The sequence below is a fragment of the Puma concolor genome, chromosome D3 (assembly GCF_028749965.1).
Source record: "Puma concolor isolate L17-30 chromosome D3, mPumCon1.1.hap2, whole genome shotgun sequence".
Lineage (NCBI taxonomy): Eukaryota > Metazoa > Chordata > Mammalia > Carnivora > Felidae > Puma > Puma concolor.
Window position 1 is genome coordinate 66,741,677 of NC_141678.1, and position 144,179 is coordinate 66,885,855.

The window sequence follows — 144,179 nt, forward strand, 5'->3', positions numbered from 1 at the left end:
GTTAGCTGTATCTATCCTCACATTTGTTTGGTTTCCTTTATTTACTACTATATGCCAGAAACTCTTTGCTAGAGTCCGTTATGTATTATTGATTTATTTATAAAATACATTTATTGAGGGATTATGTGCTAACCATGTAGGTCCTCTTCTTCTCTTTCCATGTACAGTAAAAATGCAGGCCCCAAAACTCATATAGGATGCAATTCTAGGTTTTTAGGTTGTGTAAGTGTTTCATGTATTTTGATAGGAAGAGGGAGAAAGAGGGGGCTTTGTTTTATTTTATTATTACTTATTTATTCTTAAGATTTTTTTATACTTTGATTTGGGAATCTAAAGTTGACAATTCATAAGTATGTATTTGAGATTCTAATTGTTCCCTTACATTCTGATTCCTCTTGATCACATTATTCTGTCTTCCTAGACAGCATATTTAGATCCTAGTCTTTTTTTTTTTAAGACTTTATTTCTTTTTCATTTCTTTTTAATTTTTAAAATACTTATTTTGAGAGAGAGAGCAAGAGAGCAGGGGAGGGGCAGAAAAAGAAAGAGAGAAAGAATCCCAAGCAGGCTCCATGCTGTCAGCACAGAGCCTGACATGGGCCTTGAACTCAGGATCCGTGAGATCATAATCTGAGCCAAAATCAAGAGTCAGGCGCTTAACCAATTAAGCCACCCAGGTGCCCCTTTAAACATTTTAAGTCAGGGGCGCCTGGGTGGCGCAGTCGGTTGGGCGTCCGACTTCAGCCAGGTCACGATCTCGCGGTCCGTGAGTTCGAGCCCCGCGTCAGGCTCTGGGCTGATGGCTCGGAGCCTGGAGCCTGTTTCCGATTCTGTGTCTCCCTCTCTCTCTGCCCCTCCCCCGTTCATGCTCTGTCTCTCTCTGTCCCAAAAATAAATAAACGTTGAAAAAAAAATAAAATAAAAATAAAAAAATTAAAAAAAAAAAAAAAAACATTTTAAGTCATCTCTACACCCATTGTAGGTTTCAAACTTAAACCCTGAGATCAATAGTTGCTTGCTTTACCAACAGAGCCAACAGGTGCCCCATTTAGATCTAATTCTTAATAAATGGGAGTATAACTTTTCTATTTTAAGCATCTAATAAGGATTGTTTCCATTGGAAGTGAGTTTGTTATTCCTATATCTTTGAACCTCATTTAACACATTGATACAATTTGATATATTATTTTAAATATCTTAATGTTAACATTTATAATGTTTTATTTCAGAAATGAGCAATATTTAGTTGCGTTATGAATATCTCTATCACTCTGTGACTCTTGGATTTTTTTCCACCCCCAGAAATTGGCAGAACTAAAACGACAGACAATACCTTTGAAGAAAAAATTGGAGTCCTATTTAGATTTAATGCCGGTAATTACTTTTATGAATTAAAGTCGTCGCCAACTTTCCCCGGGGGTACTAACTGATCATGAAAATACTGGGTTCATGTTTAAGGCTCTCAAGTCTCCGCTGAGTTTCAGTGTTGTGTGTGCACTGGATACACTCTGTAAGGTGTTTTGCCTTTTGAAAAAGATTGTTGCACTTTTTCTCCTTGAGTCCTAGTTGAAGCAACATAATCTTTCCTTGTTTTATTTTTCTTTAAAAGAATCCGTCGCTTGCTCAGGTGAAAATTGAAGAAGCAAAGCGGGAACTAGTAAGTAGTTCCAGTTTTTTTCCTTCCTATTTTTTAAAAATAAAGGAAAAAACACTGATATGGCTACAGCTCCCTCCACCCTTCTTTCCTTCCTATTCCGAGGTAAACCACGGTCTCAAAGCTGTTGTGTGTCATTACCATGCGTTTTTTAATACTTTTTTGGATATGTGTATGTGTTTCTTTGCATAAAAAATACATAGTGACCTTTTATGTCTTTTACATTTTCGCATAGATTTTCCTAATTGGAAAAGGGGGGATGCAAGACAGAATATTCTTTTTTTTTTTTTTTTAAGTTTATTTGTTTATTTTGAGAGAGAGAGATAGAGCAAGCAGGGGAGGGGCAGAAAGAGAGAGAGAGAGAATCCCAAGCAGGCTCTGTGCTAACAGCAACCCAGGGCTCGATCTCACAAACCGTGAGTTTGTGACCCAAGCTTAAATCAAGACTCGGATGTTTAACCAGTTAGGCCACCCAGGTGTCCCAAAACAGAATATTCTAAGCAAATGAATTAGCAAAGGTGTATGAGCTAGAAAACGGAGGACTTTTCCAAGCTTTGACAAGTGATGCGGCCCAGCTGTTTAGGGGTATGCAGTGGACAATAGGACTAAAGAAGGTCAATTGGTTTATGATATAAAGGACCTTAAATATAAAGGGAGTTGAACTTGGAGGCTGTATGGGACCACTGAACATTGCTGTGTGTTTCTTAACTTTCTAAGCTAAAGAGAAATGAAATGTGATCAGAGCTATGCTTTTTGATTAGGCCAGTTTTTAGGAAGATTATTCTGGAATCAGTATATAGGGTGGATTAGAAGAAGGAGAAAGAAAACTGCAGAAACGGTTGGTGTATTTAGACCAGGTGAGAAGTAATGAGAAAGTGTCAACGAGAGAAGAAAAGAGGTGACGTGAGAGATGTTGAGGAAATGCATTGGTCAAGCAGCAGAGGTCAGAAAAATGTGTTCGTGTGTCTTTATACTGATACACTGATTCATCTCTCTAAAGGGTTTTTCCCCCTTGAGATGTTAACTAGAATCAGGGGTCTGAAAACTTTTAGGGTGTGGGAAAGAGGGGGGCAAGGTAAAAGCAAGGAATGTCTAAACACATATTTAATATTTATAATGGTATTTTTAAAAATTTCTGTTTTAATGTTTTTCTTTTTTGCTTCCCTTATTTTAAATAACACTAGAAGTTAGAGGACCTGTTTTATGTCCTTATTTATAGAATTTATGGTGGTTCTTTCTTCCTTTAGGATACCATTGAAGCTGAGCTTACAAAGAAAGTAGATATGATGGAACTGTGACCAGAGTCCAGTAAGCTTCATCGTCCCTAACAAAGTAAATTGAATAGGACTTGAAAGAATTGTTTCCTCTCCTATGCCTTAATAATTTAACACCTGTATAATAATGTCACTGTTGATGGAACAGTGGTTTCTGGTTGTGTATTGCATTTCTGTGCCCAAATACACAGTTTTCATATTACAAACTGTTTTTCTATGTTGCTGACAGTTAAGTGTCCCTCAGTGGGTCTCTTTGGTGAACATTATGACAGTTGTCATGCAGTCACTTGTGAGGCCAACTAAGTGAAGTGTTGTGTAACTCAACTTACGTTTATCCCCAGCCCTCCCTCTAGGGTTTTGCTGCCTTCCTTCTGATCAATCACCTGCCTACCTCCAGATGTTAATATATGCAGGAATTTAGTTGAAAGAGATGACCTTTTAAATCAGTAGTAGAGAGACAGATAATTCAACCCATGGTGCTATATCCTTATTTCATGCCTTATGTCAGGATAATCCCAAGGATCAAAGATTTAAATGTTAAAAAAAAAAAAAAAAAAGACAGTAAGAGAAACCAGGGAAAAGCTTTAATGTTTTGACTTTTAAATAATCATAGAGTCAATAACAGAGGACCCAAATCCAGGAGCCATAAATGAAATGATAGAATTATTTGAAAATTTGGATTAAAAAATTCCTACATGGCAAGATCTTTTATAAGTAAAATCAAAGGCCGTTACAACCGTGGTATAGGGAAAAAGAAGGAGAAAGTTTTCATTGTGTTCCTTTTTGTACTTTGAAAAATTTTGTACCATGTGATTAAGAAGCAACAAGTTTAATTAAATTTATTTTATTTATTTATTTTTAAAGTATGATCCTCTGTCATGGCTTTTTTTTTCTTTTAATATTTATTCATTTTTTGAGAGAAAAAAAGAGAGTGCAAGTAGGGGAGCGGCAGAGAGGGAGGGAGTCACAGAATCCAAAGCAGGCTCCAGGCTCTGAGCTGTCAGCACAGAGCCCGATGCGGAGCTTGAACCCACAAACTGAGAGATCATGACCTGAGCTGAAGTCAACCACTCAACCAACTGAGCCACCCAGGCACCCCAGCAACCAGTTTAATTTTTAAAAAAGAGGAAAATGAAACGAGGGGTTTTGTTTTTGCAATCAGTTCTTTTTTTAATGTTTATTAATTTGTGAGAGACAGAGACACAGCATGATTGGGGGAGGGTTAGAGAGAGAGGGAGACATAAAATCTGAAACAAGCTCCCTGGTCTGAGTTGTCAGCACAGAGCCCGATGCAGGGCTCAAACTCACAAGCCGTGAGATCATGACCTGAACTGCTTAACCAATTGAGCCACCCAGCCACCTGCAATCAGTTTTTTTAAAGGTTACCTAAATGACCTTAAAAATTTCCCACTCCTTTCCCACAAATATGTGGAAATATAATATACAAAAGACATTTGTATCTCCTTTTTTGAAAACTGTCCATATCATTTAGCCATGTAGGTATAGTGATTTTGTCTTTATCTTAACAATTTATAAGAGCCCCTTGTATATTAGCTAAATTAATCTTTTGTGATTTGCACTGTAAATATTTTTCCCAAGTTTGTCATTTTTCTTTTGACTTAATTCCAGTGTTTTTGGTAAGGCAGCTTGAATTGATTGTGGAAATGACCACAGTAATTCTTCTGTCCCTGGGCACTCACCCGTTGTGTGGTGACTTTGCTACGTCTCCCGTCCAGAGATGAAGTCTGTATCTCTATCTCTTGGCTTGGCCTTGTGATTTGTTTTAGACAATGAGACAATAGCGAATGTAACAGAAGCAGAGGATTAAAAGCTGTGTATTGGAGCTTGCCCTCTCTTATGGCTCTGGAATTCTGAAACCACTACGTAAAGCAGCTTGAACTGTTGGCAGATGAGAAGCTACATGGAGCAGAAACAAGTGATTCCAGCCGAGCCTTGCCCCCACCCAAGACAAGCAGGCTGCCAACTGCCAGCCATATGAATGAGGCCTTCTTAGACTGTCCAGCCCCCGTCAAGCCACCAGCAGGCAGCAGAGATCAACCAACCTGGCCTGGGCCAGAAGCCCACAAAGTCAACCTATAGTATCATGAGAAATAATAAATGATTGTTATTTGAAGCTTATTTTGAGTTTTGGGCTGATTGTTAGCTGCGGTAGCTAATTGATAAAAGTAGCTTGTGAAATTAATGTTCAAAGTAAAAGGAGAGCAAACATATACACTGTAAGAATTAAAGAAACTTAGGACCAGCATAATTTTATAAAAACAGTAATTATATTATTATTTTTATTTTAGTTTGTTAATGTTTACTTTTGAGAGAGAGAGAGAGCACGAGTGGGGAAGGGACAGAGAGAGAGGGAGGCACAGCATCCGAAGCAGGCTCTGAGCTGTCAGCACAGAGCCCAATGCGGGGCTTAAACTCACAAACCGGGAGATCATGATCTGAGCCGAAGTCGGATGCTTAACCGACTGAGCCACCCAGGTGCCCCTAATTTTTTTGTTAATGTTTATTTATTTTTGAGAGAGAAAGAGCGTGAGCAGGAGAGGGACAGAGAGAGAGGGAGACACACAATCTGAAGCAGGCTCCAGGCTCTGAGCTGTTAGCACAGAGCCCAACTGTGGGGCTCAAACTCATGAACTGTGAGATCATGACCTGAGCTGAAGAACAGGGAGAAAGAAATTAGCAAGGATACAGAGTATTTAAACAACACAATTTACAAACTTGATCCAATGGACATATAAAGAATCCTATACCTACCTGCCATGGGATACATGTTCTTTTTAGGTGTATCCAGAGCATTTCAACAGTTGTCCAGGGGCTCCTGTCTGGCTTAGTTGGTAGAGCATGTGACTCCTGATCTCAGAGTCATGAGTTCAAGCTTGGGAGATTGGGCATGGAGCTTACCTTAAAAAAAAAAAAAAAAAAAAAATTGTCCCAAGAGTGGGCAGTAAAGGAAGTCTCAACCACTACAAAAGCACAGAAACCCCATGCAGCATGTTCTCTCATCACAATGCAATTAGATAAAAAAAATAACCAAAAAGTTCTATGTTTGGAATTTAAGAAAAACATTCTAAATAACCTATGCATCAAATAATAATATGAATTAGAAAATATTTTGAACCAAACAGTAATTAAAACTCTGAAGGTCAAAACGTGGATTTCTGCTTTTGGCCCAGGTGGAGAAGAGTGATCAGACTGACCGCCTTGATTTACACAGAAAAACAAAAATTAAGAAACAATAGTCTTCAGATACTGAATAACAAAGAAGCACAGGACATTCATTGATAAGAGAAAAAAATTAGGTGAGTCCTATGATTGCCCCAGCTTACTACATGGAAATAGCTAAAACTGGCTAACTTTTGTGTTTCGGGGCTCCTGGGTGGCTCAGTCGACTGAATGTCCGATTTTTGATTTTGGTTCAGGTCATGATCCCAGGGTCAAGGGATCAAGCCCCATGTCAGGCTCCAGGCTGAGTCTAGAGCCTGCTTAAGATTTTCTCTTTCCCTGGTGGGGGTGGGGGTGGGGGGTGGGAAACAGGTGATGGGCATTGAGGAGGGTGCTTGTTGGGATAAGCACTGGGTGTTGTATATAAGTGACGAATCATGGGAATCTACACCCCGAAACCAAGAGCACACTGTATACACTGTATGTTAGCCAACTTGACAATAAATTGTATTTAGAAGAAAAAAAATAAACAGGTGAATCTGAAAAGAAAAAACAAAAGTTACATGTATAATTACAATTTTGTGAAAACATCTGTGGCTTACCTTTTTATCAAGACTACAGAATGTAATAAACTCTCAGTGTATTTTATATAAGAACTTATGTTACAAGAAGATGATGAAGAAAAAAAACACAAGATGATGAGGGTCTAAAAAAAAAATAGATTCCCTCTTTCCCTCTGCCTCTGCCTCTCTCTGCCACTAATGCTCTCTCTCCCCCTCTCTAAAATAAAATAATAAATTAAAAATATTGGATCTTCAAAAAAATTTTTTGTCTTTCAAAAGATACCATTAAGAAAGTAAATATGGGTGTTTGGCTGGCTCAGTGGGTGGAGCATGCGACTCTTGATATCAGGGTTGTAAGTTTCAGCCCATGTTGGGTGTAGAGATTACTTAAAATTTTTTTTTTTAAGTGACTGACTAGACAATCTGCAGAATGGGGGGAAATACTTGCACATCCCATATCTGATAAGGTACTTGTATCCAGAATCTGTAAAAACTTACAACTCAATAATAAAAGGCGGGATGCCTGGGTGACTTGGTCGGTTGGGCATCTGACTCTTGACTTCAGCTCAGGTCATGATCTCACAGTTCGTGGGATAGAGCCCCTCGTTGGGCTCTGCCCTGACAATGCAGAGCCTAGTTGAGATTTTCTCTCTCCCTCACTCTCCGCCACTCCCCCATGCTTCCCCTCTCTCTCTCTCTCTCTCTCTTTCTCTTTCACAATAAATAAATTGACTTAAAAAATAATAATAAAGGGCAAAAAAATCCAATTAAAAAAATGGGTAAGGTATTTGAATAGACATGTCTCCAGTGAGGATGTACAGTTGGCCAAATAACCACATGAAAAGATGTTTGACATCATTAGTTATCAGGGAAATAAAAATCAAAACCAGAGTGAGATATACTACCCCCTGCTCACAAGCTGGCTAGGACAAAAAATTACAAGTGTTGGTGAAGATGTGGACAAATTAGAACCCTCCTACACTAATGGTAGGAAGAAAATGCTAGAGTCATTTCAGAAAATGGTTTGGCAGGGTCTCAAATGATTAAATATAAGGTTACTGTATGACCCAGCAATTGAACTCCTAAGTATATACCCGAAAGAAATGAAAACATATGTCCACACAAAAACTTATACGTGAATGTTTGTATTAGCATTATTCATAACAACCCAAATGCCCCCCAGCTGATGAGTGGACAAACAAAATATGTTCTGTCCTCACAATGGAACATTATTCGGCCATGAAATAAAAAGGACTGAAATACCAGTACATGCTACACCTTGGATGACCCTTGAAAGCATTATGGGAAGTGAAAGAAGACAGTCACAAAAGACCACATGTAATAGGATTCTATTCATATGAAATGTCCAGAGATAGAAAGTCAATTGATGGTGCTTAGGGCTGGGAGGAAGAGAGGTACGGGCTGAGAGCTAAGGGTACAGTGTTCCTTTTGAGGTAATGGTTGCACATGTCTGTGAATATATTGCAAACCATTGAATCGTATACTTTATTTTTTTAATGTTTATTTTTGAGAGGGAGGGGAGGGACAGAGGAAGAAGGGGACAGAGGATCTGATGAAGGCATGGCACTGACAGCAGTGAGCCTGATGTGGGGCTCGAACTCATGAACCGTGAGATGGTGACCTGAGCCGAAGTCAGACACTCAACCAACTGAGCCAACCAGGTGCCCTGAATTATATACTTTATTATTTTTTTAATGTTTATTTTTGAAAGAGAGAGACAGAGCATGAGCAGAGGAGGGGCAGAGAGAGAGGGAGATGAAGTCTGAAGCAGGCTCCAGGCCCTGAGCTGTCAGCACAGAGCTTGACATGGGGCTTGAACTCACAAACCATGAGATCATGACCTGAGCTGAAGTCGGATGCTTACCCAACTGAGCCACCCAGGTGCCCCATGAATTATATACTTTAAATGGGTGAATTGTACAGTATGTGAAGTATATTTCAATAAAGCTGTTGAAGAAAAGGTATGCAGATTAACAAGGAAGAAGTGGAGCTGTTTCTATCACAGATGACGTAGCAAAGTGAGTGTCCATCCCTGCACGTAGATGCATGGTGTGGGCAAGCAGATAGCCAGAGCAGCCCAGAATTCAGCCTTTTGTTCTAATTCCATTTCCAGGTCTCTAGCATGCATATTTTCTGGAAACATCAAATGCACCCATATGGATGTGGGTTGGGGGGCAGTGTGTGAGAGGGAGCTTCTGGTTTTTGTCTCTAATTCTGACCCCTGGACTTCATGTCTATCTATAGAGAACCACTGCTATATCCCTAAATACCCCCCTAAATCAATCTCTTAAGTACAGAGACATGCTTAGATAATCACAGTAAAATGAACAAACTCGGAAAATTTAACTGATGTAGTATTGCTATCTAATATATAGTCCAGACTCAAATTTCTCCGGTTGTCTGAATAATGTGCCTCACAGGTGGGGGGATGGGTGAAATAGATAAAGGGGATTAAGACATACAAACTTCCGGTTACAAAATAAATAAGTCACAGAGGTAAAAAGTGCAGCATAAGGAATATAGCCAGTAAGATTGTAAAAATGTTTGGTGACAATGACTGATTGTACTTACCTGTGAGCACTGTGTAATGTATAGAATTGTTGAATCATGTTTTACACCTGAAATTAATATAACACTGTTAATTATACTTCAGTTTTTATTTCTCTTTTGTTTGAGAGAGAGAGTGAGTGATAGTGGAGGAGGTGCAGAGAGAGAAGGAGAGAGAAAATCTTAAGCAGACTCTTTGCTATCAGCATGGAGCCCAATGCAGGGCTCAAACTCATGAACCATGAGATCATGACCTGAGCCAAAATCAAGAGTCGGACACTTAACTCATTGAGCCACCCAGGTGCCCCTACCCTTCAGCTTTTTAAATGCAGGATGCTGGGGCGCCTGGGTGGCTCAGTCAGTTGGGCATCCGACTTTGGCTCAGGTCACGATCTCACCGTTTGTGGGTTCGAGCCCCGCTTCAGGCTCTGTGCTGACAGCTCGGAGCCTGGAGCCTGCTTCAGATTCTGTGTCTCCTTCTCTCTCTGCCCATGCCCCGCTTGTGCTCTGTCTCTCTCTGTCTCTCAAAAATAAATAAATAAATGTGAAAAAAAAGTTTTAAATGCAGGATGCTCAGTGGCACCTGGCTGGCTCAGTCAGTGGAAACTGCGACTCTTGATCTTGGGGTTCTAAGTTCGAGTCTCACGGTGGGTATAGAGATTACTCAAAAATAAAATCTTTTAAAAAAACCCATGGGATGCTCAGGCGGATAAAATGTTTATGAAAAAAATAATGTACTTCATAACAATTGTTTTTCCAATCTAGGAGCGTACATTGTGTGCCGTTGTCTCTGCCTGAAGCCAGCTTTTGATACCTGATTTTGACCATTTTGCTTGTGCTGCTTCATTACACCCCCATTTCTAGGTCTGTGAAACTTTCTCCCCCCAGTTTCAGCTGTCTGCGCGAGTCCAGCCAGGGTGGCACAAATCGAGGGACCATTGCATTATTGAGGGCCATGCTGTGAAGAGGCCCTGTGCTTTGCCTCATATTCCGCCTTGTGGGAAGGGCAGTACTGGCGGTAGATTTGCCTTTGCTTATACTAAATTAAGAAGTCCTGGGGCACGCAGCTGGCTCAGTCAGCGGAGCATACGACTCTTGATCTCCGGGTTGTAAGTTCGAAGCCCATGTTGGGTGTGGAGATTATTTAAAGATAAAATCTTTCCAAAAAAAAAAAAGAGAGAGAGAGAGAAGTCATGGCCTAGGCAGGGGCTTGAGTTGCCAGCAGAATAGGATTTGCTGTTACAGCTTCTGCTGCATGGGAGGCCTGTGGAGCCGCACGTTGGGTAAGAAGTGCAGCATGAATGAAAAGCCGTTCCTCATCAAGATGCTTCCGAAGCTATTTTAAGAGTAGACTGAGGATTGTGTGTGGATGTCCTTGGAGCCTGTTTGGTTGCCAGGGGATCTTCTTCTTGTGATTTATCATGGGAGCACGTGACCAATGGCACACCACAGTGTGGCCAGGACCCTGTACCTGTGTGCCCTGTCTTTGACGAGAGACAACCTTAAGAGGCCACTCTGCCAGCTGTGTTTGGTACCACGCTGCACGCGTGTCCTTCTGACCTTGGCTTCTTCTCACGTTGTACAGGTGTATATTTTTAGGTTGATCCTACCATGCCCAGCTCGCACAATGACAATTTTCTTTAAATTCTGCAGCGGCGGTCGTGGGCTGACAGCCTGCCTCCACTGCGTTGTGAAAGAGAATTGCTCTCTCTGGCCTTTTCAGGATCCAGATTTTCTACGGCGTGTTCAGACACTGATCCTGCTTCCTGGCAATGTAACCATGAAGGCATCACGTAAACTCCCAGGTGTCCAAAGGATATAATAGTTGCCCTCCCTCCCTCATCACCCATTCATTCATTCACTTATTTGTTAACAAGCTTTATTAAATACTATGTGTTAGGTTGTGGGGCCTCAAAGATAAATAAGAATTTCCCCCTCAGTCTCCGGCGGTTTATAAATTCACAGAATATCAGACTGGAAGGGACTGTCCCGTCCAAATTTTGGTCTTATAGGCAAGAAAACTACAATGTTAATGCAAGGCCACATAAGGGAGATTGAGACTTACTACAGTTTAGCCAAAAGTAGGTGATACAGAGGAAAGATCCTTGGGGTGTGAAATAAGCCTGGGTTCTAATCCCAACTCAGTCAGTGACTGGGTGTGACACCTGGTCAGTCATTTTACTTCTTTGGGTCTCAGTTTCCGGCTCAGTCGACTGAGTGTCCAACTTCGGTTCAGTCATGATCTCGCAGTTCATGAGTTCAAGCCCCGCGTTGGGTTCTGTGTCGACAGCTCAGAGCCTGAATGAAGCCTGCTTCAAACTCTGTGTCTCCCTCTCTCTCTGCCCCTCCCCACTCACACTCTGCCTCTCTCTCTCTCTCTCTCAAAAAGAATAAGTAAAACATATTTTAAAAAATTGTAAAATTAGTAACAATGACTGAGAAAATAGACAGTAACAAAAAGCTAATATGAGGTCAGAAATTAACATCATTTTATATTAATTGGAACTTATTCATCAAAACAGTATCTACAGATATTTGAAAAATATTTTTAACATCTTTTTTTTAATTTTTATTTTTTTATTTTAGAGAGAGAGCATGTAAGGTGGGGGAAAGGAGCAGAGGGAGAGAGAGATTGAGAATCTCAAGTAGGCTTCATACTCAGCGCAGAGCCCGATGCAGGTCTCTATCCCATGACCCTGGGACCATGAGCTGAGCCAAATTCAAGAGTCGGATGCTCAGTTGACTGAGCCACCCTAGCGACCCTCAATTTTTTCGGTATTTTTCTCTCCTCAAGTCTGGATATTTTTACCAACCTATCTTCCAGATCACCGATCTTGTTCTCGTTAATCTGCTGCTGTTAGACATTTCTCTCTCCCCCCCCCACCAATCAATACGCAGCTTTTATTGTATCTTTAAAATACCACAAATAAGTCTGAGGAATCATCTGGCATCTTGCTGTTTCTGTAGCTGGGCAACTTAGCTTTCATTCATCAGCCTGCTGAACTGTTCCCTTTGCAGAAACAGATACCATCCAGGGGCACCTGGGTGGCTCAGTCGGTTGAGCGTCCGACTTCGCTCAGGTCACGATCTCACGGTCCGTGAGTTCGAGCCCCACATCAGGCTCTGTGCTGACAGCTCAGAGCCTGGAGCCTGCTTCAGATTCTGTGTCTCCCTCTCTCTCTGGCCCTCCCCCCGTTCATGCTCTGTCTCTCTCTGTCTCAAAAATAAATGTTAAAAAAAAAAAAAAGAAACAGATACCATCCAAAAACCTCCTGATATCCTTGTTTTTAACTCTTGTGGCCTGCAGAATCAAAGCAGCTGAATTTGATACAAGTTCAATGTCATTTCCTTCAAGAATTAACTCACCTTTCTGGGATTGAGATACTAAAAAAGTAATGCCAGGCCTCATCCGAACCCCATGGGTGTATTTTTTGCCCAAGAAATTTTGAATTTCAATAAGAGAACCATTCTCTTGAATAACAACATTGATGGAGAAATGAGTGTATACAGACCTCATCTTGTAACAGAAGCCCGGTGTAACGCCCCCAAGCATGTTCTGTATATGACTGCAGATAACATGGGCGGTAGCCAGTTCCTTTCCATTTCTCTGCCATTTATCAGTTCAGAACCTCTCCTTTATCTTTTCAAGGACTACGAGTTCTACATTGATGTGACTGAAAGTCCTCCACAGTGTTCCTCTGGGGTCCTTCACGGTAACAGTGCACCCCTTCAGAGTGATGTCAACACTTTCTGGAATGCTGACAGTCTCATTGCTGAGAACAGTCTTCATTCTCCCAGCAGATGCGGCAAAAAGAGAACCTTGGCAGACACTTCTGTTGTATTATTGCCCGGCTTTCAGCTTTCCTCTCCCACACCATTTATGATTCAGCACATTTCTCAAAGGTAGAAAGAATTATACTTTTTTTAAAAGTTTATTTATTTATTTTGAAAGAGAGAGAGAGAGAGAGAGCGAGCATGAGTGGGGGAAGGACAGAGAGAGAGAATCCCAAGCAGGCTCTCCGCTGTCAGCACAGACCCTGACATAGGGCTCGAACCCATGAACCGTGAGATCATGACCTGAACTGAAACCAACAGTCGGATGCTCAACTGACTGAGCCACCCAGGTGCCCCGTTTATGCTTTAATGTAGATTTCTCCATATCACCCCACTTGGTCTGAAATTTATACTTCAGTTCATATCCTTTTTTTTTTTTTAAATGTTTATTTATTTTTGAGACAGAGACAGAATGCGAGCGGGTTAGGGGCAGAGAGAGAGGGAAACACAGAATCAGAAGCAGGCTCCAGGCTCTGAGCTGTCAGCACAGAGCCCGACATGGGGCTCAAACTCACCAACTGTGAGATCATGACCCAAGCCGAAGTCGGACACTCGACTGAGCCACCCAGTCACCCCAGTTCACATCCTTTTGTAGGAAGCAAGTATCATCTCAAAACCCTGATATCAATCAGACGTGTTTATAACTGACTTACAGACCACTGAAACACTGTGGACATATAAAGTGCAAACATTATAGGGGCGCCTGGCTGGCTCAGTCAGTAGAGCATGTGACTCTTGATCTTGGGGTTGTGAGTTCAAGCCCCACCTTGGGTGTAGAGCTTACTTAAAAAAATAAAAAATAGGGTGCCTGGGTGGCTCAGTCAGTTAAGCATCTGACTTTAACTCAGGGCATGATTTAGCAGTTTGTGGGTTCAAACCCCACGTCAGACTCTGTGCTGACAGCTCAGAGCCTGCAGCCTGCTTCGGATTCTGTCTCTCTCTCTCTCTCTCTCTCTCTCTCTCTCTCTCTCTCTCTCTCTCACTCTCTGCCCCTCTCCTACTCATGCTCTGTCTCTCTCTGTCTCTCAAAAATAAATGGTAATAAATAAATAAATAAATAAATAAATAAATAAATAAATAGTCATTGTTAAGGGGCACCTGGATGGGTCAGTCGGTTAAGCATCCGACTTTGGCTCAGGTCCTGATCTCATGGTTCAAGAGTTTGAGCCCTGCGTCAGGTTCTGTGCTGACAGCTCAGTCTGGAGCCTGCTTCAGATTCTGTGTCTCCCTCCCCTACTTGCGCTCTGTCTCTTTCTCTCTGAAATAAACATTTAAAAAATGTGTAAAAATATTTTTTAAAAGTGCAAACATTGTAATTCATCTTTCTTCTCTCCTTTTATTATTCACATGGGCCATAAGTACCAATATACCCATTCAGTTCAACACTGGGTAGATGCAAACATTGTGGGAAAAGCTTTAAGCACCTTGGTACATCTAATAAAACTATTGCCCAAGGGAGAAATTCCAGAGGGAGGGTGTCCAGGCTTGCTCTCTGAGCAACAATATCTGTTTGGAATAAAATTAATTTCTTAGGAAAATGTATGAAGCGGGGTACAGTAAGGGGCTTTTTTTGTTTATCTGAAATTCAAATTTAACTGGGCATCTTGTATTTTTATTTGCTAAACTGGCCACTGGTGTGTATCCTCTGTGGATGGTGTCTCTAAATGAGAATTGATTCCAATGTTACGGAAATCTTGATAATGGGAGTCACAACGTTGACTGGTCATTAATGCAAGTAAAAAATGGAAATAAATTGGGTTTTGAACCCAGCCCCTTATTGAATTGTCTTATTGTTCTAACTCTTTTTCAGCTGGTTTTGTTGGCTTTTCCAGATATGTAATTATTTCACTGCAAAAAATAACGAATTTACTTCCCCCTTATCAATTTTGATTCCTCTCATTTTTTTCTTAGGAGGTACTCTCGTGGCAATACCAAGGTGGTGATAGTGGTAACAGTAAATGTTTTAGTCATCATTGCTGTGTAACAAACTACCCCCAAACTGGCATGAAATAATCACAGATTCTGTAGATGGGGAATCTGGACAGGGCACAGTGGACATGACTTATCCTTTCTCCTTACTATCTATCCGCTGCCTCAAATTTAAAGATTTAAAGGCTGGGAATGATTCAGTAGCTGAGGGGTGGAATCATTGATGTCTTCACTCAACATTTCTGGTGGTTCTTGCTGGCTGTTGGCTGGGGTCCCAGGCTGCCAGCCTCTGGCTGACACACTTACACATAACCTCTCTGAGTGATCTCTCCCAATATGGTAGCTGGCATGACAGAAGTAGAAAGACAGAGGTGTATTGCATTGTTATGATCTAACCTTAAAAGTCACAAAGCATCAGAGCTCCTGGGTGGCTCAGTCAATTAAGCATCTGGCTCTTGGTTTCAGCCTGGGTCATGATCTCACAGTGTGAGTTCAAGCCCTGAGTCAGGCCCTGGGCTGACAGTGTGGAGCCTGCTTGGAATTTTCTCTCTCCCTCTCTCTCTCTCTCTCTCTCTCTCTGCCCTTCCCCCGCTTGTGCACACACACTCTCTCTCTCAAAATAAATACACTTTAAAAGTTTTTTTTTAACTTTATTTATTTTGAGAGAGACAGTGCATGCATGGGGGAGGGGCAGAGAGAGAGGAAGAGAGAGAATTCCAAGCTAGATTCGCCACTGTCAGCACAGAGCCCAATGCAGGGCTTAAACTCACAAAACCAAGAGATCATGATCTGAGCCAAAATCAAGAGTCAGTTGCTTAACCAACTGAGCCACCCAGGCGCCCCTAAATAAATAAACTTTCTTTTTTTTTTTTTTTAAGTCACAAAGTATCACTTACACCGTACTATATCTTCCCAGACAGATTTGCGAAGACCACCCACAGAGTCAAGGGCAAGGGAGGAACATAGACTCTTCACCCAGTAGTTGGATTGTCAGTATTACATTCTAAGAAAAGCATGTGGGATAAAAGATTTCCTTGTGGTCACCTTTGGAACATACAATCTGCCAAAAGGAACAGCCTTGTGTTCCTGAGTTGAGTAAAAATCCTTTCAGTAAAGGAATTTCATCTTTAAGCCTCAGTTCAGATTTGTTTATTTATCATGTCAAAGAAGTTCCCCTATTCTGATTTTTTTAAGTTTTTAAAAAAATAAATAATAGATGGTGAATTTTTTCAAATGCCTTTTCAGCATCTATGAATCATCTATTGAAGAAGCAACAAAATAAGGTAAAAATGAATGAGGTTGCATTTTCTTCCTTCAAGCCATGCCTGCAAGTTTATCCCTTCATTCAGTGGGTATTTCTGAGCACTTATTGTGTGCCAGACCCTGTGCTAGGCACTCAGAAACAGAAGTGGTTCCAGCCCTCAGGAAGCTTATAGCCAAAATGATCCAGGTCCAATTAAATACCTGAAATCCGACCTTTGTGCCAACAGATGCAGAAAGGGGTGTTACTTCCAATCCTCCCACCCATATCCCAAACAAACTCGGTAACCTGCTCGGTTAGGCAAACTCTCATTCCCCATGGGGTATTTACATATATAATTTTAGCCACCAGAGGGCAGTCACACTTAAAAAACACTTCCAAAGGGGAAGAAAAAAGACCCACCCATTCCTTGAAAGGCCATGGAGAGGGGTGGGGGGTTCCTGGACTAGAGTCAATCGACATGGTGGGACTCACTCCAATGGGGACATAGCCCAGCACCCAAACCACTCTCCCACTTCAGGCCTCAGGGTCACACCAATTTAGCACGAGGCTCTGGTCCCTTGAGTGGAGGATGATGTAATGGAAACTGACATGGACCGTAATGAAGTAGCTCAGAGGGTCTGCCACATCAAACACTTCAGAAGTTAACTGCATAGGAACCCCTATGGGGAGGGGCCTAGGGCACCCACACACCCACCACCCTTCAAGTCCTCACTGAAGAGAGTCATTCAGTGAGTATTTATTGAGCAGTATATATTCAACAACCAGCCCTGTATGGGCAGGGGAAAAATAGACTTGTTCTGGCTCCAAAGAGGGGTCTCACTTGCACAATACTATGAGAAGGCAGGAAGGACAGCCCCACGGCCAAGAGCGTCCAGTTAGGATGCCCCTCCTCTCTGTTCCAGGAGAAACACGCAGGAGGCCACCCAAGACAGTAGCCTCTCCAGATGCAGCATGCAGCCCTTATCCTCGGGGTCCTGCCAGTGAAGGTTGTGCTTCCAGAAAACCCAGGCCTTCTCTTTCCCAGCCTAGGGTGAGGGATCTATGTCCAGTTTTTTGTTTTGGTTTGGTTTTTGCTTGTACCATGTGTTTTATCAGAGCTGCACATCCCCTTCTCAATCTCAATGAGAAGAGGGAAAGGGAGGGAAATGGTTAATATCTCGAAAATACTCTCCTTCCACAGGGCTGTGAGACTGCACAGGACTTAGCCTGAGTCTGGCATAGGGCAAGAACCTGATGAGTGTTAGTTATTATAGGTCCACAATCCCTTGCTAGAATTTCCAAAGCTTTAGAAACCCAAAGGTCTTTCATAATTCGTTTGGCAAAACTTATCTGCCATGAATTCATTTGGCAACAAAACCTCACCCGAACACAACACCACTGATTTTGGTGTATGTGGACCACTTGGTGGGAGTACTCATGTATTCCTACAGTATTTGATCACAGGGTGTTGTCCCAGACTCCACTGTGTGTGTTGTGAGCCTATGGTGTAAGCACTTGATTGTCTTTCCAAAATCGAACATTCTCAGTTCTAAAACATAACTGGTCCCCAGGACCTCTTTCTATGTGAAATCTAGGTTCTATATCATATCGCTTCTATTATCTAGCTATATGACATTAAATGTGGTAGACAGACCCTAGGATGGCCCAAAGATTCATGTCTCCTGCATCATGCATGCCCTGTATAAGCCCCTCCCTTTGAGAGTGGGCAGGACCTGTGACTTGCTTCTAAGTAACTAGAATCTGGCAAAGGTGAAGAGATTTTGAAGATGTAATTAAAATCTCAAACCAATTGATTTTTATTTAATCAAAGGGCAGATTATACTGAGCGAACCTGACTTAATCAGGCAAAAGCCTTTAAAAGAGAGACTAGGCCCTCCCTGAGATCAGAGACTCTGTCAGTTGTTGGCTTTGGAGGAGCTGAGGTGCTGTTAGAGGGCCTCAGGAGAGGCCCATTTGGCAGGGAACTATGGGCAGGCATTAGTCACAGAAAACATCCACCTGACCACCAGCAAGAAATCGAGATCTCAGTCCTGCAACCATAAGATGAATTCACGAAGGAGGAAATGCTGCCAGCAACTCGAAGGGGCCTGGAAACAGATCTTTCCCCACTTGAGACTCTGATGAGACAGCAGCTCCAACTGCTACCTGGATTCCAACATAGCAAAACTCAGAAGCAGTGGACCCAGCTAAGCCAAACCCAGGATTCTGATCCGTGGAAACCGACCTAATAAGTGTGTGTTGTTTTAATCCACTAGATTGTGGTCATTGGTTATGCAACATAGAGAACCAGCATGTCAGAGACATCCCTTAACCTCCCTGGGCTCCAGTTGTTCATCTGCAAACTGGGGAAGTGGGCACACATAGGAGTCTTTCCAGCTCCAGCTTTTGGAGACTCTATGTACGGGGCATTTGCTGGGTGCTTTGGAGTTAGGAGCTGGGGGGAGACTAGTTCTCTCAGTGGGTAAGCAGATGCAGGAAGGGTGTCATTGAGGCAGCTGGTGCACAGGCAGAGAAAAATGCAGGCAGCTGAAGACTCACCCTGACTCCCCAGTGACTCGGCTGCCAGGCTGGACACTGACCACAGCTGGCATTGCTCCTGGCTGCAGGAGCGATCATCTTTCAGAAGCAGGAAAAACAAGCATCCTCTTTTCCCTGCTCTGGAAGGGACGCTTTACCACACTGGGCACCCGCCCCCATCTCTGTAGCTTAGGAAGGGGCAGAAGATTCCCCTCTCACAATCTTCATCTCCAGACACCTAAAGCTCTTGGGCTGGTGACCTCAGGAACCGACCTGGGGAACTCAGGGGGAGCTGAGTCAGGGAGGGCATCAGGTTTCCTGTGAGCTCTTGGCAACTCTCTGAAGTGGGTGAGGGTGTGCTTCCGTGTTCTCCCACCAGGCCAATCCATCACGTCCCCTTGCTTTCCTCACTCGTACCGCCTGTCACAGGGAACCCAGACCACCGACAAGCCCCAGAGGTGACACATCAACTCTCTGCCTTCCCTCCCCCAAATACTCCCTCAGACACAGCTCACATGCTCATTTGACTGGCTGAAGTGATTGTCCCTTATTAAATTCCTTGGAGGATGACCTCATTAAGCCTTGTTATGGGTCACTTCTATTTCAGGGAGAATAAATTTGCTGGAATCTTTCTATGGTCGGCTAGTTAATTGAAACCTGAAGTAGGGGATGGGGGAGGGGTAGGCATGGGTGAGGTGGTGAGCGGGTGGCCAGTGTAGACTGGCAGAGTGAGGAGCTGGGAGCTGGTGCAAGGAGGAGGCAGGGGGTCCATACGAAGGGGACCGATAAGAAGGAAGACGCAGGCCGTGGAGGGGGAGGGGAGACAGAACAAATGCACACTGCAGCCTGATCTGCCAAGATAGCCTCCTAGCTCCCTCCCAGGCCTCTGTGCTCAACCCTGCTCGACACATGAGTCCAGACCAGCACGAAGTGATAAGGGCCCAGGCCAGGATGTGGCAACAGAGATGGAAAAGAAGGAGATGTGAGAGGACTTGGAGACCAATTTGATATGAGGACAAAGGAGAGGAAAGTGCTCAAGATGACCTTGAAAGATCTCTGGAGAACTGGGGAGATGTGCCAGCAAACAAACGCAGCAGAGGCCTCAGATCGATGCCGAGCTCACAGCTCTATTGTTTAAGGAACCCTTCCTTCTTCACCCACTTCTGAAAAAATGTTTCCCATGTCCAGTTTTCTAGCTCTTCAGTCATGATGGGCTAACGTGAACTGGGTGCCCACTGTGGATCAGCCCCCGTGCTGGACACAGGGGACGTGAATGTAAATAAGCACACTGCGTGGCCCAGGGTGCTCCAGACCTTCCTAAGCAGTTAACGGCTCTCAGAATGTTTTACTTCAATTCCCTGTTCAAACAGTTTTGCTGATCTTCAGGATGGGCACTTCACAGAAAGAGGGCATAAAGATGGAAGAAGGTTTTGTGGAGGGGACCTTAACATCAAGTGAACGTGTGACATTTGGTACAGCTGGAAGACAGGCGGCCGCTAATTAGTCGAGTGGCCCCTGGCTGGACTCTTGAACTTCTGGGCCTGGCTTCCTTCACCTGCAAAGGAACAAGGAGGATTAGGTGATTCTTGATTCCTGGAAACTCTCCTACCTTACTTTCTATGCTTTGTTTCATGAATGTGCAGTGCTGAGACAAGTTTGATTTCTATAGAAATGTAGGGTACTCCTTTATTTCAGAAGACAGTAGTAACGTGAGCACCCACGGATTGGGTATGGGGCGTGACATGGAACCTTTATTCCCTGCTTCTTGTGTTCCAATCTGGAGGTGGCTCCACTGAGCCACATTTCTGAAGTCTCCCTGGTTTCTGTCTCTGTCTCTTGCCCTCTCTGCGGGAAAGACATCTGACTGGGAAGTTTGAAGGAAGGAACTGAGATCATGCTTCACTAAGACCAGCTTCCTGAATCCACATGCCCAGCCACCTCAGAATGTGGCTGTATTTGGAGACAGCGCCTTTCAAGAGGTAATTAAGTTAAAATGGAGTTGTTTGGGGCGCCTGGGTGGTTCAGTTGGTTAGGCGGCTGACTTGGGCTCCGGGCATGAACTCGCGGTTCGTGGGTTCAAGCCCCACATCAGGCTCTGGGCTGACAGCTGGAGCCTGGAGCCTGCTTTGCATTCTGTGTCTCCTTTTCTCTCTGCCCCTCCCCTGCTCATGCTCTGTCTCTCGTTCTCTCAAAAATAAATACAAATTAAGAATAAATAAATAAATAAATAAATAAACAAACAAACAAACAAACAAAATGGAGTTGTTAGGGTGCGCCCGGATCCACTACAGCTCACATCCTTGGGAGATTAGGACACAGTCCATACAGACTGAAGAGAGGCCCTGTGAGGACGTTGTAGGAAGGAGGCCATCTGCAAGCGAAGGAGACCTTAGAAGAAACTAACCCTCTGCCACCTTGATCTTGGACTTCCAGCCTCCAAAACAGTGAAGAAATAACTTTCTGTTGTTTAAGTCCCCTGTCTGTGATACTTCACTATGGCAGCCCTGGCCGACGAATACACGATTTTCTTTGGGACTTGCCTGCCTACAGAGGGTGTATATTCAGGACTGCTCATCGTACAGAAAACCTACTTTCTGGGGGAGGACTGAGTCTGTCAGATCCGTCTGCTGCTAGGTGAATGTCTGTCTGCAGTGGCTGGGACATATTAGGAAGTCCCTGGGGGCGGCACATGTGCCCCATGTCCTCCAATCTGGCTTTCATCTACTGTAAAGTTGACATATAAATGTTCATCTATTTCCTGTGTCTGTCTTCTCAATCGGTTCCAAACTAGAGGAGGAGCTGGGACAGGGTTGTTTATTGCACATCCCCTCCCACCTCCTCCAGGAAAGGAAAAAAGGAAAACATGTAGCCCATGTTACATATTAGTTTTCCCCAGGGATTTTTTTTTTTAAGTTTATTTTATTTTTGAGAGAGAGAGTGCAGTGCATGCACACGGGTGTGCAGGGGAGCGGCAGAGAGAGAGAGAGAGGGAGACAGAGGATCTGAAGCAGGCTCTACACACTGACAGCAGCGAGCCTGACTCAGAGTTCAAACTCACTCGGGGCTTGAAGTCATGCATGAACTGTGAGATCATGACCTGAGCCAAAGTCGGACACTTAACCAACTGAGTCATCCAGGCGCCCTTTCCAGGGGACTTTGTTCTTTTTCCCAAACCCGTCTCTTAACTGATGCCCTTACCACGCCCAAATGGGTGCTTTCCGTCCAGGACCACTCATTCCCAGAATGGCCTGGCTCTTAGATTCCACTGGGATGCCCACCTAGAACATCTTTCCTCTTCTGTGTGCTGCAAGATTCTCTTCATTCTCTGAGTCTTGGCTCAGAGGCCTCCTCCTAGCTGAGTCTTCCTCGGGGCCCAGGTCACACTTGGAGCTTCTCATGTCAGCTCTTATGACTCTGGGTGCATATTTCTATTATTTTGTCACACAGTCCTAATGTTTGGTGACTTCATGTCCGTGTTCTCTACTAGGACAGACTAGGCTGAGTGCTGTACCTGGAAGGACTTCCTCTGGTCACATCTGTGTCCCCAGGGCTCGCATGGTGCTTGGCTCCAAAGCAGGTGTCCATAAAGGGCTGGAGTATGAATGAGTGGCAGGATGACATTTTGACATATTAATCTGTGTGTTTCTCATAGTTTTCCACCCCACCCCTTCCATTTTAAGTATACTGGCCAGTTGGTAATTCCTTAATTTGGACTTGGTGCAAAGCAGACGAGCCTGAGTTCAATGACTTCCTGTCCTTTGAACGAATCCAAACTCAGCGGGTTTTCTGTACATTGTGGGGGAAGGGTAGGGGTAAAGAGGGAGATGACCTTTGAGAAAGAAGAAATGAAGGTCTAGAAAGGGGGAGAGAGTTGTGGGTGCCCTTACCCTTGATGGAGGTGGCCAGCAAAGATTTTTGCTCCCCAAAATGACATTGAAAACAGAGTCAGCTACTGCCCATCACTGGGGTTTGGCAAATGATGTATCTACATTGGATGAAAGACAAGACCCCACCCTACCTTTCTGGGCACTTGAGATCTGAGGGTCCTAAGTGGGGAAGGGAAATGAAGCTTCAGGAGTGACCGACACGGACTTTCTTGCCAACTGGGGCCTTGGAGTAGAAATTAAATTGATGTAGGGGTGCCTGGGTGGCTCAGTTGGTTGTGTCTGACTCTTGATTTCAGCTCAGCTCATGATCCCAGGATCATGGGATTGAGCCCCATGTCAGGCTCCAGGCTGAGTGTGGAGCCTGCTTAAAATTCTCTCTCTCTCTCTGTCTCTCTGTCTCTCTGTCTCTCTCTCTCTCTCCCTCTCCCCAGCTTGTGTGCTTTCTCTCTCTCTAAAATAAAAAATAATATAAAAATTTTTTAATTAAATTTATTTATAGGACATAAAGAGGGGCACAGGGCTGGCACAGTTGGTAGAGCAAGTGACTTTTGATCTTGGGGTCATAGGTTTGAGCCCCACCTTGGGTGTAGAGATTACTTAAAAAATAAAATCTTAGGGGTGCCTGGGTGACTCAGTGGGTTAAGCATCCAGCTCTGCTTTTCAGCTCAGGTCATGATCCCATAGTTTGTGGGATCAAGACTCACATCAGGCTCCCAGACTGACAGCACAGAGACTACTTGGGATTCTCTCTCTCCCTTTCTTTCTGTCTCCCCACCTCCACCCTGCTCACGCGTGTGCACACATGCACGTGTGTGCTCTCTCTCTCTCAAAATAAATAAATCTTGAAAAATCTTGAAAAAATTCATAGGACATAAAAAAATGGTATTTCTTGCATACTTGAGTTGGAGGATAAATTATCATCCACTAGGAATGAATTCTGGAGCCTTTAAGTCCTGAAACGTTGCTCCCCATCCCCCTCTTCTGCCCCCCAAATTTTGCCAAGACTTGAACTGGTCCAGAATTTAGCCCCTCATCCCCTCATCTTTTGCCTGTAGTGTGGCCATTTGGAGAATGTTTTATCATTCTCAAGACTGATGGTGACCTGTCCTCATGGCAGCCTGGCACAGCCCCAGAAGGGGAATTCTTCAGCCACCAGACATCCCCTTCCAGACACTGAAGGCCCCAGTAAGGCAAACTGTATCCTTCACTCAAGGAAGATGGAGAATAGAAGTGTTGTTCAAGGCCAAGCCCCAGGCATGAGAGGGTGAGGAACCCAGGGAGACCAGAGAAGAAGCTCCACAGGAAAATGAACCCAGGTGGGTGGGGGTGGGGGTGGGGGTGAGTCTGTGTGGGATAGGAAGGATTCCTCTAGCCAGCACTGGGCCATTGGGAGCAATGTGCCCAAGCATGCCAGGAGATCTATAGAGTTCTCTCTCTCTCTCTCTCTCAGACCCACTGGTCACCTCCACTCTACTAAAGACCTCTTAGAAACCACAAGCATCTCTATCCCATCTCCAGCCTCTCTCTTGTGCCTGCTGTCCCCCTCCACCTTGATGCAGAGCCAGAGCTCCCGAGGAATGGTGTGGTGACAGAATGTCTGACTTTCTCATGCTCCTTCAGCCTGGGGACACAACATCTATCTCTGAGGTAGACTGGGGAGGAGAATATATGTTGAGAGGAGGAGAGCAGACCAGCAAAGAGAAGAGGGGAAACTGAGTGGGGACTGGGTTGGGGGGGGGTGGACAGAGGGAGGAAGGAGAGCTTGGGTTGAAGTTCCCCCAAAAGCAGAGTCTGAGACAAGAGCTTGCACATAGGTAGTTGACTTGGGAAGCTCCTCAGGTAGAGGAGGGAGGGACTGGGAAGAGTAGCATGTGGAAGGAGGGAGAGCCATTCCGGGGGAATGCTACCACATTGGTCTCCGTGGAGGCTGAATGGAGTATGGTCCTGCTGGTCGCCTCTGAGGAGCACTGCAGAAGGGGCCATAGAGTTGTCCACCCGAGGGAAAGAAGACAGGACACTCATCTACCAGTTTCGGCCTCTGCTGGCTGAGTGTCACCCCATGGACTGTTGATTCCTTCTTTCCTCCAGGTTCATCCAGAGTCCTCTGTCTGAGGACAGGAGGGAAGCGGAAGAGGCATGCAGCCGAAGCAGAAATGTGGGCCAAGAAGATGTGAGCCGGGACACAAGAGCGGAGGGTAAAGAAGATGCAGCCAAAGAATGGAGGGAGGAAAGAAAAGAGGGAACAGCGGTGGGGAGGGGAAGACAAGACAAATGTGATTGGTCCCTGTTTGGGGGAGAGATATAAGCCCAGCAGGGGCACCCTTGAGCATCTGGGGACCCTCTGCAGAGCTCCTGATATTGGCTGGGATGAACCCTCAGTGTCACTGCCTTGTCTGCCACTAGAATCTGACAGGCTGGCTGGCAGGCACAGGGGAGCCTTGGCAGTGACAGGACATCCCCACCCCCTGGTAGCCAGGGGCAACCTCTTTGGGGCCTTCCAGGAAGATAAGCTGCCTCCTTAGTGTTTCTGGCTCTTCTAGTTCAACAACGTAGACTTAGGGTTTCTGGCTGAAAACACACGTCTCCCAAGAGGCAGATTAATGGCATATGGTTATACAAAAGGATCGTCACCTACCAGAATGAAGGCAAGCTTCCTGCAGTCCCTGTGGCAATAGGAAATCCAGTTTGGGGTACGGTTGCCACCCTTACTCCAAAGGGTTGGGCGAGGAAATAGGCTCTTGAAGCTTCTGAGGTTTACAAAGGCCTGAAACATCCCATATTTGTATTCTGTTTACACTGTGCGCCCACTGTCAGCCCACCGCAGAGCGGGACTCTCCCCATACAATACTGACCTTTCCCTCTCTGACTTGTTTTAGTACTAATAATCAATAGCCCAGATTTCTCTCTCAACTCTCTTCTTAATATTCTTTCCCTTTGAGTTATTCTTGTCTTCTTCAATTGTAAATGCTAGAGCTTCGTGGTTCCTGGTATACGAGGACTGAGAAAACAGTTGGGGCTGGGGCTTGGTCAGAACACATAGATGAATGTGCGTTAGATTGGTCCTCCCAGGCTGTCAGATTGTTGTGACTTGAGAATTCTGAAGAACGTGGCTAACCAAGAATATCTCCCTCCTCCCAGCTGACCTGCCTAGATGTCTGAAATTCCTATCTTTTATGTCATTCCCTGATGACTTCTAGAGAAGTGTTTATTTTAGTTGGACAAAATGCCATCACCTGGGAGAGGCAGTGTGTTAGTCAGCTATCACCTTAGTAAGAATTGGGTTGCTTAATTAATTTTTGTTACGATGTGGAGACTAGAAGCCTTAGAAATTGAGTCCTAGGCCAGGATGTTTTGGGTGTCAGAGGTGGGGAAGAGAGAGGCAAAGAAGGCTACAGTCCTGGGGCCTTGAGTGGTGACAGGTGACAGCACTGACTGGGTCAAGGAGGGTCCTGGATGTAGTGAGAAAAGACACACCAAAGAGAAATTGATTTTACAGTTTGCCTTAGGTAAGGCCACCTTGTACATCCCATAAGCAAGGTCTTAGGTCTCTGAAGGCAGGGACTGGCCGGTGTATATCTTGTACATCCTTCAGACTGACCCACAATACATGGGTGTGTGTTCTCTTAGGTGACAGAATGGAGCCAGCTGTGCATACATAGTTCACTCAGTGAGGCCTCCCCATCACCCCAGGGAGGGATCTTGAGCTGCCTCCCCGGGGAGTTGGTCTTTTGCTCTTCTGGGGACTTGAAGGACTCATGGCAAAAACCACAAGTGGAATTAAAAGCCGGAGCACTCTACTAAGTGCATTAAGGGACACATTTCTCCAAAAAGCAAAATTAGTAAAACAGAAACCAAAGCCTGTTTTCTGCAAAATAAAAGGGTGCTCTTTCAGGCCCCCTTCTTGGCCCGGTGGTTACTCGTGGTTCCCAGTAAATGACAGTTGCTCCAGAGGAGGGAGTCCTTTGGAAGAAGCTGCCTGGTTTCCTGCATCCCTGGGTCTGGCCCGTCTGGCTGGCGAGGGCCCTCCCAGCCTGCTCCCCTACATGGGTTTGGTAAACCTCTGCTTTGTCTTTCCCCCAGGGGCCCGTCCTGTTTCCCAAAGCCCGGTGCCTTTGCACTGACTCCTCAAGAGAGGAGTCACATGAGATCCTCTGCTTCATTTAATTTTAGGTTATTGTTGCTGCTGTCAGTCTATTGAAGTACTTTAATGAATGCTCGTATTGTTCTCAGGCTGGAGCCTTTTTCAAGTGATCAGCACATTATAAAACACAATAATGAGTCTAATTCCCACCCCCCCCAACACACACACGCGCGCACACACACACACAATGGCATCGCTAAGGCCCCCAGATATGTGCGGTGGTTAAGAGTCTGGGGCAGCAGAGCTGGGTTTGGTCCTGACTCTCCTGTCCAGTGCTGGTGACCTGAGGCAAGTCATTCATTCATTCACTCATTCATTCATTCATTCATTCACTCACTCATTACTGAATGTGTGATGAGCAATTATTCAGTATCTCCTTGTGTCATATAATCTCTGCAAAATGTTAATAATACCTGCTCTTACTTTCCTGATACCTTTCCTGACTGTTTAGAAGAGCTAATAAGGGGCGTCTGGGTGGCTCAGTCGGTTAAGTGGCCGACTTCGGCTCAGGTCATGATCTCACAGACCGTGAGTTCGAGCCCTGTGTCGGGCTCTGTGCTGACAGCTCAGAGCCTGGAGCCTGTTTCAGATTCTGTGTCTCCCTCTTTCTGACCCTCCCTTGTTCATGCTCTGTCTCTCTCTGTCTCAAAAATAAATAAACGTTAAAAAATTAAAAAAAAAAGAAGAGCTAATGAAATCATAGTGTTCAAGGTAAACTGCATATACGTATGTTGTTTCAGCAAAAAGATGAACACAAGGGGCGCCTGGGGGGTTCAGTTGGTTAAGCGTCTGACTTCGGCTCAGGTCACAATCTCACGGTCCATGAGTTCGAGCCCCACATCAGGCTCTGTGCTGACAGCCTGGAGCCTGCTTCGGATTCTGTGTCTCCCTCTCTCTCTGCCCCTCCCCTGTTTGTGCTCTCTCTGTCTCAAAAATAAATAAATATTTAAAAAAAAAAAAAAAGAGGGGCGCCTGGGTGGCGCAGTCGGTTGAGCGTCCGACTTCGGCCAGGTCACGATCTCGCGGTCCGTGGGTTCGAGCCCCGCGTCGGGCTCTGGGCTGGTGGCTCGGAGCCTGGAGCCTGTTTCCGGTTCTGTGTCTCCCTCTCTCTCTGCCCCTCCCCCGTTCATGCTCTGTCTCTCTCTGTCCCAAAAATAAATAAAAACGTTGAAAAAAAAAAATTAAAAAAAAAAAAAAAAAAAAAAAGATGAACACAAAATTGGAGGAGAGGGAGGTGAGGGCCCAAATCACAGCAGTTGATACATCACTTGTATGAGAAATACAACTATTCTGGACTGTCTCTGCCCTGTATTTTTGGATCCCAGGCTTTCCTCAAGCCAGACTTTGCCTGGGATACCTCTCTCTTCATCTCTATCCTTGGAAGCCCTGCTTTCTCCAAGGCACTGGTCAAAAGCTTCCTCTTCCACAAAGTCCTTCTTGCTCTCAGGAATTAATTTCTCCCTCCACATGCTCTTCCCCTGCTTTGGGGATTGCTGTGTTCCACCCGTGAACTACTGTGATTTGTTTCTAGAATGAGCCCTATTACTAGACAGACACCAGTGTTCTGGAAGGAGGTATGGGCTGTTCTTTTCCAGGAATCCTGGCTCTGCCCCTTCAGCTCATGTAACCTTGGTCAGGTGCATTGTCTTCTCTGAGCCTCAGTCTCCTTCTGTAAAACCTACCTGCCCTTGCTGACTGTGGTGAGGATAAATGAAATACCACATGTGAAGGGCCTAACACCGTGTGCCTTGCTTTTAGTGGCAGGGCTTGCAATAGATGTCTTTTAAATAAAATTGAAGGGCATGCACGCATACTTCTTTGGGTGCTCCTAAGACACACGTGGAGTAGATGACCGCTTAAGGGGTGCCAGTGAGGGGGGGGCCCTGGGTGGCTCAGTCGGTTACGGGTCCGGCTTTGGCTCAGGTCATGATCTCGGGGTTCGTGAGTTCGAGTCCCGTATCGGGCTGTCTGCTGTCAATACAGAGCCCTCTTCTGATCCTCTTTCTCCCTCTCTCTGCCCCTCCCTGGCTCATTCTCTCCCTCTCTCTCTCTCTCTCTCTCTCTCTCTCAATAAGTAAATTAATTAATTAATAAACAAAGAAACAAACAAACTTAAAAAAAATAGGTGCCATTGAGGAATGTTGGGACCATCTCCCCACAGGATTTGGTACCTGAAATATCACCATGAAAGATTAATTCCTCCTCAAAGTCACTCCTTTATGTTTCAGTACCACCGGGAAAGGCAAAGCATCCAACTACTCCACCTCCTGGGGTCTTGGGTGCTGGCAGCATTGGCCACCGGTGAAAAAGTAGAGACACTACAGGGAAAGGGAGGTGAGGAGTCTGAAGAGAGATTTGGTAGGATTGGTCTTGCTAAAAATAACTTGTTTATTTAAAACATATATTAAGGGACACCTGGGTCACTCAGTAGGCTAAGCCTCTGGTCATGATCTCATAGTTAGCCCCATGTAGGGCTTAGTGCTGACAGCACGGGGCCTGCTTGGGATCCTCTCTCTCTCTCTCTCTCTCTCTCTCTCTCTCTCTCTCTCTCTTCTCAATAAATAACTAAATAAACTAAAAAAAAAAATACAACCAAGTATATTAATTTTCAGTCCAAGTTTTTAGGATTCCGAGTGGTTTTTTCCTGACGCCAATTCTCTGACAACAGTTAGGTGTTCAACAATTCAGTTCAGTTCTGACACTAACTACCCAGAGTTAGCCTAGACCCCACAAGAGGGCCCCCACTTCAGGTGCCAGTACAAGAAAAGTCCCCAGGCTACCCACACTTATGCCAGGCAGACTACAGATTGGGGGGTCCCCATGACTCTCCCATAAGTTCGGTAATTCTCTAGAAAGTCTCGGAACTCAGGAGAGTACTTTACTTATGATTACTGGCTTTCTATAAAGGATACAACTCGGGAGGAGCCAAATGGAAAAGAATCATGGTGGAAGGGGGGCTGGGGGCTGGGACAGAGTTTCCGTACCCTCCCCCAGAGCGCCACTCTCCCAGCGTCTCAATGTGCTCCGCCAGCATGGGGGCTCTGCGAATGCCGTTGTTTAGGGGTTTTTATTGAAGTTTCTGGATGTAGGTACAACTAATTAAATGAGTGGCCGTTCATGACTGAACTCAATCTCCAGCCTTTCTCCCCTTCCTGGGATGGGGGTGGGGCTGAAAATTCTAACCTTCTCCTCCAGAGGTCTGTCCCTCTGGCAACCAGCCCCCAATCTGAAGCTACCTGCGGGCCCACCAAGACTCCCCTCATTAACACAAACTCTGAAGTGTCTGAAAGGGCTTTCTTAAGAATGACAAAAGGCACTCTTAGCACTTAGGAAATTCCAAGGCTTTTAGGAGCTCGGTGCCAGGAACTGAGGACAAAGACCTTATAGTTTTAATTAGGCCACAGATCCCCTGATGTTGCTCTTACTTAAATACCATAGTTTTCAGAGCTGGAGAGGGGAAGGTGGGGGACAGGGGACCTTCTCCATAAGGCTGGTGTTTCAGTTGCTCGGAAGTCCTTGAGTTTTTTTTTTTTCAAATCACGGTGTATCTTTGGAACTCCCTTATCTGCACGCCCCTCCCCCGCCTGCCCAAGGAAGGTCCCTAGGGCTTCAGGCCCTTCCCTTCTTTCCTAATGCTTTCCTCCCCTCTCCTTCGACAGTAACCAGATTTAGTCTCTCCCATCCCAGAGCTCTACCTGCCCCCCAGTGTGATCAGCGTGGGGTCAATGCCTTGCCAGGTTGTTTGTGGGCAGAGAGGATCTGCTGTCTGTGGTCCTGCTCATAACACTCAGTAGAGGTGGAGATGTCACATCCTGCTCTCCTACTGGCGCTTAAGGAACTCAGCCCAGCAGGCCCAGACTCCTTAAGCTCACATCCAGCCCCCTACCTCCCTTCAGGCCTTCCCTCTCCTCGCCCCTCTGCTGTGCAGCCACAGGCAGTCTGGCCCTGGGGTTGTTGTCCTCCAAACATCCCAGGGACTTTTTCACCTCTTGCGCCTTTTTCCCCAAGGTCAGCTTCTCTGCATACTCTTTTCTCCCGTCACATATATTTATTGGATTGTCCTGTCTGCCAGGCTCTGTGCTGGACACCCAAGGGGGCTTGGAGAAAGAGAGGCAATGGGCTTTGCCCTTGGCGCTGACTCTCCTCCTTTGTAACAGAGGTGGGGCGGGCTCCAGGTTCCCTCAGGCATCTCTCGTTGCCCTCGACTCGTTGCCTGCCTCCTCCCAGCCTCTCGCACCACTTCCTTGTCTTGACATCCTTTCCGGTTTCTGTATCTCCCTAGGCAGATCCTCAGATGGACTTCCTCCATTCACACCCACGAACGAGTGTCTCTCCCAGAGCAGGGCCCCGTGGTCTCCGGTGACTCAGATGGGTGAGGAAGAGGAGCATGCACCACAGGCACCTGGGAGGGCAGATGTTACAGAGGGAACAAGCTGCTCCTGTGATGGGCAGTGGAGTAGAAGATTGCAGCTTCCAGCCTGGAGGCCCCGCAAGGTCGGGTGCTGTGTCATTCAGAGCTAGTCCTTACAGGAAAAAAATGAGAGGGCAACACACATTTGTTGAAAAAATTTAAACTATCTTTTGCATTTATTTTCATGTTTTAATACAAGTTATAGACTTTCTTGGGGCGCCTGGGTGGCTCAGTCGGTTAAGCATTCGACTTCAGCTCAGGTCATGATCTCATGGTCTGTGGGTTCGAGCCCCACGTCGGGCTCTGTGCTGACAGCTTGGAGCCTGGAGCCTGCTTCGGATTCTGTGTCTCCCTCTCTCTCTGCCCCTCCCCCACTTGTGCTCTGTTTCTCTCTCTCTCTGTCTCGGTCTCAAAAAATGAATAAACGTTTACAACAATTTAAGTTACAGATTTTCCATATAGAAGGGATATCAAGGGGGTCACCTGATTGGAAAGAGGGACGGGGAGCCCGAGACAGAGGAGCCTCGCTCAGCCACCCCAGCGAACAAGGGAGCTGAAGGAGGTGTCCCCTCCCAGCCACTCTTAGCTGCAGATGGCTCCACTTGCATGACATCTTCTGCCCTGTTCCATTCTGGTTCCATGCGGACTTGGCGGTTGAGGTGGCAACATCATTGTAAAGCAGTGCGAGTCTGTGCCTGTACTAACCAGTGAGGTGCTGGCCTGGACTGTTGCCATCAGAACAAGGACCCCCTTTACGGAGTGTTCTCTCTGAGCCATGAATTATGCTGATAACTTTACACACACCAGTCACTTCACTTAACCCCCAGGAGAGCCTACAACGTAGTATCAGGAGTCCTCCGTGTTGAACAGGTGAGGATGTTTATGCTTGACAGGATTGCTCAACTGCCCAGAGGTCACAGCTAGAGGGAGGCAGACCTGTATCCAAATTCAGACCTGCCAGACTCCAGAGCCCCTGGTGCTGATGACCATGTGACCTTTGCCACTTGGAATCCTTAGAATGTTCTAGATGGCCTTCCACGTGGAGGACGTAATTTAATTCTGTGAAATAATGCTCCAAGGCAAAGCAAGTAGTGTTAACTCTGGAAGTGGCGGCTTGTTTTAGGTTATGTGGCCACCAAGTGCAGAGGTGCAGCACTTCCCTGTATAGCAGGTGCTGGGAGATTGGAGTGAATGCTGGTTATGCTGGGGGTGGAGGGCAGATGGGTGGGTGGTTACACTGGGAGGCAGGTAGCCCAGCTCTTAGCAATCTGAGAAGAGTAGGGGCAGCCCAGACACCAGAGATGAGAGCTCTGTCTCTCAGATCTCCCATTTTCATCATCTAGAGAGTGGTTCTTTTTTTTATTTTTTTTTTAAATATTTTTTTTTTCAACGTTTTTTATTTATTTTTGGGACAGAGAGAGACAGAGCATGAACAGGGGAGGGGCAGAGAGAGAGGGAGACACAGATTCGGAAACAGGCTCCAGGCTCCAGGCTCCGAGCCATCAGCCCAGAGCCCGACGCGGGGCTCGAACTCACGGACCGCGAGATGGTGACCTGGCTGAAGTCGGACGCTTAACCGACTGCGCCACCCAGGCGCCCCTAGAGAGTGGTTCTAATAATAACATCCACCTTGCAGGGGGAAACAGCAGAAGTAATGTGCTTGGTCGGGAGGGAACAGACTATAGTCCAAGCAAGGCCAGCCACACTTTGATGCTACTGTTCAGGCCACCATTTGTTTAACATTTATTCATTTTTGAGAGACAGAGACAGACAGAGCATGAGCGGGGGAGGAGCAGAGAGAGAAGGAGACACAGAATCTGAAGCAGGCTCCAGGCTCTGAATTGGCAGCACAGAGCCCAATGCAGGATTCGAACTCACTGACCACGAGATCATGACCTGAGCTGAAATCAGACGCTTAACCGACTGAGCCACCCAGGCGCCCCTAAAAAAATTTTTTTTAATGTTTATTCATTTTTGAGAGACAGAGTACAAGCGTTGGAGGGGCAGAGAGAGAGGGAGACATGGAATCTGAAGTAGGCTCCAAGCTGTCAGCACAGAGCCCAATGCCGGGCTTGAACTGACGAACCATGAGATCATGACCTGAGCTGAGGTCAGACACTCAACCAACTGAGCCACCCAGGTGCCCCGAGGCCATTTCTAACAGGAACCTGCTGCAGGCCCAGCCCCAGCGCAGGTGATGCATCAGGTGCAACAATAATGCTGAGGAGTGATTCAGACAAGCCTGGCCCTGGCCTCCAAGGCTTACGACAGAAGTTGAGAGAACCATTGCTATGATTCAGTAATAACATTGCAGGTAGGCTAAGGGATGGACGTGTTTGTAGGACAGGGTCTGTGAACAGAGGTTTCTTGACAAATTTCTGTAGAGACAATGGGATGGAGAGAGTTGCTAGTGATATGGATGGTGGCTGGACTGGACTGGTTTTATGGAGATGGGATTTCAGGAGCTTGCAGAGCTGAGCATGGCACGCACATGAGATTCTGGGAGACATTTCAGTATCTACAGCACTGATAAGAATGTCAAAGAAAAACCATGGTGCTGCCCAGGTAGCTCAGTCAGTTAAGCCTCTGACTCTTGATTTTCCAGTTCAGGTCATGATCTCACGGTTTATGGGATTGTCAGCTCTGTGCTGACAACATGGAGCCTGCGTGGGATTCTTTCTCTCTCCCTCTATGCCCCTTCCCCATTTCTCAAAATAAGTAAATAAACATTAAAAAAAAAAAGATTGTCAAAGAAAAACTAGACAGTATTAGTCCACATTTACACTTTCACTTCAAGACTGACAGCTGTGATCTTGGTAATTAAATTTTCTCCTCTTCTTCTGAAAGAGCTTGGGCTCTTATCACTACCCCCAACTTCTCAAGTTCTTTGGGGACTAAGGTGGCAGGGAAATCAATGAATAAACGAATGCATGAATAAGTGAAATATCATACATAGACAAGATGTGTATCTGGCACACAGTATGTTCTCAGTCTCAAAGAGGTAGCTGGTGGTAGTGGTTGAGAAAGCAAGCTCTGGACTTGGATTGTTTGTGTTGGAGTCCAGTACTGATGTGTGACCTTGCCATTCTGTGCCTCACTTTCTCTTTTTGTCACCTGGGGTTGGTAGTAGTACCAAACTCATAGGGTTGTTGTGAGGATTAAATGACTGAATCCATTTAAACTCACGGCACACACACACACACACACACACACACACACACACACTGCACAGCACAGTGCCTGGCACATAGCGGGTATTAAAAAAAAGTTAGCTATTAATATAAAATGATTATCAATTTATTAATATAAAATGATTATCCAATTTAGCCGTGGATGGAAAATTCTCATGCTTGTGCACAGTCAACATACATGAGTGAACTGGGGCAGCTGAAGCACCTGATCTGATGGGGACACTGATGTTAAGGGGAATGTGGGGCTAGCGCTGTGATTTTCATAATCTCCTCTTGGGTAGTGGTCACCCCAGCTTCCAGCTTGGTTCCTGAAAAAGTAAAGACCTTTTACATGTTCTCCTTAAGCTCTTACTTATTCATTTTTCAGAACCCTGCCTTTGGGAGTGCCAGTCCTTGGCTAGATCTTGAGTTATAAAGTTTGTTCTCAGTACCTCTTCTCTCTCCTTCTAAGCCCTATATCAGCTAGGTAGCCAGCACCCACTTCACCTTTCCTCCAGGTTCCACGTATAGCACATTTCTTTCAATCACAGACGTCAAGAAAAGGTCTCAAAAACTCATAGAATGCACAGATGCATCACCCCTCCCACGCTGAAGTGCAAATGAGAGCAGTGACTCTGAAGAGGTGGAATTTGGGGCGTCTGCAGCCCATAGGGGAGAGCAGGGTCTCCCTGGCTGATCCGGTTTCACCAGCAGGTGGCGGTCTATATGCCAGGCCTGTAGGGTTCCTGACCAGAAAACTCCAATGGGATGTTGATGCTACTGCAAGAGAAGAGCACAGCCGAATTTTCACCAGCCAAGCTGTCACCATCTGCAAAAAAGTGGGGAGAAAATGTTACAGGAAATACTAGGCGTTCAGGAAGACACAAGCGACATGCACTCGAGAAATCAGAAAATACTTTATTTTGCACCAGTGCTGGCCCAGCAGAATCACCTCCAAAGGCTGAGCACCCAGCTTGGGTTTTATTGATCCTTTATACATGTGTGCTTCTGGGTTGGGCAGGACTAGTACAGTCAAGCTTCTGGTTCCTGGTTGCTGGCTGGAGCAGGCAAGGAAGGAAGAGGCAAGCAAGATTACAGAAGCCAAAAGCACGCAAGGGAGTCCAGGCTCAGACATCAGGCTGGCCCTTTTTATTTGCTCTTACTGGCTTTCCTTTTCATTCCTGTCCGCCCCCCCCCCCCCCCCCCCCCCCGCCTTGATTCTCAAATTGCTGTAGCCAACTTAGAGAAAATCAGTTTGTGGGGGCCAGGGAACTTTGCTGCCACGAAAGGAGCGGTGAAGAGTCACTCAAGGATTCAGACACTAGGAGCTCCCTGAAGGAAGGCTTCAGAAGGGGTGAATAGTGAGAAGTGCACTGAAAAGGGAGCACTGTCCTTCTTTTAGGGCATTATCCTTGACTTGCATTGGCTGATTTCCGACCCTCTGGGAAGGACATTTCCGGAAGGGAGCTGCCTCATCAGATGGATGGAGCGCGGGAAAGGAGCCGGGGAAGCTGGTTTCCGCACGCTGGGCGCTCTGCGCTGGAGGATTGCGTTTTCCTGTCCGCTAGATGGCGCTGTCTGGCTTTCCCTCGGCTTCCCGAGCCAGTCCCTGGAGGCCGCCGCCGCAGCGGCCGCTCTAGCCGACCGGCGCGGCCTCTGTGGTTCCGGGCGGAAGTGAGGCGCCGAGCGGAACGGCCTCTGGTGACATTTTCTCCGGGCGGCGCGGACGAGTGAAGGGACTTGGTGGTGGAGGCTGTGGAGGTGGCGAGATTCGCCTTAGCCTCGGCGGGGCTTTGACTGCGACCCTCTGCTCGCCGCCGGCGCTTGTGCTGAGGAGGAGAAGGCGGCGGTGGACGTCGCGTCCCGAGTCACCGCGGCCGGGGGAGTCCCGGCCGGGGGGTCGGTGCGTGCCCCGACGGGGCGCGCGGAGCGGGCGAGGAGGTGCAGAGCTGCCGCGGAGCGCAGGTGAGGCGGGAAGGTGCGCAGGGCCGCGGCCCGGCTGCGGGTCGAGCCGTGGGACCGGGCTGCGTCCCGGGGAGGGGTCGGGTTGAGTCGGAGGGGTTCGGGCCGCGGGTGTGGGATCTGCGGCGCCCGGGCGCCGGGGTCGTGAAGGGCCCGGCCGGCGGGCGCCTAGTGTTCGCGCCCGGACTTGGCGGGAGGCGCGGCCCGGGTGGGGGCTCCCGAGAGGAGCGGAGTCGCCCGACGCCTTGTTCGCCCGCCCGGCAGTGACCCTCGGGTCCTCCCGGCTTCGCCCAGCTGGCGGGCGGAGCTCCCTCTCCTGTTCCGCGGGCCGCGGGTCCCTGTCCCCGGGGGCTGAGAGGAGGCTGGAGATGCCGCAGCCCGCGGGCTGCTCGGGGGAGCCGCTTTTCGGCCTGGAGTTGTCTTCACGCAACTTTCGTGCGTCCCGGCCCGCCGGGGAAGCGGCGGCGGCAGCTCTGCCAACTCTGCCAGCTCCGCGAGCGGGGATCTGGCGCCGACACCTGCCCCTGCTCCCGGGAGCCCAGGCAGCCGCCCCAGCGCCGCGGCTGCCGCGGCCTAGGAGAGGGAGAAAAAGCTTCCTTTGGCTGGCGCCGCCTGCCTCTCGGCGCTTCCACTACCTTGGGTCGGCAGACGCCTCCAGTCGATGGAGGGATGTGTCAGCCTCCAGAATTGACGTCTGGTGGAGAGTTTGTCAACTTTCTTTGGAAAATCGGCGCAAATGTTAAACTGACGGATCCCAAGTCAAAGATCATTGTCTTCTCTGGCTCTTCCCAGAGAATTTTCACTTCTCCGCAGTAGCGCTTCCTACTTTGTAATTAATTTCTTATAGCACCGACCTCAGTTTATTGTTGGGGCAGCAGCCCCCACGAGAACAGCAGGCTATGCATTCTTTCATTAATTTACTTTCCTTTAATTTTATTTTACTTATTCTGAGAGAGAGAGAAGGGGAGAGAGGATCCCAAGTAGGCTTCCCGCTGTCAGCGCAGAGCCCCATGGAGGGCTTGAGATCATGACCTGAGCGAAAATCAAGAGCCCACGCTTAAGGGACTGAGCCACGCAGGTGCTCCTTATTTTCCCATTTAAATCGTCCTCTCTGCTGTGTCAGAATAGAGTCTCTCAGGTTGAAGGAATGAACGTCTGTGGGTACTTGTTCTAGCTTGAACCGCCCGAGCAGTTTATGCTTAGATGTGCTTTTCACTTCTTGACTGAGCTTTTGCTTTCTGAATCCTTCCAGCCAGTAGGATGAAAATCCCACTGGTGATGCTTTGTCAAGGTTGGACCTCTTAATTACAAATACATCTGGCAGTTTTGCCTAGCCTATTATTGTGTAGTGTAGTTGGGCACATGCTAACAGTTTGAATCACTCCCTTTCTTCTCCAGGGATATTTTAAGGATGGAGGCTATTAACTTTCTAATGTAGTTTTGCTGATCTAGGCAATCTGGATTCCTCCAGCAAGAGCATTGCCTTTTGGTTTAACAAGCATTTTTAGAGGCCTACAATTGATAGTTATTACCTGATGTCCTGAGGAGTCATAACGCTAACCGTTTGTTAGTAGGAAGTGTGATATTTTGGTTGTCTAATTACGAAGTGTAATATTTTAGTTGTCTAATCTGGCAAATATGATGCCTCATTTAGTGCTTTATGCACAGTAGGTGCTTAGTAAATATAAAACTGAGTTAAATTTTTAATAGAAGTTAGTTCAGGAAACTAAAATGGAATTTACTGCAGTGACCTATGCTACTTTGAAAAGGATCTCAATGAAATTTCACGCAGTTCCATTGAGAAATAATATTTTTAGCCATTTTTTGTTAAATTTTTAAAATGTTTTTATTTATTTTTGGGAGAGAGACAGAGACATAGCATGCACAAGAGCACAAGTGGGGGGAAGGGGCAGAGAGAGAGGGAGACACAGAATCTGAAGCAAGGCTCTGAGCTGTCAGCACAGAGCCTAATGCTGGGCTCAAACTTGTGAATTGTTAGATCATGACCTGAGCCGAAGTCGAATGCTTAACTAGCTGAGCCACCCAGGCACCCCTTTAGCCATTTTTAAATCAGAACGCTTTTCAGTATGACTGTACTTTTTTTTTTTTTTAATGTTTGTTTATTTTTGAAAGAGAGAGACACAGACAGAGTATGAGCAGGGAAGGGACAGAGAGAGAGACAGAATCTGAAGCAGGCTCCAGGCTCTCAGCTGTTAGCACAGAGCCAATGCAGGGCTGGAACTCATGAGCGGTGAGATCATGACCTGAGTCGAAGTTGGATGCTCAACTGGCTGAGCCACCCAGGCGCCCCATACTTTTGAAACTTCACGCCATATATTTTTTCATAATGTTAACATGTAGATGTAAACTTCAATACAGGTGTAGACAACATGAAAAGCAGAGAGAAGCTGCAAGGTAATTATACCTGAAGCATCAGCTAAATGGTTTCTTAATGAAACAATTTTTTCTGACATTTTTTTGTGGAAAATGAGTGGCCTGGATTTTGGAGCTGGAAACTTTCCCCATTGCTAGCTTCATATTACGTTCACAGTGTAGTTGTTAAATTCCTCACTAATTTAGTGTATATTACTCTTTTTTTTTAAATTTTTTTTTTCAACGTTTATTTATTTTTGGGACAGAGAGAGACAGAGCATGAAAAGGGAAGGGCAGAGAGAGAGGGAGACACAGAATCGGAAACAGGCTCCAGGCTCTGAGCCATCAGCCCAGAGCCTGACGCGGGGCTCGAACTCACGGACCGCGAGATCGTGACCTGGCTGAAGTCGGACGCTTAACCGACTGCGCCACCCAGGCGCCCCTAGTGTATATTACTCTTAAATGCATTTATGAATGAGTGCCATAAGGCTCTTTGTTTTATACTTTTCATGATTAATCCCAGATCTGTATGTTAAGGATAAATTCAGCTTTAGATTCTGTTGGAACTGAGTGTTCACTGTATGTCCTTCAAAGATTTTATTTGATAGTGACATTGGTACTTTAAGGCTCCTTACTATATGACTAGTAACTTTTATGTAACTTGTAAACTCATTCAAAGAATTGTTTTGCTGGGATATTCAGTTTTACAGTTTTGTTCTGACATGTGCATGAATAAATTTGATGTATGGGCAATTAGAATGTTTTTTGTTTTGTTTTGTTTCTTTTTAAAGTTTGGAACTGGTATGTACTAGACACCCAGACCCTACGTTTGTAATTTTGACAAACCATCTTAGACCTTTCTGATTTTCCTGCATGTAACTAGGGATGTGAAAACACGTGTATGTTCATGTTTACATGCTTGTAATTGACAGTACTTGAGAGAACCTGTAAAATAAACATGCTACTTTTGGGGTGCCTGGGTGGCTCACTCAGTTGATCATCTGACTTTGGTAAGAGTATGATCTCACGGCTCGTGGGTTTGTCTTCACATAAGTTTCTGTGCTGACGGCCTGGAGCCTGCTTCAGGTTCTTTGTCTTGCCCTCTCTTTCTGCCCTTCCTCCGCTTGTGTGCTCTGTGTCTGTTTTTCTCTCAAAAATAAATATTTTTAAAAATGCTACTTTTTAAATTTTTACTTTTTTTTTTTAAGTAAACTGCACCAAACGTGGGGCTTGAACTCATGACCCCAAGATCAGGAGTCATATGCTGTAGTGATTGAATCAACCAGTCGTTCCTAAAAACGTGCCATTAATGTGTTTTCTTTTGAACCCTACTGATTTTGGTATTCTGTATTATTTTAAGAAAGAATCTGGGGTCAAATAAATTTTCTTGGATAGCTGTGGTAAAAATGAAATAGACAGTAATAAATGAGTAAAAAGCTGACTGTAGAAAGGGGGAAGAGCTATTGAGAAAACAGGACAAACAGGACACTTATTTATTGATTACTTTGTGCCAGTAGTGCTCTAGTTGCTAGAGCTATGCTTGGTGAATAGGATTGACCAGGTCCTGATGCTAAAGGAACTTAACCATTTAAACCGGCATTTGTGGGGCACCTGGGTGGCTCAGTAGGTCTGACTTTGGCTCAGGTGATGATCTCACAACTCATGGGTTTGAGCCCTGCATCAGGCTCTGTGCTGACAACTGAGTCTGGAGCCTGCTTTGGATTCTGTGTTTCTGTCTTCTCTCTACCCCTTTCCCCCTTCTCTTCCTCCCTTCTCCCCCCCCACCCCCACTGCCCCTCAAAAATAAAACAAACATTAAAAAATTTTATTTAAACCGGAGTTGGGATGGGTTTCCAGGTGGGCATTCTAGGCTAGGTAACAGCCTATGCAAAAGTCATGAGTATCAATAATCTTGACTGGTTAAGTGTGACCAGTGCCTTCAATTTACAGAGGGTTATGTTGTGAAGGTACCTTAGTCTGCTAATAAATTATTTTCTTCTTTTAGGAAAAAAGGTTCAGGTGGAATATGAAGGATGCAATAGGCATTCCTTTTAAAAGATTTTCTTCATCCTTACGTTCAATGAGTAGAAATGTTTCTGGTTTTCTTTATTTTGGGTTGATTGTTATTTGTCAGACTGAAGTAATTTGATAGTTATTTTTCTTTAGTTTTTAAATTCTAGTCTTAAATTTAAATTTGACTGTTGTTTTGAAACTTTTCTAAATCTTTTAGCATTTATCTTTAATTGTACCTATATTCCTTACTCTTTCAGGGCTCATGTTGAACTTAGGGGAAATAAACAGTTTTCTGCTTCTGCGTGGGCAGCTTCTCAGCACAAGTGGGATTGATGTTCAGTCAGTTTTCACACTCAGCCTACAGGTCCTTGTGGTGAAAGGAAGGAGCAGGGTGAAACTAAGAAGTATTTCATATTCCTTCTATATTTCTGAACTAAGGGAGGAAATGTGTGTTATATATATTATACATATTTTTCATAATGTTAGCAGATGATAATAGTAGACGTGGTTTAAAAATACCATAAAATAACCAGTGTGACTCACATTTGATGAGTGTCTTTTTTAGGTTTTGTGGCTTTATGGCGCTCATTGTCAGTTTTGATTTTGTTCTCTTTCATGTCCCTATTCAAAACAAGGATTTCAGCCTCTGTAATTTAATAGCAAAAAGATACATGGTATAAACCCTAACTTACTAGTTTGAATTTATTCAATTTAAAAACTACCTAGATAAGTATTTTCTAGTTAACTGAAGATTAATTAAAAGTAGAAACCAACCACAGAATTGACTTACGTGTATGTGTCTGTGGGGTTGTTTATACCTGATTAAATTAAAATCCCATTTACTGAGTAGGTGACAGGTGGGAATGGGTGGAAAGATGAAAGAAACCATTTCTGCCTAAGGTACTCAAATCTAGTGAACCAGATGACTTCTGAGTTTCTTTCCTGCTCTAAAATGTGAAGAAAAGTTGGGTGCCTGGTGGCTTAGTCGGTTAAACATCTGACTTCAGCTCAGGTCATGATTTTGAGGTTCGTGGGATCTGCATTAGGCTCTCTGCTGTCAGCACAGAGCCCGCTTTGGATCCTCTGTCTCCCTCTCTCTTTGCCTCTCATCCACTTTTTTCTCTGTCAAAAATTGAATAAAAACATTTAAAAAAAAAACAGTAAAGTTTTGGGATGCCTGGGTGGCTCAGTTGGCTGAGCATCCTACTTCGGCTCAGGTCATGATCTCATGGTTCAAGCCCCGTGTTGGGCTCTGTGCTGACAGCTCAGAGCCTGGAACCTGCTTCAGATTCTGTGTTTCCCTCTCTGTCTGTCCCCTGCTTGTGTTGTCTTTCTCTTAAAAAGAAACAAACATTAAAAAAAAGTTTTTTTTAATGTGAAGAATAGTGGGCTATAGGAGAAAACGGTACTGTAAAACAAAATAATTATAGTGTGGAATTAGTCTTTTCCTTTATAAAATCAATTTGTTTTACTGATTTATTTTTTAAAGTTTATTTGTCTGAGAGAGAGTGTGCACAGGTGGGGAAGGGGCAGAGGGAGTAGAGTGAATCCCAAGCAGGCTCTGCACTGCCAGCGTGGAGCCCGTTGCGGGCTCCAATTCAAACTATGAGATCATGACCTGAGCCAAAACCAAGAGTCTGATGGTCAACCCCCTGAGCCACCTAGGCGCCCCTCTTTTGTTTTTGTTTTTAAATGACATTTTTCTTAAATGGGTCTCTAAGTGTAGAAGAAAATGCGGACTTGAGTGTTCTTTTTTGTACTGCCAGTTTGTTTACAAAATACTTTTTCCTCTGCCTGGATTTCAAGTCCAAGTATTAGTAAGTTCTGGTCATTTGTTCAAAGATTACCAAAATTAAATCTGTTGAAACTTATAGTAGTCATATCCAAGAATGTGGATAAATTAGGGTTGTGCTTAAGTAATTTAGAATATTAAGTTTTCGGGGCACCTGGGGGCTCAGTCGGTTAAGCATCCGACACTTGGTTTTGGCTCAGGTCACCATCTCATGGTTCCTGAGTTTGAGCCCCACATCGGGCTCTGCACTGTCAGTGCAGAGCCTGCTTGGGATTCTCTCTCTCCCTCTCTAGCCCTTCCCTGCTTGTTGTACCCCCTCTCTCTCTCTCAAAATAAATAAGCTAAAAAAAAAATTAAAAAATTTAAGTTTTCATTAGCATGGCAAACATTAGGGAAACAAGATATGGACCAAAGTGTTTAGAAGTTATTTTTTATTGAGTTGTCTGGTTAAAAAAAATAACTTTTATGATGTTCTGAGTCAGCATTTTGTTAGATGCCTTATAATTAGAGAAAGGTATTGTTGGGGATAGGGAAGTTGGGTGTGGACTAAAACTCTGGGAAAACAGAACTGTTTTCCTTTCTGTGTTAAGAACAAAAACCTCATGTGGTTAAGATTTTAAGCAGTATCCTGTCTGCCTTAGTTTAAAAAAATTTTTAAGTTTATTTTTATTTATCTTTGAGAGAGAGATAGAGAGCAAGTAGGGGAGAGAGAGGCAGAGAGAGAGGGAGACAGAATCCCAAGCAGACTCTGTGCTGTCAGGGCAGAGCTGGACCCCGTGGGGGGTGGGGGGGGGGGGCGCTGGCTCAAACCCACCACTGTGAGATCATGACCCAAGCCAAGACCAAGAGTCAGATGCTTAACCAACTGAGCCACTCCGGCACCCCTGGCTGCCTTCGTTTTAATCTAACATAGAAGCATAGTTTATTCTTACATCAACACTTTATCATCAAGGGTTTCCTATTATTTTACTCCATTGCAGTCCCCTAAATGATTTGCTCTGGTAAGTTTTTGGTATCATTTATCTTGGGGACCTCAGATCCCACCATGTGGTGACCCATCTTTATGTGTTCTGTATTCTGAGGGAGATAGAAATGGCCAGAGCAGAAATCTTGGAGAAAATCTAGAACCTGTTCTTTATCCTTAATTTACACAATGTTGCTTTTGAGTAGAGGGTCTCTCATTAGCCATGGTGCATTCTCTGCATTTGGTAACTTCCTTGGCTCTCGATGCTGGTTTATTCACAGCCTGGGGCTGGGCCAGATGCATGTCAGTAGTGGTAGTATCTGTAACATGAAGTGATTTGAGCAGCCATTATCACTCTTGGCCTATTTATAGAGCTTATATCAGTGGAGAAAAGGTTGGCTGGCAAGCAAGCAAAGTTGCTCTCTTCCCGTGGTTGCAATCTCTCAATTTATATTTCAGTTTGGATAGGCCAAATCCATTCAACTGCATTCATTTTTAACATTCCTTTTCAGTACTCCAATCTTTTAGCACTGCAGTTTCTTAGTCAACTTCACTTTTTTTTTGATTTTTATTTAAAAAAAAAATTTTTTTTTTAATTTTTTTTTTCAACGTTTTTTATTTTTATTTTTGGGACAGAGAGAGACAGAGCATGAACAGGGGAGGGGCAGAGAGAGAGGGAGACACAGAATCGGAAACAGGCTTCAGGCTCCGAGCCATCAGCCCAGAGCCCGACGCGGGGCTCGAACTCACGGACCGCGAGATCGTGACCTGGCTGAAGTCGGACGCTTAACCGACTGCGCCACCCAGGCGCCCCTAAAAAAAAAAAAAATTTTTTTAACGTTTATTTATTTTTGAGAGAGAGACAGAGCATGAACGGGGGAGGGTCAGAGAGAGGGAGACACAGAATCTGAAACAGGCTCCAGGCTCTGAGCTGTCAGCACAGCTGACAGTGTGTCGAACTCACGGACCGCGAGATCATGACCTGAGCCGAAGTCGGCCGCTCAACCGACTGAGCCACCCAGGTGCCCCATCAACTTCACTCTTAAGGAAAAAACCCAAACAACTATTCCCACACTGAGAATAATTAGCAATAATTCTTTACTATCATATAATATTTAGTATTCAGATTGCTCTGTTGTCTCATAAATGTATTTTTATACTTAGATTGAGTCAAATAAGGTCTGTAATGTTTTGTAATTTAAAGGTCCCCCACTTTGTTTTTTTCCCCTGGCAAATTATTTGTTGAAGAAAATTTTCCCAGTTTGAATTTGCCAGTTATATTCCGATGGTGGTATTAAACGTGTTCCTCTGTCCCTTTGGTTTCTTGTTATTTGGCTTTAGGTTTAGAGGCTTGATCAGATTCAGTTTCTATAATGTATAGTCTCTCCTTTTTCTTTGAGGGGGGAAAATATTTTATAGGTGATGTTGAGTACTTGCATTAGGAGGCACTTAATGTTTGGTTCTCTGTGGTATTAGCAGCTCTTGATAATCACTGCTGAACTCCATTACTTAATTACTCATAACTCCTCACTCTGAATGCCCTTCATCATTCCCAGTTCTAACCTTTTGTACTGTACCTTGTTTATAGCCTCTTCGACCTCTTCCGTTTGAGAGCTGAGGGAAGGGAAGGGATGGATTGCTGTGGAGAAGAGGGCTATTTCAACTATATTATAGTTTTGTAGGAGTTTTTATTTCAATCCTGATCTTTGATTACTGCATTGCCCATTTTATCCATGCTACAACTTCTGAGTAGAAAACTAATCCTAAATGCAACAAATAATCAAAAGAAATCTTGAAAAGCAGTATTTGTTTTGAGATATTAGTGCTTACTTAAGATAAGGGTACTATTGTCATTAAAGTAAGTTAGTGTTTATATATAAAAATTAGAAACAAGGTTAATTTTTCTACTTCAAAGGATTTGGCAACACCACCATTAGGGACATAATGGAATCTCTTCCTAGAACTGAACATCTAGGAAGAGGGGGCTTCTTTTTGATTTATTTTTATATCCAAGTTGATAGTACTGTTAAGGTGTTTCATTATTAGTCATGGTGATTTTTTAAAATGATTCTTCAGTTCATCAATTTAACAAATATTTATTAAATATTATGTATTAGGGCGCCTGGGTGGCTCAGTTGGTTAGGTGTTCCACTTTGGCTTGGGTTGTGATCTCACAGTTCACAAGTTCTGAGCCCCGCGTTGGGCTCTGTGCTGTCAGCTCAGAGCCTGGAGCCTGCTTCATTCAGATGCTGTATCTCCCTCTCTCTCTGTCCTTTACCCACTCAGGCTCTGTCTCTCTCTGTCTCTCAAAAACAAATAAACGTTAGAAGAAAAAAATTAAAGGGGCACCTGGGTGGCTCAATTGGTTAAGTGTCTGACTATGGCTTAAGTCATGATCTTGCATGGGTTCGAGCCCCATGTCAGGCTCTGTACTCACAGCTCAGAGCCTGGAGCCTGTTTCATTCAGATTCTGTGTCTCCCTCTCTCTCTGATCCTATCCCGCTCATGCTCTCTCTCTCTCAAAAGGAACCAACATTAAAAAAAAAAAAATTTTTTTAATTAAAAAAAAAGCAAAACTTCAAAACACCTTAACTTGGGCTCTGTTTTTTTTGTTTTTTAAAAGTTTTTAGGTGCAGGGTAGTCAGAGTTTGACAAAGAGCTTAGAAAATGGTTTGAAAGACTCACAACTGATTGTAATGGATTTTTTTTTTTTTTAACTTTGGTCCCAATTATTAGGAAAGCTATTCTTACTTAAAAAAAGAGCAGTAGATACAAACTATAATCTATTTTATATCATAACTGTCTTGGAGGCAGAAACTTCTCTCGTTGGTGGTAGTCTCATGATTTTTTTTAAAGTTCCATTAATGTAAGAAGTATTTTTACAACAGTGTAGAAGTAGTCTAGTTGCTTTGATTTTCAGTGCTAGGAAAGTGCATCATTTTTGAATCATAGTTTCAGTAATAAACACAGTTGAATATTTAAACTGTAAAGAAACCCCACAATTTTTGAATTTTGAAGGCAAGCCTATTAAAAAAATAACTTTAAAATATTTGTTTAGACTGCTGTGAGACTATTCATTTTTTAAGATTTTATTCTTGTGGCGCCTGGGTGGCTCAGTCGGTTGAGCATCCGACTTCGGCTCAGGTCATGATCTCGCAGTCTGTGAGTTTGAGCCCTGTGTTGGGCTTTGTGTGACAGCTCAGAGCCTGGAGCCTGCTTCGGATTCCGTGTCTCCCTCTCTCTTTGCCCCTCCCCCTCTCATGCTCTGTCTGTTTGTCTCTCTCTCTCTCTCTCTCTCTGTGTCAAAATAAATAAACATTAAGAAAATTTAAAGATTTTATTCTTTTTAAGTAATCTCTGCACCCAACATGGGGCTCGAACTCACAACCCTGAGATCAAGAGTTGCATGCTTCACCGACTGAGCCATCCAGGCGCCCCTGCTGTGAAGCTATTTAGACTGCAATTCCCTTGCTTAATAAACTCCTTCCCTATTAATATGTCATAGTTTTTACTTTTATTGGTTAATTGGTATGCCGTGGGCATAATTTTAAGTAAGTGCGGTGTAGAAAAGTATATCTATTTTTTTTTTCAAATATAAATATACTAAAGAAATGGTGGTTTGGGGGTTTCTACAAAGTAAAAACAATGGATATTTGTTTTTAGGGAAAGTTATCAAAGGAGTAGCCTTGTTTACCTTTTAAATGTAAAAGGTAGATATACTTTGATTTACATGAAATAAGATTTTTTTTGGTTAAAATTTACTTACTTTAAAAAATATTTATTTTGAGAGAGAGAGAGCCAGCAGGGAAGGGACAGAGAGAGAGGGAGACAGAGAATCCCAATCAGGCTCTGCGACTGCCAGCACCCAGCCGGATGTGGGGCTCAAACCCACGAACTATGAGATCATGATCTGAGCTGAAACCAAGAGCTGGACGCTTAGCTGACTGAGCCACCCATGCACCCCATAGACATACATATACATGTATACGTATCTAGCAATCTCTACATCCAAAGTGGGGCTTGAACCCATGACCCTAAGATTAAGAGTCACATGCTCTTCTGACTGAGCCAGCTGGGTGCCCACAAAAGATGTATTCTTGTATAATTGTGGCAAAACCAAATTATGAAGTGGTTTAGTATTTATTTAAACATTGATAGTTTGTATTAGTTGAGCCATAGATATAAGGAAGGAAAAATGTCATGCCATTTGCTTTTCCTGTGGCTGCAATTTTGAAAAAATAATTAGTTTCTTAAGTCTTGTATCATTATTACGCATATCTGAAAGGCATGTGCTAAGCTATGATGCATTTGTAGATAAAGCCAGTGCTAAAGGGCAACTACACTTGTAGCAGAGTTTGTCCTTAAAATATTTATTTATTCATTCATTTATTGAAAACATTTTTTAAAATGTTTATTTTTGAGAGAGAGAGAGAGAGGCAAAGAGACAGAGCACTTGTGGGGGAGGGGCAGAGAGAGAGGGAGACACAGAATCTGAAGCAGGTTCCAGGCCCGAGTTGTCAGCACTGAGCCCGACAGGGGCTGGAGATTGTGACCTGAGCTGAAGTGAGCGGCTTAACCGACTGAGCTACCCATGCGCCTGTATTTATTTATGTAAAAAAATTTGTTTTTAACATTTATTTATTTTTGAGAGACATAGACAGAGCACGAGCAGGGGAGGGGCAGAGAGAGAGGGAGACATAGAATCCGAAGCAGGCTCCAGGCTCCGAGCTCTCAGCACAGAGCCTGATGCGGGGCTCCAACTCACCAACCGTGAGTTCATGCCCTGAGCTGAAGTCGGACGCTTAATCGACTGGGCCACCTGGGCGCCCCCTATTTATTTATTTTTATTTAAAAAAAATTTTTTTTTTTTCAACGTTTATTTATTTTTGGGACAGAGAGAGACAGAGCATGAACGGGCGAGGGGCAGAGAGAGAGGGAGACACAGAATCGGAAACAGGCTCCAGGCTCTGAGCCATCAGCCCAGAGCCCGACGCGGGGCTCGAACTCACGGACCATGAGATCGTGACCTGGCTGAAGTCGGACGCTCAACCGACTGCGCCACCCAGGCGCCCCATATTTTTAAATGTTTATTTTTGAGAGAGTGCGTGTGAGCAGGGGGAGGGAGAGCAGAGAGGGAGACAGAATCCCAAACAGGCTCTGCTTTGTCAGTGCAGAACCCAGCTTGACTCTGAGCTGAAATCAAGAGTCAGACATTTAAGTAACTGAGCCACCCAGGTGCCTCTGTCCTTAAAATTTTTAAGTGGTTGGGAAATTATTAAAAATAAAGGATTTTAAAATGGTCAGTTTTTGAAAAAGCAAAATGTCCTCAAGATTTTATTTTAATGAAACTTGTTTTTTAAACATTATATCTACAGGCCCTAGCAAAATATCTTTTACTTAATAAATACTGAATATATGTTGTTCAACAGATATTAAATGTTTGCTCTGTTGGGTGTTTTTTTAGATGCTACAGTGAGACAAGTCTTGTGCCCTCTTGTATTCTGTGAAACAGACAGAAAATAAACTATAAATACACAAATGAGCAAGGTAACTTTAGATCCCTTTTAAAAAATGGAGAATAATGGGGTATGGGTGAGAGGTGTTTAGTATATTTATGGAAGGCCTTTTTTTAGGTGAGTTTGAATTGAGACCTGAAATACAGGAGCTATCCTGCCTTCAAAAGAGTGAAGGAACGTGCTTTCCTGGTAGTGGGAACAGCAAATGCAGAACCTCTTGAATCAGAAAAGATCTTATTTACATGTTGAAAAATCTGGATCCTAATGAAACAAAATGATGCTGAAGTGAGACTAAAGCAGTACATGCCTCGTAGGCCTAAAAAGTTTTATTTTAATTGTAAGGAAATGTATGTAAAAGAAACTGTAAGTCTAAGCAAGGAGAAGTCTTGTTTACCTTCTTCAGTGTACAACGTAGATATACCTTTATTCACTCAGGAGATATGTTCTTGTATATTTGTGGGGAAACCCCAAATTTTAAATATTAAACCTCAAATACATTAGGAAAACTTATTTTGAGGAGCCTGTATGAAAGCCTTATTTTTAAAATATATTACCTAAATTATCTTTTGTAAAGATCCAGATGTTCAGAACTTTCATTTTGGTTGAAGGAGGCTACTTGGGTAGCACAGTCTAGTCTTAGGTTAAGAAGCAGGTTGGAAATTCAGAAACTGTTCTACTAAATATATCTATCTGATTCTATCTAAATATATCTTGGCCATTGACCTACATATTCTTTTCTTAGAAATGAGGATTATACATTTCAGGTTAACTATGAGCAATAATTAATAAAAATAATTAAAATGTTCTGGAAACCTAAATGGAATTGTTTAGGAAGTTGTCAGTGTGGGCAGACCACTCATTCTTTGTATCTTTTTAAATTACAGCTTTATAAAGGGTCTACAAATAAGCAATAAAACATTGATCAGTTTCTTCTTCTTTTCTTTAAGTTTATTTTGAGAGAGAGAGCATGCAAGTGTACCAACGGGAGAGGGGCAGGGAGAGAGGGAAAGGGAGAATCCCAAGCAGGCTCTGAGCTGTCAGCACAGAGCCCAGTGCAGGGCTTGATCCCACAAACTGTGAGATCATGACCTGAGCCTAAATGAAGACTTGGAGGCTTAACTGACTGAGCCACTTCAGGCATTCCTCATCAATTTCTTTTTTAAAAGTAATAGTGACTGAAGCACTCTTTTAGTAGGTTTTTCAGTTGAAATTGCCTACATATTATTTCTTTTTAAAATGTTCCTTGAGCCTTTTTGAAACATTGAGGTCTTGGCTAATTACATGGTTGAATTTTATGCTGTGTCTGAAATTGACTATAGTCACTAGTAGCAGTGCTTGGAGGCACTAGGACGCCAAGATACAAGGGCCAGGGTAATGCAGGGTAATGCAGATTGCTCTCGTGTTGACTTTTCAGTGAAGTCTGCAAGTAGATCTGTTTTCTGTATACAGTGACCCCTAGCTCCTGCAATAATGTTTACACAGATGACTGTACCATATGTGTACTGTAGCACCACATGCATTTTTAGAAGCAAAAATGAGATCTGGTAGGTTCATTTAACTTTGATAAATCCAAGGTACAACTGGCCTCTAGCCTATTTGGGGCTAGAAACTCATTTGATATCATCTTGGCACTATTTTTCTCTTTGTATACTGGCTTTCTACTGCTTTTCTTTGTGGGCTTCATTTTTAGCCAGACTTTTCTTTTATGAGGGCAAAATTGGTTTTCCAACAGCTCCAAGCTAAGTTTCCTCAGCATTTAGAAAAAATTAATAGAATTTATATTTCAGAGTAGTTTTAGATTTGCTAAAAAATTGAGCAGAAAGTGCAGAATTCCTGCATACCCCCTCTTCAGTTTCCCTTTGAATAACATCTTGCATTAGTTTGGTACATTTGAATTTTTTTTTTTTTAACGTTTTTATTTATTTTTGAGACAGAGACAGAGCATGAATGGGGGAGGGACAGAGAGAGAGGGAGACACAGAATCAGAAGCAGGCTCCAGGCTCTCAGCCATCAGCCCAGAGCCCGACGCAGGGCTCAAACTCTCACGGATCGTGAGATCGTGACCTGAGCTGAAGTCGGAGGCTCAACCGACTGAGCCACCCAGGCGCCCCTAGTTTGGTACATTTGTTACAATTGATGAGCTAATATTGATACATTACTAAAGTCCATGTTTACATTAGTTAGGCCCCACTTTTTGTGTTGAAAAACAGATACCATAACACAGAATAACAGTTCTGTGGATTTTGACAGATGCCTAATGCCTGTTGGTCATTGTGGTATCCAGCAGAATAGTTTCACCGCCCTAAAGATTTCCTTTGCTTCACTTACTATTCCTTCCCCTTCTCCATTCCTCTTTGGCAACCATGAATTTTTTTTTTTTTTTGGCAATTTATTTTAATAGACTTTTTTTTTTTTAAGTAGTTTAAGGTTCACAGCAAAATTGAATGGAAAGTACAGAGTTTTCCATGTACCCCTTGGTCCCATACATGCTTGGTCTGCCCCGTTATCAATATCCTTAATCAGGGTGGTACATTTCTAACAACTGAGGGACCTCCATTGACACATCATCACCCAGAGTCCATAGTTAACATTAGAGCTAACTCTTGGTGTTGTATAATTTCTGGTTTTGGACACATAATGTGTATCCACCATTGTAGTATCACACAGAGTAGTTTTCACTGCCCTAAACATCCTCTGTGGTCCACCTGTTCATCGTTCCTTCCTCTGAGCCTCTGGCAACCACTGATCTTTTTACTGTCTGTATAGTTTTGCCTTTTCTAGAATGCCATATAGTTTGAATTATAGAGTATATAGCCTTTTCAGATTGGCTTCTTTTACTTGGTCACATACATTTAAGTTTTCTTCAGGTCTTTTCATGGCTTAATAGCCCATTTCTTTTTAGTACCGAATAATATTCCATTGTTGGGATGTACCATAGTTTACTTGGTCACCTGCTGAAGGATGTCTTGGTCGTTTCCAATTTTTGCAGCTAGCCTGTAGCATTTTTGACTGAAAACACAATATTGAAAGCATTCTTTTTCTTGACTTTATTACTGTCATCTATGGCAAATATTTATCTCCCCCCCCCCCCCCCCGGTGGTTTCCCCCTGTAAGAGTTTTATTATTAGCTTTTCAAAAGATGGCAAGTGTTAGAGGAGATTTTTCTTCTAGGCTAAGATAAGAATAGTTCTATTTTAAAAACAGTAAAATGCAGATTAAATGTTTCTCCATTGTTAATCTAGCATTGACTGGTTTACAATCAGTAAATTGTAAGTGAAATTATTACTCAAAATAACATTCTTAGTTTAGTACTTAACTGTAGTATCATTTTGTAGCTGGAAAATGTGCTTAGTGAGGTTACATGACTTGTCCAAAGTCACATAGGCTTCAGATAAAAACAAAGGTCATATTACTGTAAGTTTTCTGGGTTTTGCATGGCACTTTGCTCTCCTTTTACTTAATCCTAACATTTTTGGGGGGAGGGAGCACCAGTTAAATATTGTATCTAAGTGGTTCAGAATCTACAGATTCTCTGTATTAACTCCTCTGTGTAATCTCTTTGTTTCTCTGACTCCAAAGCCCTTACGCTTTATGGTTTAGCAAAACTATCACCTAATTGTTTATGATAAATTAAGAGTGATGGATTGAGGGTTGTCAATAGCAAATATTTATTGAGTGGCTCGTTGTTTTAAGATATAGTGCTAGGTGGGATGTACTGTGGAGTGATGATGACTGATAAAGAACTTGGACTCTGGAGTTGCTTCTGAGAAAATCCTGACTCCAGTATTAACTTTGTGAGTTTGTGCAAATTCGTTAACTTTGCTTCTATCTGTAAAATAGAATAATAGTATTTACCTTATGGAGTTGTTGGGGGTGGGTTAATGCATTTAAATGCTTAGCAGTTTTCTGGAGATTAAAGAGTGCTTGACTTTAATAGTGTTACTGTTTTTATACATATGAACAGATGTAGTGTATCCTTGGGCATCAAACAGTTCCATGCAGTCATCCAAAGGCTGGATAATTTGCAGTTATTTTTACAAAAATGTAAGATTAGCACTAAAATACTACTAAAACTACTCTTCATTCCTACATAAATGCTACGTATTGAGAAGTGTCTAAGTAGTGTGCTTGGGCAGTTTATGCTTTAGACTTTTTAATGTTTATTTATTTTTGAGAGCGAGAAAGACAGAGTGTGAGCAGGGGTGGGGCAGAGAGAGAGGGAGACACAGAATCTGAAGCAGGCTCCAAGCTCTGAGCTGTTAGCCCAGAGCCTGACACAGGGCTCAAACTCATGAACCGTGAGATCATGACCTGAGCCGAAGTCAGACACGCAACCAACTGAGCCACCCAGGTGCCCCTATGCTTTAGACTTTTTAAAGCATTATGTTGTTTCATATATGCACGTGTTTCTTTCAACCTTCAGAATGTGTATTTCTACTTCCTACTCGTTTTTAAATTTTACAGATTAGGAACTGAAGAACAAAGGTTGAGACTCATCCTAGGTTATACAGTTAGTGGCAGACTGAAGATTAGAACCCAAGTTCCTGACTCCTACCTAAATTATTTTTTCTTCTCTACTTTGCTGCATTTCTTTTTCTTTTCCTTTCCTTTCTTTTCTCTTTTCTTTTTTCTTTTCTTTCTCTCTTTTTTATTTTAAGAAAGAGCAAGCATGAATTGAGGAGAGGGACAGAGAGAATCTCAAGCAGGCTCCATGTTCCGTGCAGAGTCCAAAGTGAGGCTTAATCCCACGACCCTTGATTCATGACATGAGCCAAAATCAAGAGTCAGATGCCCAACCAGCTGAGCCACCCAGGCGCCCTGCTGCCTTTCTTCTTCATGTCATTACTTACACATACAGTGAGAGGTGCACACAGAGAAAAATAGAGAAAATGGTAGCCGATTGTCAAAGATTAGATTTTTTCCAGTTCATTGTTTTATTTGATCTTAGGAGTGCCAAGAATACTTTAATATTCTTGGCAGGAAAATCCCTCCCCAACCTCTGCTGAGCTTAGACCTCAATATGAGATATCTAGTGCTTCTCCAACATTTCTTTGGATGTCTCAAAGGCACTTTAGAATCCGTAAGCCTAAAACCAAACTCTTGATGTCCTTTTCTCTTCCATTCACTACACAGGTCCTTTCATGTTCTCTTAGTGATTGGTTCTACTGTCAGTCTAGTTGCAGAATCCAGAAACTGAAGACTTGCCCTTGACACGTGCCTTTCTCACTCCGCATGCTTGCTCCATGATCTCACATCCATCCACATCTTTCTGTTGCCAGAACCATTAGTCCAGAGCTACTGTAATTTTTTTTTTACCTTGCCTTTGAATTGTTCTACTGACATTTACTTGTCTCCTTTTCCATCCTGTCTCCACGATGCAGCCAGAGTGTACAAATCAACTTAAATCTATGTCTCCTTCCTCTCTTTGTAATAGTGGGTTCCTATTTACTTTTGGCTATGTTACATTCCTCTTTCTTTTTCTCTTTTTATGGTGCCAATATATCTTCTCTCTGACATACTTATCACAGTAGTAAATTTCATGTTTGTGTGATTATTCATTTGTCTCTTTCTTAGACTTTACTGTCAGGTAAGTACTGCATATTTCCCAGTGCCTGGCGCAGGTACTCAATAAATATGTGCCTAATACATGAATGGATTCAGATAACATTGTAGACATGTTACAATGTTCATTCTGTGAGGAACTTGAAGTGAAGAGGAAGAAGAGAGAATAGAAAGGTTTAAAAAAAATACTGTTTCTTGAAATTTGACTTTGAAGTTGTGTACTAGGTGCTTTGCATGTGTTACTCATTTTGTCCTGCCAAGGACTGAAGTTTTAGAAACAAGGAAATTGTGGCTTAGAGAACATCAATAATTTGTCAGTGGATACATGGTGCTTCAAATTAACTTTCTTTTCTTGCATCAGGAATGATGTTCTTAGGAACTTTTGTTCTCTTGTTGGAAAGGTGTGGATCACCATATCTCATGGCTACCACTGTATTGAATTAGTGTTACTACCATATTGTATGAATGCTGAGAGTAACATTGATGAAAAGTGACTGACAGCAGTTTTATTTATGCAGGATTATTGTCTTTGCTAACATAGACCTCTTCATATTAATCCAATCAATTTTAAGTTATCTCAAATGAAACTTTGAAATCCCATCTTGGGTTTTGAGTCCAGTGCCTCTGACCTTTCTTGCTTTTAATGTTTTTTCTCATGTCTCTCTTGGTATAGAGTTTTAAGATTCTGTGGTAGCCCATTTTATCCTTGCTTTCATTTATTAAAATCATTCTTACCTTTCCAAACCCATATTTTATTATCTTCTTCATAGATAGTTTTCCTGGTTCTGATCTGGTGAGTGTCTGGAGTTGTTTATACCTCTCCTGTAGCACTTCCTTAATTTTGTGCTACTTGTTACATTCATCCAGTTCATTTGTGTGAGCTGCTTACTGTCTTTAACTGCTCTGAAACACTTAAATAGTAGGTTTTCAAGCCACAGATTTGTTTCTGATTATATCTCAGTGTGAGTACTGTGATTTATTCATTTTTGTAAGCCCAGACCTAGCACGTTGCTTGACATAATAGGTATTCGATACATATTAGTTGAATTAAATATCCTCTGCCCTAGTTTTTCTTTTAAAAATGGTTTTAATATTTTGAAGAGTTTGAAGAGACATATAACAAGGTCAGATTTTAGTTTTTAAACAAAATAATTCTGGTTGCATTTGTAGCAATCAAGAGTGGGTATGAGGAGACCACTATGATTATTATAGTAGTCCAGGCAGTAGGGAAATGAAAATGCCTGAAGGATATTTGGGTGGCCAAATTGATAGGATGTGGTGTTAAAATGGAATTTGGGGGTATCCCTTTTGGATTTGATAATGATACAGAATTAATTACACATTAAGTGCTTGCTAGAGGAAAGGCAGGTTTGGGTTTTTGTTTTTTAAACACGAAATTTGCAGTATCTTTAAGATAATTTAACTAGAATGTCAAGGAGGCGATTGATCACCGGGTTTTTGGAGATCTTTGGAAGAGCCCTTTGGTCTAAAGTTGTGAATTTGGGAGCTAAGGGTGTTGATCATACCACCTTGAATTACAACAAGAGAAAAGAGGGCCCAACTCTGGGCCATGAAGAACTAAATTTGGAGTTCCAGGTTGGTGAACACTAGGAGATTGGGGAGAGTGGTGTGCCTGGAGAGAGCATGGAAGCTCCACATACTTGCCCCATGTGCCTCTTCATCTGGTTGTTGATTCATATCCTTTAAACTGGAATATGTCAATTATTCAATCAAGATGACCTGGTGGAAACTCTTCCCGTAGGTTATTAAAGTGGCTACTTTGGACATAATGCGCCCAGAGCCCCTGTCAAAGATAATTCTTTGTTGAAGTTGAAGAACATCATTCTGGCACCTCACATTGGAAGTAGTCCTTACCAAGCCAGTTGACAGATGATGGAATATTTGGTTGTATGTATCCTGGTTTCTCTCAATGGTCTTAACCATTCCTAATGAATTGGTACTTAAATGATCTTATGCGAGCTGAGACTTCACTGGGATGAAACATGGCAGATTAAATGGGAAAACAATTCTTAAAAAAATAACTACATTTAGAGAGATGAGAATGAGTCAACAAAGGAGATATAAGTTGGTTGAATTGGAGAGGAAGGAGGAAAAACCAGAATAGTGTGATGGTATAGAAGTCTGTGGAAAGGGATTTTCAAGAAGGAGGAAATACGGTTAACAGCATCAGATACTGCTCAGAGGTAAGGAATGAAGACTAAACTTGTCTCTTGGATTTATTTAATAACATGAAATAAAGGTAGTCTTAGCAAACTTTAGGTGGAATAATGGAAACAGAGATTAGATTGCATTGGGTTAAGCAGCGAAAGATAAGGAGTTAGAGATGCTGAGGCACTGAGTGGCTCAGTCAGTTAAGCACCTGACTTCTGCTCGGGTCATGATTTCGTGGTTTGTGAGTTCGAGCCCTATATTGGGCTCTCTTCTGTTTCTGCTATCAGTGTAGAGCTCACTTTGGATCCTCTGACCCCCCTGCCTCTCTCCCAATCGCACATGTGCACGTGCTCTTTCTCTCTCTTTCAAAAATGAATGAACACTGGGAAAAAAAGGAATTAGAGATGCTGTTGGATCCTAAAGTTTGGTAGTTGAGGTGAAAGAGCAAGAAAGATGTGTGCCTTTGTTTTTGTTTCTTTTAAAGTGAGACGTGGACATACTTTTCAAACATTTCGTTCCCTTCAGTGTCTTTGCAGAGCAGAAATTTTTAATTTTAATAGTCTATTTTTTCTTTCATGGGTTGTGCTTTGGGCATTACATTTAAAAATTCATTGCCAAGGGGCGCCTGGGTGGCTCAGTTGGTTGAGTGTCTGACTTTGGCTCCGGTTATGATCTGGTGGTTCACGGGTTTGAGCCCTGTGTCGGGCTCTGTGCTGACAGCTCGGAGCCTGGATCCTGCTTTGGAATCTGTATCTCCCTCTCTCTGCCTCTCCCTTGCTCGCGCGCTCTCTCTCTCTCAAAAACAAAAATAAAGCATTAAAAAAATTTTTTAAAACTTTATTGCCAAAGGCACTTAGGTGGCTCAGTCAGTTAAGCGACTCTTGATTTTGGTGGGTCATGATCTCACAGTTGGTAAGATTGAGCCCTGCATAGGGGGCCCTGTGCTGATAGGTCAGAGCTTGCTTGGGATTCACACTCTCCCTGTCTTTCTCTCAAAAAATAACATTAAAAGAAATGAAAATTCATTGCCAAACCTAAGTTCACTTAAATATTCTCCTGTTTTCCACTAGAATTTTTATAGTTTTGCATTTTACATTTATGTCTCTCATCCATTTTGAGTTAAGTTTTGTGAAATGTGTAAGGTCTGTGTCTAGGTGATTTTTTTTTTTTTTTTTATTCCACCACCACCCCCTAGGTGATTTTTTTTTCATGTGAATGTCCAGTTGTTCCAGTACCATTTGTTCAATAGAATTATTTATCCATTGAATTGCTTTTATTGCTCTTTCATCAGTGGTTAGTTAAATGTGTTCTGGGCTCTCTATATTCTGTTCCATTTATCTGTGTGTCTGCCTTTTGGCTCGTACGACATTGTCTTGATTACCGTAGCTTTTATAGTGAGTCTTGAAACTGAGTAATGTCAGTCCTTCATCCTTCTGTACCGTGTTGACTATTCTGGGTCTTTTGCTTTTCCATATAAACTTTGGAATCTGTATGTTGATATCTACAAAATAGCTTGGGGTTTTGGTTGGGAATATATCGAATCTGGATCAGATTGGGAAAAATTGACATCTCAACAATAATGAGTCTTCCAAACTATGGATACAGACTATTCCCCTATTTCTTTATATCATCTTAAAAGTTAAGAATAGACAACTTTGATCTGTGGTGATAAAGGTCCAAAAGATGGTTACTTTTGGGGGAGGGGCAGGTAATGATTAGGGCATGGAGGAGGCTTTTGGGATTTGGGGAGTGTTCTGTTATCTATGTGGTCATTATATGGATATGTTTATTTTGTAAAAATCATCAAGTTGTATACTTAACAATGTGTACGCTTCTTTGGTAAAATTTTCAAAAAAAAAAAATTTTTTTTTTTTTGAGGGAGACTGCAAGTAGGAGAGGGGACATAGGGAGAGGGGGAAAGAGGATCCGAAATGAGTTCTATGCTGACAGCCGAGAGCCCTGTGTAGGTCTCAAACTCTCAAACTGTGCGATCATCATCTAAGCCAAAGTCAGATGCTTAACTGACTAAGCCACCCATGTGCCCCTATTTTCAATATTTATTAAAAAAGAAAAAAAAACTTAGAGGAGAGAGTCTGACTGTTTTGATTAAAAGAACAGAAAACTTGGAACCCAAATTTGTGTTTTAGTGGTCTTAATACTTAGTAGCTTTGAAATTTTGTGGGTATAGATTTTTTGTGAGGAAGGAAGTAGGTAAAGAATTTAAATATTGAAAATAAGAGTAGACTTATATGAAAGGTTTTGGGGTTTCTTATAGATTGTTTTTATGTTGTATGGTTTATGGTCACAGATACAGAGAGAACTTTTTTAGTATCAATTTTAAACAAAATGACGGACCGAAGTAGACTAAATCTTGGGAAAAAATTAGGTCATGAATTCTATTTGAAACATAGTGTTCTCCCAAGGGTGGTTGGTGTAAGCCCTATTACTTGGTATTTGATGCTAGATTACACAGAACAGTAGAAGGCGTCCTGTTTGGAACAGTTCCACATTATTGCAAGGAAATAGGATCACTTGTAAGGATTTAAAAAATTTTTTAAAAAAATACTTATTTTGAGAAAGAGAGTGCAAGTGGGGGAGGGGCAGAAAGAGAGAGGGAGACACAGAATCCGAAGCAGGCTCCAGGCTCTGAGCTGTCAGCACAGAGCCCGATGCGGGGCTCGAACTTTTGAACTGTGCGATCATGATGTCAGAAGTCGGACACTCAACCAACTGAGCCACCCAGGTGCTTGTAAGGATTTTTTTTTTTTTTTTTTAACTTTTTGTGATCACAGGAAATATTATATCTTGTACTCTAGTGATCAGGAGCATTGTTATTTTGTCATTAAAATGTTGACCATCTTTAAAGTTGCTTTTGTGTCTAAGTAGCCATATTTACTGCAGAGTATTGTTTTATATAAGAGAGCAATGTTGGAATTCAAGAATTATCTAATAATATGGCTTGTACGTAAATTAATGGGTTAATCGGTATATATCATGTTTGAGGCATTAGCTGCTTATTTTTCTTACAGGTCTAAGGTGGTGATATGTAGGAATGCTAGCAATTAGAATGCCCCATTTTACCTTGACTGTAGAGAAAATCTTGCCTAGAAGCAGTTTCACATAATGGGCTGTGATTGTGTCAACTTGTGGTTTCAACGGAAAAGTGCCTGTAGCAACAGTAAACTTCTAACAGCAGATGACTTCAGTTTGCATTTGTCACATTAGGAATGACAATACTGTTTTAGTTTATTCATTCATTCATTTTATGTCTTTATAATGGTGTTAAAGGATGGTTAGTGATTGTAGCCCAAAAGGAGTAAAATCGTGCAGTGTAAAAGGCAAACCTTTCCTATGTTGAGTGTTTAATGATTTTGTATACTCTGCTATGTCAAAACTCTCAGGAGTGTTTCCTATAGTGGTTGGTCTTAGATAAGACCCCGTTAATCATTGTCTATTCTCACAATTCTAAGTTCACAGGAAGTTCTTAAACATCTAAAAATGTATTGTGAGAAGGAAGACTTTCTTATATGTGTGTGTTTTATTAATGCTTTTATATCTTTTTTTGGTCCAAGTATAATTTGTTACCTATCAGTTTATATGCTAAAGCAACAGATTTACATTTTTTAAAAAGTCTGTTTAGAGTCTCTCCTCTATTTTATGCTTTTTCTAATTTGATTCATCTACCATTCATCTGTATTCATCTACCACCTCTTCTTGTATGGATAATGTCCAAATCTGTATCTCTTTATTTTTTTCCTTTGAGACCTATATTCCTAAGCATTAATCTAGTTCAAATTAAAGTTGGTTGTTTCTCTTTTTACTTTCCAGTAGTCCATATCTTAGTTTGGGGTTACCCTGTACCTAGTTGCAAATGCCAATAACTATCCAAGGAGTGGAGTGTTCCATATTGTCCTGTGGGTTGAACTGGTTGATAATGTTCAAGTCTTCTAAATTTTTGCTGACTTTCTGTCTAGTTTTATCCGTTGAGGACTGGAAATCTGCAACTTTTGGTGTTGAATTCTCTCCTTTCCATTTTGTTAGTATTTTGATTTTTATATTTTCCTGATACATTAGCTTTTGTATCATTATGAAATGTCCCTCTTTGTCTCTAGTAACATTTCTTGTCTTAGTCTATTTTTATCTCATGTTTATATAAACATTAGCTCTCCTGTTGTTGGTCTCTGCATACTATATCTTTTTCCATTATTTTCCCTCAACCTGTTTTATCTTTGAATCTAAGGTATGTTTCTTAGACTATATACAATTGGGTCTTTTTTATTTATTCTGATAATCTCTGCCTTTTGATTGGAGCATTTAGGCCATTTACATTTAATATAATTTTTAATTTAGTTGGATTTACATTTGCTGTTTTATTTTTTTAAATATTTAAACATTTTTTTAATGTTTGTTTATTTTTGAGAGAGAGAGACTGAGTGCAAGTGGGGAAGGCAGAGAGGGAGTGAGGGAGACACAGAATCCGAAGCAGGCTCCAGGCTGTAGGCTCTGAGCTGTCAGCACAGAGCCCAGTGAGGGTCCTTGAACTCATGAACTGTGAGATCATGACCTGAGCTGAAACCAAGAGTCGGATACTTAACCAACTGAGCCACCCAGGCGCCCCTGCCATTTTATTTTCTAATGTCTTATTGTTGTTACTGTGTACCTTCTTTACTGTCTTGGGAGATACGTATGTGTGTGTCTATTATTCATTTTAGTGGTTGCTATGGAGATTACATCTGTATCTTCATTTGTCACAGTTGTCTTCAAATTAGTGTTTATTTAATTTCAATAAAATATAGAAACATTGCACCAGTAGGGAAAAGCTCCATCTCCTCCTTCCTTTTTATAGTATTACTTTTGTATATTATAACAGCTGTGTGTATTGTAAATCTTGCAATACAGTGTTATAATTATTGCTCTGTGTAGTCTTTTATTTTTTAAGAGAAGAAATAAGAATCATTTATAGTGTCTTTTATGCTAACATACATATTTAGCATTTTTTGTTGTCTGCATTTCATTTTGTGGATTTGAGTCACAAATTCTTTCCTTTTAGCCTAAAGAATTTCCTTTATTATTTCTCGTAAAGCAGGTCTGCTACTAATGAAATTTCTTAGTCTGTTTATCTGGGAATTTTCTTCTCTCCCTTTCTCTTTCTTTCTTTCTTTCTTTCTTTCGTAAATCTTTTATTTTTATTTTTTTAAATGTTTATTTTTGAGAGAGAAAGACAGAGGATTTGAAGTGGGCTCTGTGCTGACAGAGAGCCTGATGCAGGGCTCAAACCCATGAACTACAAGAGCATGACCTGAGGCAAAGTCCGGCTCTTAACTGACTCTGCCACCCAGGTGCCTGTTTTTTTTTTTTTCTTCCCTTCATTTTATTTATTTTTTTAGTAATCTCTACATTCAATGTGGGACTTGAACCTATGACCCTGAGATCAGGAGTCACATACTCTTCCAACTGAGCCAGCCAGGCACCCCCATTTTTAAAAATTCTTTTGTTTTTCTTATTTTAAAAAAATCTTTTTAATGTTTATTTTTGAGAGAGAAAGAGAATGTGAGTGGGGGAGGGGCAGATAGAGAGGGAGACACAGACTCCGAAGAAGGGCCAGACTCCGAGCTGTCAGCACAGAACCCGATGCGGAGCTTGAACTCACGAACCACGAGATCATGACCTGAGCCGAAGTTGGACGCTCAACTGACTGAGCCACCCAGGCACCCCTGAAAAAATTCTTTTGTTTTTAAAGTAGTCTCTCCACCCAACGCGGAGCTCAGACTTAAGACCCCAAGATAAAAAGTCACATGCTCTATACACACTGCCTAACCAGCTGCCCCTTTTTGTGTTCATTTTGAAAGAATATTTTTGTTGGTTATAGCATTCTTAGTTTTTCTCCTCAGCACTTTGTTCTCTGTTCCTTTTTCTCTCTCTCTCTCTCCCTCTCGCTCTTTTTCTCTCTTTTTTGTTTGTTTTTTTCTTTTAGAGAGAGAGCTCCAGCAGTAGGGAGTGGGAGGCACAGAGGGAGAGACAAGCAGACTCCACATCAGCATGGAGCCCAACACGGGGCTTGGTCCCACAACCCCAGGATCAGGACCTGAGCCAAACTGAAAGGACACTCAGCCTACTGAGCCTCCCTCCCAGGCGGTCCCTCCCCTCATTCTACTTTCTGGCCTCTAGTGTTTCTTTTTCTTCTTCTTCTTCTTTTTTTTAAAAGTTTATTTATTTTGAGAGAGGGAGAGAGGGGCAGAGAGAGAAGGAGAGAGAATAATTCCAAGCAGGCTCCATCTGCAATGTCAGTGCATAGCCTGATGTGGGGTTCAGACCCACAAACCGTGAGATCATGACCTGAGCTGAAACCAAGAGTCGGAAGCTTAACTGCTGAGCCACCCAGGCACCCCACACATGTTGATATTCTTGACATTGTCCCTTGTGTTTCAGAGGCCCTGTTCATTTTTCTTCATTCTTTTTCTTTCTATTCTTCCGATTGCACAGTTTCTCTTATCATTTTGTTCACTGATTTCTCTATTCTGTCATCTTGAACATGTCGTTGAGCCCTAGTAGTGAAATTTCTTTTCAATTTTTATATTTCTTTTTTTTTTTCTTTTTGAAGTCTTTTTTGTTTTTGAGACCGCGCAAGCAGGGGAGGCGCAGAGAGAGAGGGAAACACAGATTCTGAAACAGGCTCCAGGTTCTGAGCTGACAGCACAGAGCCCGATGTGGGCTCGAGCTCAATGAACTGCAAGATCATGACATGAGCTGCAGTCAGACGCTCAACCGACTGAGCCAACCAGGTGCCCCATCAATTTTTATATTTCTTAAGTGGAGAATGTCCATTTGGTTCTCTTGATAATTTGTTTCCTTATTGAGATTATCTACTTGTTCATTCATTGTTGCTATACTTTAATTTTTAAATCGTATCTTTCTTTAGTACTTTGAACATATTTAAAATAGTTCTTTTGAAATCTTTGTGAAGCCCATCTGAGGACACTTGTTTTTCTTTTTAAAAAATTTTTTTTCAACGTTTATTTATTTTTTGAACAGAGAGAGACAGAGCATGAATGGGGGAGGGGCAGAGAGAGAGGGAGACACAGAATCGGAAACAGGCTCCAGGCTCTGAGCCATCAGCCCAGAGCCCGACGCAGGGCTCGAACTCACGGACCGCGAGATCGTGACCTGGTTGAAGTCGGACGCTTAACCGACTGTGCCACCCAGGCGCCCCAGGACACTTGTTTTTCTAGTGACTGCTTTTATCTTCTGTGTATGAGTCACATTTCCTATTTTTTTTTTTTTCCACGTTTATTTATTTTTGGGACAGAGAGAGACCGAGCATGAACGGGGGAGGGGCAGAGAGAGAGGGAGACACAGAATCGGAAACAGGCTCCAGGCTCTGAGCCATCAGCCCAGAGCCTGACGCGGGGCTCGAACTCACGGACCGCGAGATCGTGACCTGGCTGAAGTCGGGCGCTTAACCGACTGCGCCACCCAGGCGCCCCATATTTCCTATTTTTTAAAGGTCTCTTAATTTTTTCTTGAAAACTGGACATTTTAGATAATATATTGCAAATATATCCAAATATATTTGGATTCTTACTATTTTTCCCTTTGAACGTGTTGCTCTTTTTTTGTTTAGGTAATGGGTAAATCTGAAATCTGTCTCTCCTGCAGTGTGTTGTTGCTTATGTCTCTGCTCAGTTTTTTATTTTTTATTTTTCCTATTTTAAATTTTAAACCTGGCTAATGGTTGCTCTTGTCCTTTCCAACACGGTTTACTAATCAGCCAGTACTTGTACAGAAATTTTGCTCAAATACCTCCCACCAATAAGGATTCTTGTTCTGTATTGATGGATCTGTACATGGATGGATGAGAGCATTTTAAAGTTCAGGCCATTTTCAAGTCTGCTGGCTTTTTTTTTTTTTTTTACTCTTTTGGGCCGTTTGGGATTTTCTCTGCATAATCCTGCAGCCTCAGCCAAGAATATGCTTGACCCATTCATGATCACATCCTCAGGCTAGTGGAACCCTTGGCCTCCCTGCTTGCTTGCTGAGATTGTCACTTGCCCCTATAATGCCCTTGGGACGTAGGTGTGGCTAGCGGTTCCAGATTGAGTGAGGCCTCTTTGTAAGTGCAAAAGCTGACCCTCACATCCTCTTGGCCTGCTGCATGGAGTTAGGCTGAACCTATTGAGCTCCATGGACTTGGGGGAGGAATGGGAGCAGCCCCAGGCAAGGAACACCACAGACCCCCACTATTCTTAATAAAAATCCTGCAGGTTTTTAAACATCAGTATGTTTTGTGTATACTTTTGACAGATTCCTAGAGCTCTGAATTGGTGGTTTTGATTAATTTTGTCATGCCTTATAATTACATTTTGGGGAGTTTTGCTGACCCCATCCCTTGCTCGTAGCCAGAAGTCCTGCCCTACCAATACTTACGAAACCCTGCATACTCATAATCTGTCCCCTCTTCTTCAGTTCCTGAAGAACTATCCTAATAGTAACCACTATCCTGACATTTTGGTAACCATTCCTTTGCTTTTTAAAGTAGTTTTATTTTGTCTTAGTTTGGACTTTGTATACGTTGAATGACACAGGTTTTTTTGCAGTTAGCTTTTTTTTTTTTTTTTTTTTTGCTTACCATCGTTTTTATTGTTTTATCCATGTTGATGTAGTTGTCTTTTGTTTCCACTGCTATATGCTCCTTTATTGTACCACAATGTAGAATGTACCACAATTTATTTTTCCATTCCACTGTTTGTTAGTAGATGTTTTGTTTTTGTTTTGTCTATCTCAGAAACAGAGCTGCTGTGACCCATGTGTTTCTCTAGACAATGTTTTTCAAGTTTTAGGTCACCACCTACTGGGTTGTGAAATCAGTTGACTGAGTCATGACCAACACTAAATTTTTTCAATGTATAGAATGAAAAAGAAAACATCTGAGTACGTACTTGACATAGGTTTTTGTTTCATGAATGTTACCACAGGAAGCTCCAAACTCCTAAGTCACCCCTTATTTCCTGCAGTCTAATCTTCAGAAAGCACCACGCAGTCCCTGTTCTTTTCCTTCCCCTCCTTCTCCAGCTCAGTTCTACTTTAGTTCGTCATCAGCACAATCACCAATATTCTTAACTTCCTCTCTGAACTTCCCCTTTACCTTCTTGCACTAATAGCAACATGGCTTTCCACTGAGGGCACTGCTTTACCTTGCAAGGGAGTGGCTGTGCTTTTTTTCCTCCTGCAGTCCTTATCCTCTGCCTTGGATTTCCTTGTTCCTCATTGCCACTTTTCAGATAATTGCTGTCATCTTTTGACCACTGACCCGTTATGCTGTGATGATTTTTGTTCCTTGCTTAGTGTCATTTTGTCCATTATTACTGTTAATTCTTGGTGATTTCAGTATACACAGATGATCCTTCTGACACTGCCCACTCAGTTCTGTGAACTCACCTGTAATGATTTTGTTCTCTACCTTAGCCACTTATTTCCACAGTCATACTTTAACCAATGTTTCTCAAACTATCTGTTGCGAAGGACCATTGTATTTTTTTTTTTAAGTTGATTTATTTATTTTGAGAGAGACAGAGAGGATGCAGAGGAGGGGCAGAGAGAGGGGGAGAATCCCAAGCAAGCTCTACGTGGTCAGTGCAGAGTCCCACACGGGGCCCCAAACTCATGAAATTGTGAGATCATGACCTGAGTCACAATCAAGAGTCACATGCTTAATTGACTGAGCCACCCAGACGCCCCTGGACCAGTGTATTTTTATTTCCAATCCAAATTGGTAGATTTTTGTTTTGTAAAATATGGTCAGCTAACTACTAGGACATTGAAATGCTGTTTGGTTGTCATGACAGTATCAAATGGCTCAAAGTTTCTAGTCAATTACTCTTAATTTCTATAAGATAGTCCTTGAAGAACAACATTTTTAGTATAGCACTATTTTAGATCTTGGCAGTTACCAATAAATGTAACCCTTCCATCCTTAACTCCACTGGGATGTCCATTCCATTGGACATTTTCACTGCCCTGTACCTTCTGGATGTGATAATTACAATCATTTCCTTGCATGCACTCTTGTTTCTTTCTTGTACTGTTCTGCTTGCTTGGTGAAACTAGAATTCTGGTTAAATTTCTTCCTCTTCTGTGCTTGGACTTACGTAGCTGAACTTCAGAGGAGAAAAACATAACCACATGTGCCAGTTTCACTTGAAATTCATACTCCAGCCCTTAAAGTGGGCCCTTGTTATTGCCTGGAAATCCTACACTGTATTTCCCTAGTGTCTTCACTTCCTCACTACTTTTTCACACCTGGTCCTGTGATCAACCTCAACACCACCTCATTGGTCTTCCCTTTTAACAATGACCTTGGTTTCTACTGCCTTGTTGTGGTCAGAAGGAACTTCCACAGATTCCCATTTTGTTTATCACTGGGCTATGAAAATTAGAATGACACCTTTTGTCTTGACAATAATTTTTGCCTTATGATTACGTATTAATCATAGAGATAAGTCAGCTGAGGGTTATGTAATTTTTCATTTATATAATTTTTTATTTAAATTTATATAAGTCCCTTTATATGGTAGATGGACATTAAATAAAATTAACGAGAATTATGCAAAATACTATGAAAGAAAATAGGCTTATGATCTGTATATAACAGGGATCCTATTAATAGGTACCAAAGGCAACCCCAAGGAAGTGATACTTACTCTGATATATGTGAAGAGTAGCCAGCAAGAGGGCTGGCACAAAATAAGTAAAAGGCCAGAGATCTGAAAAAAAAAAAAGAAAAGAGGAAAAAACAAAACAAAACAAAACTGTTCGTGTAACATTCTTTGTAGCTAGAGGGAGCTAGGGTGTGAGTGACCCAAGATGAAACTGGAGATGGTGGGCAGAGGTTTTGAGCAGGGAAGAGCAATCACACACTGCCCTCCTACCCCCATCCCTTAAGTTTGTGTTAGCGGTCCCTACATAGTGTGGGAATTGAGTAAGTAGTATTGCGAATTATTCTTTTTGACACTGTGTAAATTACTGTGCTTAGCATTTTTATTCTCCTCAGATTTTCTGTAGCAAAAGTTTGAACCCTTTTCCATTTTCACAAATTTCAAAACCTGCTCATTTCACCTTGTATTAAGTTTTGCTGACCAAGAATGAGGTCTAGTATGAAAGAAACTCCTCCAGATGTTCACAGTAGCCTCATTTAGCCTTATACTTTGCTATTTCCACTCCTTTTTCTTAATACTTTCCTCTTCTCTGTCTTAGAGGGGCAGTATATTGCTTCCTTTCCATGGTTTAACTCTCTTTCCTGTCCTCCTCTTTTGTCATCTTAGTTTCTTAACCCAGGACTAATACATGCTGCATTTTGATTGTCCAGAACCCAGGTTTTTAAAATAATTGCATATAATCCTTTATAAAGGGGCGAGATAACTCCCATAAAACTCAGGTTGCCTTGATACTCTCCTCTTGTTCGTCGCCCCATTCCAACCTTGTAAGACATTAAAAAAAAATACTTTATGTGGAATCTAAAAAAGAAAAATTTCTCATATAAACATGTCATATTTGCCTTGCAAAAATATTGTTCTGCCTGCTGTATGGAGCTCAGGTTGGTGGTCCAGGAGCAAGACTGAATATGGAAAGAGGAGATGATTGTCAGTGGTTCCATTGAAAAATAAATAATGGAGGTTGTGTTTAGAGTGATTGACAGTGGAGATAGAAAATAGTAGGCTGGAAATATAAGGAGGTAGGACCGATGGGAATTAGTGAATAATGGGATGCAATAAGTAAAGGAGAAGGCATTGTCAAGGATAACCCTCAGGTTTTTGATACGAGCAACTGAAGTAAGCAGTGATGCTTTTTTTTTACTGAACAAGGGAAAGCTAGAGAAGAAGCAGAGAGGGGGTAGTTCAGAGATGGGTAATTTGGTTTTGGGCATGAAGAGATTGTAGTTTGGCCTTTGTGAAATCTAAATGCAGATGTCAGGTGGCTATTTGTGTAGACTGGTATAGAGCTTGGAAAAGAGCTGAGATGGAGAGACAGAATTACTAGTATAGGGATGGTATTGGAAAGATTGGTAGAAAAGATTACTTTGATGGGTGTGAAAAGGATCTACCCTTGGACTAATGCCTGAGGTTTGGTAGAGGAGGTTAAGTCTATAAAGTAGGCTGAGAAGGAGCAATCAGAAGAAGGAAGCCTGGAAGCTACAGAAAAACATTAGTTTAAGGGGGAGAGGGAGTGGATATAGAATGCTGCTTAGACATTGAGTAAGATGAGGGCCAAACTATGTTTGTTGGATTTAAAGTTATGGGGATCATTAATGACCTTAATAAGAACTGTTCTTCAGGTGTGATAAAAGCAGGTGTCAGATGGGATTGGGTTGGAGGAGTATGAGAAGTAAAGAAATTGGAGGGAATTTAGACAACTCTTTTAATGAGGTCGGCCGTGAAAGAAGAGAATGGTAATTGGAGGAGGAGATGTGAGATTGAGGAGGTTAAGTAGGAGGAAGATTTTTTCAAATGAATGAGTGGATGGATGGTTGGATAATCCATTTGAGTTATCTCATTTGAGTGAGAGGTTAATGAATGCTGAAGAATAATTAACAAGGGCTCTAGGGAGACGAGGGGGGATTAACTGTAATATCCAGGTAGAAGGGGACCACCTTTAGAGTGGAGATTAGAACAGCATGGTGGAAAAGAAATAAAAATAAATAAATGCTCTCTGTTGTTTATTTAATACATCATTGTAAATTCACTGAATGTTAAATCAGGTGGTTGAGAGCCTTTTATCCCATTTGTAAGATGCAGCTATCATTTGATAGTTTTATCATTTCTGCTGCCAGCTACTTTTGATTACCTCTGTCAGGAAAATACATGTATTTTCCCTGACCAAAAACAACATGCAGTAAATACTCTGGTTCTTTGGGAAGATTATTATTTTCTATACATATGACATCTTTTCCCCCTGTGTTTAAGGTACTTCAGTTTTATTCTAATGCAGGGAGTTTTGTCAGAACTTCTGTTTTCACTTTCTGTGACTTTTTTCCTTGTGTTTTATGAATTATAACAAAATTCCACTGCAGGGGGCAACTATTACACTTCACAGACTAAATTTGACCCGAACAGTTAAGTAGTTGGTGTCATGAGCAGAAAAGGCACAAATCCCCTTTTCTTCAGAAGACTCTTCAGTAGACTTTTATGTTAGAGTGGATTTTTGAATAGAAAATAACTTGTACATGATAGTAAATTCAAGAGGTAAAGACTTCGTGCAGTAGAAAGGTCTTTTGACTCCTGTTCCCCTCATTTGCTCTCTTTCCTTGCCAGAGTAGCTGGTGTTACCATTTTCTTAAGTATCCTCCCAGAGATTCTGTACATTTACAGACAAACTCACATATAAATATAATTTTGTTCTTTGTTTACACAAATGGTATAATGTACCTTTTTTGTTCATTTAACATTATGTATTGAAAATTGCTTATATTAGTGTATTAAAGAACCTTTTCATCCTTCATGGCCACATCGTATGGACATACCACTGTGAGCTAACGGGTGTCCTATTAATGATGCTAGTGTTTGTGATTAAAATTGCTTTTTTAGGCAGTAAAAGCCTTTCTTTCTTTCTTTCTTTCTTTCTTTCTTTCTTTCTTTCTTTCTTTCTTTCTTTCTTTCTTTCTTTTCATACAAGTTAGTTAGCGTATAGTGCAATAATATTTTCAGGAGTAGATTCCAGTGATTCATCCCCTATGTATAACACCCAGTGCTCATCCCAAAACAGTGTCTTCCTTAATGCCCCTTACTCATTTAGCCTCTCCCCCCTCCCACAACCCCTCCACCAACCCTCAGTTTATTTTCCGTATTTAAGAGTCTCTTGTTTTGTCCCCCTCCCTGTTTTTATATTATTTTTGCTTCCCTTCCCTTATGTTCATCTGTTTTGTATCTTAAATTCCACATATGAGGGAAATCATACATTTCTCTGACTTGTTTCATTTACGTAATGCTCTTTAGTTCCATCCACGTTGCAAATGGCAAGATTTCATTCTTTTTGATTGCTGTGTAATACTCCATTGTGTGTGTGCATTGTGTGTGTGTGTATAAACACACACATACATATGGACATTTGGGTTCTTTCCATACTTTGGCTATTGTCAATAGCCTGCTATAAACATTGGGGTGCATGTGACCCTTCAAAACAGCACGCCTGTATCCCTTGGATATATACATAGTAGTGCAATTGCTGGGTTGTAGGTGGTTCTATTTTTAACTTTTTGAGGAACCTCCATACTGTTTTCCAGAGTGGCTGCACCAGTTGCATTCCCACCACAGTGCAAAAGAGATCCTCTTTTTCTGCATCCTCGCCAACGTCTGTTGTTGCCTGAGTTGTTAATTTTTAGCTATTCTGACTGGTGTATTTTAAATTTCAATTAACTCTTAGATATAAGGATCTTGAAATGAAAGATAATCATTTGATTGATTTGTCATATCGAAAATACTGATATTGTTATGTTTTCCTACAAAGAAAAGCAGTTTAGATTTATTTGTCTTACCTACACTACTGAAGAAACCAGATTTTTATGGTCATGTTAACGTATTTAATTTTTAAAAAAAATATTTTACATGTATTTATTTTTGAGAGACAGAGAGAGACAGAGCACAAGTTGGGGAGGGGCAGAGAGAGGAGACAGAATCCGGGGCAGGCTGCAGGCTCCAAGTTGACAGACAGCACAGAGCCCGATGCGGGGCTTGAACTCACAAACAGCGAAATCATGACCCGAGCTGAAGTCAGACACTCAACCGACCAAGCCACCTAGGCGCCCCCATATTTACTTTTCAGCCTGATGTTATATACTTTAAAAGGTCCAATACCTTCTGCTTTCAAAAATTAATTTGAGACTTTTGATTCTTGTGCTTTATGGCTGACATTAATTTCACTTGAGTATGTTTCTCAAATATTTCAGCTATAAGAAAATTTTTTACTCCAGAAATATTAACTTCATTCTATGCAGAAGAATCAACTCTCGTTTTCATTTCGCTAGAAAAATCTTGGTTTATTCCTCATATATGGGGTATTTCATATGTATGAATATTTTATTTCCTGTTATATTGCCAGCATGCTTTAGTTATGACACTGGTAGTTTTCTGGTTTAACTTTTACTCCCTCTGTTGGCTTTCAGAGGTGTTGCATTCCTTTTGGAATGGTGTCAGGAATAACATTTATGCTTACATTTTTATTTAACTCAAAAAATTAGTAATGATGCAAATATGCTTATGAAATAGGCTGCATATGAGATTGTTTTAAATTAATGTTTCCAGTGGCCGTGAATGTTCTGGTTTTCATGAATATGTTGAGGAATCTTCATCAGAATGTCTGTTTTATCAGCAGCTGAGAACAAGGCCATGAAAAACAAAAGATAGTAATACAGATTGTTCATGTTTATGGTAAGGGAAAAAGCAGCCTTGGCATGTTAGATTAAAAAAAGGATTTTCCAAGTATCTTCTAGTTGCTGTCTACCATATGTTGAACTGTCAAGTAACTTGATGGAGTGAAGCAGCAGAGCTGTCTTACAGCTCCTGATGAGTACATGTAGCTTAGTATTTGTGTCTGTCTGTTACCAGTGGGACATCATGGTAACTGCTTTCTATAACATCACATGTACAGAGTGAGGTATTTACTTGCCTTGTACATTCTTAGCATCATCCTTTTAAAACCAAACCACCAGTTAATGAAGACTGTATAGGTCACAAATCTTGCCGTTAAAGATTATGTCCTGTGTCTCCATGAGTTAGTGGAGTTGTAGCACATTCAATGGGGGAAGGATGTTAGGTTCTAAAGTTAGTATATAAAGGTGGAAAATGTATGTAGGGTGTTTTCTCTTCAACCCCTTAAGTCATTCATAGACTAGAGTGTACTAGGTTCACAAAGTAGTTGATCTGTATTTAGTGGCTATTGTTTATGAAATAAAGCATGTTGAAACACTAGGCTCACATTCAGCCTGATGAGAGGCATGTGGGAACTAGGAAGGACCATGAGGAAACAGTATCATCAGGCCTGGCATTTTTTTTTTAAGTTTATTTATTTTGAGTGAGAGAGAGACAGTGCAATCCAGGGAGGGGGGCAGAGAGAGAGAGAATCCAAAGGAGAGAGAATCACACTTCCAGTATGGAGCATGACACAGGGCTCGATTCCACAAACCGTGAGATCACGACCTGAGCTGAAATCAAGAGTTGGACACTTAGCTAACTTAGCCACCCAGGCATTCCAGGCCTGGCATCTTAATACCCCTGTAGAGCAACTCTTCCTGAGAGGAATAGCAAATAGGTTTGGTGCAGAGTTACTTTGGGTGCTCATTTGCCAAATGCATGTGGTTGAAGGTTTTTTTAAACACAAGTGTACATTTGGGGGCACCTGGGTGGTTCAGTCGGTTGAGCATCCGACTTTGGCTCAGGTCATGATCTCACAATTTGTGAGTTCGAGCCCCGCATCAGGCTCTGTGCTGACAGCTTGCTCAGAGCCTGGAGCCTGCTTCAGATTCTGTGTCTCCTTCTCTCTCTCTGCACGCCACCCCCCCCCCCCCCCGCACTCATGCTCTGTCTCTGTCTTTCAAAAATAAATAAATGTTCAAAAAAAATTTTAAACACAAGTGTACATTTGATGTTACTCCACTGTAGCTTCTTCTCTTTGAGGATTTGAGTATAAAATTATTGAGTATAGTTAACTTGTTCTGAGACTTTTGAAAAATCTCGTTCCCAGATTTTTTTTGAAGCATTCTTTTTCCTTTATGTTTAAGTCAGAACATACATATTTAACTATCAGAGTTTTGAGGCTCCCTTTTTGGACCATTTTAAATAAGGTTTTAAAGTTGAAAATCTTTGGATGCTTGTGCTGGGCTTGCAAGTTCAGTAATTAAGGATTAATATCGTGCCATTATTAGTAATTGTGTATGCTAGTGTTTTGGTAATACTAATAAGTCCTTTGAATTTGACTTAGGCAGATAAACATGTATTTTAAAGGCCTGTGTGATGGTAATTTTTGCTACCCATTTAGAAAGGTATTCATTAAATAATCTACTATTTCTGTTTATTGATTTTGTGTGTTTTTGTACAGGTTGCTTTCCTGTTGCATCTTTGACCTAGTTTCCTAGACTCTGCTCCATGATTGAACTTGAAAGTCTGAAATGAAGATGGAGGAGGCAGTGGGAAAAGTCGAAGAACTCATTGAGTCTGAAGTCCCACCGAAACCATCTGAACAAGAGACAACTAAGGAGGAAGATGGATCTGTAGAACTGGAATCTCAAGTTCAGAAAGATGGGGTAGTGGATTCTACAGTTCTTTCTTCAATGCCCTGCTTGTTGATGGAACTGAGAAGGGACTCTTCTGAGTCTCAGTTAGCATCCACAGAGAGTGACAAGCCAACAACTGGCCGAGTTTATGAGAGTGACTCCTCTAATCACTGCATGCTTTCCCCTTCCTCTAGTGGTCACCTGGCTGATTCAGATACCTTGTCTTCTGCAGAAGAGAATGAGCCCTCCCAGGCAGAAACAGCAGTGGAAGGAGACCCTTCTGGAGTGTCTGGTGCCACTGTTGGGCGCAAATCTCGGCGGTCCCGATCTGAAAGTGAAACATCTACTATGGCTGCCAAGAAAAACCGGCAATCCAGTGATAAACAGAATGGCCGAGTCGCCAAGGTTAAAGGTCATCGGAGCCAAAAGCACAAGGAGAGAATCAGGCTACTGAGACAGAAAAGGGAGGCTGCTGCGCGGAAGAAATATAACCTATTGCAGGACAGTAGTACCAGTGATAGTGACCTGACTTGTGACTCAAGCACGAGCTCATCAGATGATGATGAAGAGGTTTCAGGGAGCAGCAAGACAATCACTGCAGAGATACCAGGTAGAGGATGTTTTTTAAACTGACTGTAGAGCAACCGATGGCATTTCTAAGCTGTCAGGCCGAGTTAGATGAGTGACACTTGAAAAAATCCAGGAGACCTGCAGCTCTGTGTAAATTTGAAGACTGCAGTGTATTAACAAGACATGGCCAGTTTAAAAACCTGTTCTGAGGTTTCCAGTGCACTTTTGCACATCAGCAAAAAAAAAAAAAAAAAATATTTGAATGGTTAATAATAGGGACAAGATTATTTTTAAGTAATGGAATTTCCTTTCTCTGTAACCCATTACCTGAACTCCCATCATTGCCTTTTTAGCACTGCTTAGATTTAATACTCACTGATCAGCATTATTACTAAGTAAATCCTCCTCAGGAATAGGCACCTTGCTTTATTGTATAGCCACTGTACTCGAGCTTATGGTGTCTGAAATAACACGTTCTATCTTCCGTTAAAGTTTTCTAATAACTGTTCCTCCAAAAACCGTAGTTTTAGGCGTTTCCCTCCAGTTCAGTGCATGATAAGATAGTTATCCTTGTGGCACATTTTTCTATTCTAAGTTGTCACTTGCATTGAAAAGAATGCTTTTTGCAGAATTCCCTCCTTTATCCCCCAAGCTTTAAGAAGTTTGTCAGAAATCTGTTTATTCTAGCTCTTATTGGTGTAAGCGTCTGTAATTTATTACATGTTTGACATACCTGTTTTCTCCATATTACCATATTTGGTACTGTGTACTACAAAGGCAGTCTTGAGAGTTCAAGGTGGAAGAAAGACGAAGTCTGAGCAGTTCTTAATTGGCGAATTCTCATTATTGAAGAGACTCTTATGATTAGGAACATTTTATAAACTACATGGCATTTAATAGATAATGACAGCATTGTTTATTGCTACATTAAAGAGGGGGAGGTTTTGGTTTTTAAAATTTTATGGGTGATTGTTTTTTCCTCCTAGTTTTCTGGAATGTTTGTTTCTACACATGAAGACAGCATATTGCTGATAATACAAAGAATATTTCAAGAAAAATCATATTGGTTAATTAAACCTATAGCCAACCAAACTTCTATAAACTCAGTAACAATGATTTTATAGGTGTTCATCTCATAATAAAAGTCTCATCCTTATAGTACATTAAATATGAGTTTTTAACAATTAGAAATGCTTACTGTTTTAATATCTGTTGAATTCCTTTGGTAGTTCTCTGTGTTAAAATTGCTGGGGAGGGGATTTAACTGATGTTCATCAGTTGAAAGCATGAGAGAGCAGATTTTGGGGTTGTTCTCCGGCAGGTTCTAGGTATATTTCAGTTTTACATTTAATAATGTGTTTAAGAAAGCTTGATTAACACCTGTAAAATTTGTTTATTCATGCATTCTCATGTCCTGTGTTCTAATCTATTAATTAAGATCATAATCTTCAATACAGTGCTTAATTTCACTCACCGAACAGAGTTTTAGGTACCACGCCAATATTTTACCTCCTTATGGAAAGGGAAAAGAAGGCAGGTGAACAGAATTCTTTTTGACAATAGATCCAGTTATGGAAGTGGCATGAGAAATGTCTTTATGGGCACTCCCCCTGTTTGGCTTACGTAGATTAGGTATGCTTTGTGTATATTATCCAAACTTCCTTGGTTAATGACTGCTTTCACCAGTGTGTAAAACTTGAAAACACCAGTCTGTTTCTTGTCTATTCTGAAGTGTATGCAAACCAAAACACCAAAGTAAATTATCTGAATCTATGATTTAATTTCTTTTGCTTACACCACTTAGTAAGTTTGTGGCTTTTGAAAGTTTGTGGAATTTTCTAAGGTAATCCCAGAGAATCAAATGGTAGGTAAGGTGCTGGGCCACTGTATATGACTGCCTACACTGCACACCACATGTTTCAGGAGGTACTGTTCATATAGGTGGGTATGCAAAGCGCAAAAGAGGGAACAGCCTACGTTTAAATATTAGGAAGTTCATTTCAACTGTCTATATTGCTACCCCTAAAAAATTGTGACAGCGTGCATTTGTAATGTAATAATAATGTACCCCTCAGTTTCCTGAGTCACATTATGACTTCAGGAAGGGGATATACTCAACCTTATAGCTAGGGCAGTTGTTGAAGAGTTATATAAATTGTAAAGATAGGATAAATTATGAACTGACTTGAGGGCAGCAACATGGACATTCAGGTGAACTTAAACTGGATGTACCTGATGGAATCTCTTAGATTTTGAAATTTGAATAAGCTGTTTACACAGAATGAAAATCCAGAGGAAAAGTAGAAACTGAGATTCTTGTTATACTTTTTCATCAAGGTACAACTGATTTAGTAATTCAGAAAATGCTTCATTTATAAGCTTTGTTAGGATAAATATTGAAGGAATTATGCTAAATGTTCTCTTATGCCAAACAATTTACAATTAATGCATTTTCTTTTAAAGAGTGAAGATAACGATGCAGACTTGTACAGTGTCTGATCATGCTTAGTAATTGAGTTTGATATTTGGAAACAGAGGTTTATGAGGATTTTTGGTTTTTAGTTAACTGACAGGCAGCGTAGCATCCACACTAAGTCATTCTCTCCTTGAAGTCTTTGAGAACATATTGCTGTTTTTTTTCTTTTTTTTTTTAACATTTATTTATTTTTGAGACAGAGCATGAATGGGGGAGGGTCAGAGAGAGAGGGAGACACAGAATCTGAAACAGGCTCCAGGCTCTGAGCAGTCAGCACAGAGCCCGACGCAGGGCTCAAACTCACGGACCGCAAGATCATGACCTGAGCCGAAGTCGGACGCTTAACTGACTGAGCCACCCAGGCGCCCCATATTGCTGTTTTAAGAATCTGTTTGGAGATACCATATCAAGATAATTCGGGCAGTTCTTGCATGTGAGGAACTTAGAGATGAGCAAACATAGAGTATTTGTAGTGAATATTAATGTGAAAATGCTTCATGGTAGTCTTGAGTATTTGAGGCTTTTAATCAAATGTCTCATTTATCTTTATAGATGACCTTTTTGTACTCTTGATCACTCTTTGCAGTTTTATGGTGAGAGCATTATTTCTTCTGGTGATGGGGGAAGGGGATGGGACAGAATGTCACTTCTCTGTAAAATCACTCTAAGTTGAGACTAGTTCTGTAAAGTATGCTCTTGCAGGGAATTTTGATTTTAGTGAATATGAGTAATGGACATCAGACTTCATTAAGTTCAAGGAATTAGTTCTCTGAACAGACTAACTTGTGTCCATCAGTGTACGTGGACAGCAAGGAAAAGTTTTTCTAGTAACTTATTTTTGATAAATATTTAGCATAGACTAAACCTCAGGGTGGCTTCATCTTGTCTTGGCTATAATGATCTGCTTTTGTGTGGTTTAATAGTCTACCATATAAATGCCTTTTCAGACTGAGGTACCAAAATAGTATCTGCCTTCGTAGGTAAGGGTCAGTTGTCTTGGCAGGTTTGCATTTAGAAAATCTAATTGATCTATTTTGGAGAATGTTGGGGGAGGAGGAGGGCTGTTGAGGACAACTGGCTAAGATCACCTGAATTCTCAGTCCATGTGGCCAGGCTCAGCCCCAGTGAAGCCAGGATCTCAGTACCCCTTACTCACCATACACATTTATGCACTGAAATGCATCATGATACACTATCATCTTAGCTCACAGTTTTTCTGAGGTAAAGACTTAGGCTTGATCAATTAACCTATGCTTGGAAATGAAAAAGAATTTTTTTTTAAGTAGTAAATGCCTTGTAGAAAATTTTGAAAATAGAAAAAATGTGAAGTAGAAGATTAAAGTCACAATTCTACTTTTGTTAACATTTGAGTATGTTGCCTTCCCATAATATGTAACAAAACTATCACAATATGTATATGTCCATCTTCCTTTCTCTCTTAAAGTTGGGTTTTGAACTTTTTAACAAAATATAATATTCTCCCTACAGTGTATGGATTTTGAATTATTTAGCTAACCATAAAATAAATTCCCCAGTGTTGGTCCTTTGGGCTGTTTAATACTTAAAGGCTCTTGACACATAATTGCCAAACTGCTTTTTAAAATATATTGTTTATTGTGTTCAGGAGTTTGTGTATTCGTTGCATTATATTCTTTCTGTTGAATATATTTTAAAAAGTCTTGCTGATTTCATGGAAGAATTGTATCTTAGTGTTAATTTGCATTTCTTTGATCACTAGTGAGACTGAAAAATTCTGTTTGGTCATTTGTTATTTCAGCAGACGTTCTGTTCATGTTCTTTGCACATTTTCCTCCTGCCACATTTGTTTTTCTTGTTGATTTGTGAGGGTTCTTAGCCTATTGGGGATTGAATTACTTGGAAAATTGTTTATATTGATTTAAGCATTGGGAATTCACGGAGATGACCCCAAACCCACATAAGCAGTCCCATAACCTTTTTCCTAGATTGCATATTAAGTGGGTAAAAGCCCCACTTTCCCATTTTAAGCCTCTTGTAATCTTACTGTATTTTGGTAGCTATTTTGGACACTCACTAAATACACTGATAACAAAATACCAAGATGTAGCAATCAGGTGAAAACTGCCTATTTTCAGCTTAGTAAATGCAATCAGTGCAGGTAAAATCCATGCAGTTTTCAACCTAACAATATGTTAGACTCACTTGGGAGCACTTAAAACTAATGATGCCCAGGCCCCACTCCAGACCAATTAAATCAGAATCTCTGGGTCTTACCCAAGGCATCAGCATTTTTTCCCAGCTTTTTTGAGATACAGTTGACATACAACATCATGTAAGTTTAAGATGTACAATGTGATGCTTTGGTGTATGTATAAATTGCAAAATAATTAGTACAGTAAGCTTAGTTAACACTTCTGTTATTTCACGTAGTTATGTATGTTGAGAACTTTTAAGATCTGCCATCTTAGCAACTTTCAAATATACAATACAGCATTGTTAACTGTAGTCACCATGCTGTACTTTACATCCTCAGAATTTATTCATCTTATAACTGGAAGTTTATACCCTTTGATCACCTTCACCCATCTCCCTATTCAGCCACAATCTACTTCATGAGTTTGGTTATTTTAGATTTTATGTATATATGTGATAACACATTAAAAAAAATTTTTTTTTGATGTTTATTTTCTTTTGAGAGAGAGAGAGAGAGCACATGAGCGAGGGAGACACAGAATCTAAAGCAGGCTCCAGGCTCCGAGCTGTCAGCACAGAGCCTGATGCAGAGCTTGAACTCATGAACCCTGAGATCATGCCCTGAGCCAAAGTCAGACACTTAACTGACTGAACCACTCAGGTGGCCTGCATTTTTTTTTTTTTTTTTTTTTAAATTTGAGCACACGAGCGAGCAAGCACTGGGGAGAGGGGCAGAGGGAGAGAGAGAAAAAGACTCCTAAGCAGGCTCCATGCTCAGAATGGAGCCCGACATAGGGGTCGATCCCACAATCCTGGGATCCTGACCTGAGCTGAAATCAAGTGTTGGATGCTCAACCGACTGAGCCACCCAGGTACCCTGAGATCTTGCATTTTTAAAACTCCCTAGATGATTACAGTGAACAGCCAGGGCTGAGAGCTACTCAGTTAAGTGGTGATGTTAAGTCTCCTACATAGTTAAAAGTCATTGTGAAACTGGTTATCTGTCTCAATTGAGTTGCATTATTGTTAATGGGTATCAAGTTCTGAACAGTGGACTCTAGTTTTTAAAAATCCTATTAGTTATAAAATCTATAGCACAGTTCTGTATTAATTTAACAAGTATAAGCACTTTTTCTTTTATTCCATTTAAGTGATTGTTTTAAAAGCATGCATTGTTTCTCGGTACAGTGTTTGGATAATGTGATCTTAAATTTGGCAGCTTTGAAGTCTTACTGGTGGGTGTCCTTTGGTAATCTTATGTTAAAGCACTAAGGTATTATTTTCCACCTGCTTTTCCTAACTCCTTAAAGTTGAGTGCCTATATTAACTTTGTATATGCAAAAGCATAAGCTTTGCTTTCAGTAAGTCTTTTTCTCAAAATAGGATATATCTTAGTATTAATAAAAGGACATACATGTGTTTAAAGTTATAATATGGTCCCTGTTTTTTTTTAAATAGACTTTATTTTTTAGAGCAGTTTTAGGTTGACAGTAAAACTAAGAAGGTACAGAGATTTACCATATGTTCCCTGCCCCCACATACGTACAGACTCCTGCTTTTCAGCATCCCCTGCCAGAGGTAGTGATGAACCTACATTGACATCATTATCACTTAGAGTCCATAGTTACATCAGGGTTCGCTCTTGGTGTTGTACATTCTGTGGGTCTTGACAAATGTATAATTAATTGGTCCTTGATTTTAAGACTTTAAAATGTCTTATTTACCAGTGTTTATTGCTGATAGTCATCTCTACAAGGCCACAACTTATCTCACTGTCCCTAGCATAAGCAATCTTACACAATGTTCTGAATTTAGCTTTTAAATACCCATTTTTCAGTATTTGTTGAAAACTAAGTGCCAGAATCTGAAACAGATCCAAGTAGCCATCTTAATTTCCTGTCCTATATATTTAAATTCCCCCAGCATTTATAATGGATAAACTGCTTAAAGAAAGTTTCATATTCTTTAAATTCCATTTAGAGGCGCCTGGGTGGCTTGGTCGGTTAAGCGTCTGACTTCGGCTCAGGTCATGATCTCGCGGTCTGTGAGTTCGAGCCCTGCGTCGGGCTCTGTGCTGACCGCTCAGAGCCTGGAGCCTGTTTCAGATTCTGTGTCTCCCTCTCTCTCTGCCCCTCCCCTGTTCATGCTCTGTCTCTCTCTGTCTCAAAAATAAATAAACGTTTAAAAAAAAAATTAAAAATAAATTCCATTTAGTGTTTCCATAAGCCAAATACAAATTTTGGGGAAAGGTATGTTCCTCTTGAGGATGTTTTGTGTAAACAAGAATTTTTTTAAAATGTGAGGACAAGGGATGGAGTAGTCAGGGGAAAAGGAATAATATGAACTTAGGGAATAATAAACTACATGAGGTTTTTATTTGCTAAGTATGGGCCAGAAATTTTCCCATAGCCTTTTAGGCATTGTGAAGAGGTGGCAAAGCTGATTAAATAGTTCTCATTTTCTAGGAGAAACACTGCTATTCTTGATACTGAGACCTGGGAAATTTTTCTTTTGCATCTTCATAAAAAGCTACTATGACATAAAGTGAACCATATTTTCAGAAATACCCTGGAGTAAATACTATAGAGCATTTCATAGGGCTGTTCTTTGTAAGACTTCTTGCTATAAGTAGATGGTATAAGGCCAAGGTTGATTGATTCCATCATTCATTTATTCAGCAAATATATGAGCACCTGCTTTGCAGCATGTGAGTGCAGTAGTGAATGAAAAGTCTCTGCTCTCATGAAACTTCATCTTTTTTGAGCAGACAGATAATAAGTGAATTCATCATATACTGTCAGAATATACACTACAAATAATAAAGCAGGATATAAAAGATAAAGATTGACTAGGAATGGGGTCAAAAAGCTATTTTAGATAGTACAGTAGTCTCGAGTGGTCTGAAGAGGTAACATTTTTATTTTTTATTTACTTATTTTTTGAAGAGGTAACATTTTTAGTAGCTCCCTAAAGAAATGAAGAGTTCAGCATAATTAGTTTTAATTTTTTTTTTTTAAGGTTTATTCATTTTTGAGAGACAGAGTGTGAGGGGGGAAGGGGAGAGAGAGAGAGAGAGAGAGAGACAGAATCCGAAGCAGGCTTCAGGCTCTGAGCTGTCAGCACAGAACTTTACGTGGGGCTGGAACTCATGGACTGTGAGATCATGACATGAGCCGAAGTCAGATGCCCGATCAACTGAGCCACCCAGGCGCCCCATCAGCATAATTAGTTTTATTGGGAACCCAAATTCTATGGGATCAGTCCAGACCAAAGATAACCTTACTTAGTTCAAGGATAAAACTATGTAAAACTGCATATCCTAAACTGGAATACCATGAAATGACTTCTTACTGGATATTAATAGCTGTAGACTCTTCACACATTTGGAAAAGTGCTGGACCATGTGGAAACAGGTTTCTTTACTGCAGTACAACTCAGAGACATTAATGTGTTTTTAAGAGGGGGAGGATATGATTTGTAGCATATCCTAAACTTAAACACAGAACCTTTTTTTGTTGTTTTGTTTTTTAAAGGCATAAATTTAGCACCTTGCATAGACCAGGGTTTGTAACAAAAGCTGACCCAGAGGTATATACATGGATTGTGTATATCCTTTGCATGGTTTTCTATAAGGAATATTTTTTAACATCATGTAGGAACATTTGATAAGAATCAGTTGAGAATTAATTGTATACTGATTTATTAGGGGTCAGCTGTGAAAATAGCTTTTAGAATTTTGAAGTCTAGACCGTGAAAATACTCAAGGATACAGTGGTTCTCAACTGAGGTTGTACACAATAAAATCACATGGAGAGCTTAAAACAAAATAAAACAAACCTTCAATGCCTGGGAGCCCTAGGTTTTGGTATTTGTTAAACCACTCCAGGTTTTTATGTGCAGCAAAGGTTGAAAACCACTGTTACAGATTAATGATTAGTTGTATAGTAACAGAATACAAGTTTTACTGGGCAAATAATATTGAAGCTGTGAAAAATGGTAGTGTTACTTAATTTTTCTCAGAATTACTTTAGTTAATTTAAGTGCTGCTTATCAGTGCTTTATATGGCTCTTCTTAGTAATGCTCAAGTCATTTTCCTGAATAAGCTTGTCTTAATAAAAATACAATTTTCTGAATTAATGATGTTTTATCAAATGGCCTCAATGTCTTTAAAGCTGACTTCAGTCATGCTGGGGGAACTGAAGGAGCACCCAGGGAAATTCCAGGATTATTTGACAGGGATGCTGTGTATGATAGGAATTGCATAGGCAGCATCCTAGAAGAGACCATGGGCTGTTTTCCCAAGATGCAGAGGCAGACAGAGGAGAAATTTTGCGTGTGGATGGAAGAGCTAACTCACCTTGACACTGGTGAAGAGAACAAGCAGCTGTCGAACCCAGGGAACTTAAAATGCAACTAGTCATCCAAAGAATTACCCTTCTCACCCAGTCTGGGGCATGCAGATGCCTGATTTCCAAGAACTATCACAGCAGCCCTTTGGTTCTTGTGCAACTTGTTGAAATGTTGACAGTACAGTAGAATTCCCAAAGACAACATTTTCCAGTTAACTTGACCAAAAATGGGAATATTACAGAACAAGCTTTGAATCTATCACAGAAATCAATTGTGTTAACTATCTGCTTTTTGGATTGTGTAAGAAGGAATATGCTTTTGGCTATTGTAAGTTTCTTTTGATGGTGTTTTAAAAAGTACAATAGTAAACAGTTGCTTTTAAAAAAAATATTCAAAACAGCAGAGTTGGATAATTTTAGCTTGTGTTTCATTACATATGGTTGGAACATAGAACCACATTTATACGATAATAGGAGTGATCCTCATCTTTATGCTTTTTTCATGCCAAAAACATAAATAAGATATAAGATAGGGAATGTTAGTGAATCCAGATAGGTAAGTAGTGAATTCTTTGAGAATCTCTTAACACTTATTCTCCCCAAACATTGTTGACTCTCTGATTCCAAAGGAGGGAATCATGTAATTAATCCCACTCTGAAGATCATAAATGATGAATGCACTGCATGAACATTTTTATGTCATTCTTCCATATGTCATTTAATGAATGCATTTGTTGCAAGTCTTTAATGAATTACAACTTTCAGTAACATTTGTATGTAGGAAGAATGAATTAATTTTTGAGGATATATATACACTCTGTACCTACTATGCAAGATATTGTAGAGAAAGCAGATAAGAACAGAGTTTGATTGCTTGCATGAGGACTTTTCATTGCTACATAGATGAATTTTTATCTTGAGCATTAACTTAAAGCTCACTGCCTGAGGCAGTAACCTGGCAGACATCATTCAGTGAAATTGTCTGGTACCTTGATGTAAAGAGTACCTCTAGAGGAAATAGATGAAATGGTCACTCTGTTAAGCGTATGTATTAAATGGGTTTTTAAGTTACTAGTGACTAACTGTATTAGCTAATGTACTACCAATTTAATTTTGTTTTTAATCCCCAGACTGAAAATAAATGGCCCTTTGGCATGTTAAAGGGCCCACAGAGTATGTCAAAGGGGAGAAAATATCACAGGATTGAAAGTCTTGCAGTATGATAGCTGTTTTTATGTGTGGCCTGAGATTGGGAAATACTGGTATTTTATGTTTTCTGGGTTGGTGAGAAGCCACTAAATTAGGATGAAATTTTTTAGTAGGAATATGTAACTTTGCTAATACTGTTTTTGTTTCAAATTTTGCTTTCTACTGGATTTCCTTACAATAAAAATTTATTGGTTTTTCCCTTCAAATTTATAATTTCATAACTTCTCGATATGAAACAGATTAATTATTTTAATACTTAATGAAGTTGCAACGTTGGAAAAACTAATTCTGTTTTGTAAGAGGAAGGATAGGTGGTTTATATAACAATGAAGACCTTTATTTTAATAGTTTATCAGGAACTTTACTCAGAAAATGGTCAGTATTTTAAGAATTTATCAGTAACTTAGAAAGTTATTAGTATATTTTCTATTTAGTTCTTTATCCAAATATTTGTAATTTTTAAATTAACTGTAATAGACCGAGCCAACTTTTTTTTCCTTTTTCTAGTTTTGAATTGAAAAATAAACTGTGTGATTTGGTTTTTTCGTTTTAGAACCTGATGGGTAAGAATTGGGAGTTAACTTTCGGGAGGCGTTAATGTTCTCAGGTCTCTTTGAAGAATGTATATAGGAATTGATGAAAAAGACTAGAAGTCTCTTAATTGTGTAATGATGGTCAGATTTCCTGAACTTGATATTTGACAAATAGGAGTAAGTTTGGAAACACCAGTGCAACTTGCAATAAATTTCTTAACATCAGCTAAGCTCTTACATAACATTAGTATGAATTTTCAACATAAACTATGATAGGAGTTAATTATAACTGATGTATTTTTCTCTGAAATGATAATACAACATTTGTAAATTACTTCAGCTAGTATTATTTTTAGATTAAGTTTTATATCAACAGGAAGAACATTGGTTTGGGATGACTGACTAGATTTTAACTAATCTGCGGTCATTATTTGAATTTGAGATATTTTCAGGGAAGTTCTGTCTTCAGTTTCTTCCTGAGATCACTGATTTTACTAGACATGGAGTTTTAGGCATAAAAAATGTCAATATAGGGGTGCCTGGCTGGCTCAGTCGGTAGAGCACGTGACTCTTGATCTCAGAGCTATGAGTTCAAACCCCCCATTGGGCATGGAACCTACTTAAAAAAATAAATTTAAAAAGTTAATTTCAGCATGTTAACATGACTACTTTTTAATGCATGTATAAACTGTTTCAAGTACTTAGCAGGTTTCTTTTTTGTTTCATGATTTAATATTTGATATATTAAGGATGTACTGATGCTTTTTATTTTTAAAATAGAAAATAATTCATCTTTTAAGAACACAAATTATTCCTAGTATTGACCGAATATATTCTAGTTTTTGTTATTAGATAATTGAGCAAAAAGTCTATAGATATACTTTTTGCCTTTAAGAGAAAAATGAAAAAGTTTTAGTGGACTAGAACTATCAAACATAGGTTTTATTTGTTTATTTTGTGTGGGAGGAGGGCCAGAGAGAGGAAGGAGACAGAGAATCCCAAGCAGGCTCCACACGCTGACACAGGGCTGAAACCCAGGAACCGCAAGATCTTGACCTGAGCCGAACTCGAGTCAGACACTTAACCAACTGATCCACCCAGGCGCTCCTCAAACATAGGTTATAATAATTGATATTCTAGGTAAGAATGATATTTAGGATATTTGAGAAGGTGTTAAACATTAATAATTTGGGACACCTTTCTACATAATTTTGGATAAAGAAGTGGAAAGAGGTTTTGGTAGAAAAAGGAAACCAGGATGTATTGATTTAATTCGTAGAATATGTTTCAAATATTAAAACTTATTCTAAAGTAAAATCTGAAATTTTGTGGTTTGGAGTGCTTAACCCTAATGATTTTGAAGCAGAAACATACATATAAATTTTATCCTGATTTTTAGTTTCTCACAGTGCCTTGAAAATTAAAATGTGAGCTGTTATAGGAAATATTATTTTGAAAAACAGTAAGTTTTTATATGAGTTGTGCATTAAATGGTTACACCTTGTCCAGATTGCACAATTTAAAAATTCCTCTTTCAAAAAATTTTGTTTCTGTATTACATATATTTACAGAAATATCCAGTATTGAACTTTTAAAAAATAACTGCTGTTTTGGATTATTGAATTCTCCTTCAGTGAGGCAAAGCCTGTATCCCTAAGATTATACCCCCTCATCTGTGGGGGTTATGTTTCAAGACCCCAGTGGATGCGTGAAACCACAGATAGTACCGAACCCTATAAATAGTTTGTTTTTTCGTATACAAACATATGTATGATAAGGTTTAATCTATAAATTAGGCACAGTAAGAGATGAGCAACAATAATAAAATACAACAATTATAACAATATATCGTAATAAAAATTATGCGAATGTGGTCTCTCAGAATATTTTATTGTACTGCACTTACCCTTTTTGTGATGATGTGAGGTGATAAAATGCGTTTGTGAGGAGAAGTAGTGAGGTGGATGATACAGGCACTGTGATGTAGTGTTAGGCTACTTTTGACCTTCTGACCGTTTGTCAGGAGGAAGATCATCTGTTTCCGGACCATTGTTGACTGATGGTAACTGAAATCATGGCAGTGAAACCGTGGTTAAAGGGAGACTGTTGTACGTTTAAGTACTAAAACGAAGAAGTGGGAATCACTTACGGATTATGTGGTGGCATTTTTATGTACGTGTATGTATTGTTTGAGAAGTGCCTAGTGGTCTTCCCTAATTTCTTTCTTTTGAATTCCTTTAATTTTCCTAGAATTTTAAGAAGGTTAAGGAATGTATCCTGTTTGGACCTCTTTGTAGTATATAAAGGGCTAATGCTGGAAGAAACTTCTTTCAACCTAAAACATTAATCTAGATGTCGTTGAAATACTTTTTATTTAAGAATAAAATCCCATTTCTCTAATATGTACACATGAAATTAGGTGATGATATTTAAAAGGGGGCATTATCCCCTCACTAAAGATAAATGTGTTTTCTGATAATCTGTCTACAGACTACTTTCTGCCTAGTTTGTACTAACTCAGTGTTGTAGGATATTAGATTTTTAATCATTTTAAGAGTATTTAACCAGATTAGAACGATCTGGTTATTTGAGCCACTTGTTAGATAATAACTGTCTTACTTGTATTGATGCATATTTGTGCGCATCATTAAAAATGAGTGTAATAAAAGCCCAAATAAAATTTCAATTTAGAACACAACACAATGAAAATCTTAAGATTTAATATCTTGTATAAAGTTTTTTTTTTTTTAACTTAGAATAAAGGATTCTATTATTTTGGGGTCCAAGAGAAAAAACCTTTTTTCTTGTTACCAAGTCAGAGGATTGAGCCTTATCTCAAGGGGTCTGGTCTGTGTGTGTGTGTCTGCACGTGTGCACATATGCCCACTTCTGAAATAACTAATTTTTGTATTTTTTTATTGTTACATTTGACAAGTTGTTGGAGACAGATAACAATGCAATAGTCTACAGGGATTTTTATTAATATAATATCCATTCATGTATGTAAGAGTTGCCCACATATAAACCTAGTTGGGGTGATAAAATTGGAGAAAAAAGTTACTTTATGGATTTTGTTTTTGTCATGTAAAGGTTTTTGACTTCTTGTGTATTTCACTAGCAGACTGAGTTAAAGAATAATTTTGCTTCATTGCTTTTGTCATTCTACAGTGTTATGTAGATTTAACAGCAGAGACCCAGGTCTCTGAGTCTAGGTATATCTCAATTTACATAAGATTTATTACTTAAAATTTGTGTACAAGTCAGAATATTAGAAATGAAATAATTTTAAACGATTAAATCTGCTTGTTAATGGAAGAAATGCTGTAGTGAATCCTTTTGTTGAGCAAATAAAGCACCCAAATTGATATCACTGATAATTTTCATTTTTAATATACAGCTGAATTTGCCTAATGATACAGCTACATGAAAGTTGTAGGTAAGATGGTGAACAGGCTTCTTCCTGTCATCATTTGTTTAGAATAACAGATTATAGGCAAGCTGTCTCGTAGAAGGTGACCTTTTAAAGTAATTGTACCTGTTACATTTTGTTTAGCTTATATTTATTTCCCTGTCTCCAGTTTGAATTATTTAAATGATACAGTGAGAGCACAGTGAAAGAGATTTTGTGGAATGCCACATGTTAGAAAATACAGCATCAAAACAATTTGAGCAAATTTATTAAACTTAAAATTTTTTTACTGTGAAAATTGTTCAGTAAAAATTGTTCTCGAAGAAAAATTCTTCTCAAAATCCTCTCCATAAATGGCATCAATGTCCTTAATCAGTGTACAGATAAGAAATTTGTTTTTTTAATTTGTCCAGAACAGTTGTATGATACATGGATTGTACACAACGTGAATAACTTCGGAGTTTCTACACTTTTCATTTTTTTTTTTTTTATTTCTGTTTTTAATTTCTCTGAATCTTAGGAAGGTTGGTGGGGATTGAAAACGAACTATTATTACTGGCATTGAGTAGATCTTATATTAAATTTACTACAACATAAAATAGAAGACATCCTAAAAAATGAAGGAGTAATAATCTATGAGGAAGTGTATTCTTTGGTAATAAACTCTTACGACTTTGAGATTTGGAAAGAATGTTATTAAATAACTGATTTTTATTTTATTGCACTTTCTTTATATATTTTACCTAACTGCATTTGAAGTGTAACAATTAATCTAGATAAATAAAAGTTTCAAAAAAGAAATGTTTCTTGTTACTCTATTGAGGATAGCATTGGTTGTTATATTAGTGATTGTCTACCAGTTAATTCACATTAGGTGTTTGGGAGTCAAGAAACCTGCTTTTCCATTATGCAATATTAGTTTGTGGTCAGAATAATTAATAGATTTTACATGATGTTTTTGGGATGATTTTCAGGTTTTTTTGTAATTGCTATATTGAAAAAGGTAATAATACCAGTGTTAACATAAAAGGTTGAGATTCTTTTTCTTTACACGTTCTACTGAGTTATCCTATTAAAAATTGAGGAATATTTGGAAAATAGAGTTTAGACTACTTCAGGGAGTAATCAGAAAGCTGGAATGGAGATATCTTTAACAGGGATCATAGAGATGGAGATGTGGCTAAAATCATATCTAATTTTTGTGTTCTTTGTGAACATGGTACAGATATTTCAGTTTTGTTCTCTGAATCCTCAAAGCAGTAGGTCATGAGTTTGTTTCTGAAATAGGAAGATAAATTGAAAGATGGTGACCTCTTCAGGTGCCCTGTTTTCCGAACTTTTAGGTTTTGTTGAATATCCAGATACGTGACCCGAGTTATCTTATGAATAACCTCCCAATTTTCCCAACTTTGTAGTTAGTGGTGAAATGTTAAAATGAAATTTTCTTTCTTGAGATCAACTTTCTAACTACTCTGATAATCTTGAATATTTGCTTTTACCTCATCTTTGATCCTCTCAAAATTAACTCTTAATCAGTATCATAGGTAACTTTCCTGGGTGAATAAAATGACTTGTCATTTACTAGTATGATATAAGGACAGATGTAGTCCTTAAAACTTTATTCCCACCTTGCAAACTTTATAATGTCTAAAATTTTAATAATTGAGATGAGTAGAATGAAAAAAGTACAAAAACAGTTTTATTTTGGAAATGACATAATGCCAGGTGCCTGGCTGGCTGGCTCAGTCAGTGGAGCATACGACTCTTGATATTGAGTTCAAGCCCCACATTGGGTGTAGAGATTACTTAAAAAACAAATTAGTAAAAATTTAATTAAAAAAGGGAAAATGACTTAATGCCTAAACATAAAATTTCATTGTATATTGCATTTAATTTCCATTTAGCTCTGTTTTCTCAGACATTTTTCTTTTTACTGAAATAGCATTTGATATTATTCTGGAGAAAATAGACACACACGGATTTTGGTATTTAAAGCTGTTTTTTTAGAGATGGCACTTTTCTGTGTAGCTTTTTGTTTTTTTTCTGGTAGATGTAATTATTTGTCTTTTTCAACAGCTGCTTTGAAAATTGCTTTTTATTTTTTCACATTGTTCTATTTGTGCATATATATTTTTGACAGTAATAAAAATACAGCATAAGTATTCTCAAGTATGTTTTCTCTTATATTCGCAAATACAGATTTTCACCTTGGTAAGTATTTTGGTATGGAATGAAAACGCCTTTTTTCTTGAGTAGGTTCTGCCAAAATGCAAATTTCCTCCTGCAGCTCTTCAGGTTTGTCCTTCCCCTCAATTCCTTATTCCCCCCACACTGCATTCTCTCACTTGCCTACTGCCACATATACTCTCCCTTCTTAGACCCTTTGGCTAGGTAATTGCTAAGAATGCTTCTTTCAGGCGTAGCTTTTTTGAATCTGACTATCTGGATTGAGGCCAAATGTGATTTCCACCTTTCTCATGATGTTGTAGATAGATAATGGCCCTGGGCATAGGCCCTTTAATGACTGTGGCAGTAGAGCTTATATGGGATCGTTTCGCAGTAACAAGATAGATTTTTTTCTCTCCTAGTGAGGGGTTTCAGGAGATTGGCTATACTGGGGAGGACAGAAGGAATTTTCTCTGAGCTTTGTTGTATATTACTATAGTTATAGAAATGGGAGTTGAAGGGGCAAAGTGTGTCTTGGGCCATTGCCCCACCTTTCCTTGGGCCCAAGACTTAACAATAGAGAGACAAGGAGGAGTGCGTTTCTAGGGTGTCTGAGATACTAGAGGAATTCCCATCTCTCAGATCTAATTAGACCTCATACTGGGAGACTGACACTTGTGTTAGTGGGAAGCTCTGTAGGCTAGGATGGTGCAAAATATGAAATAATCCAAAAATGATCTCTGTTTGGGTATGAAACACTTTTATATGAACACACCCAAGCTGACATTACACTTCAGACAAAAAGAAACGTACAAAAGCCCATTTGTGAAGATCTCAGTAATCCCAAGAAAGCATTTGCTTAATAAGTGGGGTTAATCTATGACCAGTGTGAGGCACCAACCCAGGCAGGGATGTTTTCTCATAGCTGCTCCTGCTTTTTTTTTTTTTTTTTTTTTTTTTTTTAAATAAAGTTTGTTTATTTTGATAGAAGGGGGAGGGGCAGAGAGAGAGAATCCCAAGCAGGCTTCGCCCTGTCAGCACAGAGCCCAGTGTGGGGCTCGATCTCATGAACCATGAGATCATGACCGGAGCTAAAATCAAGATTCAGACACGACTGACTAAGCCACCCAGGTGCCCCTTTTCTCAAAGCTTCTTGCATGCAGGCTCTGTAGAGTAGAATTTACATGTAAAGATAAGCAAACAAAATAGGGCAGGTGCTAATTATAGTGGAAAGATGGGGCAGTGGTCCAGTATTCTGCTGGTATGTCATCTTTAGCTCTTGCCATAACTCTGTGAAGAAATGAGTCCTAGAGCTAAGTAGTAGTAGGCAGGACTTCAACCTGTATGTTGGCTGCCAAAAATCTGTACGTACTTCCTATGCTGTTCCGTCTTGTATATTTCCAGTTCTCTCAACACTGAACAACTGTAATGTAATTCATTTCTGGTTCCACCTAATTAGGACTCAGATCTCTCATCTGTAAAACAAGAATGGTAAATTATGTATTACCTTACATCATTTTTAAAAATTTTGTGCTTTTGGTAGTGAAATTCTAAAGGATTTGTCAGGGATAAATGCAGTAAAGGATGTTGGTTTTGTTTTGCTTTTTTGTTTTGTTTCACATTCTCTCAGTGAGATTTAAAGAACATTTTTTTAAAGAAGAAAATAATAGGTTGAAAGAAAACTAATTCATAAATTTAAACACTTGATGACAGTAGTAGAGAAGGTTAACCATAAAAGAGTAAACTTCACTGTGTCAGAAATGTGTGAGGACACAGATACATCTGTATTTTATTATTTGAAAAGTTAGAACCTGTGTGTAGGCTAGGATGTAATTGAGAGGGTACAAACCTATTTCTAGCATAAAATGGATGAATCGATGTTCACAAGTCAGTGGATTGCTTGACTTTTAATTTTTTGCCTTGTAATTGTAATGAGCAGCAAAATTTTCAAAATCTTGCAATCAGGAGGAGAGACAGCACTTTGATTGACCACAGGCCAATTAGTTATTAACTAATTGTGTTAACATTTACCTTTATAGAGATATGCTATTAAGGATTGTAGAAAAACTAGAAAGTCATTATAAATTTATGTTTTAAGATTGTGACAGACATCAAGTTTAGCAGATGGGAGAATGTGTAGTTTGGCTAATCCTTAAATGTAACATGGAATGTGCTTACATTAATGATTAATTTTTAAATTGGAAATGTTTCCATGTATAACTTTACTTGAAGTGACGATTTTGATGCTTTTGAAAGCCAAAGTAATCTTAGTAGCAGTGCATTTGTTCTCACAGTATAGAGAAGAATCAAGTGGGAGAGAGGACAGTATCTCCATGTTTATTCCATCCTGTAATGAATTGTTAGAGTCAAATTGGAAGAATAGTTGCTGCTTCTCTCATTAATGTGCTGAATTTTCCCAGCTCCTCCTCCATAGCTTTTTTTCCCTTTCTTTCTTTTAAAAGACAGATACAATTACTACAGGATCTTACCTGTCTCTTAATTTTGCTGTGCAGCAAGAATCACTTTTAAAAGAATATCACAAATTATCACCATCAGGTAGCTCGTATTTACTTAGTGGTTTAAAGTTCAAACCCTAATGCTGAGTGCTTTAAACCTACTTTATTTCATCTTGGTTTGCTAATGATAAGTGTAACATAACCTTGGAACATAAGATCATTAATTTTGGTTTCAAGTTGGAAGAAAGATGGAAAGGCATCCATTCCTTTATTAAAGTTTGTATAGTATTGACTTGTCATTGTTTTGGATAGACTGGAAATGAGAAATGACACTGATAATAATTTAACTTTTAAGTATAATTAAAATATGAAAATATCACTGTCTTTGTTTATGATGAATACTAAATTTAAGCTAAGCTATAAGGTGTGCTGTTTGGAAATATGGAAGATACAAGAATGAAGCCAGATAACAAGTTTATGCTTGTATTTCCTACTGATGAAGACTTTCAGACAAGTTATTTCCATGGGTAGGTGATGTTAACTCTGCATGTACATATACAACTCTACTCTTTGCATGATTCTACATGTAGGAGTGGTACAATTTTGACTTGACTGTTGACCTGATGCCTCAATTTGGTGGTTGTAGGGGGGAGGGATGTGAGAGCAAGAGGTGGTGAATGGTACTAGTGGTGTAAATTTTAAAATAAATCTTTAATTTTTTGCAAAACAACACTTAAGCCCTTTTAAAAATAGAACATTTGGTCAAATAGTCAATATTGTACTTGACCCTCATATCTTCTGCACCCAAGTATTTGGACATCACACAGTATCTTGATTCCATAATAATCATTTTGAACTCTGACGAGAACTCCATAAATAATAGAGCTTTCTTTTCTTTTTTAGAAAAGAAAAACGTCAAACATGAACTAATTTTTTTCTATTTGAGCTAAAATCCATTACCAACTGATACTGAGGCTACACTATCGAATTTTCTGAACTTGATTTACCCTTTTGGGGGAATTGGAAATTATCTTTAAGTAGTCAACTGAAATTGTAATGATCGTCAGAATTTCATATTGTGACATGTCTGTTCTTATACAGTGGCACTTAACAACTCGTTTGCTTTTATTTGGTCATTTTTATTTTAAAAATGTTGCTACATAAACTTTTGGTTTGGGACCTTTGCTTTAAGGGATAAATATCCCAGATGTGTTTCATGTTTTGTTCAGTCACAATTCACACAATGGATGCTTGTATTAAAACTAATCTTTCATTGTGTTCTATTTTAATGAGTCATTGGCATATGTATTCCTTCATAGTCCAGAGTTTCATAAAATAGGTGTGTTGAATGTAAAACAGTCTTGATATTAAAAAAATCTTTATGGAAATAAATAATTTGCCTGCACTTTATAAATAGCTGTTGGGGGGAGAAACTGCATTCCTTTATTTCTGCTTTATTCTAAAATGAAGATGGTAGTAAGGGATGTATTTCATAATTGAATGAAAACTCTATTTTTGTTTTTTGCTATTAGAAAAAGGGTAGCATTAGCATTTAAAGCATGTATCTATTCTACAAGCATGATTATTGAGTTATTTTAGCATGAATCACTGCGGTTTAATTTCTTTGGAAATCAGCTGCCTTTTTCGGCTAGTTAGGGTGATTTGGAGGTAGAAGGGATCTTTTTTTTTTTTTTTTTCCAGTTAGAACTTTAATATCTTCCTCTAAAATAACCCATAAGGTTGCGTATCGTTGCCTTGGAATGTGAGCTGGTTGTCTTTCTCAGGGAAAAGAAAATTTAGATATTCCTAACAAAACATCCCAAGCAAAATCCTGAAGGTGGATTTTGTGAGTATTGTCTTTTTGTAGAAAAAGTATTTCTTTTTGTAGAAAAAGTGTTTCTTTTTGTAGAAAAGAGTATTGTCTTTTTGTTATAAAATGCATAACACCCCTGATATTTTTATTTTTTAAAGTTTATTTTGAGAGAGAGAGAGAGAGGGCGAGCACAAGTGGGAGAGGGGCAGAGAGAGAGGGCGAGAGAATCCCAAGCAGGCTCCTGCTCAGCGTGGAGCCCGATGTGGGGCTCGATCCCCTGAGATCCCATGAACCGTGAGATTATGACCTGAGTCGAAACCAAGAGTCGGGTGCTTAACGGACTGAGCCACCCAGGTGCCCTGATCCCTGGTATTTTTAAAGGGCTTTATTGGATATAGTCAAGTAGAGCTCCTAATGTTAACCTTATTTCTTTAGAATAGAAAAATATGTATTTGACTTTCTTCTTTGAATCTAACAGTGACTTTTTAAGTATTAGCTACTAAGAGAAAGAACTAGATTCATTCTCTGAAAAACTATAAATTGACTTTTAATAGTTTGCATCAGTTTTTTTCCTTAAAAAATCAGTTTTACTTTCTCTGTGGAGTCTTCTCCTTTTTCATAGTCTTTTGCTCTATAGGAATGTGACGAGAATTCAGTGTAACTTTGTTCAGTACAGTCTTGTCTTCTGTTCTTCATAATAACACTCCTTTTCTCCTTTTCAAATGTGTCCCTCATCTTATAAGCTTGGGTTATCTTTTCCACTTTCACATCATGTACAAAATATTAGATGTATAAAGTGTAGCTTTTCTGACCAGGTAGAGTAATAAGATAAAGGCAACTGGCATTTAGAGGGCTCTTAGTTGCAGAAGTATTTTTCACCCCACAAGTTAGATACAAGTATACATTTTCTTTCCTCCCTAGATGGACCTCCAGTTGTAGCTCATTATGATATGTCTGACACCAGCTCTGACCCAGAAGTGGTAAATGTGGACAATTTATTGGCGGCTGCGGTAGTTCAAGAGCACAGTAATTCTGTAGGAGGCCAGGACACAGGAGCTACCTGGAGGACCAGCGGGCTTCTAGAGGAGCTGAATGCGGAGGCAGGTTGGTCTCCCTCCCCTCCCCCTTCTCTAACGGTGTACTGTGCATGTGTCCTGGCAGCTGTTTTCCTTGTAGTGGACCTTGCCGAGGAGAGCAGGCCAACTAGAGACATCTGGCTTTCGATGATTGTGACTATCCAGGGTGCCCTTTACAACTGAAGAGGAGATGTGGGTAGCGTGTCTGTCATTCATCTTTCCTAATATGAAGGAAGCAAAAATGAGAATTAATTGTAGGCACAGGTAGATTTCAGTATACCTATTTCTTGGGTTAAAAATGCTTAACATACGTTAACTACTCAGATGACCTTAATACTCCCCCACCCTCCCCTTCTCCAGGGGTTTCCCTCACTTAATCTGTATAGCAACCTTGCAGTATGGGGAGGGAGCTGATTACACCTGCCCCCTGGGGCTGTTCCTAAGAAGGGCTGCACTGTTTCTTCTGCTTCTAGGGGTGCCAGTGTCCCTGTCCCTGTCCATTCCTCTCCAGTAGTTCTCATGTTTGTCTTTTCCAACCCTTTTCTTTCAGTTTCTGCTTCTCGTATCTCAGGAAAATCTCTATCCCTGTCTTGCATAATTTATCTGGGCTCTATAATAATTCTGAAGAGTGATATTTATTCACTAAAAAAAACCATTGCATTACTTTTAAAAACCTTCCCTCCAACTCCAGCTGTCCTGCAGTGTGTTCCTCAGTACTTTTTCAGCATTCTTTCTCATTTAAGCCTTTTTCTTAAAGCACTAGTTCTTAAGTTTGAGAAAAGAGGGTGAGGGGATGGAGAGACTACTTTTGTAGTGTGTATTTTCTTTAGTGCTACAGAAGTTAGCACTTCTATAGTAGTGCTACAGAAGTTAGCACTACTATTAACTATAGTTAAATTATAAATAGCCTTGGCTTTTATGAGCTAATCCTGTAAATCACTAAAATATGTTTATGGCAAATGAGTTTTGCAAAAATAATAATGGGCTTAGAACTTGTTATACTGAAATTGTTAAGAAATAAAAAAGAAGACAGAACTCCACAGATCATTTGTCCTTAATTCTTCCTTTCATAATCTTTGATTGGAACAAAATAAAAATCTCTGGTTGAACTTCTGATTTATAGTGACTAATTTTGGAGCAGGACCTAGATTTAGTTTTAAGTAGGTTTAGACTGCTAACTATTTGACCTTGACCTTGGACAAGGTGTTTCTCCTCTGGACTTTAATTTTTATATGTATAAAGACTTGCTTTGCTCAACAAGGATCTTTTAAGGATTTATTATGTGTAAGTACTTTTAAAAATTAAGCAGTAATATTTTATATCAAAGGACAGTAGGTTGACCACATTTTGTGCAATATGTGTTTCTAAGTTACATATTTGTTCTGTATACTGGGAAATTTATCTTCATATTTTATCCATTGACAAATGGTCCATTCTATTTCAGTTTTATTTCCTTGTTTCTTAGTCCTTCCATTAAAATGTAGACCACTGCATAGTAAATTCTTGGAGAACACATCAAAATTTAACTTTTGTCTTTTATAGAGTTTTAATATTAGTTTAAACCACATGGAATTGTTAATATTTGACTTTTTGACCTATAACCCAGCAGTTTCAGATATTTCAACCTAATAATGCAGGTTGTGGGGTCTTAAAGTATCCTTAAAGTTACCAGCATTTGGGGATAGCATCACATTTTAAGATTCAAGTAATTGTTAGCTTGGTTGTTTAAAACATCACTAGCCTTTGTGTACTTAATTCTATTTTTGGTTGTGTTTTTGAATTTCAGTAACACAAAAAAATGTTTTTTAAGTTTATTTTGAGAGAGAGAGAGAGAGAGCCTGAGTGTGTGAGCAGGGGAGAGGCAGAGAGAGAGAGAGAGAGAGAGAGAGAGAGAGAGAGAGAGAGAGTGAGAGTGTGTGAGCACTGTCAGCATGGAGCTCAGTATGGGGGTCGAACTCATAAACCGTGAGATCATGACCTGCGCCGAAATCAAGAGTTGGACGCTTAAGCTTAACCACTTAACCTCTTAACTAACTGAGCCACCCAGGTACCCCTCAGTTATACAAAATTTTAAGAGTATATCACTCAGGTATTTACCACCATTCTTAAGAAATGAAATGTGACAAAAATATGTGAGGGGGAACACCCATGGCTTCAACTCTGTTCCCCTTCCTTTTCCCTCTCCACTCCAAAGCTGTCTTGAATTTGGTATTTGATATTGGTATTCCTGTATATGTATTTATATTTTTACTGCATTTGTTACATATCTGTAAACAAGCATGTTTTAATATTAATTGCTGTTACATAGAAGGTAATCATTTGTAACTTTTTTCAACATTTTAAGTTTTATTCTCATTGATAAGTATGGCTTTAGTTCATTCATTTTTTACTATTTAGTATTGACTGTATGAATATATCACAGTTGACTTACCCATTCTCTTTTTGGACATTTAGAGTGCTGTTCCTAATGATGCTACCATTAACATTTCTTGTATGTCTCTTGATACCTGTGTGTGATTAATTTCCCTAGGATATAATATATAGAGAACATATGTATGTATTGGGCCATAAATTGTGTGTAGATTTTTGTATATCATAAGACATGGTCATCACTGTTCAACAGATCCCGATGACCTTTTCTTATGAAGCCATTTATTGGCTCATGAAAGTCCTTTTTTCTAAATCTGACAATGCAGGTATGTGAGTAATAAAGAAAACTTCTAATATTCTCTAGTCTTGATATAATTGTCATAATGGGAACCCATCTTGCAGATTTTGAATATACTTACAGTGCCACAACAAAATGTTAACAGAATTTATGCTTGTTTGCCAATTTTATAGTTTTGAGATTTGAACTGTTAGCATCAATGAGATGTCATTCTTGTGGTTTTAGTTTAAGATAAATGTTCTGATGGTTAATCTGAGTTATCCTACTGTCCCTCCCAACAAAATAAAAACCCAGTCACTGAACTGACTATTCAGGGGTTAATCAGTAGCAGCATCTCAGATGATGTTCGCAGCCCCACTCTGTTTAGGATCCTTAAGCAATTATGTGATGTTCCAGTATGCAAAAGAGTTTTTACTCTTTAGTTTTAGTTTTAACCAAGAAAAAGAATTGAAATTAAGAAAGCCACTGGTCAACAGAAGATCTCAACTTTCCATTTCAACTCTTGCCATGTGTTTACTTTTCTCTTGGTTGGTGCTGGAATCGCATACTGTTGTAGGTGGCAGCTTGCTGCCAACAAGCATCTTGTTTTGAAGCAGCAGCCACTCACATACTGTGTGAACTCCAATAAATGACAGTTGTTTCCCTGTCTGTGGAACTGGAATAAAACTAGTATACACCCCGAAAGATTATTGTTTGTACTTAGTACAGAATATAGCACACAGGCCTTCAGGAATGCTAGCGGGCATTATGCTAATATATTCATGCTGAAGTAGGCTGAGTAAGGAAGCAGGTGACTAATGGACCTAATCTGTGAATTTCTAATTTACTGTCCTCCCCTGGAATGAGTTGCTCTGGCTACAGGAATGTCCGATACTTGACCTGGGTGTCAAAATTACCCAGGGTGCTGATAAAAATTCAGAATCCTAGATTTCTCCTTGAAGATTCTGTAAGTAGATCTGGTATGGGGTCTGAAAAACCTGTTTTTGGTAATCACCCCCAGGTAACTCTTGCATTGGACATGTTTAGGAAACTATCAGTAGATCTGAAAATGGCTTAATTTTTATATATTGCTAGTAATAGCTCACTGTGAACATAAATGCAGATGAAGCTAAGACCAGCAGAAGTCTGAAGTACTCTTGGGGTAGAAAGCTTGTAATTGTGATGAACTGAATTAGAGTGTTCCCCCGGCCCCCAAGGAAATTAAAACTAATACAGAAATGATAGTTTTTTTCCCATCGGCCTTCCTGTCAAGAAGGTAGGTTATTGAACATGTTCCCATCCCTGAAATACAGATGATAATCTTGATTTGTCCATAACACTAGTTGTAGTGCAGAGAAACAAATCTTGTTTCCTGTTCTTAGTGTAGGCCTTTTTATATTTAGGCTGGATTGGCCATGTTTCTCTTATTAGCACTTTAAAGTCAATGTAGCAGTCTTGTGAAGGAGATAAATTTGTTCAGGTTCCACTTATTTTTACCTGTTTTGTATGGACTATATATGATTTTAGATTTCTGACCCTGCCTTCCCCAACTTTAAAAAAAATTTTTTTTCATTTTATTATTTTAGAGAGAAAGTGAGGGTACATGAGTGGGGGGAGGGACAGAAGGAGGGAGAGAGAGAATCCTAAGCAGTCTCCACGCTCAGCACCTCACGTGGGGCTTGATCCCACAACCTTGGGATCACGACCCGAGCCGAAGTCAAGAATCAGATGCTCAACCGACTGAGCCACCCAGGCCCCCTTCTTCCCCTACTTTTTAAAGCTTTTTTAAAACATTCTTACTGAAAAAACTAAATACAAGGTAATAATTTACTACTCGGTTTAAAACTAAGTGAATAGTGACTTTTGAGATATTAACCTTTTTTATACTTAATAGGCTGTTGTCATCCGGTATGTAATAATTTCCTTTAATGTGCTGCAAATCAGTTCAGGACTAGTTCTTCCTCAGTAGATTTGTGATTTAAAAAATAACTACATTGGGGTGCCTCGGTGGCTCAGTTGGTTGAGAGTCTGAATCTTGATTTCGGCTCAGGTCATGATCCCACGGTCATGGGATCAGGCTCCGTGCTGAGTGTGGAGCCTGCTTAAGATATTCCCTCTCCCTTCTCCCCCCTTCTCCCTTCTCTCTTCTCCCTTCTCTCTTCTCCCTTCTCCCTTCTCTCTTCTCCCTTCTCTCTTCTCCCTTCTCTCTTCTCCCTTCTCTCTTCTCCCTTCTCTCTTCTCCCTTCTCTCTTCTCCCTTCTCTCTTCTCCCTTCTCTCTTCTCCCTTCTCTCTTCTCCCTTCTCTCTTCTCTCTTCTCTCTTCTCCCTTCTCTCTCCTCCCTTCTCCCTTCTCCTCCCCTCTCCCTCCTTCTCCCCCCTTCTCCTTCCTTCTCCTCCCTTCTCCCTCCTCCCTCCTCCCTCCCCCCTCACCCTCCCCACTTATGTGTGCACACTTTCTCTAAAAAATAAAAATAAAAAGTAAAATGATTTGTCCTTAAGAAAAAAGTAGCTACATTATTTCTTTGAAGACAAAGAAAAAAAATGTTTGCCATGATGATTTAGTTACTTTTTTATGCTGTTTCTTTCTGACTTGTGTGTTGAAAAGGTCTGTAGTGGGAGGACAAAAATTTAGAATTTTCTTATAGAGTACATGAAGTTATCTTTCCAAAGAGCCACACAGGCAAAGAGCTGCATAGAGAGGGCCTCCTGCCCCAATAAAATATAAGTCCTGTGATTTACTTTCAGTTTAATATATGGTAATTGTGGTATTTACACTTTCTCTACAGGGCTTATTCTTATCCTGAAACAGGAAAGATTAACTGCCATTGACAGTTTGAGAACTCCATAGCATCTTTGAGACTCACTTTTGTGTATGCTTTGGCCATTGCTCTGTCATTGGATTCCTATGAGGTCACGAGTTGGAGGGATGACAGTGGAGGATGGCCCAGGGGCCAGAGAACTAAGCCCTGCACAGGAGCTCCCAGAGGAATGTATGGCATTCTGAAGAGTGTTACGCTGAGAGAAAAGGACTAATAGTCCTGGGTCTGAAATAGATAGAAGAGGGGATGTATTCCTGGCCGTTGGAGAAAGCCTTGGTGTCTCTTGTAGAGCATGGCATCCCATAGACTTGGTGGGGTCTCAGCTGACTTGTTATCTGAATGGCACATTTTATCTAATGGCTCTGACAGGAAATGTGGCACAACTTTCACACCATTAGTCTAGAGTTAATATTCACCAAGAAATTTGTATTTAGTCCCTATCACTTTCCTCAGTATCCCTTACTTATTTTATTTGATACTGATTTAAAAAAAATATTTTTTTTGTTTATTATTGAAAAACAGAGACAGAGCATGAGCAGGAGAGGGGCAGACACAGAATCTGAAGCAGGCTTCGGGCTCTGAGCATCAGCACAGAGCCTGATGTGGGGCTCGAACTCACAAACCGCGAGATCCTGACCTGAGCCGAAGCCGGATGCTTAATCAACTGAGCCACCCAGGAGCTCCTATTTGATACCGATTTTTAGACTAATCAGTAAAGATACTGGTTATCAGAGAACCTGATTTTAAGTGATCAATTTTAGAACATCACACAAGTTCTGTAAATACCAGCAAGGTTGGATTACAATTTTTATGGCCCAAATTGCACCGCCAGAATGATTTGAATTGCTCTAATGTGAAGTCAGTATGTAAATTACTAGTTTCTAGATCCATAATGAATGAATAAAGTTAGAAGAATCTTAAATATTGGTGACAGTTACCTTGTTTTTCTTAAGATATTGTAATAAAATTGTGAGCAAAAGTAGCATAGTAATTTTCATTTCTTCCCCTTTCTTTAAAAAAGAGTGATGATATTTCTAGATCTGAAATGAGGTTCTGTAGGTGATATGGTTATAATAATGAGGGACCTAATCAGTGAAGACCGGTTATTTAGAAATATTGATGACTGGGGCAGAACATTTCACAAGTTGGAATCATAAATTAGAATTGCGGGCTACCCTCAGATTAAAAAAAATTAAAAAAGAACTATGGAGATAGAACTGGGCACAGAGGCACTAAGAACTAATTCTGTCGTATTCTTGTGTTTTCTTAATTACTGTTGAAAAGATTTGGGTAATCAAATATAACTATATTTTAGTTACAATTATAGTAATAACTATAGTTATAGAAACCATGACTCCCACAACCTGCTTTTTTAGTTTGGTTTAATTCAGTTATCTTGTTTATTTTGGGGATGGTAAGGGCTGAGCCCTTTGCTGTGAGTCTACCACAGGGAGGTTTGTTTTGTGTGTTTTTTTAAAGTTTGTTTATTTTTGAGAGAGAGAGAGAGAGTACAAGCGGGAGAGGGGCAGAGAGAGAGAGAGAGAGAGAGATGCAGAATCCCAAGCAGGATCCAGGCTTTGAGCTGTCAGCACAGAGCCTCATGCAGGGCTCAAACCCACAAACTGCAAGATCATGGCCTGAGCCGAAGTTGGACGCTTATCCAACTGAGCCACCCAGGTGCCCCTACTACAGGGAGTTTTAAGTGCCTCTTGGGGCTCAGCTGCTTAGAGAGTAGGCATGGAGAATTTTGGGGTGGTTGTCCACATAAATAATGAGCACTCATATAAGAATAAGGAATCATGATAGCGGGACATAAAATAGAGACTAAGTGAGGTGCCAGTAATGTTTCATGGATGAGTGAAACCGTCCTGGAGTTGGTATTTGGCAGTCAAGGGAAGTGCCCTGGGAGATAGGGGCTACTGGTGTTGGTACATGAGGATGGACAACAGGATTTGTCAGTGATTCTGGTCCTGAAAGTCAGGTGTAGGAGCAGCTACCTAGCAGCAGTCAGGCTAGGTGGCATTTTCAGGAGTTCAGTTTCCACAGGGGAGGTGAAAGGAAAAAAACAGTGCAGTTTTCCATGGAGCTGACATTCCAGAGGGCACTGGAAAGGTTGTAGGAAGGTAAGTAGTGGGTGGCTGGATGGAGCAAGGGAGAGTAGCAGCCGAGTAGAGGACCAGACTGGAGAGCAATGGATGGGTCCCAGAGGCTTGTGTTTGTGGGTAGCCAAGAGGGTTGAATTACAGTGTTTACTTCCCCTAACCACTGGTTTTCCTCCTATTCTTGCTCTTGCTTTCTCCTTTTCCATGGGGGCCTCTTCTGTCCTCTCATGCTGTTACTTCCTTTGCACTGCTCTTCTGCCTCACTGACCTGCCACCCGGTCCTTTGCCAGCCCCCTGCTGGCTTCTTACCCACTCTAGCATGTTTAAGCTCACCTCTCCTTCGCCAGCTCCCCAGCTTTCCTGGTGTACCCAGTTGGCAAAGTCAGATCCCTGTACGCACACTTGGACCCTGTGTCACGCTGCTTAACGTAGCTGGAAGAAAATCACATAGCTGCAGAGCTGAGGGTTGAGTTTAACTTCCTAATCTGCAGCCTGCTCTCAGTGCTGCCCAGCAGATCCTGTCTTTCCTTAGGCAGTGTTCTTTCTTCATAGTGTTCCTTCACTTTTCTGAACCCCCACCCTGCTACCCTACCCATACCTGTGCTCTGCACATGGCCTTCCCACATTCTTCACAGATGCAGATTGCCTCAGCCTTCTGCCATCACATCTGTTTGTTCTCTGCCTTTCCCCCCCAAATTTGGCCAGGTCTCTCCCATCTTTTAAGATTATTCATACACATGCATTCCCCTCCCTCAAACGCATTTTTTTCTTTCTCAGTACTATCCTTTTGCCTTTTCTTTCATAGCATAACTGTTTAAATGTGTCTGCTCTTCCTGACTTTGCATTATCATTCAGCTTGCCTTGCCACATTGGCTTTATACCTATCGCTCCTGAGGCTCTTCTTGCCAAGGTATATGTGTAGTCATCTCACTACTGATTCTAGTGGACTCTACTTAGTCCCTCTTCTCACTGAGCCTCTCTGTTGGGCATTGATAAGCACTTCTTCCTAGAAATGATCATTCCATGGTGTCCTGGCTTCACATCTTAAGGTTTTCTTACTACCTCTCACTTAACCTGGTGAGCTCCCCTTCATGCGCCCACCCTTAATTATTGGTGTTCGTCAGCATTCTGTTCTAGGCCCTCTTCGTTCCTCTTGTTAACTTTTACCTTCCCTGATGTTGCTGAGGACTCTTTATTTCTCCCTCGACCTCTGACATGAGTTTTTAGAACAGTACCTCCAGCTGCCCCGTGGACATCTCAGAAGCATGTCCTTATCACGTCCTAAGCAACCATCCTCAGCTGTTCATTGGTGCACCAAAGGGCACTGTTACTCTATCTGGTTACCTAAATCAGAAACCTAGCCATCATTTTTTACTTTGAATTGCCCACCATTACTAACTGTCTGTGTATACACACACACAGACTCTTCCCCATTTTGTTTCTTTTCTAGTTCAGCCATAGTCCTTTCTCATCCAGGATAGCAGTCTAACTGGTTTTCTTGCCTCTAATATTCCCTGCTTTGATATTAGTTCCATTTCTACACACCAAAAAGCAATTTTTAAAAATGGAAAATCAGATCATGTCAGTGCTTAAATTCTTCAGTGGTTTCCTACTTCTCAAGGTCAAGTTCCAGACTTCTTACTATGATCTGAACTCTGTTGACTTTGCCAGCCTTGTTTCCCATTACTGCTTTTACTATATTACCCCACATCTCACTGAACTTTTATACCCTAAAGGGCAACACAGTGTTCCGTATTGCTACTTCCTCTCATCTGTGCCTACTGTTTCCTGAGAGCTCTGTGTCTTTGATTATTCTTAAGTCTGGGAAATTTCCCTTTTCTATGTCTTTTTTATTTTTTTGAAAATGTTTGTTTAGGGGCGCCTGGGTGGCTCAGTCGGTTAAGCGTCCGACTTCGGCTCAGGTCACAATCTCACGGTCCGTGGGTTCAAGCCCTGCGTCGGGCTCTGTGCTGACGGCTCAGAGCCTGGAGCCTGTTTCGGGTTCTGTGTCTCCCTCTCTCTCTCTGCTCCTCCCCCGTTCATGCTCTGTCTCTCTCTGTGTCAAAAATAAACAAACATTAAAAAAAAAAAAAAGCATTGAAAATGTTTGTTTATTTTGAGAGAGGGAGGGAGGGTGAGTGGGGGCAGGGCAGAGAGAAAGAGAGTCCCAAGAAGGCTTCACACTGTTAGTACAGAGCCTGATGCTGGACTCAAACCCATGAACCATGAGATCATGACCTGAGCTGAAATCAAGAGTCAGACCCTTAACTGACTGAGCCACGCAGGTACTCCCTCCCTTTTCCATATCTTTAAATTGCTCTCTGACTGAGCAATTTTCTTTTTTTTTCTTTTTCTTTTTAAAACTTTTTTTAAAAGTTTATTTATTTTGAGAGTGAAAGTGAGCAGGGGAGAGGCAGAGAGAGAGGGAGAGAGAATCCTAAGCAGTCTGTGCACTGTCAGCATGGAGCCCGATGCGGGGTGCAAACTCACAAACTGTGAGATTATGACCTGAGCCAAAATCAAGAGATGGACACTTAACAGACTGAGCCATCCCCTTTTACTTTGAGAGAGAGAGAGAGAGAGAGAGCGAGCGAACGAGCTGCAGAGGGAGAGAATCTCAGGCTCCATGCTCGGTGCAGAGCCTAAAGCGGGGTTTGATCCCACGACCCTGGGATCATGACCTGAGCTGAAATCAAGAGTTGGACATTGAACCAACTGAGCCCCCCAGACCCCCCCAGCAATTTTCAAGCCATAGCATAATGTACTGCTTTTTCGAATCCCCAAGTATATCGTGAGCTCGTTGAGTTGAGCATAGGCACTGCACCTCCTGTCTTTGATCTCTATAGTATTCGTAGCACCTAGTGCATAGCATGTCATAAACAAGTATTTATTGTAGGAACAAATAGAAGAAGCAAATTGTTATAGTTGCACAAAGCAAGGCTGCTGAAAAGATTGAATATGGACAAGTTGAAGGTTTGAAAAAAGAGACTATCAATTTGTATTCTTTCCTAGAAGTGTAGTAGGAATAGTGTATATGATGATAGTTCTAACTTCAACATTGAACTAGAAATTAGACAAAAGACTTGGCCACAAACAAGGTGTTGGCATCAGAGCAAGAATCTGAGTTTAGCAAATCAAGATTTAACCATACTTCATTTAAGCAACCAACCCAGATTTAACAAAACTGGGCTTTATCTGGTGAATGCCACCTTTCATTTGCTTGTGACGTTCAAAGATATTTACCCACTGCCAGTGTGTAGAATCCTATTTAGGCTATTCGTTAATACAGAAAGTTTAACAAGCCCTTGCAAACTGTAATATAATCTCAATTACCTGTTGTATCTGGAAGCCATTTTAAGCTTTTTAGTCTTTTTTCTCATCAGTGTCGTGTTCAATTGAAGAAAAAAGTAAAAGTAATATTAAAGAATTGTAAAAAAGACCCACAGTCCAAGTCAAGCTTGATTGCTTTTTACAACTTTTACCCAGCACCAAAATATTTTTAAAGTGTTGTACGTGACACTTTCTGTGTTATGCATATGTTTCCCCAAGTTTCTACATAGACTGTAGTCACTATCTTTGGACCTCATAACATTTTGCTTATTTAAAGTTTTTTCCCTTGGACTAAATTAAATTCTCAGAGATGGGATTACAAGGTCAGAGGGTATAGAAATTGTAAGACTTTTGCTTTGTGACTGTGTATCATTTTCCAAGAGGGTTATACTAAAAGCTCGCAGGAGTATGGAAGTACAAGGTTTCTCAGTGACCTTGAAACATTGGTATGAATGATGTGAAGGTGATGGAGGGAGAAGGGAGAGTTGTATGTGTAAAATCTTACTGATACGTGCTTCGTTTATATGAAGTGTCACCAAGGATTTTTTTTTTAAATATGGAGGAACAGTATTGTATCAGATGATAATATATTTAAATAAAAATACCCTTTAAAGAGTAATTGAAAATTTGTGCCTGTTGCAACTTGGTTTATTTCATGTTGACTCCTAGATATTCTATTTCATAAAGGTCAGAACATTTAAGAGCTGGATACATAAGCTGAACTATTTTAACTCTTGTTAGAATTGTTTATATGGCTGTGTACTTTGATGTTATCCTCTTAGCCTTTGTTGAGAGAGAGTTCTGTGAAGCTCATGTTTTCTGTGAGTTGGGAGAATGTTATATTCTACCGTGTAATATAATAGATGCTTTGTGAAGCCCCTTGTGGAAAAGTTCTTATATGTCCCACTGCCACAACTTGTCGTGCTTTTTCAGAATATGTGGTTTCTTTCTAATAAGAGCTGTCAGCAACGTACAGGTTATGTTTTAGTTGCTCAGAACAAAAATTGTGATCTGCCTCTAGCCTTTTCTTTTAGATGTGGTTTTGGGTCAGATTTTGTCAATTCTACATTCCTTTTGAGAAAAACTGTTAAAGTTGTTTAAAAGAAGTTTGTTAAAACTTTCATAAAGCATTCCAGTGTAAATATGATATTAATGAGTACCTCTGTTATTTATTCTATTTATGCCTTTGAGCTTTTCTGCTTTAGAATTTTGTTCTGTTAAAATTTACCCTGGGGGGGCGGGAGGGTGGTGGTGGTGGTGGTGCCTGGTTGGCTCAGTCAGAAGAGTTGTGATTCCTGATGTCAGGGTCATGAGTTCAAGCCCCACAATGGTTGTGGAGCCTACTTAAAAATAAATAAGTAAGTAAGTAAGTAAGTAAATAAATAATAAAATTTACCAGTAAGCAGTAGAGAACCTTATTGCCCTCTAGGTGGTGACAAACCTGTTATACAGGTCATTTAAAAGGAGACTAGAGTTGAATGCAAAAAGCATTACGGAATAAAATATAATAGAGTATTATCATAGTTTATATATACCTATTTACTAAAGTACTTAGTTTTTTTTCCCCTAATGAATAGAGAATGAGAGACTTGACAGTTTCACTCTGCCAAGCTCTCATATGGCAATTCTGTTTCTGTGATTAACCTGGATGGGAAATCTGTCAATGAGTGTTTCATGCTGCTTGTAAGAAGTCAGACTGTAGTGCTTACTTTACCCCCCTTCTCTCTCAGGTCATTTGGATCCAGGATTCCTAGCAAGTGACAAGACATCGGCTGGCAATGTACCACTCAATGAAGAAATTAATATTGCCTCTTCAGATAGTGAAGTGGAGATTGTGGGAGTTCAGGAACATGCAAGGTAGGACATTCAGTGGAGCATTCTCATATTTTAAATGTGAATTTGATTTTAACCATAAAGTGAGAAGAACGTGGTAGTCCTCCTGGCATGGCTGGCATGAATGGTGGGAGCTATCTCGTAGCTTCCTGTGGCTTAGAAAATGCTTTTTGATTAGACATGATAATGAGCTTGAGAATGTGTTGCATCTTCTGTCAAGAACATCTCAACCATATATGCATGTGAAATAGAACTGATGTTTTCCTCATATTTTTAGCAAATGTCTAGATACCTTGACAGATTTTTCTCTTATGGCATAGTGTCATCCTACCTTTCCCCCTGTCATTCATATTTTCTTGCCTTTCACTTTATCTTGAAATGTGTTGGGAGCAAACAATTGGGAAATATACATCTGACATCATACCTGTATTGCTTGTTTCCTAAAGCACCTCTTCTTGTCGTTCATTAAAACCTGCGAGTTACTTTGGTCTATTCCTAACATAGTATATTTCTAGTGATGTTCATGTGACTCAGGCAGTCCTATTTTTAGGATTAAAAGCCACAAGACATCAAATTTGTCTAGAGTTATGAAAATAACTTTTGAAGTTTGTCATTCTTTAAGATAGGGGTGAGCAAACTATAGCCCACTGGTCTGCTGCCTGTTTTTATATGGACCTTGTGCTAAGACTAGTTTACTTTTTAATGAAAAAAAATTTTTTTTTTTTTTTTTAGTATTTAATATTTTGAGAGAGAGACAGAGTGTGAGCAGGGGAGGGGCAGAGAGAGGGAGACACAGAATCCGAAGCAGGCTCCAGGCTCTGAGCTGTCAGCACAGAGCTGGACGCATGGCTCGAACTCCCAGACTGCAAGATCATGACCTGAGCTGGAGTCAGATGCTTAACCCACTGAGCCACCCAGGCGCCCCTAGTTTACATTGTGAAATGGTTGAGGGGGGACGGGATCAAAAGAAGAATGATGTTTTATGACTTGTGGAAGTTTTATGGAATTCACATAAATACAGTATATTTATCCATAAATAAAATTTTATTGGGATGGAGCCATGCTTGTTCATTTACGTATTGTTTGTGGCTGCTGTTGCATTCCAGTGGCAGAGTTGAGAAGAAGTTTCAACAGACACCTGATAGCCCTCAAAGCCTAAGGTAATTAACTGTCTAGCCCTATGTAGAAAAACATTTGCTGATTCTTGCTTTAGATAGTATTCCTAAGAATTGGTTATAGTCCTCTCAGAGGTATTCCTGAGGAACATTTAACACACACACACACACACACACACACACACACACACACACACACACACACACACACTTATATAGAAAACAAAAATTTAGACTCCAGAAAATCTGTGTTCTATATAGCAAACAACTTTTCTTCTATGCTGCAAGAATTAAGTTGTGATTTCTTTCCTGATTTCCCCAAGTAGATACATATATCTACACAATATCTACATTACCTGGCTCTTAGATCTGATTTTACTCTTTGGTTAGAAAGGAAAACATTCACCAGCATTTCTTCTGTTGTTTATGTAAAAAGTGAACTTAGGAGGAGAGAGTGCAGGCAAAATACACATGCGTATAAATCGAAGGTACCTTTGTCTTAGAACTGATTCTACTTTCTGAGAGCATTTTTCAGGTCATACCTGTTGGGACTTTAAGGTTGTAAAATTATGTCATAGTTTAACATGTCTTCTCCCCAAAAGCGGCCAGTTCACTTTATCAGACCTAACCACTTCCATCTTCTGTCCTGTGTTTATGCCAGAAGTATTCCTGCATAGCTGCTTCCTTTTTTCTTTCCTGTGTTTAATGATTATTTTCCCTTTTCTGGTGGAAAGAATTTTCGTTCTTCTGTCTTTCCTTAATCTCATTCTTTTTCCTTTTTTTTTTCTGCCTTAATCAAGTACTTTTTCCTGTTCTCTCTTTTTTTTAATCTGTTCCTTTCATGTTGACTTACCTCTTTAGATGAAAGACTATAGACCTTCCGGTTTTTTTCCTTTACTTTAGCATGTGTTTGCCATTATTTATTTCACCATTGTTCCTTGCAATAAAGAAGACATGAGTATCCTTTTATTCCCTACTGTAAACCTTACCTTGCCTGTTAACAGATTGATACGGGTAAATTATCTTCAGTTTGCACATTATCCATTCACCAATTTTGTCTTGAGTTACATTTCAAATTTTAATTCACTGTTAGTCATGTGTTCCTACTGAAGTAGCAAAGAGTGGGTAATAACCTGTGTTGCTTATTACTTAATCTCTTTCTCTCTCGAAACATGTTACTTGGTTCAGTTCTCTATTAACTTATATCAAGTCTCCCTTCTTTGCTGTTTACTTGTGCCTACAAATGTTACAGAGTGAGCCACCCTTCTTCTTGGCTTCTTTGTTCAACTTTTCTTCCATCATGAACTCCTTAGCTTCTTTTTTCTACCAATATTTTTGGTATCCAGAGTTAAAATTATCATTATATTTCTCTTAAAACTCAGAAATTTAAATTTTAAGTTCCTACCCACTCCCAACACACACACACACACACACACACACACACACACACACACACACACACACACACTTTGTCTAGTACACCCTTCACCATACTTATTAGGTCTTTTATCCAGATTGTCATTTTACTCTATAGATATGTTTGTTCCACTCTTGAACTAAGTCAAGTGGCTGACTACATTTTAAATAACATACAGTACATAACATTACTTTCAAGGACTTTTTCCTTATAGGCTCTGAAGCATAAAGATGTATTCTGATACTTTGGTTTGAATCCTGTGGAAATACAGTCTTAGAGGTGACGAATGTATTATGAAATCTCAGTGGTGGTTAATGCTGCCCATACAATAGAATGTTGGCGTTGAGAAGTTTTGTTAGAGTACTTTGAGCTGACGCTTGTGTCATTCTGAGAGGGTCTTTTATTTTGGTCTTTGGGTTGAGGACTGAATAGAGTCTTACTGGCTCTTTTGTGTCTTTCTGAACATTTTCTAGCACTTTCTTTCGAGGAAGCATGATAATCTTCCAAATAATTGAGATTAAAAGCTGAGGAGCAGGTGGGGGGAGAAGTTTTCTTGTTGGTTGCTTCAGAGTTACTCTTTTGGCTGTCTGTATCTCATCTGGAATTTATTTCTTTTACAGGTCTAGGGTTGCAGTTATGAAGTATTGATGGGCTTCTGGCAGGGTTATCGCTTGGAAAAAGGTTTTAGGTTTTGATCCACATCTTTTTGTTCTAATTTGATTTGCATGCATAGATGTTTTGTTTGGATTTAGTTGTCCTGTTCTTATTTTTTCTTTTTGGTATTCTACCTTGTTGTGGGCTGAGAGTTTTCAAAAACTCAGAATTGGTTCTTGAGCTTTTCTCTTTGGGAATGCTCTGATTTGCATTGCATTGCCGTTTTTCCTTATTGGAAGAATTTTGTTTGACATTGCACTCAGTAATTTTAGTTACAGTGTGTCTTTTTTTTAAAGTTTTTCTTTTCTTGCATGTTAATATCTTTACCTGTTCTTTTAATTTAGATTTGATATGTTCCTTTAGCTTCTGTGTTTCTTTCAATCATAGACTAGAAAGCATGCCTTCTGAACTAATGGTTTGAGTGCATCTTTTATGGCTGCCTTGTATTGTTGTAATTAACTCGCTGTGTTACCTAAATGTTATCATTTCTAGCAGTTAATTTTTGGACAGTCTAGTTTCACAAGATGTTCTTTGCAAATGAGATAGAGACTTTTACAGCACCTCTAGCTCCCTGTGCCCACTTAATTTTGCCAGAACTTTTAATTTATGGCCCTCATGCCGATACTTTTCTTTTTCCTTTTTCCTTTTCTTCTACCAGCTTCATTGGTAATTGCCCTAGGAAGATAAGTGGATATAGCACAGATCTTTCTGTTATGGAACTGTTAGAACAGTTTCTTTGATACCTGTCCTCTGAGGCTTTTGGGAATAATCAGATCCTAACCTCACTCACTGTAGTCTTTGGTCCTGTGTTCATTTGTCTTAATGTTGGTTCATCCCACAACAGAAGAGTTGATGCTAGAAGCATTTTGCATTTAAGACGGATTGCTTCCTAGAACTAATTGTAAACATTAACCCTAAAAAAGCAGGGGAGGCAGACAGGCATTTCTCTGAAGCCATGAAGATTCACTTCATCTTTAGCTAGGAAAAATAAGTAGGAATGTTATCTAAGAGGTCACGTTCAGGCTCTGTAAATGAGAGCAAAAATGATTAATATTTAATGTTGTTTTCGTAGGATAGTAAATGAACTGTATTAAAGCTGACCATGAGAGCCTGCCCTCTTTCTCTGTTTTTTCTTTTCCACTGTGAAGTCTCTCCTTTATTGGTTTCAGTATATGAAGAGCAGGAAATTATTCTATCAAAACTTACTGTTTATAAAGTAGGTTTTTTTTTGGGGGGGGGGGGAGTGAGTCCTAAGCATTTTCTTGAATATTGGACTCAAAATATGACTCTAGATTATGTTTTGTACCTATTGTCAATCATATGCAGATTAAATGCTTTGTGAAAACAAAGCCTGTATCTACACTAGAATTAGTTTGGATGAATTAAAAAAACAGCTGAGTATGGGACTCCTGGGTGGCTCAGTGGGTTAAGCATTCAACTTTTTATTTCTGCCTGGTCATGATCTCACAGTTCATGGGGTTGAGCTCTGCATTGGGCTCTGCACTGATAGCGTGGATCTTGCTTGGGTTTCTCTCTCCCTCCCCTTCTCTCTGCCCCTCTCCCGCTTGTTCACTCACTGTCTCTCAAAATAAACAAACAAACTTAAAAACAGCTGAGTATGTTCCCACTCCGTGTCTTTCATCATACAGGGAAAGGGTATCTGTTAATACCTGAAACTGTATATTTTACGTGCATAGATTAACAAAATTTTGAGTCTCTCACTTCTGTTTTTATAGGGCATCTCTGTAGGGCTTATAACAATTGTTCTGGTCCCTTTTCCTCCTGAAACCTTTCCCTATCTGGTATAAGTTGATCTATAATGTACACTGTCTTATAAAATAGTTGAAATGTTTCTCCAGCACTCTTTGTTTACCAGCATGAGTCCTTTTGCTGTGTATTTAAAAAGGGAATGTGTTAAAAGCCTTGTTCTGGCCTCATCCATCTCTTAGCTACCATTTTATTTAAGATGATTGAGGTCATTAAATCATAAAAAATTTTTTGAGTGTTTTATTGACTTTAACACACTTAGAAAAGTCATAAATGTACACTTTAGTTTTTACAAACTGCCCATACTCCAGTAACTAGCACTGTGATCAAGAAACAGAAGTCTTGGGGTATGTAGGTGTTTCAGTCAGTTAAGCAGCTAACTCTTGATTTCTGCTCAGGTCATGGTCTCACGGTTCGTGAGTTCGAGTCCCGCATGGGGCTCTGTGCTCAGGGCAGAGCCTGCTTGGGATCATCTGTCTCCCTCTCTCTCTGCCCCTCCTACCCCACTTCCCCACTTGTGCTTGCTGTCTGGCTTGCTTGCTCTCTCTCAAAACAAAACAACAAAAACAAAAAACAGAAGTCCCTCTTGCACCATCTTCTTGTCAGAGCCTTCCCACCACTGCACCCCATGACTTCTAAAAAGAGAGTTTTGCCTGTATTCTTAAAAATTTTAAACTCAATGATAACCTTAGAAGTCTTCTTAGAATACTTTCGTATTCCTGATAGATGTCCCAGCACTTGCTTGAAAGCATAAAAGGAAGTTGATTCCATTTGATAGTAGTTGTAATTGTTGCATAGTCATGATCACCTAAAGCTTCCCTCTGTAAACTGATTGATGGTTGTTAGTCTGCTCTTGAGATATCTGTACAAGGTGGAGTAGCCACCTTCTTCCATGGCGATTCTCCCTTCTTTGGGAATTGACCTTCTAGTTACAGTTAAATAGGAGCCAGGAGAACTTTTGACTAAAGATGGAATCATCACATTCTCCAGAGAATCTAAAATTTTGAAATAAGAGAAACAGATTGAGAGGTTGGGGCTTGAGTCCAGTGAATGAGGCCTAGTTATCCCATCATCCTTAGGTTCTTTGAGGTCCTCAAGTGTCTTTCCAACAAATTCTGTTTTTTGCTTAAAGTAGTCCAGTACTTAAAGTAGTTTCCAGTAACTGGAATCATTTGTAACATAACTACAGAAGTGATCCAATTTAGATAGTTGAAGTGCCTCATATCCTTATTCTCCCTCTATCCATCATTCCTCAGTAGTAAATAGTGGCTCTACACCTCTCACTCTTGTATACTATCAGTACCTTCTAGAATCTGCTTTGCTGTAATGATTCCCAGGGGCTAAGCAGTGTTCCTTACAACCAGACACAGTACAGTACTTCAGCTGTAGTCTGAGGAAGGCATAGTTACTTAGTGGAAAATAAACTCGCTGCCGGAGACCTCGTTTTGTTTGGGTTCTGTGCTTACCTTGCTTCAGACCCTGGACAGTTGCCTTTTGGCCTTGGTTTTCTCTTCTGTAAAATGAGCAGATTGGCTCAGATCCCTTTTAAAGTCAATCCCTTGTATGATTACTTAGGGAGCAGTGTAGAGTAACAGTTGGGACTAAATACCTCTTTTATTTCAGAAGTATTTCTAGGAATTCTGCCAAAGATGACATCGATTCTCTCTGTAGTCATTCATTCTCTGAATTCTACTAAATTTCTAGCTACGATTACTTTAATTAGTACTTGTACAGATGAGCTTTTGAATTATTGAAGAACTTTATATTTTTAAGTCGTTAATCTGGGCCTATCTTTGCACTCTGCTGACTCTCACTGTGTTTTGCCTTACCTAACTTAACATACACATTTGTGAAGTGACAGCATGATGTTGTGAAAAGCATTGGACTCCACATCAGACCTGGCTTGAAGCTCCTTGGCCCACCACTTTCATGCAGTGTGACCCTGGGCAAATCATGTAACCTCTTTAACCCTCCGTTTTGCTTTCGATTGAGTATGGATAGTAACTTCCACATCTACCTCATAGGTCTGTTGGGATTGTCCAATGAGGTGAGACTGCTTAAGAAACAGTATTCTAGTGCCATCAGTCATCAAAACTGTTTCTGTAAACATTGAATGGACTCCTTTGGCTGACATTCTTCCGTGATTACATGATCACTTCCATCTGAGTGTACTTAATGCGTTGGACAGATCTGGATTAGCCTTTGGACTTTATGTCTCCTATTTTAATGCTTTTCACTGGCTAATCTTTGAAAACATAGTAGCCTCTGGGCTAGTAGCTACTTAGCCCATTCTCAACAGATGATGGGCCTCTGGTACGGTAACAAATCTACCTTCTGCCCCCTGCTCTGCTCTGGCCCTGAGGGGTCTGTTTTTCGGCACCTCACTTGGTAAGGGAGTAGTTTTCAAGCTACCTTTGTAAGAACAGGACCTCTTTCCAGGAGCTTAGGGGTCCTTGGGCAGTTCTGCAGCTAAAATTTGTCCATTGTTACCCTAATGTTCTTTTGAACCTGGCAGTGCAGGTAGCAGTGTATCAAAGCTGGAATTCTCAAGTGACCCAGCATCGCTTATTGTACACCAGTTGTTAAACAGCTGTTCAAGATCCACTGTAGTAGTTAATGTGACTAGAATCCTGCCAGCTGTCACTTCTTACATATATTACATAGGGATGTGATGGATGTGAGAACAAAAGTAGCAATGATAGCTTGAGTGCCTGCCTTCCTCTCATCTGAATCCAGTTACTCAGTGATTCATCCTGGAGGCTCAGTTTTATCATTTGACTGGAATGTGGAATTCATTATGTCAGTGTTTCGAAACCTTTTTCTTCCAGTGAACTTTTGGTGAGATTTGTCACCAAGGCAGTTCTGTCCCTCTGATAAAGCACTTTTAAAGAACCTTAACTGAGTACTTCAACCTTGCTACTTTCACTGAACTAAAGCACGTAAGCACTTCAGATGAATGAGCCAAGTGTTCTGTTGTGACCTTCAGGATAAGGAAAATTGATCCTTTATGCATGACCTAGTACTTACAGACTTCTAGAAATCCAATCTGTAAAAGAGTATTACTATTACTGTCTTTGAAGGTATTCTTCCCAGTATGGCATAGGACTTATTTTAAAACAGCTTGTACTTACATTTCTTACCATGTCGTTTGGTTAGATTAAGATTGTTTGGGTATCCCAGTTTTGCTCTGGATTCGTATTCTGCCCTGTCCTGAAGACCCCAGAGGTTTAAATGTGTTCAGAGAAACATCATGTTACCTATGCATTGTCAGTAACAGATCTAGACATAACTCAGGAGTTTCTGACACTTTTAGACTAAACTTGACAAAAGGCAAGGAGGGAGACAAATAGGAAGAAGGGAAGGATATTGGTTGGAAGTTTCACAGACTCACATTTCACAGACTCATATAGGCTTATCTTTGTGAAGGTATCATTCAGTGCTAGTGAAGCCATATTGCCTTATATTTTTCCTACAGTGGGATTAACCATGCTTATACTTTTATTCTTCGTCTCAATTGCAGGTGTGTTCATCCTCGAGGAGGTGTGATTCAGAGTGTTTCTTCGTGGAAGCATGGCTCGGGCACGCAGTATGTCAGCACCCGGCAAACACAGTCATGGACTGCTGTGACTCCCCAGCAGACTTGGGCTTCACCTGCGGAGGTTGTTGATCTTACCTTGGATGAGGATAGCAGACGTAAATACCTACTGTAATACAATGTCACTGTGTCTCCTCTGCACTGTTCCCTTCCTTTTCCTCCTCCTCTTTGTGACATGGAAGTTCATTGTCATAGCTTCAGCCTCAGAAGCTGTTTGTGGCATTTGTATAATCCAAACTCATGGAAAATTGCCCCCCCTCCTTTTTTTTTTTTTTTTTTTTTTTTAATTAAAAGAAGTCACTTAGGAAAATAACTTAGCACAGAGAAAAGAATTTCTTCTTTCCCTCAGTAGGAATAGGAGAATGATGAATTTTATTAGACAACTTAGACAACTTCATTTTACTTGGTGACTTTCAATCTTAGGAAACTCTGGCTTCCTTTTAGAATAATATTTTAACTACCAGGTGAAATGGATTTCAGTTTTTGAATCTTGTATTTATTTTTCTGTGTAATAAAATTAATATCTAGACTTGACCACTGTCAGCCCACCCATTGGCACTCCTACCTTAGGGCATTTGCACACATTTAGTCAGGTCCTTATTGGCACCTAGTAGGGCATGTGCATTTGAAAACCTGTCCTTAAAAATAGAAGACAGAAGTATTACTTTTCTTTTAGCTTGAGTCTTCTGCCTTCTTTCCTGACTTTGCTCCTGGCTGATTTCCCACAGCACAAATAATTGATATGCCCCTTTGTGTTTATAAATACTGCTAAGGTGACTTAGTTGGTCTCCTTGTTGCAATAATTCATAATTTTTTGGAAAATGTCTCCTTTTGGGGCAGAGGCATTTCAGTTAGATACCCATGAGGTTTTCTGGGCATGTAAGGAGAGCATTGAGAGATCAGTAAGAAAATCTTTGTCCCTCAGCTTTTTTTTCCTGGTTTGTTTACATAACAGGAGAACACAGAAACCTATTAAGTAGAATATGAAAAGTTGTCTTCGTCTCTAAGACTGTGGGCACTTACAAGTCTGAGAAGGCAGTGCCTTCTTTCATAGCTGGTCTCTCTGTAAAGGATGTACAACAACTGTTTTAAGTAACGCTTGAGCTGAAATAGACCTGATGCTATATTTGGGTATTTTTCTCCTCTACCATCTAAAAGTGGAAAAATCAAAATGAACCATAAGAAACCAGATGCAAAGCACATAAATGACACTGTAGGTTTTACAGTATCTAAATAAGCAAAGGGTGGTTAGGAGCTTCAGGGAATTCAGGAAATGCCAGTGTTGGAGTTTTGTGGCATTAGTTACTACCTTTTTTCCTATAACATGTTGTAGTTACTAGTGAATTCTTTTACAAGCAATACCTAGTTAGAACACTATGTACTGTGCACGGGGAGGAGTGAAGTACTATTGGCTTAGAAGACCTCATCTTTTTGTTTTTCCATGGTTTTTGTTTGCTTTTTGTTGTTGTTGTTGTTTCCATATTTACCATGTAACATTGCTGTAGCCCTTGCCTCCCTCCCCAAATGCCTTGGTGGCTCTTCCTTATCTTAAGAGCACGAGAAGTACCATTTTCAGTTGTCATTTAGTGGACATACTAAATGTACCAAGCGCCTGTTCTGCACATGGTACTGTGCAGGGTAGGTGTGGCGTGGCCACCGAGACAAATGGGACACCCTTGCGAGCGCATGCGTCAGAGTCTGCCTGGCTCCACCTGCCTGGCCTTTTCTCCAGTTTTTCTATAAAGACTCATTTATCCCTTTACCCTTCTTCCTGCTGCTTTAGTTATTCCATATACCTCTTCCATGGGAGTGGGTATGAGCATGTGTTCTTTGGTCTTCTCTGGTAGCATCTCATTTGATCTGGCCTCTGTTATTCATCAACTAATATTTTTCTGCCAATCTGGTTTTAATCAGGCTTTTAAAAGATCATGAACCTCAAGTTTTAGCACCTCATATATCAGATCTCTCACATGGCCACAGTTCTAGACAAAAACCAAAGATCCAGAGGCCAGAGCTAAATAGGACCTTCTGCAGATTCACTACTGGTGTATCCTTGGACCTTCACATTTTACTTTAGGATTAATTTATTGAATTTTACTGTTACACATTGTTTTTGACTTGAATTAAAATGCTAGACAAAGCAGAAATGTACAATTTCTGGTCTGTGTTTTCCAGGAAAATCATTGGGACAAGAATAGAGTGGATTATATGACTTGAAGTTTTTGCAGCTTATTTTTTCCCCAGTATCAGGGCAGAGCCCCATTTTAAAGAATGTTTTCGCATTACCTATTCTTATGTTAATAGTATGTTTTGTTTGATTCCACACAGCAGGTGATTTCCCATGACACACTTTCTTTAGCCCCCAGTAGTCACCTTCTAAAGAGAATTCTTCTGGTGTGCTATATGCACAGTGGATTGGGAGCAGAGCGCTGTGGCCTTGTGTTTTTACACCAGGTTGCACTTTTCCCACACCTGCCCCTGTTTCAGCATCCTGCCTACCCGACTGGTTGCCAGAACAGCGATTTAGAAGTTAACATGCAAAAAGGGGAGAGGGAGGGATGGTAGAAACACTCAGCTTTTTTCCCCCTACAGGGTTGGGATTTTTCCACCTACTAACTGTAGAGAGACTGTTTGAGCTCTTCTTTCATTGCCAGATCCAGAAGAGTGAGGGTGTGGCTTCTGGCAAGGTATTTTACTGATAGAATTCTGTGGGAAACAAGTCCAATGACATTTGAAATTTCTTTTAAAGGAATTGTTTTTTAACTAAAGTGTTGGCATTTGGTAGCATCAGTACTTCTTTATGCTCCACAGAACATTATTCAAAGTAGTGTCTCTGCTCAAGTGGTGCACTTGGGTCACGGGTTGGATTGTGGCACCAATTTAGTTAAGCTCCTCCCTCCCCTCCCCTCCAGTGTGAAACCACAGAGCAGTAACTAGCTCTCAGGTCATCCTGGCTGCCCTAGAGCGTATACATCTACTCACCAGTAGTTGTCTTTCCATTCTGATGGAAGGGGCCAGACTGAGTGGACTCCAGGATTTATTACAGTTGAGCATTGCATAAATTCTGCTTTTATTATCATCAGTTGTGAATATGAACTGTCTGATTTTCTAACTTAGTCCATTGTTCACTGTTCCTTTTAGCAGAATAGCACCACCATAGGTAACTTCAAAATGAATTTGTTGCCTGCTTTTTATGCTGTGTCACAAAGTTTTTGAAAGAGCTGGGGACACAATGTTGTCTTTTAGTTTAAACTTTTTTTTAAAATGCAACGAGCCCCCTAATCTCTGTTTTCCAGTATGTGTATGATGTGACTTCCATGTATATATAAAAATGATTGCGCCCTAACCAAACTTCCTCAGATTGTGCACTGTTTGTTTAAAATAATCACGTATTTTAGTCCATTGCTGTTGTATTTTTCATTTTATTTAAAACACTACATACTTCTTATTCTTTTAACAAATTTTAAAGGGTAGTGATCTTAAAAGAGAAATCACTGGATAACTAGGAAATATTTTTGTTGTTGTTTTGTTTTGTTTTGTTTTTTAAAGAGTACAAAGGTCATATGAAGCCTTTTGCTCCTCTTACCATGAAAATGAAATGTTAGCCATTGTATGGCTAGGAACCAATGCACTTGGTGGTTAACAGATCTGCTGTTGCTGGAGTGTGAGTGTGGACTTGATGCAGTGACGACAAATCATTGCTTAGAATTAATGTTTTAAAATGTGCAACTCTAGTTTTTAAAACAAAATTTGGTTCTTCTTTACATTCATTATTTAGTTTTTGTTTCCATTTAGTATTTAATGGTCTTTGGAGAAAAAATAATAATAAAACAGAGTGTTATATATATATTTTTTGGTGCAAGATAAGATTTTCTGTTTTTTGAAATAAGTCTGTAGCATAAAGGTTAAACTATTTTAAGACAAAATAAAATAGAGTGTATTTAAACAATCATAATTTCTGAGGATTTTTTTTCTATCTGCTTCAGTTAATTAGATGGTGCCTGGAGCAGCTCCTAAGTTAGCTTTTGGATGTGAAAGCGGATTATATTTTGTTAACAGATCTTACCGATGTGCCAACTTTTTCCAAGCAGTAGCTGTGCCCTACTCCCAAAATATTTTGCAAGTAATCATTGGTGTTAGGTCTTGATAAAAGTAGCTTTGCTCTGGCTGTCATGTAGCCCCTGCATCCCTTTCCAGCTAGGACCAGTGAGATTCTAAAGAGAGCAGAAAGCCTCCTAGTGCTAGGCACCTTTGCTCCTGGGAACTGAAGGTCAGCTGACAGTTAACTTCTCAGAGACCAGTGCACCAGGACAGGGCGCCGTGACTGTGTGTACTTTGCATGTGGTCGAACATTGAATCAAATGTATGGTGTTTCAAAAACAGCCTAAAGAACTTTTCTTTTAATTTGATTCTACTTTCTGGTTTTATTATTTGGTTCTACAAATGAGAGGAACTTCCATATTAGTATTTCATGACTTTTGTAACTTATCTTCATGTAAAGGGGAATGGGGAGGTGGGGACAATGAGGCCTGTATTTCCTAAAATACCACTTCTGGATCTCTTATTGTTCCTCAAGAATTTTTTTAGTTCTACTTGCACCGGAAAGGGGCCTGGCAACAATTAGAAAATACACTGTGAACAGTTGGGGAAATGTTTTCAGGTTTTTGGAATGGTTCTGTTGTACTACCTTGTATCTGAGACTTAGATGTAGTAGTGCCTGTGAGAAACTCTTCTTTTCTTGGACTCTAGAAGAAAATTGTTTATCTAGGCCCTTGCTTTTAACCTTTTTGCCCTTTGATGCTGCATTTGTAGAACGAGAAGGTAAAATAATTTGTGGCTAAGTACTTACACTCTCATTCTGCCTTCCTCCTTTTGTTCTTGGCTAGCTTTTGGCCTTGCCTTGCCTTGCCTAATTGGTATGTTTTTCATGGTAGATGGCAGCTATTTATAACTTCACTCTGGAGAAAAATTCTAGATAAGTCTTTGACCAAATATATGCATATCTCTCTTCAGCTCCAATTTTGCAGCCGAAGTAAAGTGAATTTCTTCTAGGACTTGTCTTAACTATATTACTGATCTATGAAGGAGTGATCTTCCTGGATCATTGGTAGGTATGATTTTCTTGACTTCCTTGACTCCATGTTTGAGAGCACCGAGTCACAGAATCTGAGAAGTTCCTGGGCTACCGTGGAGCTTTGGCTGGGAGAATCCACTTGGAGCAGAAGGCGGCAATCGAAAATACTGGAAGGAACAGTTAGCTCAGACAAAGATGCAAGTGATGATTGTACGCATTATAGTGATGTGGAAAGAGCACCCATTTGCTGTTTAGTTCAGCACTGCTGTTGTGAAGAGCATTCACTGTTTCTTTGTTTCCGCCTAGCCTTGAGATCCCATTTGGTGTGGGGTGGGTGAGTGAAGGGTCAGAACGAGTGCCGGCTGTGGAGTCAAACCTCAGAAGGGGAATATGGCAGCAACAATCCATGTGATCTCATAGATCATGGCCCCTTGCTTGTAAATTGTATTGGTCAAGCTTCTTATTCTTTGGTGAAAGAAGCTATATGATACCCAGCTTTTTCTTTTGTGCTTTTGATAATTGACACCTCAGATTTCTGTTTCCTTTCCATGATGGCTCCCTCCTGAGAGCAGGAAGGTGTGGAGTATTGTTCACTGTTGAACCCTCACTCCTGTAATGGAGTCTGACGCAAGCAGGCAAGTCCGACGGTAGGATGGATCTTGGCATCTGCAGCACAAGGGCCATTCGACCAGAGGGTGTGGTGGCTAGTGTATGAAAAGCCTGAACCAAAGACTAGGAGACCCCAGAAAGGCCATCTGACCAAGGGGAGTTAACTTCCGCACCTATAAAATGAAGAATTTTTTAGATCTCTTTTCTGAGACCGAAAGGTAGGACTGTATTATTTTAGGTAATAATTTGATGTTCTGTGGAATTGTCGGGCTTCTCAGGCAAGAATTCAGGGCAGCAGCTCATTCTAGGAAGCTGTTCAAAGGACCATGGTTCCATCATCTTCCTGAGGCTTTTGGAAGGCACTGGATGACTAACACCATAGAACCTTGACTTTCTACAAACTCTTAGTTTTCAAAGTTTTAAAAGAATGTTTAGTTCAGAATTTCCACATGGGAGTAAGAAGTGGTACAGATTGTTATCCTAATTTTGCAGATTGGAAGACCGAGAACAGAAGAATAACAACTTACCCAGATTTGCATGGCTAGACTTTGCAAGAGCAGGTTTTTCCTGTGGGCCAAATTAGGGCTTTTAGCTCTAAGAAAAACAAAACGTCTTTTCTCCACCTAGTTTTCCTTTATTCTTTTTGCTGTTGATTCTACTTTGCTCTGGCCTGAGAAGAATTGGAAGTTTTCCTGAGAAGGTAATGTTTGATTGATTCTCTTTCCATGGATAGATTCCCTGTCTCATAGTTGGTGGAACAGGGAAAATACAGATGGCCAGTAAACAGGAAAGATGCTTGGGCGCACCACTAATTATGGAAACACAAACTTTACAGGATGCTATTTCATGTAGGCAAATCAGGAGTACATTTAAATCCAACCAGGAGGCAGAACAGTGACAACCTGTCTTTTTGTGCAAGCATAATTTGCTACGGCTACTTTGGAAAACAGTGGAGTTGTCTAGTAAAGCTGAATATGTGTATACCTCATGTATGGACTGAATGTTTGTGTCCCCCCCCCCCACCCCCCAATTGAAACCCTGCTCCCCAGTCTGATGTTTGGAGATGGAGCCCTTGGGCAGTAATTAAGTTTAGATAACAGGGAAGTGCCCATGATAGGATTAGTGCTCTTATAAGAAGACAGGAGACCTGAGCTTTGCATGCTAGAGGACACAGTAAGAAGGCTCTTAGCTGAATCTGACCATGTTTAGTACCCTGGTCTTGGATGTCCAGCCTCCAGAACTGTGAGAAAAAATGTTTGTTATTTAAGCCACCCACTCTATAGTATTTTGCTATAGCATCCTGAGCTAAGACATGTCAGGACCCACAAAATTCACTCCTTGGGCTAATTCTCTTGAACAGGTTTTAAACCATGTTGAAAACCTATACAGGGATGTTATGAAATCAATTTAGTGTCTGTAAGCCATCTTTTGTTTATTTAAGGGAATATAACAACACAGCAGTTAACAGATAGTATTGTTATATGAAGCTTTTGTTACATGCTGATCACACCTACACACAAATATATATCTGCATAGGGTCAAGATATAAGATGTATTCCTTTTACTGTGGGTTGCAGTCAAAAAGATAAGGAAAGCCATGGTTCTAGAGAAGCTATTTCATGTGTTCAAAAATTTTTAGTGTCATTTTCCCCAGTTTTTGGCTATTTCAACATGGATGTTCATCTATGGGATGGATAAACAGTGTATTTATACAATGTTTAGCCACTGTGGAAATTAATGAACTAGATCTCTATTCATATAGCAGTTTTATCAACATAGTTAAATCAGTGTGGAGTGGAGAAAAAGCAAATTTCAGAATATGTGTTACATGATGCTGCTTATATGAAGCTTAAAAAATACCATATTTTGATAAAAGATACATACACGTGCAGTAAGAGTATGAAGAAATTCATGAGAATAATAAATACCCAATTCAGGGTAATGGTTACTGCCGGAAGGGAAGGAGGGGACACAGGGACTTCAACTTTATGGGCAAAATTTCTTAAGTTGGGTAAGGGGGGGACACAGGTATATGTTCTTTACACTTTTATGTATATCTTAAATATTTCATAATAAAATTAAATTTTCTTTGTCTCAAGTAGAAAGAACAAAAGCTTTTTATGACTTCCCAGATGATACTAGTGGGCATGGGTAAGATCTGAAGCTGAATTCCTTTTAGATGTCCTCAACACTTTTTTTTTCCTCTCAACACTTTTTGTATATGTCACCAAAAGTACAAGCAACAACAAAAAAATAAAACTGGTAAATTTTATGCTTCAAAGGACACCATCAAGAAAGCAAAACAACAATTCACAGAATGGGAGAAAATATTTGCAAACCTTTATCTGGTAAGGGACTTGTATCTAGAATAAATAAAGAGCTCTTACAAGTCAATAATATAAAGAGAAACAAATTAATAAATGGACAAAGGATCTGGATAGATATGTCTCCAAGAGAGACATATAGTTGGTTCATTAACACATGAAAACATGTTAAATATCATTAATTATCAGGGAAATGCACCTCAAAACCACAGTGAGAGGGACATCTGGATGGCTCAGTTGGTTGAGCATCTGGCTTTGGCTCAGGTCATGATCTCACAGTTCAGGAGATCAAGCCCTGTGTCGGGCTTCATGCTGGCAGCACAGAGCCTGCTTGGTATTCTCTCTCTGCCCTCCCCCACCCCCTCAAAATAATCATTAAAAAAATAATAATAACATGGTGAGGATGCAGAGAAATCAGAAAGAACTCTCCTACATTGCTGGTAGGAATGTAAAGTGGTGCATCCACTTTGGAAAATGGGTTGACTGTTTAAAGTTGTCACATGACTCAGCCACTCCTATGCTAAGTATACAGCCGAAAGAAATGAACACCTAGGTCCACACGAAAACTGGTACCCAAGTATTAACAGCACCATTGTTCATAGTAGCCAAAAGGGCAACAGTCCAAATGGCCACCAGCAGATGAATGGATAAGCAAAGTGTCATCTAGCTGTACAGTTGAGTATTATTCAGCCATAAATAGGAATGAAGCCCTGATGCAGTGTCCTATGTGGATGAACCTTGACGACCTGTCAAATGAAAGAAGTTACAAAAGCCAGTCACAAAAGCTCACATATTCTTTAATTTACAGGAAATATCCAGAATGGGCAAATTTAGGTAAGTTGCAACCCAGTTAGGAAACTGGGACTTAGGAGACCAACGTGACAGGAATCAAAGGCAAGCATGCCCAGCTTTCTCACTGAGTGCAGGCTTTCCTGTCCCTGAGAGCAACTTTAGGAAGAGAGACCTGCCCTCTGGAGAGAGTTGGTGAGATTTGGTGAGATTTCTGTGTAGGTCAAATCTGCCACCAGGGGGTGAAGGTTATCGTGAAAGAAACCAGTTGTTCCCCCACTGAAATGCGAGTGCTTGCTCCTGGGGCAAGGTCAGGACGGTAGCCTGCGTGGACCATAAAATTGACGGCCACCTTAAGACACCATTTCTGACACTCTGCCCCAGTGGCCGCAGCTGTGTCCTTTGGGCAGTGAGCCACAGGGCCGGAGCTGGGGGGTAGGGGCAGTTTCTCACTACCCATAACATGTCCCTGCCCCCAGAGATCCTGCTGCAGCAGCCCCCACCCCTCCTGGTTGTGACCTGCTCCAAGTCTCTGTGACTGTTCGGCTGAGAGTCTGGTGTTCCCTAGAGGGGTTGAGGCAGAACATGTGTTGGGACCTTGGCTTTTAGGCTGTGCTGGATAGTACCTGTCCTCTTTCATCCCTTTAGTAGTCTTCCGCACCCCATAGTGGTTGGCTAAATTCTACCGATGGGCTCTTTGGGCTCTTGGCAGAGCACATTCGTTTGTGACACTAAACGTGAACCCACTGTCACGAAGTAGTCCGAATCCTTTTGGCCTAGGCACCAGCCTGTCAGCTCTGGAAGTACGATGGCCACTGACTGCTGTGCCACATGTGGGATCATTGCTGATCTGCAGATCCCCACAAAGTGGCCAGGGCAGTGGGGGAGGCACTCAGGTGGCTCAGGGCAGGGGCAGTCGGCCAAATATAATTGAAGTATGGCATTTAAACAATGGATAGAACCAAACCAGAGTATCGTCAGAATATCAGTCTTGCATTCACTCGACCTCTCTGTGCCACCCATAAAATGGGGACAATAGTACCTGCTGTAGGGGCTTGTCATGAGGAGTAAGTGAATGAAGGCCAAGCCGGGCCCTCCATCTTGTCAGCACTGCCCCAGCTGTCTGGTTAACTCAGCCAGGAAGTGTGTAGATCAAATAAAACGAGCCTGTAGGCCACTAACAGTTTCATAGCAGCAAGGCTAAATCTTCAGCATATTCTTGAAACAAGTGAAGTACTTTAGCAACAGTTCCAGCGTGTGATAACTGGCATGGGGTGGTGAAAAATAAAGTCCCAAGATCTGGGTTTGAGTCCCGCCTTCACTGCTAAAGAGCTGTGTGACCTGCCAACATCAGCCACGTCCCTGGATCCCAACCTCTGCATCCATGAAAGGAGGGGACTTGTGTGCACACCATGGAGCAGGGAGGGGCAGCAGTCAAATAAGATAACAGTATGGGATGATTCAGAGCACTTCAGAATGGCGACAAAGCAGGGCTGGTAATGGAAGCGGTGCATTGGGCCAGACAAGTGGGGCCTGTGGCCGAGAGCAAGGAGCCTGTGCTTTGAGGGGAAAGCCACATCTCTTGTCATGAGAGTGCAGGCTTGATGTCGCCGGATCTATGGATTTTCTTCAAGAGAAAAAGGGAATCTGGGTTTTTAAAATGTAAATGTGACATTTCTGATTTGTGTATGTTCTTGAGTGGCCATGGTCAGACCTGGTGAATAGACAACCTGAGTAGATGTGTTGGTACAGGAAGAACTAAAAGTACGGTGGGTCTGTCCCACACCCACCTCTCCCACTCTTCCTGCCTCCCCCTCCCGTCCTTTTGACCTGGGATAAAAAGCAGTGAGTCAGGGTAAGTCAGGCGCTCTGATCCTCATTCTGTACAGGTTGCAGAGACTTTTCAAGCTGTAAGGGACACTGCACCCTAGGGGGGCTGTGGTCGTTTGCATTCTTGGTCTGGTGTATTTCCTGCATACATGTCTGGTTGGCCAGATGGTCAGCCAAAGGGAGTAGAGGCCAATTCCATGTCATCAGCCCCATAACCTGGATCAATCCTAATTGACCTCACTCAGCCAGGAAGTGTGTGGGCCAAAGAGAACTTGTCTGCAGGTGTGATTTAGCCTGTAGGCTGCCAGTTTGCTACCCCCAAACCATGCAAATTTCCCTGGTTCAGCAAACACTAAGTACATACTTGCTCTATGCTAAGCACTGCGCCAGTCCCCAGAGACATGAAGGTGACTGGAGGCCAGTCCTCATTCTGAAGTAACTTGCTGTGGTGTAACAAATCATTGTCACAAAGTCTGACAAGTGCTAAGACAGAGCTCTGTGCAGTGGGAACAGAAGGAATGCTCCCTAGGCCAGTGTTGGGGTGGAATGAACAAGTAAGGGAAGAGCTCCTGTAGGTGACAGCTGAGCTAAGTTCACAGGACGGGTAGGGACTGTGGGGTCAGAGGAAGTAGAGTGGAGGGTGTGGTGGGTGTCGTTCCAGGCACAAAGCTCAGGTGAAGCGTGAAAAGGAGAAAGAGCAAGTGTGGTTTAATAATGAGCTGCTGGTTGGGAGAAATGGGGTGAGTGCTGGGAAGTAAGCCAGAGGTCCGTGGCCTTGCGGCGAACAGCCTTGAACACCTCACTAACATCCCACAGACACTTCTGGATATTGGTCTCGACCAGTAGAACATGCATGTTACCCTCAACAAGCCCGCACTTAAAGGCATCAGTGCAATAAAGACGGATGTCTGAAATGATGGGAGCACCAAGGTATTGTGTGGAGGGGCAGAATGAGAGCAGCTCTCCCTTGCGGTAAAATGGGTGAATGAGGTAGAAGAGAATTGAGATTGGAAATGGGGAGTTCAATTAGGAAGCTCCTGTGGGAGTTGAACAGGTAAATGAAGAAGGCTGCATCAAGTTGGTGGTAAGGAGAGCAGGGAAGCGAGATCTGAACGAAGAAATAAATGTAAGCGGTTGATTATTTAGGACTTGGCAACAGAGGGTTAAAGGGTGCAGAGCACGTGAGTGAGGAAGAAAGGAAGAGAGGGACTCAGGTTATTGTACACTGAGTGGGAAATGCAGAAAAGGGGTCAAGTTTGGAGAATGTAGCAGAGGCTTTGGGGCGTACCATGTCACACTCTTCTAAAATGAGGACACGTTACTGCCCTTTGGACTCTCTGCCGTTAGGAAGGAGACATAGCACTTGATGGACCTCTTTGGCTTTGGGACACAATACCTAGCATATTGGGAAATAACTGCTCCAGTCCGTCCATCTGACTGCGTGGACCACGTGGCCAGCAAGTGCAGTGGTGCTAGAGATATTCATGGTGGGTAAGGATGCAGCATGGAGTCTGGCAAGCCCCAGTAGGGGAGGTGCATCGTGGACCCTATGGGTTTGGGAACAGGACTATGCTTTCTAGTCCCCATTTGAAAAGCAGCTTCCAGAATGCTCTTGGGTCCTGACTACGGGACATCATTTGGCCAAGACCTCAGAACTTCTCATCATGAGCTGGGTTTTGTACTGTTCGTGTCACAAATCCAGGCAGGCCCCGTAGCAGTCGGCTCTAAGATGGAAGTGGCAACATCTAGGATCGGGCGTTAGCAGGGCCCGGGGGCACAAGCAAGCTGTGCAAATAGACTCACGGCACGTGCCTCTTCCCCAGACCTCCAAGGCACCCCCGCTGTTGCATCGATGACTCTCCCTCAGTTCTCGCCAAGCATTTTCTTGTGATCAGCCGAGGGAGGAAGTAGCCGGACTGCTGGTGTCACTAAAGCCCCAGGTGAGGTAGCCCTGAAAGACAGTGCCTAGTGGTTAGTCCCTCTCCATGAGCAGAACTTCAGGCGCTACACCTTAAGTCAACATGGTTCAGTGGGAGATGTGTGTATTTTATAAGAATATGTATCTTGTGCACCGGCCACGGATTTGGTTGGTCAGGTGCCTGAAAAGAAAATGCTAAGAAGAAGGGAAACAAGGGAGGCCTGAGCTAGGGGCGTGCGGATTGTTTTATGGGAGTGGACGCAAAATGTGTGGGTCTTTTATGTTCACGCTCATGCTTGTCAGCACCCACCACAGAGGATACACTTGACAACCAGCTGGACAGCATGATGCCCTGTGGAGGTCAGCCTCGTCCTCAGCCATCCCGGGGCTTGCATGGTGAGCGCCTGCGCAGGGTAGCCGTGGTGACGGATGGAGGCTAGGCAGGGGCCCACCAGCGCGAGCTCCCTCTCGGGACGGTCTGGCCACTGCCACTGCTGACTGATACAGGCCCTGAGCCCTTGACCAGCCAGCTGCTGGCCAGAAGTTGATTACATTGCCCCCCCCCCCCCCCCATGCTGGAAGGAGGAGCGAATCCTCCCTCTGGGGCTTTTTCCCTACTCTAATGTTAATCTGAGGGTTTACAGAGTGCCTGATGTATTTACGTGGGCTGCCTCGTAACATCAGATCAAGAGGCCCGTTTTACGGCAAAGGAAGTGCTGCAACATTGGGTGCGTGACAATGGGACCCACTGGTCTGGCATGTACCAAATCGCGGGAAGCATCCGGCTTCATAGAATGATGGGTTGCTTTGCAAAAGCTCAGCTAAGGCCCCAGCTCGAGGATGATGCCCAGGCTGGGCGCGGTCACCGGAATGTAGCTGACCTGTGGTGCTGTGTCCCCAGTTGCTGGAATACACAGGAATCAAGGGGGGGGGGTGTGGGCTCAGTCCCTTTGACCACCACTCTCAGTGCTCCCCTCGCATCAGGTGAGAGGAGGTCTGGAACTCAAGCCTGGCAATGTCAGAAAATGGGCCCTTGCAGCAACCGTCGCCTTACAAGGCCAAGTCAACTGAGGGCCCAGAGCCCTCGGATGTGGGTCTGACTCAACCCATCAGGCACACAACCTAGACTAGCCGGCAGGAAAATCTAGAATAGGTGGTGGAGAAGGAAGGTAACGAGCAGTAATTTCAGCCTCGACTTGCTGTACCGGTGAAGGGTGGTGGCTCATCCCTCTGTCCTGTGTCCTTTCACTAGCTCACGGCTGGCCACTACCTTGAAGACTGTGTGACAGAATGGACTTACTGTGGGGCAGAAGTGGGTTGGAGAGGTGCAAGGGGCAGACCAGGGTAGACTATTTGGGTGCCCTGTGTCGCATCCTCCTTGTCACCCTCTGATTTCAGCTGCAGCCATGGGAGATGTTCTTTGTGAGCTTTGACTCATTTTGACGGCACCCCCAATTGCAGCACAGGGAGTGCATCATCCTGATGTCTTTTCTAGGGCCTTCTTCAAAGCCACAGAGGTCTGTTTGGCTTGCATGGCTCAAATGCAGCCCAAAGTTAGGGGAGTTTAATGGCCCTGGGACAATCCTCAACAATGAAGGATGGGGAGCCATTGGATAGATGCCCCCACCGCACGTGCTCTACCCGAGGGATAAATGCCCTGCCTAACATCTTTTGGTTGGACAATTCTGGGAGGCATTCCCTGTGCCTCTCAGGAGATTCCTAGTGTAAGGGAGCCCCCACTGCTCACAGCGGTGACTTTGATGTTGGACCTCATATTGATTTTCCTCCTTTGCTCTCTCACAGTCCTCCGTTCCTCATTCCTATTTCCTGAGACCACCTCCCAGTTAAACCACCTGCACCTGAGTCCTTGTCTCACGCTCTGCTTCTGGGAGAATCCAAACTAAGACCAGAAGAGAGTCTAGAGTTCACTCTGCACTTAACAGGCTGAAGAGACATTTTGTTTCCAGGCAGTGACCACATGACTATTGGAGATGTAGATTTATATAGAAAACCCACGTCTAAAGTGACCAGTGGAAGAGAAGCACCCTTTTAAGGCAGTGGTTTTCAGCCAGGGCCATTTTGCCCACAGGGGCCATTTGACAAAGCCCGAGGACGTTTTGGTTGTCACAATGATGGGTGGGGAGGGGTAGAGAGAAGTCAGATGCTGCTCCAGGCATTTAGTGAGTAGAGGTCAGGGATGCTGCTAAACATCCAACAATGTACAAGTCAAGTCCTCATAACAAAGAACGACCCAGCCCCAGTTGTCAATAGTGTTCTAAGGAGATTGCAAAGGAGCAGCCGAAGCAGCAGAAAGAAAACTGGGAGGGAGTGGTGACAGCCAGAGTTGCACGGGGGCTAGAAGGGCCAGCCGGCCAATGCTGCAGGCGGTCAGGGGAGGGAGGGACCAATAATTGCCTGTCTAGTTTAGATAGGACCTTCGTCCAGGCAGTTTCCTCAGCCGAGGTGCACAAGTCTGTTGGTGTGGAGGAAGGCATGAGGGAAAGGCAGTGAGGACAAGGACAGACCTTCCTCAGGAGCTCGGAGGTGAACGAAAGGAAGGGCTGCTGAGACTGGCTGGAAGGATCAGTAGAGTGGAGGAAGAGTTTGAAAAGATCCTGGAAAGACAAACGTCATCTGTATTTGATGATCAGGAACCATGGGGACACAGGGACGGGGACAACTGATGGTAGATAGAGCCCCTGGACATCCGTGCTGCCAAACCCCAGAACACAGGCGCACTAACTCAGGTCAGGTAAGGAAAACCTTCCTCTGAAGCTGGACGCGGGAGGGCATGGGAGCAGTTACACAGGCAGCTGTGGGGGAGAGAGTGTAGACTGTCCAGGGGTTAACCCCGGGCCTTTCGGTTCTTCCAAAGTCTAGGAAAAGCTGTCTGCAGGGTGTGAGGGGAGAGGTGCAGGGTGGGAACCTTTTTAAGGACTCCCTGATGATAGAGTATGTGTGGTTGTTGATCGTATTGCGATTGGTATCGCTCTGCTCTCCCGAAAGAGTCTCTTTGGGAAGTCTGTCCTTTCTATTGCCTGGTGTGTTCCTGAGGCTATTGTGGACACTCAGGTCTCCCCTGAGACATTAGCGGCCACTCCTCTGCAGAATGCCTGCGGAGATCCAGAGTTCTCTCCCGAGAGGTTTGTGGACTTGGGGCATTTAAGCGTTGGGGTCACCTCTGCCTCCTGGTTTCTGTGTCTGTATGGGCTCTCTCTGCCACGGCTTCAAACTTGGACGTGAAGCCCTTCTCTCAGTTCTGCGGAACCACCTCACGCCAAACGTTTGGCTTGTGGCCGGGCCTGGGGTCATGCGGTGCCCACCCTCGAGCCATGTTGTGAGCCCTCTTCCTCTTCCCTTCCCTGCCCCTCATGTGTTCCCTGCAAATCGTCCGCATCCTCCCCCTGTTTACTCAGCCCTCCCAAGCTCCCCACCCCTGACCCAGACCGTCATGGTGCACCGCAGACAAGAAGGCTTTCTGTTAGATTCATCCTCTAACAGAAGGTGGTTCTGGTTGAACTGCGTGAAAATGTGCTTTTCCCATAAGACTACAGATTCGGCAGCTAGGGTTTGGGCGCACAAACCCGGTGCAGCTACTCACTAGAAACCAGAAGGCCCCCCTCTCTGAGGTCATGGACTCACCTTGCAAGGTATTAGCTCCTCCAGGGAGAGTGTGGGGAGGAGCGAAAAGGCAGTGTTAAGCTAGAGGTGTATAGAAGGCCCAACTGGGACAATGTCCCAACCCACCCCCTCCTCATTTTGTCTCCTGAGGGCCAGCTGAGAGGTCAGAAGGCCCGGCGACTGGGACTTGTTCCTCTGCTTGTCAACCTTGTGATCTTCGGCCTCCATGTTCTCAAGGAGAATGAGGGAGCAACAGATTTAATGAAAGAGGATCTGTGCATACGTGCCTCAGAGTAGCTACTGTTCTGGATGCCACATTCCCTCCACTTCTGCAACAAGAAAAAGATGTGAGTCTTGATTCTTGTCTGGGTGCTCACAATCAGTGAAACGTTTGGTGGCCCTCCATAGTTCCTTCGGTGCTGGTCGGTCAGTCCGCAGCCCGTACCGTCCCTCGCCATGCGGTCTGTATTTATTTTGGAAGTTAAAATGAATTCATATTTCATCAACAAACTTTTTTGTATTTTTATCTGTCATGAGGAAATTGCTGCTGCCTCCCCGCAACCCACACACCAATCAGGGCCAGACCCTCTCTCACCAAAGGGACGATTTTAGGGCTCCTGGTGCAATTTTGGAAGCTCCCAGCAGGGGGCAGCCTAGCTCTTCTCCGTCTCCCGCTTGGTGGTGAAGGGCTGGCTGCTGCCTGGAGATTTCTAGGGTTTGGCAGACTCTTGACCGTGACCCACGTTGGCCATGCGTTTTTACATCAGTATAAGGTTGCACACATGTATAATTTGCTAAGCAATACTTCCCCTTACTACATGGGTGCACTCTGATCTATTTCTAGTTTGTTCAGTTCTGCTGGAGATTTGGTCATTTTAAAAATGCTGCTCACACCCACCAATAGATGGAGATCTGTACTCTGAGACCCACGGGGAGGCTAGGCCTGGGGAGTGGGGATGGGATGGGGGAGATTTGGGGACCCCTAGGATAGGATTTCTCAGTACAGTGGTTAAAGGTGTGGGTTTGGGAGCCAGGCTGCCGCGTGGAATCCCAGCTCTGCCCTTTCCATCTGTGGCCAGGACCACATACTCCGCCCCTCGGTGCTCAGTAAAGGACAGCTCCTGTTATAATCACAGCTCCTTATCCATGCGGAAACAAGGATGTTTTTAGCGTCTGGTGGATTCACTCACCCAACATGTGTTGACACGGGTTACTGAAGATAACTGAGCAGAAGGCTCCGGGCCTGGCAGAGGTGGTTGAGAAGCACACAGCCGGTTACAACAGATGTGACAAGGGCGTAGGTGGTGATTAGTGCCGCGCCCTCTGGGAGCACATGGGTACCCAGAGGACTCCTTAGCTCAGGAGTCCGCCAATTATGGTCCCCAGACCGGCGGCAGCAGCTTCAGCAGCATCAGCAGCAACAGAACCTGGAAACTTCTGGAAACTTGTTAGAAATGCAAAGTCTCCAGGGCACCCGGATGGCTCAGTTGGTTGAACGTCTGACTTCGCCTCAGGTCATGATCTCACAGCGTTCCAGTTCAAGCCCCACGGTGCAAAGCCCACTTGGATCCTCTGCCCCCACCCCCACCTGTGCTGTATCTCTCTCAAAAATAAACGAACAAAGAAATGCAAAGTCTTGGGCCTTAGCCCAGGTGTATAAAATCAGAAACTGAAGGTGGGCCCGGCTATTTTTTTTAATTAAAAACATTTTTTTAAATGTTCATTCATTTTTGAGAGACAGAACGTGAGCGGGGGAGGGGAAAAAGCGGGGGGGGGAGACACAGAACCCGAAGCGGGCTCCAGGCTCCTAGCACAGAGCCTGATGAGGGGCTTGAACCCACGAACCGTGAGATCCTGACCTGAGCCAAAGTTGGACGCTTAACCAGCTGAGCCACCCAGGTGCTCCCCACCCCACTGGATCCCCTGGCTATCTGTTTTAATAAGCCCTCCCAGTGATGCTGGTGCACACCCAGTTTGGGAATGACTGCCAGCAACTACCAGACTGCTGCACTTGAGAGTTGTCTGGGGACACCACTGCCAGTGTCACCACAATGGCTGGGAGTGGGAGCCAGGCATCACAAGTTTTTAAAAAGATTCCCAGATGATTCCAGGGTGCAGCAAAGTAGAGGAACCACTGCCCCAACCCACACCTGGGCGGAGGGCGGAGGAGGGGGCATCTGAGAAAACTTCCTGGAGGTGGTGTCAGAGAGGCAGAAACCTTAAATGCAATGGGGGCTGTGAGCCAACATGGGTTAGAGGGGAATGTGGAGGGTGAGGGGGTTGCTGGTGCCCACAGAAGGTTCTAAAGGACTTTAATCTAGTGCTGTAGAAGCTGGGCTCTGGATGCAAGCCATCTGGGTGTGAATCATGCTGCACCCAGACGCTCTAGTGGGGCTGCAGACAAGTCCTTTAACCTCGCTGTACCTTATCCACATGAGGTTTTGTGAGGATTAAGCACACATATAAGAAATGTTCCTTATAAAAAAACAAACACAAGAAATGTTCCTTATTACTGTTGGGATGGGGCTATAATTATAAGTTGAGCTAGAGGCCCAGACACGAGCCAGAGTATCTCAGGAGAGGACACTAGAGAGTTGGGGACAAAGCCACGGGGGCTTTACCTCCACACTCTGGGTCTGAAGGCTCTGGGGAGCCATGTGGAGATGTGTGTGGGGAATGTACTGGAGAACAGCATGGCTAGAGGAGTGTGGGCAGGGAGGGGGCGCGTCGCCCTGAGGCAGGTCAGAGTGATGGTGGCCTGCCTGGCAGAGAGGGGCAATGGGGGGGCTACCGAGATGGTGAAACGGACCTGGAGGTGAGGACGTGTCCCATTCTGGGCCAAAGTGGGTGGTCTGTGTGCTGAGTTGGGGCGCCCCCCTCTTCACACCCAGCTCCAGCCCCAGGTTTTCTTGTCATTCTGTAGACCTGGTGGGTGAGGGGTCCTGAGGGGGGCCTTTCCCTGCTCCTCTTCCCACCGCCCCCTTCCCCACAAGCGCACTCTTCCTGGGAATAGCTGAGCGGTTTGCGTTTTGGAGCCATTGCTTGGTTGAGGGCCTTGAAGGCCCATCCAGGGAGGCGCACTCCTTGCACTCAAATGTGTCATGCGTGTTCCCACCTCCAGGCCTTGCCCACGCCTCCGCCTTTCTCCCATCTCTCAGAATTCTGCCTACCATCCACCCCCTTCTCCACACACACACTCCAAGCCTCACCTGCTTGAAGCGTCCTGACCACAGCTACTGTCCTGGGAAGGACGGCGGTTTACTCACTCTGTCATCAGTGCTGAGCCATACTGTAGCAGCTGAAATACAAGCTCCCAAGGAGGCTGAAGAGGGTCTCCATGCCTCTGCCCCTCCCAGGATGCCTGGCCCAGTGTTTGGCCGAGAAGATATGGGGGGTAAGCCTCCCTCATTGGGTTGGGAGGGAAACACTGAATTCAATCTGAGAATTAGATGATCAGAATTGTCAGCTGGGGCCTGGGCCCCTGAGGGGGTTCAGTGGGCGAGAACAGAGGGCGGAAACTTCTAACAGTGTCGACCTCCCTGGGGTCTCAAGGGGGTTAGGTGCATCCCTCTCCTTTCTGTGATGGGGTCCCTCCTTCATCCTGCAGTGAGGGGTGGTGACAGTGGGGCCCTCTCTGCATCCTTGCCCAGGCCTGCTGAGGCGGCTTCTCCCAGCACCTGGTGGTGAAGGTGAAAGAGCGGCCAGCACCGAGTGAAGGGCAGGACCAGGGGCAGCTCAAGTAAGACCACTTAGCCTCTAAGGAGGCTGTGTGCCTGGGGTCATGGGGTGCTGCCCAAGAGGCACCAGAAATATCAAGATGAAAGCCCCAGAAGCAATAGGAGGACTGAATTGTGTCACACAGATGCTAATGCCTGGGGGTGGGGGTGGGGCCGTAAGGACTGAGAGCTCAGACCCAGACAAACCCCAGGTTTGTTCACCAGCTGAGGGTAGTGAGCAATGCAGGCAACTGAACCTCTCTAGATCTCAGTTTCCTCATCTGCTAAGTGGGGTCACAATAGTACCTGTTACTCAAGTGATTAAAACTTCAGTTATAGGGGCGCCTGGGTGGCTCAGTCAGTTAAGCGTCCGACTTCAGCTCAGGTCATGATCTCACGGTCTGTGAATTCGAGCCCCGCCTCGGGCTCTGTGCTGACTGCTCAGAGCCTGGAACCTGTTTCAAATTCTGTGTCTCCCTCTCTCTCTGACCCTCCCCCGTTCATGCTCTGTCTCTCTCTGTCTCAAAAATAAATAAAAAAAAAAAAAAAAAAAAGGGGCGCCTGGGTGGCGCAGTCGGTTAAGCGTCCGACTTCAGCCAGGTCACGATCTCGCGGTCCGTGAGTTCGAGCCCCGTGTCAGGCTCTGGGCTGATGGCTCAGAGCCTGGAGCCTGTTTCCGATTCTGTGTCTCCCTCTCTCTCTGCCCCTCCCCCGTTCATGCTCTGTCTCTCTCTGTCCCAAAAATAAATAAACGTTGAAAAAAAAAAATAAATTAAAAAAAAAAATAAATAAATAAACGTTAAAAAAAAAAAAACTTCAGTTATATAGATTCAAATATATGATACAGTGATTAAGTGATATAAGTGATAAAGTATGTAGAGTCCTTTAGCAAAGCGTCTTTAGCACAGAGCAAGCTCTAAGAGGTGGAAACTGTTACTATTGTTGCTGATTTGCTTGGTCGTGAATGGTTGTAATTCAGGAAAAGGTGAATCCACTGAATGATCCCGAATGGCCAGAGATGGGACTCGGAGGATGGGTTAGCCAAGAGAGAGGAAGGACTAACCAGCGGGAGGGAGCAAAATGTTCTGATTGTCTAAAAGAAAGGAACGTGGTTGTTGGGATGTAAGTTTAATGTCACTCAGCAGCATTCTTGAATTATTAAACAGATGGGTTGGGAGCACTTTACAAAAAACCATGCTTTTCCAGAACTAATTCATTAAATCACCTCAAACCAAACTCTCAGTGACTTTAATTACCAAAGGATTCTTTTTTTTTTTTTCATTCACTCAACATATTTATTGTCAGCCTGTTAGGAAAAGCACAGCATATCTTGGCAAGGCACTGAATGAGGTTTCCCATGCTTTCCATGTGGACATGAGAGAGGAATGTGAGCAGGGTGGTGGCTGGTTAGTGAGGTCTATAGCGATATGAACATTTCCCCCCAAGAGCTGGATGAGTGGCTGGACATCACCCTGGAGAGCTGGCCCAGCTGGCAGGCCCCAGGGCTCTCGTCCAGTCACTGAAGTGTCAGAGGCACACACGGTGGGGAGGATGGGCCGATAGAGTACATAGCTGGCACTTCAGGATTCAGCTAATTAAGAGCAAAACATAATTGGGGCGCCTGAGTAGCTCAGTCGGTAAAGCGTCCGACTGGGCTCAGGTCATGATCTCGCGGTTCGTGGGTTTGAGCCCCCATCAGGCTCTGTGTGGACAGCTCAGGGCCTGGAGCCTGCTTCGGATTCTGTGTCTCCCTCTCTCTCTGCCCCTCCCCTGCTCATGCTCTGTCTCTCTCTCTCAAAAATGAATAAACATTAAAAAAAATTAAGAGCAAAACATAACAGGATAGCAGGGAAGTCATACAGTAATTTTTTTTGTCTTACAATGGAAGTAAAATAAATTCATGGTAGAAAACTTGGAAAACATAAAAGACCATAAAGAAGTAACTAACAGACACCTGTACTTCTCCCCGAATGGCACAGTTTAATAGCGTGAGCAAGGAGAAGGATGAGAATGGCATTTGGGTGATGTTTAAGATGGTCAGTTCAGGACTGTCGCACCTAGAAAAGGGTTTGTGCTGTATCAGTCTTTGCCATGTGGACAGGCTGTCAGGAAGACTGGAGGCTGGCCCACGTTGCTCAGGCGGTAGAGCCAGCGCTCAGAGGCCCTGTGGGTGGATCTTAGCTCCCCGAGAAGGAAGTAGCTCCGCCCACCGACGGACTCCCAGCCCTGGAGGGGAGGGGCTCCCATTCACCTGGAGCGTTGGAGGGCAAGCTGGTTCTTAGCCTGTTTCCTCTTCTCTCTGAATGTGACTGAAGACGCCCCCTGCCCTACTATGGTTCCTTTCCACTCAAACATTCATGTCTCTGGCTGTGCAGACGTGGAGGCAAAAAGAAGTGCATTCAGTCACTGCCAAGGGAAACGAGCATGTTGCAAAACAGCGTGGTCTCAATTTTGTTAGAAGTATACAGTTAAGCATAAATTCATTGAAAAGTAATGGCAAGAAAATATTAAAGCTCCTGTGGGAGATGCTTTTCATCTTTTAGGTTCTTTTGATTTTTCCAAGTTTTCTACAATTGACTTATTTTAAAATCCAATTAATGTCATAGTAAAGTAAATGTGTCTTACGAGTGAGGATACTTTTTTTTACTGAAACAATAGACCAGGGAGTGGGGGGGGGGGGGTTGGAGCATCGTCTAGACAGCTATGTAGGGTGGGGTTGATTGTGGAGGAATTGAACGTCAGGAGGAACTGTTTAGGTTGGTTTACCCATTGCAATAGCAATGATAGTGACCTTATTTGCTGACCCAAACTCAGGACTGATAATCTGACAGATAACAGCATATTTGTGGGGCCAAGAGGACACAATACTGTAATCAAAGATGCAGCGTTCCTGCAGAATCAGTGTTACAACAGGGAGACTCACAGGATTCTCAAGGGATTGGCATTCATTTGCTCGCTCATTCATTCATTCATTCATTTAGTTGTGTGACATTTCTTAAGCTCTTGCCATATGGCACACTGTGCTGTGTACCTGAGGCAAGCGGGTCTTTAGGGGAGCTGGGTATAGGACATGCCACAAGATGAAGGTAAAATGGCCAGTTAGTGGGTCCCAGCACATCCAGGTGAGAGGCTCTGAGTCTCAGAAATAGGAGTGGTGAGAATGGAAATTCCAGTGGTATTTCCAGATTGTCTTTGCTTGCTTCACAGTTGCACTATGGGTCTTTTTCAGCACCCTTAACAGGGCAGAGAACACAGGAGGCACTCAACAGACATTTGGTAGTTAACGGGAGGGAATGTTACTATGGTGGGAGGAGGGCTTGAACCGAACCCCAGACGATGGATAGTTATTTATTTATTGACTTTGCAAACTCTTCATTGCAGTAAGTATACCCTGAATGTTGACCATGTGCCAGCCCTACTGCTCTGAGCTGAAGCTGCCAAGATGAGACATAGTTGGTTTTTTTTTTTAAGTTTATTTATTTCTTTTGAGAGAGAGAGAGCTCACAAGAGCACGGGAGGGGCAGAAAGAGGAAGAGAGAGAATCCCAAGCAGGCTCTGCACTATAAGTGAGCTACTCGGGTGCCCCGAGACATAGTTTTCATCCTAGAGGAATTCACAACGTGACAGTCTGACTGGGGAGAGAGACACAACTGTAACCAGTGAAAGTGCTTATATGAGACCAATATAAGGTGAATCTAGATAAAGGTATAATTAGTACCTTTAGGCATAATTAGAAGCTAATTAGTCAAAGGCACCACTAAAGAGGAAATGGCATTTGAGTTCCAGGATGGTCCGGGTGAGAATGGAGTGGAAGGAATTCCTAGCATATGGAAAAATATTAAGGTACAAGGTACAGTCCAGGAATGGCAAGGTCCTTCTCAGCCTGCTTTATGAATGCATTTACTTCTGTCCCTCCCTACAGGGCAGCCGTACAAATCTGTAGGGCTGGTGCTGAACCGGTCTTGCCCTTCTCTCAGAACTGCTCTACCCCCATCTAAATTGCAACAAGACATACATATCTGCCCATCAGGCTGGAGTTGATTGGTCCAGGGATGGACTGTGACCAAACTGGACCACTCAGAGTTCTTCCTGGGAACTTGGAGTTGGGACACTAGATCCCACGACCAGTCTCCTTGGCCTCTTGCCGTCAGTGTGAATTTGAGAGTTATGGAGCCCTGGGGGAGGCCCTAGCAATGTAGGCACAAGGCCATGCGTTTTTATAAAATTTGCAGAGGTAAGATAATTTTCAATGTAATTAGTTAAGTCTACTATCTCTTTCCTTTCTGAGCCCCCTCTGTCACTCCTTCTCATGATGGATGGTGTTGGAGTGGCTCTGGGCATTTGGGGATCTAGCTAAGGGGAAGTCGAGTTGAAGGTGCATTTAGTTAGGAATAAGTGGGATTTATTTATGTGATTTTCAGCCACTTACACTCTAGTTTGTGTAGAAATGGCTCGCTATGAGCATCAAGACACGTGGGTACAGGACCCGAGGTGGTATTGCAATGTGAGCCTGTCCTCTGAAGCTGGCCTATGCACGTGTGGGTAATTCAGGAGATATAAGGTTTGAAACGATGGGTTCTTCTGGTCATCAAATACATAAAATTAGAAACTTTTTGGTTTTATTAATTCCTATTCAAAATGGAATTGCAATCCTATAATTGACAAAGTTCTCTCCTTGCTCGAACTCTACTCAGCCTCAACGGGGCCCTGACTTTTGAGCTTCTATGTTTTTCTTTGCATGGTCCAATTTTAGCAAGAATCCTGCTTAGTCTATTGAGCCAGAATGCCCCAGCCTGCAGATCTGGTCGCCCTCATCATCTGCTAGCACCCAGGTGATGTCTGATCACCCTGGCCTGCCCTCAGCAAGTCCTGTGAGGTCAGCTTAGCCAGAATCCCTTCTCACCCTTGATGTTTCCTCTGAATGATTTTCCACTCACTGACCCTCATCCTGCTCGATCTATCTCTACTGCAGAACCCCACTGTAAAACCCCCTTTTTAGAGAGAGAGGGCACAAGTGGGCAAAAGGCAGAGAAAGAGAGAGAATCCTAGGAGGGGCAGAGGGAAGGAGAGAGAAAGAGGGGGAGAGAGAAAGACAGAGAGAGGAACAGGGTTTACCTGATGCAGGGCTCGAGCTCACCTGAGGCAGAGCTTGAGTTCACTGATGTGAGACTCATGAATCTCATGAACCATGAGATCATGACCTGAGCCAAAAAGAGTCAGATGCTTAACCAACTGAGCCACATGGGCACCCCTAATTTTTTTAACATAATACACACTGTACTTTTGTATTAAAGTGGGAGTCCCATGAAACTGAATTTATTAGAATTTTTGTGTTTACATTTCTCGCTGATTTGAACAAGAAAACTTGTGATGCCTTGAATTTTCATAGCTCACGTACAAAAAGAAACTGATAGAAATTTTTCCGGATTTCCCAACAATCCTAAACATTTACATGACAATAGCAATAGTAATTTATGACCGGGAACATTTTCTAAACTAACCATAATAGAGAAACAAATTTGGATCAACTATATTAGAGGAAATACTAGAATAGTCTTCCATTTTCTCTATGGAAAAACATCACAGAACTGTCCCAAGTGGAGGTAATCAAAGAGTATGTAGCCAAAAAGTATATAGAAGAAAAATACAGTAAAGGTGGGTTGGGCTCCACATTCATTAAGGTGTTATGTTATTTTTCTGGACTTTGTGATATTTTTGGTATTTCTTAGCTTTTTAACATTTGTAATTTGCTGTGCTTTCTTATCTCTTTGTAGATAGATTTTCAGATTTGGACTAATTTTGTGTTTGTCATTTTGTATTCTTCTTCTTCAGTCAAATGCTCTACCCCTGAGCTATACCCCCCTCTGCTTGTATTCTTCTTCTTACCTAGTCCCTCCCCACCTCACCCTGCTTCCACCCCCCCACCCCCACCCCAAACGCAGTATAAGCTTCAGGCCCCTCTGTCCCTGTCCTGCGCCTCTATGACTCGCTCACTCTCTTTGGGCCTCTGTGTCTTTCCTCCCGGTCAGGGTTGGTCCCCTGACCTTCCACTAGGCTTTCTTCCAAGGAGTATTAGAGGTGAGCTGGTTAATCCTGCCATCATCCCTCCTGCCTGCAGAGAGGCAAAGCATCCGTTATTACATTTGATCCTTACTGCAAACCATGAGGGGAAAAAAACCAGTCTTTTTATGATGGGAATGTTGAAATTTACACGAAAATAGGTGACATAACCACAGCCTCTAGGGCAGGCTTGGTGAGGTCTCCTGGCTCTGGGCTGGGCAATGGAGGAGCCAGAAGGTAAGTCTCTGCAGTCCGAATCCTTTCTCCATGCTGCCCCCATGCTTCTTGAGGACGCTTGACGCTATGATTATGTGGTCATGTCCGCACCCTTCCGCCAGGCTGGAAGATGGGCAGAGCGTCCAACCCACGGGCGGGGCCGGGTTGGAACAGCCTCAGAACATGAAATGGGATCTCGGCTACCTCTCCTGGGGCCTCCTTCCTCCTAGAAGGCAGGCCTGGGGGCTGGCAGGGGCGGCATCAGAATCGCTGGGGGAGTTCTTTCCCCAGTCATGTTCTGTGCACCTCTCCCAGCCTATTCTGATACCAGCTGGAGGACAGACAGGACAGGCACGTTTGGGAAACTTCCAGGCAAATCTGATACCCACCCAATTTCAGGATGGGAACTAGGCCAGAGGGGCTCGTGAGAGTAACCAGGAGCCCACGGAGGCCCAGGTCTGCTCACCGCTGTACAGAGCCATCTGCTCCTAGGGGAACGCGGAGCCAGAC

At 41.8% G+C, this 144,179-nt stretch overlaps 2 protein-coding genes and 1 pseudogene across 7 annotated transcripts in view; 2 read left to right on the plus strand and 1 right to left on the minus strand.

The window, feature by feature from the left end:
- HAUS1 (HAUS augmin like complex subunit 1) overlaps positions 1–5,067 on the plus strand; it is a 14,695-nt gene extending 9,628 nt beyond the window's left edge. Inside the window, exons 7-9 of the mRNA XM_025931329.2 lie at positions 1,303–1,374; positions 1,610–1,657; positions 2,902–5,067. Coding sequence (XP_025787114.1) covers positions 1,303–1,374; positions 1,610–1,657; positions 2,902–2,952 — 171 coding nt within the window. The 3' untranslated portion in view covers positions 2,953–5,067. The remainder of the gene's footprint in view (positions 1–1,302; positions 1,375–1,609; positions 1,658–2,901) is intronic.
- A 2,984-nt stretch (positions 5,068–8,051) lies between these two features.
- LOC112868314 (large ribosomal subunit protein uL6 pseudogene) lies at positions 8,052–13,029 on the minus strand (annotated as a pseudogene).
- Positions 13,030–36,053: 23,024 nt separating this feature from the next.
- On the plus strand, positions 36,054–120,914 carry ARK2N (arkadia (RNF111) N-terminal like PKA signaling regulator 2N). Of its 6 annotated transcripts, none has more exons than XM_086682885.1 (7): positions 36,054–36,357; positions 73,829–74,613; positions 96,079–96,261; positions 108,862–108,988; positions 110,071–110,124; positions 112,117–112,184; positions 117,438–117,649. In XM_086682885.1, exons 2-6 carry the CDS (start codon positions 73,899–73,901, stop codon positions 112,142–112,144), a joined length of 1,107 nt encoding a protein of 368 aa, XP_086539011.1. In that variant the 5' UTR covers positions 36,054–36,357; positions 73,829–73,898; the 3' UTR covers positions 112,145–112,184; positions 117,438–117,649. The 6 variants fall into 6 exon arrangements, with proteins under 6 accessions (XP_086539011.1, XP_086539010.1, XP_086539009.1 ...); XM_086682884.1 differs by having other exon boundaries at positions 112,117–112,177; XM_086682883.1 differs by lacking the exon at positions 112,117–112,184 and having other exon boundaries at positions 36,055–36,357; positions 117,438–120,914.
- Positions 120,915–144,179: the final 23,265 nt, after the last annotated feature.

What these genes read in the sequence shown, in the direction of transcription:
- ARK2N (XM_086682883.1), top strand. Translation starts at nt 73,899, where the DNA reads ATGAAGATGGAGGAGGCAGTGGGAAAAGTCGAAGAACTCATTGAGTCT. An exon ending in AATCACTGCAGAGATACCAG is followed by an intron (nt 74,614 to 96,078) that starts GTAGAGGATGTT and finishes TTTCCTCCCTAG; the next exon opens with ATGGACCTCCAGTTGTAGCT. An exon ending in GGAGTTCAGGAACATGCAAG is followed by an intron (nt 108,989 to 110,070) that starts GTAGGACATTCA and finishes GTTGCATTCCAG; the next exon opens with TGGCAGAGTTGAGAAGAAGT.